Below are 144179 nucleotides of genomic sequence, written 5' to 3'. Positions count from 1 at the left end.
CTTTCACACTGGCATTTGAGCAGCTTTTCAGTGCTTTACATCTTTGAGCACTTAAGAACTAATCCCATCCTCAATACAGAGTTTTGTGTGCTGGATTATCTATGGCAGTGGGAGAGGAAGAACTTCTCTCCTGGCAGACTGGAGCACCCTGTGGGCTGGTCTTTCCTACCAGGGAGTAAGGTGAAGAAAAGGTTTCTTGCAGCTTCGGCCTCTAATAGCTCTGCCATTCCCAATACCCTGGAGCAACTACGCTCTGGGTTTGAACCGAAAGGAAACTTCCCCCAGCACACATCCTAAGACTGGCCAGACTGTCAATCACTGGCTGGGTTTCTAATGCTGCCACCGCTCCAAATGTGGCTTCAGCTGTTTTCTGGATCGTGACATTGGGCTATTTGTCATGAATGCTGACTGGCAAGCATCAAATGCTCAAGGAAACAAGTCCTGTGTTTTAAAACAGTTGTATACTGGCTGGAGGCAACCACTCTAGCAGGCTTTGGGCAGTCAGAGAAATAAAGAGAACACATGGAGATGAGCCTGAAGACATTTTGGGTGTAGTTGGTGACAAATCAGATATTGTTACACTCGTTTTAGACCAAGTACATCTTTGCTGGCTTCTGGCCTTCTGCCCCGGGTCCCGTGGAGACATACCGTCGTGACGCTGACAACTGCCAGCAGCTGGGGCCAGCTGGGGTCAGGAGGTGATGGCAAAAGGGAGCGGGATGCTTTTGACCTGGGGACAAAAACCAGGAACTAGAAATAAGAAATGTCAGAAGACTAGCGAGTTACCCCGGTCAGCCCAACAGACAGAGGAGCAAGGGACATAAAACTTCGGGTAAGAAATGAGAAGACTGTTCTCTCCTTCTCTTGAAACCGATTTGAACAGGAGAACGTGATCCCCAGAGGCCAAGGAAGCAGCATGGTGGTGTGGGGAGGTGCAGGGCTGGTCTAATAGATGTTAAGTCCTAGCTAATCTGGAAACCATTTTTTCCCAGGAACAAGAACAATCAAGGCAGCTCACAGCCATGCTCCCCCACCCTCCCAGCTGGGCCGAGCACTGTCTTAGCACAGCTGACAACCTAGCCCTTAATCTTGTTTCTCTGGGTAAACGGATGATAGCCATGTATCATCCTTCCCTTGTTGACTTTTACTTCTGGCACCATTTGTTTCCATTTCATTTTAAGGTCAGTATGAATTGTCTTGGGCAAAAATGACTTAATAATGACATTAATAAATGAAAGAATGTTAAAGTAATACAATAAACACATCTTTTGGCAACCAGTCCAGCAAGAGAGGCCTTAGATCAGATTATTCTATAATTACTTTTTATAAATATACCTAAGCCATTCCTCAGCGTAAACTTTCGGATAGCACAGGCGCTCAGCAGTCCCTTTTAGGCTGCGGATTTGTATCTTTCAAAAAACTCAGCAAGGTTTGCTGCATGAAACTCTCCAGTCTAAAGACTGTGATATAACTGATTGCTTTAATATAATTCTCTAGCAGAATGTTCCATGGAACATTGTGCCCTGAGATAGCATCTGAAAGTGGTTGTTTGCAAGAGGTGTAGGAGGACCAGAATTCAAGACTCTATGGCAACTGAAAAAAATGGGGTCCCAAAGTCATAATAAAAATGATTCCCTGCGATAGGAAGTTCTGTTTACTCTTTGAAGCTGAGAGCAAGAGAAGAAAAATAATATTTGGTATCTAACCATTTGGAACAGGTGGGGCATGTTACACTCCGGTCGGAGAAAGCAAGTATGTGAATCATCCTGCAAGAGAGCAGCATGAGGCAACTAATAGAAAAGAAAAGAAAAATAGTTCACGGGAAGAAGAAAATAGCATTCCTATAAAAAAATTATTCCTTAGGAGTACATTGGTTTCCTAGCCAGAGACATGGCAAATCATATCACAGACTGTGAAGTAACTTGCCAGCCCACAGCATTATAAGGAGGAAATGAAGGCAAAAAAAGTTGGGGGGGGACATCTCTTGAAGCAAAAGAGCACGCAGCACTTCAGTCAAGGCTAAGTAAGAACTGGGCCTGGAAGGGATTAATGAATGTACAATACAGGAAATGATTTTCCAGAGTTTTGCACATTGAGCTGAATCTTATAGACATAAGATACTAAAATGTGCAAAAAGTGCTGTCATTTTGCACAGATGACTACCTGAGGAGCAAAGGCTGAGACAGTCATGTCTTTCATCTCAATAGTTAGAGACAGGAACAGAAGAGAACTGATGATCTTCTACTAATGTCATGATACAAATTTTTTCTTCCACAGAAGAAGATTAAGTGCATTCTGTCAATTAACTTCTACCCTTCTTGTAATAAGCAGTGAAAAACTATTTTAACTAAGCCCAGCAGTAAATCAAAGACGTGTGTATACAGAGTAAAATTGCTTCTTTCCTTTTTACAGTTACAAAAAGACCATCTGATTCCAATGATAATCAGCCACTCCACATGATCCCCATTAGCTCAGTCCATGGAACACCTGAACAAAAGCCAAGGAACTTGGACATGTTCCTCATTCTGCCTTTTCGTTATTTTTTTCATCTAAACATCTGTTTTCCCATGTTGACATATGAGCTCATAACTTGCAGAACAAAGAGAACCCAGGCCTTCATGTAGCAGCATGTTTATGTAGGTAGCACTGGGCTTTCTGACACTTTCTAGATATCAGTTCTACCCTTTAGCCTGCTGCCCAAATTCACTGCCACTTTGTAAGGAATGAGCAAGAGTCGCTGAACGCTTCTTACGTGGGGTAAGATTTTCAAAACATAACCAGAAATTATGGCATAATTTAATGAGGGATATTGGTTAAATATAGCTTTATAAGGAAAACATGATCGTGATTACTTCATAAATAGCAATGCTATGACCACTATCACAGATCATGTCTATTTAGCTGCACAACACCATAGCATTTTCAAAACAAATGGAGCGCATGTGCCCTATTCTGAAGCTCTTACATTTTGGGGCCATGATCCTGTAAAAGTCTGCACTTTCCACAGATCATGGGGACCTCTTGCCATACCCAATGCTAAGTATGCATGGGTAACATCTCAAAGGACCAGGGCCTCTTAAACACAGAGCAATCCTACTTACTTAAGATCACAGGATCCTGTGGAATGTCTTCCATGTGGAAAGCTATGAAAAGTGTAAGTGCTTGCAGATCAAATAAGTGAATTTAGAAACAAGATGAAAGATAAAAAAGTTAGAGAATACAAAATGGAGTACAAAGTGGAGTTGTGTTGGACTGTAATGTGGTTTGTGCTAGTCCTGCTGGTGTTGGCTTCTCTTTGTTTACATTACAAATGCTGTGTACCAGAACACACATCCCCTCCCCACATATATCCTAAGTTTAAATGAAGGTGGATTCAATGTTAAGCATTGAAGTATTTTAAAAGGTTTGACAGTTTACTGTGTTAAAGTTTTTCTTGCACTAATGCAATTAATTTATTATTATCTTTATCTTTAGATTAGAGTTTACATAAAAACAAGTATCTTAACTTTATTACTTTGTTCTCAATTACATAAGGAGAAGCTGGACTATTGAGATCAGGAACGTGAAAGTAGAGAGGGACAAGAAGATGATAAATGACACAGAAGTTGTAGCGGGAAGATCTTGGAAATGAATGAGCGAATGAGTTATCATCAGTAGGTTGAGAAGGTGAAGCAATAATAGTATGGATATATGGATTTGTGGCCATCCGGGCAACTTAATACAGAAATGCTGAATACCAAATGCAGTTCTGTGTATTCCCTCAGTAATGTAAACAGAGCTGCAGGCGTCAGGAGTGCAGCATCTGGCTCCAAAGGTGCGGGCAGGCTGCTGTCAGAGGCCATGAGAGGGCACCAGCTCCAGCATCAGCTCGAGAGCTGGGACTTTAGAAAGCTGCTCCAGATGTTTGTGGCACAGAAGTGGAGAGGACCCTGGGGCTCCAAGTAGCTCTGTATTGATCAGAAAAAGTCCAAGTTGGGGAGCAGCAAACACGGTTTCGGCAGATTTGGGATTTATTCTGGGTTCTTCATGTTATGGTTGTTCATGCACAGATTGTTTTACCTCTCCTCAGCTCACTTCAGGGAGCCTGTACTTCCCATCATGGATTTCTGGAGATGCCCATTTCTGTAATGTTTGTTGTTTGAAGGTTGAAGATCTAGCCATAATTACTAGCATTTCAGCCACAAAAGATAGCCATTACTTCAAGTATTACCCACCACCACCCCATCAGCTACAGCTGTTCACATGTATTTCCCACCTAGGAGGACAGTTCAAATGCCAGTTTTAGCTGACTCTGGTCCCATGACAAAGACAGACATTAAGAGCAAGCAATTCTTAAATCAGATCTACATACAGCAAATGCAAGGGAATGCAGTTTGTTTCTATTTTTGTCAAGATGTGTTGCATCTGAGATAAAAGCTGTGTGTTGTCTATATGGTACGCACTGAGAGGAAACATTCACACTGTGCAATTTGAGGGGAGGGCTGGGGAGTTAAGATGCCTGTGTACAGGACAAATGGGCTCTCCTGGAGGGTGACAGACCATGCTGTAGCTTCTCCACAGGCTCAGCATCTGTGCAGCACGTCTGGTCAGCTGATGCCAAACAGGGCAAGAACACCATCCTCTCACACCTCCCAAATACGTGGAGCTGTGGTTTTCATACCTTCTCTTACACTGGCACTGGCACTGCACTAAGACTCTCTGCAACACCATAACAAACCAGGTTGGGAAGCTAAAGCAACACCCAGCTATTTGCATTTTCCAGTGCTGGTTTTCTGCTAAGTTGGCTTCCTGGTCCCATTCCCTCTGAGAGGGCAAGGGTTGTCCCACTGCAGTGGTGCTGAGCTTCTGTATCCCTTGGGGTGACCCCAGGCCATCAGGCTATACAGAAACCTGCAGCACTCTGGGATCCTGCTTCTCCAGCCTCCCACTGCATACATAGAGACCAGTGCACCCACTGGCACATCTCAAGGGCAGAAGGACTAGCTCCAATCTACAGAAAACTAGACAAAACTGTACAGTGAGTGAGGGTAGCTCATTCCCACCAGCAACTCCTCCTATACTGGAAGCCCTGGAGTCTCCTCAGTCCATACCAGAAACCCTCATCAGTATGCTAGAGAGTCACAAATTTTTGGGTGCTGTGCAGTTGCCTAACTCTTCTGCAGGTTTTGTTAGTTCTTGCTTCCAATTTTTCTCCCTTCTTTATTTGTGCTTTGCAGGCAGTAAAAGGAAACACCTCAGTTTCCAAGATGCAGAGGGATACAGAAAAAGGAAGAGGCCCTAGTTCTCTCCCAGATAATCTGGCAGGGTCAGGAAGGACTTCCTGGCAGCAGTGTCAGGATTTTCTGCTGTGACAGAAACGTGGAGCTTTGGTGGGTCACGTGAAGATGAAAGCCACATTTAGGAAGGTTCACGACAAAAGATGGACAGTTGCGCTCACTACACAAGCACTTTCACACTATGATAAGCTGAGTTGTACCACAAGCTAAGTAATGCTGCTGTTGTGCTTGTGGCCCAGGATCCTTCTGAAGGATCTCTCTCTTCACTGCACCAGGTGCTGAGATGACTGGTTTTTATAATTTTTTGCACATAGAGAGTGTGATGGCAGCAACAGCTCACCAGGGGTAAATGTTTTGGGCCCAGACACTTAAGAAGTCTTGAGTCATGTAAACACAGCTATATAAATTTGTGAATCTGGTTGTAGCAGGCCCTGCAGAAACACAGCTAGATGCTGCCCCTGCCCTAAAAGACTTACAACCCAATTTGGGAGAAGACCAAATGGAAACAGAGAAAGGAGAAATATTAAATAATAACAGCAAATACTTACATAGTAACTGCAAGCAGCTAAAGTCTTAAAGATTCAAACAAAATTAAACATTAAGAAGAAACACTTTATAAAGATATGGACAATCTGGGAAAGATTGCTTTGAGAGAAATAGTGTTTCATGCAGTTCCATGATTCTGCAGATTTGTATCATTCCCAGCTGTCCAACAGGTTTCACATCTGAGATCCTCCTTTAAAGACAGTGTAAAAGAGAAGAGTAGTTTCTTGCAAATCAATTCAGAAAAGATAAAGGGGCACCTTTAAGGGGCACACAGCAAACAGGCAGCCACAGCAGAGTGGACAGCTGAAGGAAAAGCAGTGTTAAGAGAAATTCAGTTACGAAGCACTTTCACAGAAAATTTACATGCAGTGAAACTCAACAAGTTTTACAAATCTGTTTTCATGCTTTGCATTTATATTTAGGGCTTATTTCAGCATTTATTTAAATTATAGCAGTTGTAGTACAAATTCATTTGCATAGTTTAGTTCCAACAGTACTACTTTGATTTATAAAAAAAACCACCATAATGAATGAGAAGTGTCCATCTCTGTTCTTTAAATAATCTTCTGTACTGTGAACTCTGAGTGTTTCACAGTTATACTCACGGTCCTATTAATTAAGAAAATGCTGTTATCCTCAGTACCATGAGAAATGGAGTTACTGATAGATAGACCTTTAAATTTTTGAGGGTACCTATCTTCCATGGGAGCTCCCAATGAAAGGGAATGTGGGTGTCTGACAATCAAAGTTCTTTGCAGCGTGGCTGAGAAAAATAAGCCTGCGTCTTTGCACCCTCAGGTACTCTTATTAGAGTGGCATTCATCCTGCAAGCACTCAACTGGATTCAAATTGCACTGTTCATACTATGTGTTGAGTAATAAGAGGGTACAGACTGTCCTTTCTCCATCTTTCCTTGCTTCCGTGTACACCCAACCTGGGAAATATTGTACATTAAGTTCCAGCAATGTGGGGATATAGGAACTTTGTGCTTTTCAGATCCCATGCCTAAATAAACTGTCCAGGACATAACCAAATTCCAACTTAATTTTGTATATCAGATAGTATAAACAACTTTATGTAAAGTAATGCTGATTATAATCCCACAGTAAAACTGCCAGCAGTGCTACATCAGATGTAAACCTCAATAGTTCCTCTCACTTACTGCTATTTTCCTGCTATATTGCTTCATGCTTTGGTCTGTATAGATGCATAGAGGTGAAATGATACATGTGCTAGTTACACCACTATTTATGTCACATCTGGCTTATATGTTTTGATTCAAGAAGAAAGAAAAATTACATCTCCTAAGGTCGAGATTCTGAGAAGAGGTTTGTTGTTTCACTTCATGCATAAAAACATTTATGTTTCAGCCTCCCAGCACCTACAGCAAAGAACAGGGCAGAAGGAAAGATAAGTAGAAGCATTTAGTCAGTCAGCCTTTATCTTTTTCCCCATTTTTGTCTTTCTCTCCTTCCAGATACATGAAAGGGAAAGAGCACACGATGGTTAGCTCTTAACAAACCAGGCTAAAACCCAGGCAGATCCTTATCGCAATGACACAGCAGCATAGTAAGTTTAGAAGAATGAATGATAATATTTTGCCAATAAGTATACATGCTCCTGAGACACCTATTTATGACCAAGTGTCATTTGCTTCCTATTTTTGATAGAAATTGTATCATACAAGAAATTGTATCATGCAAGAAGACCTACAGTGCATTCACTGCCACTTAGGTCCCTCATCTGACTGCAGAGATAATTTAGAAATACTAAATTCTAAATACTAAATTTTTCTTACTCATGTTTGAAGTCTGACAGTCTAATGTTACATACTGATGTAGGTGCTACTAAACACTTCATGCTGTATTTCACACTGGCATGAAAGCTAGACCTTGCAAAGTGTTACATTTTCTCCTGGACATACTTATCCCTGTTAGTTATGAAACAGGAGGCAAGACTTGCTAGTGGACAATTTCAATACTTAACCTTTGGCATAAACCTCGTAGGAAATTCCCTTAATTCAGAAACAAATTCTGAAACTCTTATTCAGATTAAACTGCCGTCAACATAAATAGTTGGTGTGTCACTCAAGTTTATGCTGGATAACCAATGGAAAAATGGTCTTATAATTTCTTTGTGATACCTTCTGCTGTATTGAATGGCTTCAACATTAAGTGTGGGTAAAATTCCTACCAACATAGTAATAATATCAATAGTAATAATAGTAACAATATCAATAAACCATCATCTGGCATTATCTAGTTTTGCCAAGACACTTGATATCATAATAAAGAAATTAAAGACCTGTTTATTTCTAGGTGTTCATGGAACATTTAAATTTATATCCACAGAACCATATTAAGCAGCTATGTAACATTTCCCATTAAGAGTGAAGATGCTGCCTGGGAATGATCACTGTCCTGGCACAAGCTGATCATTCTCTAAAGAGTGTTTCACTGAAGAAAAGATCAGAAACAGGACTGAAGAAAATTTAAAATAAAATACTGGAAAGAAATGGCCTCCTAGAGTACCATATAATCAAAATAGCCAGCTAGAACCAGCTAGAAAAAAAGAAACCCAACTCCCAAGCAAAAAAAAGTTACAAAACTCATTAGTTCCCTTTGCATACCATTTTTAGGGTACCAAGGAAGAATAGTTTTGGTCGTCTTAGCTGAGCAGCTAATGAATACAAGCCTAGATGCTATAACGAAAGAAAAATTAGTAGGGAAAGCAAATTTTATATAATTCATATAGAAGATGATCTTTCATACCGCAGCTCAGATCTGGAAAATAATGCAGGGTCTGCAAGAGAGGTCACTGAATTGTGACTCTTTGCAAGTATCAAGCTATTTCCTACTATTTCCTTTGCCTTGTGTTTCCCCAGTTGGAACATTTTTCTTAAGCAGTAGACAAATAATAATAGAATGAAGCACATAGCAGTGAAATTAGAGCTCTCCATCAGCTAGTGTATTTTATGCTTCTTACACCATGAGGTGAACTTTACTGTAACTTTTTTGACTCTGTGAACTTATATAAAGGATAGAGGGAACTAATGAGTACAGTAGGATGAATGGCAGTAAAAAAAGAGCTGATTTCAAGATTTACTGCGAAGTATATCAAGGCTTTAAATCTGCTATACATTGGCCAGACTTATATGAGTTGATCCTGTTACAAAATACCCAATTGACTTCAAGTTTGAAAGAATTCTGACTCATTAATTCACATTATCAGTGGCAATTCATGTGATTCAGTAACAGGAAATATTAGTACTCAAATGCCATAAACACATGCCCAAATGAGAACAGTTTCCCTTATTTTTGAACAGCTAGATCACTTATCATTACTTCACTTAAATATTTTTTTTTCAAAAAATACTTTCGTGAAGAAAGCATAACAAAAGAGAATACATCTAGGAATTCTGTATTACCTAAATACATAGCAAATAAGGCAAACTTTAATCATGCTACCCAAGATCTCTTTGAAACACGTATATCTTGAGGATCTGTTATTCAGGTTTTAGCTCCTGCTTTCATTGACGTTCCAGGTCCCACAGCGGCCCTACGGATCTGAATGACAGGATTACATTGGATAAGCAGTATCTGCCATCTGCTGGAAGGATATTTTCTAGCACTGATGAGACTGGTGGTGTTTGGTTAGGTGACCAAATACAGGAAAACGGAACTAATAGCATTCTAGAAGAAGCTGAGAAATTGAAACTTAATCTGCAACATAATAAAAAGATCTTCACAGGCTGTTTGCCAGTGGAGAAATGAGTCACAGAAGAGAAATGATTTACAGAGCAACCTAATGGAAGAGGACTAGAGACTTGATCTAAGTCCTAATCCACTTTTCTGTACGGTATCCCACGCTGCTCCCATTTTAGCTCATAAACCCCACTAAAAACATTTTTGTATTCATAGCATTTCAACAGAAAAATCTTCTTCTATCCTTTCTGCAATTATTTGCCAGAAACAGAGAATACAGCAATACTACACATTCAAACAGAAAAGGGTCTCAGTCTTCTCTTCTTATTTTACATGAGAAGTAAAGCATTTACGTTAACCTTGATGATAAAACATTTTTAAAAGGGAATCAAACCTAGTGTTCCTGTAATGGTGTTATTGGTATAGATGGCTACTGTTACACACACATATGTTGTGTACAGACAGACTTTCACATTAAATATCTTTGGAATTTTGACAGAACACTGTTATTTGCGTGTGCTTCATAATGCCTTTGAAAGTATTCCATTAGGCTTCAAATTCATATTTCCATTATGTGAATGAATGGAGTGAAATGTTATAACCACCTCTGAGCTAAAAGAAATTGCACGCTGCCTTTGCTACTCTTTGGTGAGCAGTAATACGCTACCTGATTTGGTTAATACATGAGTGTGTTGTAGTCGGACTAGTAGCACTATTATGACAATTATCCATCACTTCCGAACCCACAGCCCTGTTATCAGCTGTGTATAATTTTGCCACACACGAATTGCTCAGTCTGGAATTTTCCATGCTGGATGTTTGCCTCCGGACAATTTTCTAAAAAACTTCAGTCAAAAGCTTTCAGCTGTTTCTGAAAACACAACTAAGAAAAAAAATACATTGTTTTGACCACGTTAAAAAATTCTGGCAGGCTTTTCTTTAAATAGCTTTAGTACATTCATCCTTTGGTACAGGGACTTCCTGTTTGCAAGCTGGGTGGCCTCTTTATCGAAGATGAACTTCTTGCTATCCTCATGAAATTTTACCAAAGTTTGGCCACGTTATAGACCTTGGAGCCTGTGCGTAACAGATGTTTTCAGGAGAGACCCCAGTTTTGAATTAAGTTCTCCCACAGTCCATCCACACAAGCATGTTCCAGCCTCAGGCTGCGCATGACTTTCCCCACATTTCTGGCTCCGAGCTGTGGTCGTTGCTGGATGGGGTCTGGGCATGTGATCCGAGAGCAAGGATGCACTTCCAACAGTCACAACACTGGGTGTTGGTGGTACAGGAGAGAGAGAAGGGGAGCTGGTCAGGACAGGAATGCTGTGGTAATTGTGTGTGGTGTGGTGTGGTGTGGTGTGGTGTGGTGTGGTGTGGTGTGGTGTGGTGTGGTGTGGTGTGGAAGCTGCAGCGTGAGAGAAGAAAGCTGGAATGGGCTGCCAAGGTGCCGAGAGCAGTAGGATGGGAATAATTGAGACAAGAGAAAAGGCGGGGGTGGGTAGCCTAGGACCTAGTTTGAGGTGGGATTGAGATGAAGATCTAGAGGAGTCTGAGAGTGAACAAAAACGTTGGTAGGAAGGATGTATGAAAGGGAGATGGGTTTAATTAGTTATCAGATATGGTGGGAAATGTCTAGGAAAAGCCACTAGAACAAGAAGCAGAGATCAGCTGACAAATCTAAAGGAGATTGGAAATCATTGTGAATGAGCAAGCTGAGGAAGAAAGACTAGATTGAGGAGTTTTAGGAGAGAAGAAACAGTATGGGTAAGGCAAACATGGAAATGTGAGCTTAGGAATGCAAAGTGGCCAGTCAAGGATATAGGGTGGGAGTAGAGCTGGCGTTTAGCTGCATCAGAAATCAGTACCGGCTTGAGAAGTTTGTCAGACTGAGTATTCCTACCCATCATTGATTTCAAGGCTCCTTGAGCCATATGGGACGTATGTCTCAGTGGACTATGTCCAAGGCATGGGCGGTAGGCTGGGCATCCCCAAATGACATCATTACACGCTATCTTTTCCTCTTGTTTCATTCACTGATCTGCTCTGATGATGCATTTACTGCTAGTGTAGTAAAGGAAACCGTATTGTTCACTGGCCAAGATGTGCTGTGAACAGAGGTGGCTGAAGTCTTTCATTTCAGTAAACATACCACCTATCAAAGACAGTATGTTTTTACTTGGTTTTATCACTTCCCTCAGAACAGTTCTGCATGTGTGTGTATGCATGCATTTCTCTTAGGTTACCTTTTCTTCACAGAGTGGGGGGGAGGTATGAAGGGGGATACACAGTGATCATCTATCCCCTCAACCTATTGTGGAGGTGCCTCCCTCATTCTTGCACGCTGCTTTAGAAATGAACCTCAAGTATTTTCATGCTTCTTCTGGTATAAAGAGAGCTGAAAAGCATAAGTTCATGTTCAGAGAATCAGCACATCAAGAACCACAGGCTGGAGAGGCCAAGATGCGTGGGCAGAGCTGTGGGCAGCTGGCAGTGAGCACCAACCATTGACTGGAATTTGCTGCATTTCTTGCACTGGGTCATGTGAAGATCCCACTGATGTCCCTGGCCATACACTAATTTTGAGAAACCTGATCTCAAGAATTCCCCACCAGTGTACTCATAATTTTTGAAGACCACATTGGTCTCAGGGGCACTCTACTGATAGACAGTTAGTAATCCATTATTTTTGGATTTCCATAATCATGGTTAGAACAGAAGTTATTTTGTGACTTCAGCAATAAACAGGATGCCATTTTCTCATGCGACTGAGGAGCAGGGGGAGGAAGTAACACAGAGACAAACAGAAGCTTTGCCCCTATCCACTGAAGACTGTAGTGAAATCACCATTTCCATGAGAGCAAGAGGAAATATAAAATACATATGAGACTAGAATAAACTTAGTCATGTGTATAACATTATGTATGAGTGGATTTAGAATATGTACTGCCTCATTGCTCCCTGAAAAACTGCATATAAAATCTCTAACATCCTGTAAAAATGTGTTTTGCTAACTAGCAAAAAAAAAAAAAAAAAAAAAAGGAAAAAGGATTCAAATATTTAGAATATTTCATGTGTATCTGGAGTATAATTTTAAGAGAGCCTTACTAAAGCTTCCACAACTGATCTTTAGTCTTTTTAGACTGGATTTAGAACAAATATGAAAGAACAACCCATGTTATTCAGTGACAGACAAGGAAGTCTTTTAAACTGAGTGGGTGATGTGTGTACTTAAAGGCTTCCATTGGTCTCTGGTGGCAAAGGTTCCCAGGCACCAAACCTTTCCTGAGTGGTCAAAAACAGAGTTTTTTCAACCTTCTTTAAATTCTAAGCTATTTTCTTTCATCTTTCTCAGTCCACCCTTGCCTGTTCCTGTCTTGGGTTCATGTGAGTGCAAAGAGAATGCTGTGGTATTGCTGCCTAGTGCCCAGAAAAAGCTGTGCTGCGCAATAGCAGCTCTGTCTTACGTGCTGCAGCTAATTAGTGTCAGGAGGTATGAAATCAGAAAGGAAAAAAAAAGACATCTTGAAAATATTCTTTTTTTGGGGATCAAAAAGTCATTTCACTCTCTTGGGCTGGTGTCAGGAAGACAGAATCCAAATCATGTAAATATAGTTCAAATGTGGGGTGATGTATTTTTATTCCCCATGCACAAAATTTCTGCCTCCTCCTCTTAGCTGGCAACATTGAGGCAAAGCTAAAAAAAAATCTTTTGAGACTCACTTGGAACTTGCTGCTGCCTCTCTGTAGCCCAGTTTCTGGATGTCTGAGCTTCAATTCACAGGCGCATGCCAATACAAAGCCCCATATTGAGCCTAGTGGGATCATTTGTGACACTTTTCTTCTTGATATGATTTCATGGTTTTGGCAAGTCTTTACGCCTCTCCATTAAGAAGCATTTCAATTCCTTGGTCTCTGGGTAGTCCACCTTTGTTTTAAATTCCTCCCACTTGTTATCATAAGGCCAAATTCCCAAAGCTGCAGAAAGGTTAAAGTTGGGAGAGAGGCACAAAAAGGACAAGGGCATGGCAAACATTTCTGGAAGAGGGCACCAAGTACCCATGTGGAGGACTCACTGCATGCGCACAGGATTCAAGCTTTCTGCATGCTGTGCCTGTGCCCAAGGATAACATGACCAAGGATTATATGTTCAATAAATACTTTTGAACCAAGTAGAGGGGATAGAAGATATCTCCAAGATTCATCATAAAGAAAGTAAGGTCTCTGGGACAGAAACTATCTTTTTGATCTGTTTGTGCACTACACATCTCAGTGGGTTCCTCAAGGGAACTCACTGCACAATACAAATAATAAACAGGTGAAGAACTTGGACAATCCAAGGATCACCTAAGCAGTTAAATCATAGCCCTCTTTTTGTTCCTTTTTTACTTCTGCACCTGCAAGGAGTGTTCAGCAACAACTAATGTTTCAAGGTGTGCAAGTCTAATGTGAATTTTATCTAAAGACAAGCTGAACAGAAAAGACTACATGTTTTCAACACTGTCAGAATTGTTAATACTGAGTAACAAAAAGCACAAGCGTGATCAGCATGATCCTCAGAAGGCAGAAAGTAGTGTGAAGTCCTGCTATTCTTTTTGGCTGAGAGGATTAATGCAAGGAAGGCATGGAGAACTATGTTTGTCCAACACTTTAGTCTTAGCATTTTCCTCTAGATGCTGCTCACCTGGTTTTTCTACTTGACACCACAGGGCAAAGCTTTCTAGGTGATCTGCATTATTTTTCAGTGCTGGATAAGGCTGTTGACAGTCTTAAAGCAGACAAAATTCATTAAATGGGTGCAAGTTTGGAAATCCTGTTTTCTAATGCTTCACTGCAGCATCTTAACAACCACATCCAGTGTTCCTAGTCAGTGACTCCTTGTTAAAATGTCACATAACTCATTAGGAATCCTGATAATACAAGGAAAGAAGCCATTTTTAGTGTCATTATTACTATTAATGCAGCTTTTACTTTTCCTTTGTACCCTAGTATATTGCAAGCAGTTACTACCATGGCTGATGAAGGGAGCACAGGGGACTAGGTGAAAGGTTTCTTTTTAAGTCATCCCAGACAATTTCCCGACACTGTAAGTCTCTGTCTACCCTTCATTCTCTTGAACTGCCCTTCTCCAGCATGACAGCACCTTCTCCTTTTTGCTGAGAATTGAACTACTCTAGTTCTCCCTTTCTTTAGGAGAAGACAGTTCCAAAAGCTGATTTGATTTCTGCTGTAATTTTTTGAGGCTTGGATAGTTATCAGCCTAGACAGACAATTTAACCGGGCTGGCAATGTGCCAGGTGCTCTCTAACAGCCAAGACAGATAAGAGATCTCTAAGGAAGAGCCAAAAATGGAGTACACGAAGTCAAATTCTCTTTATTACAGGATGTTGTTCTTCTCTAATACTGTTCTTCTCATGTAGCACATGGAGCCTTTTTCATACTTTTCCCAGCCGGACTGATCCATTCAAGTGTTTGGGTCCTTACAGCAGTAACTAAAAGCAACATTGCAGAGATGCCCCAAGGCACATCATGAAGGGGATGCCAGTGTATCCGATCCCACAAAGAAATGATAATGATGCATCAAAAAAGGTATTGTCTTGCCTTGAACAGCTCACACTGTAACACAGACAGGATAAAAGCAAGATGTAATATACACGTGGAGTAACTGGAGTAAAGGCTAGCAAACTTTATGTTATAATTTAGCTTCTGGGTTTTGTTCAGTTATCTTATATATTATAGTGGCATATGTTTAATAAAAGTTAAAAAAAAATTAGAGAATGACTTACACGGACTACGGAATTAGGAAAGGGCAAGACTGCAGGCATAACTCTGGAATGAAAAACATGGCAGGATCCAGGGGAAGAGGAAGGGCTAGAAGGAAGGTAAGTCAGAGGACAAAAAGATGAGGTTGCAGAAATGGCAATAAAAGAAACAGGGCCAACAAGAAGGGAAAAACACCTAACATCCACTCTGGAGCACACAGTATGTCATTTGTGCCCTGTTGAAGAACCATCTATTGGCCTTTTTAAAAGTCTCCTCTCTTCATTACTGTTTGAATGCTACTGCAAGAAATGCAGTATTTCAGAAGGATTTATCCCAGAGAACTTTGGGAAAAATGGTCACCATAAATAGAAATATTTTAAAAGATTATCCAGACATCAGCATTAGGAATTGCATGTAACTGTTGGGGGCACTTTGGCATCTGCATAATTGTATCACCTTAGATTTTAATAGGAGTCCATTGTCTTGTAAAGATTTTTAAGCATCTGTTATTTCTTCCCTAATGCACACAGACTGCTGATATCCTGAGAATATTTTGTTATTATTGTTCAGTATAATTCACCAAAGAATATCTCACACTTCATGAGAGGATTTGAGAGTATGATTTTAATACAGGAAATAGAGTGTCTATTTGAGTATGATTTTAATACAGGAAATAGAATGTCTATTTTAGACACAGTAAAAATGGAGCAGCAATTGTTGAATAGTCTCCATAAATGACATGTAATAAACCTAAGTATCATAAAAGTTAGTCCTAAGGTTAGAGGACAGGTTTTGGATTTTTTTTACTTCAGAGGGACTTTTCAAATAAAATGGAAAAAAGAAGACAAGGGGATGCACAGAATTTTCTTGAAGTCAAAGGCCATAGGCCAGTAAGACATGCTGATAGCATGGAGACAGCATAGCTGCAGGTAGAAAGCTGAAATCTGCTCACAAATTTGGTGTGCAGTCTGCAGTGTTTGCATCATACTGGTTCATGATCATGAACATGCTTTGAAAAATTTGTGGAATTAAACACCTGTGACTTTTTAGGTCTTAATTTTTTTAATGAAACGTTTAGGCCTGTTCACCTTTTGGAAGCTATAAAATTCTTCTTAAAGTTCAACATACAGAAGAATCAATTAATAGGGAATATGCTAAAAGGGAACTAAAGAGAAGTGTTCATGAATTTGAGTCAAGCTGCTGACTCGCAGTTTTAGCTAGAAGACAGGGTGGAAAATCCATATAGATTGAAACAATTCAACTTCTTTGCAATAAAATATTTCTGTTCAGAAATGCCAAAAGCTTTAAAATACAAATTTTTGTTTCAAAAGAACATTTTCTCATTTTAAAAATAGCCTAAGTTAAACCAAAAAAGACTAAGCAAAAGACATAACTCTAAATGAAACAGGAAAAAAGGCATGTTTCACATTTTGATTGGCCAAAATTGTTTCTGCCTTTTCAGAAAGGAATTTTTGCCATTGTCCCCATTGTTCTGGTTTAGCTTTCAGCCCAAAATATCTGTTTACTTCCAAGCTTTCTTTTTATTTGCATACTGATTTTCAGGCTCTATAATGTATTTTCTCTGTGTAAAATTCACTGTTTTCTCAGTATTTTTTCAATACTTAGAAGGCTGGTGCATATGACATAGAAGGAGAGTTGGCTTTGGTTTGCCTGGAGAAGAAAAGGCTAAGAGGAAATTAATTGCTGTCTTAAGTTAACTAAAGTAGAGTTATAGAGAAAACAGTGCCAGACTCTTCTCAGATGTGCACAGCAAAAAGACAAGACGCAGTGGCTGCAAGCCGCATCACAGGAAATTCCAGTTGGATAGAAAGATAATATTTTTCACAAGAGTGTGGCCAAGCACTGAAACTTGAAACTAGAGAACCTGAAAAATCTCCAATCTTGGAGACTTTCAAAACCTGACTGGACAGGGCTGAGCACCCTGATCAAACTTCAAAGTTAGCCCTGCTTTGAAAGTGCAGGACGGGAATAGATAGGTCACTCCAACTTAATTTACTCTGTAATTCTAAATGTGAATGTTTTGCATAGTAGTGCTCTGGTTTAGATCAAAACCATACACAGAATGGTTAGGTAACCACTACAGGATTACCAGAAAGCATTGGCCTGGCAGCTAATGCACAAAACTTAATAGAAATCTAGGTGGTCTTTCATGCTCTACTTCACTCTCAGGTTGAGCTTGGCTAATGTCTAGGAGGAAATGTTCAAAAGCAAACACTTCTTTTCAGTACCATGTTAGACATTTTAGATAGGTCTACTTATATAAATAAAAGAGGACAAAAAGTACATTTGAATCATTTACTCTGAGCATTCAGAGTCCTTAACCATTAGTTTGCATCCTGGGTTTGTTTTGGACCACTCCAGCTAACTTTCCATCCAAAATTCAGGCAGTGTGCTCAGGATAGTTTACTGTAAGCACTGTTGACACGGTTTGGCTTTGTCTGACCTACACAGTCTTCGTGTGTTGAAACATCTTCACAGATCCTTAAGGCGCACAGCAAAGCATACACCCCTTAATTTCATTCTATCAAAACCTTGCTCTGGTAAACTGCAACACAGCCCTCACATTGTTTCAGACAGTTTGACCTAAAAAAACTACTAAAAAATAGCAGTTATCTCTTAGGGTCATAGGAACATCACATGGTACCCAGACGAAACCCAGAGGCACAACCTATTCAGTATGAACACAACCCGTCAGCTACTGGAGAGTCTTAAGTGGTGTGGGTGTGAGCCAGTGTGTGCCACCCCAGGGCCAGGAACTGAAACAATCCCTGGGATTATTTTATTGAGCACTCTAGACATACACACTATAGACAGTGTGATCTTACAGGGAGTCAGGTTTCAGTGAGTTTTAAATGATGCTGAGATTTTTACTCTGTATAGGAATAATTTCAATCTGAAGTAGATTTTCAAATCAGGAAAACTTTCTTCCTATTTGGTTTTCTAAAAAGTCTAATCGGTATCTAAATTGTCACATTAAGAATAACTAAGAATGCCAAATCAAGTACTCAAAAGTTAGGAAATGCCATCTCTAGCATTGACGGTGCAGACTGAATTCACATATGCTTTATGTATTATTCATAGTTTCATGACTGACTGGTGTTGGGGTTTTTTTCCTCCTCCCATGGGACTATACAGCTTTCCACCTACTAAAAAAGGGACTGAAAAACCATGACATCCTAGCTTAGGCAAGGGTTTGGGTTTTCTGGGTTTCCAAGAGTACAACTGCCCAGAACAGGTCTTCTCTGTGGTAGACATCACAGCCAAGGGTGCTCAGGCTTCACAGCACCACGTTACCTGAGCCATCAGGAGAACAGGACTGGATTAGGCTTCCTGTGCGAGCCCCAGCTGTGCTGCATCAAAAGCTCACTGAAACAGAGACGTTTCCCTCCATGACTGTCATTTCCCCAAACTGGAGTTTTCTGATAACATTTGGTATTTTGGAATATTCCCACCTACCTCTGGGTCAGGATGACAGAAACCAGTCCAAGCCTATAACAAAATTATTTAGAGTAGAACATATAGGAATAACTAAAAGAGCTTGAATACGTCTACACTGATGTCCCTGCTGCTTCTGTCACTAGCTAGCTCAGGTGCTGACAGCACAGGAGAGTCAGCAAAGTAGACTGCAGTGCAAAAGGCTGAACGCATAAATGAGCCTGCACACGTGGATTCTGTAATTGTATTGCTAATAAATGAACCACATGGTTTCAAGTTAACTTGGTGCCATCTGTACGAACAGCAACCACCTCTTGATTAAAATGCTGTATTAGGAAAACCGTCTTGCCTGTAAAATAAAGCTGTGAAAACTCTCCAAAGATAAATGTTAGAAGACATATTACAGGAGATATTTAATGTACACTTGAAAAAATACAGAAAACAATTACGTATAACCAGTAATATGAGCTAATAGGCCTATAATTTGGTGTTTGCTTTCTGTTAATTTGAAAAGTTTTTTTCTCAGCTGGGTAGCAAGTCTTTGCATATTTATTTTTCTCAGTGCTTAGGGCTGATTGATAGAAATTTGAACATGAACAGTCTGCCAAAGTGTTCTTCACCTCCCAAGACACTCATGAGCTCTATCTGTCATAATGACAATTTAGCTTTGATGACTAAACGCTATTTATGTCAAAGGTTTAATGAGAACAGACTTACCCTTTGTAGACAGAATTAAGGTTATGATTTTTGTCAGAATGTTTCTATATTTGAATGATATAGTTATGCACAAGAATGTGAACTATAATGAAAAATAATGTAAAATTAAGAAAGATTTTGAAGAACACAGCACTCCTTAACAGTGAACTTTGATTTAGGATTCTGTATCAGCTCAAAAAGCTGATTGTGTCAACAGGAAAAATAAATAGCGTGAACTTCTGAGGTCAAAGCAGGACATGGATTACTCCTCTAACTGAACTGTCCTCTTCCTCTCCGCTTAGCTGGGAAAGAAATCCTTCCTGAAGCACTACATCAGAAAACCTGAAATTGTTCAAAGACTTGCTGAAATCATTCACTACTCTGAGAACAGAAGGTCACTGAGCATTAGCCCATGCCCTCCAGTCATAGCCCAGATATACAAGTTCTCAGGGGACAATATTTTTTTTGCAACCTACACCTTCCTTCAGCAACCCCCTTCGAGCCTCCCTCCAAATGAGTTCTGTGCTTTGTCTTTCTCCAAACCCCAAACCTATGTGTTGGTGGAGACTTAGCCCCAAATACCCCAGACATTGACAAAATATCCTAGCCATGACTCAGGTAAATATGTCCTCATGTCAGCTGAAGCTCAGCACAAGATCTCAGCCATGGCCCAGGTGGAAAAGATCTCAAAAGACAATTCTTTTGACACTCCACTCTTCCCTTTGGCAGCCCCTTTCCAGACCGCTAAACTGGAGCTCCCACTCTTTGTGTCTCTTCTAAACCTTACCTCAAACTAGGTGAAAGGTAAGCTCTAGCCCAACATCCCCAGCCACAGCCCAGGTGAACATGTCCTCAGGGGACAATTACTTTTGTCCCCCCGTGCCTTCCTTTGGCAATCCCTTTCCAATCCCAGTCCAAATGAAGATCTAGGCTTTCTCTCTTCTCCCAATTCTGAACATAACCAGATCCCTAACCATAGGTTTGGGCTGAGACTTAGCCCAAAGCCCCTAACCATCAACCAGATGAGAAACTTCTCAGAGGACAATTCTTTTTACAGCCCCTTTCCTGCCCTGCTCCAAATGGGGATCCAAACTTTGGCTGTTCCCTGTCCCTAAGCCGAACTGTAGCCCCAACTCTAACAACTGATATGAACAGAGACTAGCCCAAAACCCCAAGCCATAGCCATGATGATCAAGTTCTCAGAAGATAATTCCTTCAGCAACCCTTTCTTGGGTTGACTCAAAGTGGACCTCTAGGCTCTGCCCTGTTAAAACTCTAACTTAGCCTGAATGCAAAGGATGGGCTGAGCCTTAGCTCCAGACCCCGAGCTAGCACTCAGATTAAAAAGATCTCAGGGAAGAATTTTTTTTCCAGCCTACCCCTTACTCTGGCCGCTCTTTTTCTGCCCCACTCCAACTGCAGCTCTAGGCTTCATCTCTCTCCCAACCATATATGTAACATTAACACTCACCCTAACCCCAGACATCAGCTGAGCCTCCCGCAACATGCCCAGCCATGGCCTGGATGAAAAATGTCTCATGGAAGAATTCTTTTCATGTCCTACCCCTCTTTGCCCCCCTCCTTGGTAGCTCCAAGTGCATCTCTAGGCATGGTGACTCTCCTGCTCCTAATCCAATCCTTAACTCTAACCCCAGTCCTCACCCCGAGCTGAGTCTTAGCCCAAGGCACCCAGCCACAACCCAGATGAGTAATTTCTGAAGGAAAACTCTGTCTGCAGACTGCTCATCCTTTTCGTGGCTATTTGTTAACATTGCCAAGGATGGTGATTGTTAAGATAGGGGATTTTTTGTTGTTGTTCCCTCCTTCAGGATAAATAATGAGTATCTGCCTTAGTATTTTCAATGAATTATGTACTGAGTTCACCTTAAGGCAATTTGGAGTCATGTTCTATGTGAGATAGTATAAATGCCTGTTGTTCAAGATCTCAACTTCCTGACACAAGAGAAACTTTGAATGTGTTTTGTTGGGATTTTGCTTATTTAACTGCTGAGAGACTTAATTTGCTTCTGCTGTATCCATCTGACTTCTAGTCTAAAGAATATCTACAAGACACATGGCTTCAATATTGTTTGAGATAATCATAAAAAACAGATGGAACAGGTATTTTGAGTTCTATGAAGCAATAGTTCCTTTTTCCTCATGCCATGCCAAACGGCAGGTGCTGAGTTTTAAATATGGTTGTGGAAAGGTATTATATAAGGTATGTCTAATAGCAGTTGCGGTAAAACAAGGAATGTTTGCAGGGACAAGAGAGATTACATTTAGAAAAATTAAAATTAAGCTTTGTCTTCATTCTTTTTTGTTTTGTCATTATTTTCTCTTTTGTAATGTGTCATTCAACCTTCTGCTGTGATCCTTCGGAGAAAGGACAGCTTGAGAAAGATATTTTATGTTCAGCACTGCCAGAAAGAGTCTTTGGGGTATCTATTTAAGGCATCTGAAGATTAATACTAGACTTATACCAGTATCGAAATTAGTATGAAATAGAACGTTTGCTTTATTTGATGAGTCCTGTGAGAGTGATATGTTTCTTCCTGCCATTTTTAATGAGTCACACAAACTTTCCTCAAAATATTTCAATTGGCTACAAATTGTATGCCTATTTATGGCTGTATCTCATTAGTTCAGAATAAAAAGACATTTATTAGTTTCAGATTAACTTGCTTCACCAGCCGAATCAAACCGAAAGTGGCTATTTTCAAGTTAGGATCTGCCACCTTTCCCCCCCGCCCCCAAATGTTTCCTCCGACTGCTCGGCTATTCACGATGCTGCCACTCGGTGGTGCCACGGTGCTGCGTTTAAAAAGTTTCAGCGGGTCTTAAAAAGTCAATCACTTGCATTGTGGAATTCAACCTCACCGGGTTCTTGCAGCGTTTCCTTTAAAATGAACAATAGCTACTGTTCTGTAGCCTCGGTTTAAACAAAACTAAACAAAACATCCACTGTAGCTGAATGATGCTTTCAAATTTGTTAGGTGTATTTTTTCAGCTAAATATATTTAGAACTAAAACTATGTGACCACTGTTCTGTCGCCTCTATCTATATAGGGCAACATCTTAAACAAAAAAACTACTTATGGAATAATTTATTTGGCATGTTAGGGTGGCTGAATTGTGCAACAACCAGCACAATGATAGTTAATATTTTCTGATAAATGTGCACAATCTATGCTAAAGCATAAAAGGCTTATAAAAAAATAAAGTATTATGGCTATGAATAAAAAGAATCAAAATCTTCTAAAAGTATATAAATGTCTACCAGTAAAATGCTCTGCCTGAGATTGTTGCTACCACTAATTCCAGCAATATCCTCTGTTCCAACTCAAGTCAATTAGAAAAGCAGTACTTGACAGGCTAGTGGTATCATAAAAAAAAAAAAAAAGTAGGACTTAGAAGCAATTTGGGAGTACTTTACTAAAAAAATTTGAAAGCAGTAAAAACACATAAATACTTGTATGTGAAAGATATATTCACTTTACAAAATAAAGCAAAGATGATTATATGAAAGCAGTGTAAGCTATCACTGTGTTGTTTAAACAAATGAATTTTATTTTACTACATTTTAAATTTCAATTATCCCATGCAGATTTCAATGCACTAAACCCAGATATTTTCCTAGCAGGCTGTGAGAGAGGAACACTTTTTATAAGTAGAATTGCAAGTGGAAAGAATGGGACACAACATTGCTTTCCAGCAACGCACCACTGCATAAGACTATAGTCACTGTAAAGCCACTCAACAATGCCAGCTCTGAGGTTCTGACAGCTCAAATTCTGCAGGAACTCTGGATGCTGTGAGACCGGATTTCTGAAAATAAATCAAGACATGCATTTGGGGTCAAATTTTTTAGGGCTCATTTTTAAAGTATGTGGAGAAATGCACTTTTGGAGTTCCTAACGACAAAACAACTCCCACTGCGATACACACCGCTGTGTTTTTCGTAAAGCTATTTAATTCGGGTGTATTAAGCCAGCTTGTGGGAGTTTTTAGAAAACATGGCTCTTAAAAAAATCTATGTTGTTATATTACCTTGTCTAGCATATTTAGAAATAACTAAAAGCACACCGGTTTGGGGTTTCGGGGGAGTGGTGGGTTGGTTTGGTTTTTTTAGCAACGTTTTCAAATGCCTTTTCTGCAGAAGAGATGGCCGCTGCGGGGCCCTGATCCCGGCCTCCGAAGCCTGACAGGAAGGAGCATCTACCTGCAAAGCCCAGAGACCCCTGCCATGGCCCCAGGGCTGCTCCTGGAGTTCCACCGGTGGTAACAGCGCCCACAAACCGGCAGTTAACGTACCCGCACCGGAGCTGCGCCGCCTCTCTGGGGCAACCGCAAACTAAAAACAGAGCCGATTAGTGACCGTTACCGTGGAAATGCACCCACGTTGCCGCGCGTGTGGGAAGGCCCTGCTGGGGCCGGGACACGAGCGCCGAGGCCGTCCCTCACCCGCTGCCTCAGCACCGCGCCACCGGGGGCGGCCCGCTCCGCGCAGCGCTGCACGTACCACAGCACGGGCACGTTTCTGGGGCGGGGGTGCCCACAGGGGAAGGAGCACGGCCCGTCGAAACGGCGGGAGAGGCCGACAACCGCCCACCTCAGGCCGCCATCCCCGGGCGCAGCCTCCCGCCCCGGACCCCTGCGAAGCGCCGCGGGGTTTCCCGCCCCGGCCGCAGGGGCGGTGCGGCCCCACCGCTGGGCGGCGCCAAGCGGCCCCGCGGCCGCGGCCTCCGCCGCCGCCCGCCCCTGCCCCGCTCGCTGGCTGCCACGTCGAGGTTGCTCTCCGCGCCGCCCCCTGCCTTGCCCGCGGCCGGCGCCGCCCTGAGCCGGGCAGGGCAGGGCGGAGCGGAGGAGGAGGAGGAAGAAGAGGAGGAGGAGGGCGCCCGGCGGCCGCTGAGGGGGCGGGAGGCGGGGAGCTCCGCGTCCGCCCTTCAGGCGTCACCCTCCGCCCCGCGCGCGGCGGTGATGGCGGCGGCGCGCTGCGGCAGCGGCGGGCCCTCGGTGGGGCGGTGACGTTGCGCGCGAGGCGGAGGGCGGGGAGGAAGAGGAGGAGACCCGGGCGCCTCCGGGGCTGAGGCAGCTGCGTCCCGCCGAGGTTCCGCTCGCGTCCCGTCCTCTCCCCACGCTCCCGGCGGCTCCGGCTCGGGCAGGCGAGCGCGGCTCTCCTGAGGCCGCGATGCGCTCGGCCTGAGCGCTCCCTCGCCGCCCCCCCCCGGTTTGGGCCTCTGCGGGGCAGGGGGCCGCGATGGCTGCGGGGAGCTGGCAGGAGGCGGCGGCCCAGCAGGCCGAGGAGGCGGCGGCCCGGGTGCGGGACGTCCTGTCGGGCGGCCTGGGCCTGCTGCGTGCCGAGCTGGGCCTTGAGCTGGGCCTCGACCCGCAGGGCCTGCCCACCTGGCTCGCCCTGGTGGTCCCGGCCGCCCTGGGGCTGGGGCTGCTGGGGCTGCTCCTGGCCGTGGCCTGCGCAGGCGGCCTCCGAAAGAAGCCAGCGCGGAGCGCGGCGGAGAAGAAGGGTGATGAGGCGGCCGGCGCGGGCCTGACAGCCGGTGGAGGTCAAGGCAAGGCGGCGGGTCCGGGTCCCGGGCAGCTGCACCTGAAAGGCGACGAGCAGAAGAAGCGAAACAAGAAGAAGCTGCCGGAGAAAACGGCGCGGGTGAGGGGGGCTGCGAGGGCCGCGCCGCTCGGGAGGGAAGGGGTGAGGACACGGCGCGGCGGCGGGAGGCGGGGGATGAAAGGCTCATTGACAGCGGCGGGACGGGGACGGCGGCGGGGGGGGGGGTCTGCAGTGGCACCCGGCCGGGCGCTGCGAGTCCCGTGCGGGAAGGCGACGGCGGGGGGGGGGGGGGTCGCGTCTGGCCAGCGGCCCCGAGCGCGGCTGCCTCTCCCCAGGCCTTGTCCCCCGTGCCCCCTGCTCGGTGAAACGCCTGCCGCTCAAGTAGGCACCGGTGAGAAGGTGGGGGGGACCGACCGCAGGGTCTGGAGGCCACAGAGCTTCCCCCGAGCCGCCGTGCGATTCACCTGGGTGATGTTTGCCTGTGGAAGGGATTGGGGGGGGATCCTGACTGTCTGCTCTGGAGCCGTCTCGTGTCGTCTGGGTTACTCGGTTGCTTTGAAAACCTGGAGAAGCAGCGCGCACGCACGGAAATTACACGTTAACAGTCCTGGGTGATGAGGAAAACGCTCGTTTCTTTTTAGAAGGTTTTTGATGGGAACAAGAATTATATGAAAGCATTATTTTTTATTATTCATCGAATGCTTGCGGGGTTAGGAACCAGTAGTGGAGACCTTAGAATTTCAAGCCAGGAGTTGCAGTCCAGGCAGGTATAGACTATTGGAAGCAGTACTGTAAGCTCCATAAATGCTGTGATGATTCAAACTTGAGTAAGGCTTTTTGCTGTGTCTTTTTGACAGAACATGTTAACATCAATCTTGTGGTGAGCTTGCCTCAGTAGGAATATGTCTAATTTAGTTGTTACAGTAGGGATCATCTCCTTTAATAAGGAAATCTGTGTCTTAGCAGCCCCTTAAAAACAGATCATTCCTGTCTTTTTTTTTTTTTTAAATCCTCAGTATGTGGTGTGGGAACCTTCCATCTTTGACAGTGTGCATGCACTTCATGAGAATATTAGTAGAATGCAGAAAATACCAACTGTCCTAAAGCTTCCAGTTATCATAGTTTTAGGGCTTGAAGGGATTGCTTCTATAGCTTTTATATTGTTAGTATGTTTGTAATCTTATTTTTGTCCAAATGGATTATAGGAACGAAAGTGCAGCAGATGTCCCCTGCCTGTTACAACTGTGTCTTTTAATTATATCTTTTTCTATAAAACCTGAATTGGTTACCTAATGACCAGAAAAAGGAGAGAAAATGGGTTTGTACCTTCATTTGAGTCTGTGGCAGTATTTAGACTTGAGAAGTTTGGGGTTTTTTTTAATGAGAAGTTAAGGCTAGAATATCTTAAAAGAAAACAAAAAAAAGTCTGCATATGCCACCAACCTGTCTTTGAGCAGTGGACTACGGAAGTTGATTCTGGAAGTTGCAGAGACTGAACGCTGAGCACGGAGAAGAGGAAGCATTGTGATTCAGAATCTTTCCAGTGTAGCTAGGTCTCCATTTTGGAGAAGGCACATTAAAGATGCAATTCTTCTTTCCATCTTGAAAGCAAATCCTTCAAGATTTAGTAGACCTGTTATGCCTTCTTAAAAACAAAAACTAATCCTGGAAATAATTTAGATTTTGCTTGGTTTATTTTCTTTAAACTCCAGTATAAAAACAACGCATAAACTCTTGCAAGTCATCATTGAAGACATTAAAAAATGCCTCAACGGAAGATAGACTGAAGAGGTAGATACGCTGTTAACTTCACAATGCCTTGTAGTGCAGGGCTTCATAAAAGCAAACTTTGTATTAATTGTGTATAAAACTTAACCAACTGACATATTTGGTGAATATAAATACTTGCAATGTTTCAAGCTTGGTTTACTCAGACACAAAATAATGAAAGTTAAGGCTATGTAAGAGCAAATATTTTCATAATCAAAAGAGTAAAAACAGTTTTTCAGCTGTCAGGCTGTCATTCTGTATTGTTAAGGTTTTAAAAGTTATTTTTCTAGTACTTTGTATTCATTATTTCCATGCAGAGGTGAAAAAAAAAACCCCACCCCACCTTTTCCAAAAAGAAAATGCACAAACTGAATCATTAACTGTAGTGCAAATAAGTTCATACCAGTGGCAAAGTTTAAGAGGCCTGCCTTGTGCTCATTTTCCAAAATAAGTTCATAGAAACCTGTATTAGCATGTCCCAGTATTTTCCAACTGTCACATGAAGAATTCTCAAAATAACATGGGAAATTTAAAGATGCAACAAAAATTCTTACCGATCGCTGCCTGGTCATTTTTGTCTTATGTTTTTGTATGCCGTGATGCTAATACTTATGCCTGTGAATGGAAAAAAGTAAGCCTATTATCAGTAGATTTACTACAGGGCTTGCTATGCCAGGGTCTAGATTTCCATTGTGGGCATTTCAGAAAGCTTAGAGCAACTGGTCTGTGGCATTAAAGAGCACGCTACAGATGTCTAATTAAAAGCTGTAGGGTTACTTTAATACAGGATTACTGAACTCATCGTATGGCAGGTGATGCATAACTCTCATCAGTCAGGATCAGATGTGTTCTTCACTGTACCCTTTCTGAGGAAGAGTATTATTGCTTTGTTTCTTGCACGTGGCTTTATTCAGTTCCTGTATAGGTAGGGTACAACTTACCTGATATTTTTAGTAAAATAAATTTAGTTGAATAGCACTGTGTTTACTGGATATGGTAGCAACTATGAGATTCTCTTTATTTACTTGCTTTGGGCAGGCTGAGAAAAAAGTGAAGTTGAAATGGTATAGCATTCATTAACACTACAGTTTACAGAGCCAGTTCTGGCTTTCTCCAGCTGCTTGGAGCAAGGTAGTATCATGGTATCTTTCCTTTAGATTCTATGCAGTAAACCTGAAGCCCCTTTCTCTTTTTTCTTTTTTTTTTTCTTTAGCTCCTGGCAGGGGCAGAGCTCTTTGTCTCCTGTCACAGAGTTCTTTGGCCCCGGTTAAGAATTTTTTTTCTCTCCAAAAATCTCTTGATCTTTTAATTCCTTTCCCTTCTGAGTAATTGCTGTGCCTCTCTCTTCTACTTTTTAAACCTTCAGCAGAAAAAAGGTGAAACTGTTCTTACGTGGTTTCTGTACAATTGGCAAAACACCGTAGAAACTTGAGTAACAGTCTTCTGTGCTCTGCTACAGCTTTAGAAAGCAATTCATACCATCTATTTGTGGATGCAGAAAATACCAAATTGACTATGTACTTCCTATTATTTGTAGTACACCTGGACAGTAAATGCTACACATTTTAGTAAAAGCATTTGCATTCATCTGACAAAGTTCCTACTTGGTCTGCTTGAAAGAACTTTTCAGGCTATGACTGTTTTATGCTTATTGCACTTAGAAGTAGACTGCATAAAGACTTTTTCATACTTTCAACTAATACTCTGTGATGGTTTAAACCCAGCCAGCAATTAAGCATCACGTAGCCGCTCACTTCCCCCCCACCCAGTGGAATGGGGGAGAGAACTGGGGGGGGGGGAATAAAACTCATGGATTGAGATGAGAACACTTTAATAGGACAGAAAAGAAGATAATAATAATAGCAACAATAATAAAATGACAATAATAATAAAAGAATTGGAATATACAAAACAAGTGATGCACAATGCAGTTGCTTACAACTCGCCAACTGATGCCCAATTAGTTCCTGAGCAGTGATCGCTGCCCAGGCCAACTCCCCCCAGTTTATATACTAGGCATGACATCATATGGTATGGAATACCCCTTTGGCCAGTTTGGGTCAGCTGTCCTGGCTGTGTCCCCTCCCAACTTCTTGTGCCCCTCCAGCCTTCTTGCTGGCAGGCCATGAGAAGCTGAAAAATCCTTGACTTGGTATAAATGCTACTTAGCAACAACTGGAAACATCAGTGTGTTATCAACGTTCTTCTTATACTGAATCCAAGACATAACACTATACTGGCTATTAGAAAGAAAATTAACTCTATCCCGGCCGAAACCAGGACATACTCACATGTTGGTTTTGTGTATATGTTAATTGTCAAATTGCAAGAGAAATAGGGTTGTAGGATTTGCCAGTGCTCAAAGAGAAAATGGCTTAGTTTATTTTCTGTAAGCTTCTCTTAAAAAAGAATATTGGTAAACATTGGCCAAAGATATTCTAAGTGGGCAGATCTTTATAATGTGGAGCTAAGGGCTTTGGCTAATACAGCCTTGTAAGACTCAAATGATAGCAATTTCATTACTGTGATTTGACGTGTGAAACTGAGTTATCCATTATGCTGGACCATATTTAAAGAACAAGTTGGTTTTTTTTTTTGACAGCCTCAGCAAAACCTTTATTCTAATTTTGGATTATCTTAATGCCTTCAAATGAATGTGTGTGGAAAAGGTTTCTTTAAATATTGGGATTTTAAGGTCAGCAGGCAAGAAATGCATTCAGAAATCAGTAGTGTTATTGACAGCACTATTTCTGCCTTGTTGCATCTTCCCTGTAGCTTTTAGGATGAGGAAAAAAAGATGGCAAATAATAAATTGCACAGTTTGAATGAATTAATATTGTCAGTGGATGTTTAATATATTACCATAAAGTTTTAAACTTAGGGGTTTTGGCTGTAGTTGTCTTTTAAAAAAAAATTTCTGAATACTATAGAAAAGCTTTTTCTTTCCCGCTTCTGTTACTATCTTTGGTATACCCCAAAATGGTCACATGAATTTTGGTTAAAATTCTATGATTCATCTGTGGGCAGAAAATAAATGTGGAAAGCTTCCACTGAAAAGGAGACTATTACAATTCAGGGATACATTCAGGGAGAAATGTATCAAAGTACAAGTTTTTAAACATATTTCTAATGGTGGTTGTTTACATGATCAGATGATCAGACAGCTTTTTAAAGTCATGTGGATTAATTTTTCCAGAGGGTTCTTAGTGGATATGAATTAGTTTATTACTTCAGAGAAACAGCTGAATTTTTTTAAAATTAAAGATTAAAACTTTTATGTATTGAATTTTTGAGAGGGATTAAGAAAGTGGTTTTCAGTTTCAGGTATATATGTAATAGCAAAGAAGCAAAGCAAAGTTCAGAATTAAAAAAGTTAGTTGGCTATAAACATTTTTGACACACATCCAATACTAGATGCAGCAAAGCTGTTACCTAACTGCTGCTAAATAACTTAGAAATAGTGATTCTTTCTCCAACTTAAGATCTTAAACATCACGGGTACTAACGTGGATTGAAAGACCTCACACCACTAATAACATGGCTGTGCGGTATCTGGAGAAAATAGAGGGGTTCAAGAACTGATTTTTGGCAACGGGTTATTTTCAAGATTGAGTATCAGGTCTTTGGTATCCCTGTGGAATTGAGTACTGTGAGCTTTGTTGAGAGGAACGTTTAGAGAGAGTTTTGAGACACAGATCTGTAAAATATACTTCTTTTTCAGAATGCTGAGGGAAGTGTACAGCATCTTAGATACGAAAAGTCTAGTTTAAAGCTGGTTGTTGTAGGAGAAGAGGTGACCTGATCTTTCAGTCTCTATTAATAGTTACAAAATAAGAAGTTGGCATGCTGGCTAACTACAGTAAGCAATACTATGTTATGCACTGGTGAAATTATGTCAAGGGTGATTTGTAAGTGTAATATAACATGGCAAGACTTAAATACCTGTACCAGTTAAATTGAGGATCAGACCTGATATTTGAAGGAAGAGGTCACACTAAGTTGTAATATGGCCTTTGTTTTACTTTAAAGCAATCAGGTTCCTGTGATGCAGAGGTAAAACATCTCTTGGTTTTTTTAATAACAAAAATAACTAAAGATAATATAGTTTGAACTTTATTTAAAAAGAAAATGTGGAAATTAAAGCACCTATGAAGTATTTATTTATGCTTAATGTCTTCTTTAATTTTCAGTCTTTAATTTATCTGAATCATTATGAATGTGAATCAGTATGAAATTTGACAATTGTTTTTCACTGAGTGAAATTAATGGCTAACAGTATAATGCTTCGTTTATTTTCATCTTTTCTGCTGTCAAGCACAGTAACTTCAGTCAGAGCTTTTTGTTAACAATAAACATGACTTAAAAATTACTACATTTTTGCATAGGGAATATGTAGGCTAAGGTGTATGCCTTCGCTGTCAAAGGTGATGATAGAGACTAATTTAATGACTGTCCAGAGTTTTAACTTCATATGTTAAATAACACATGCTGATTTTCTTTCCTTTATTATGTGAGGAGAAAATGGTAGACTAACATAACGCCTATAATCAAGTCTGTCTGAAAAGAACAATGGGATGTCATGCTTAGTCATGCTTCGTGTTTGACTTCTAATTTCTGTTCTACTATGAATTTTAACTTGTGAAGGAAATGAGCTGTGAGGGATATGCATAAGTAGAAATTGCAGAAATTTGGTCAAGGTAGAAACAATTTTAAAAATTCAGCCCATTGCAGAACTGCTACAAAGTGGTAAATGGGTTCTTCTAATTAGATAATTTATGGCACATACAACTGTATGTTCTGAATCAGTCTCTGTAGCTGTTCTGAAAGCTGGTAACTTTGAGAAATTTACCTTTTGATAAGCAATTCCTGTGTTGAGTAGGACTGAGGTGAAATGAGGAGACCTGGTTTCTTTCCTTTCTCGTTTCTATGTTTGGTAAATTGAGAATTGCAGTGGGTATTTTAAGCACCAATCCACAATTCTGTCTGCTTTACTTAATAATCTTGCAAGCATTTTTCAGTCAACAGATAGTTGCATTTCAGTTGATACTGTAATTTGAACCTTGCGTCATCTGCTTTCTCCAAATTTTTTATTATTCACATTTATTGTTTACACAGCCTAATGGACGGTCTTTCCTTGATGTATCTGAGGATGAAGTAATACAAACTGTGCGTAAAGAAAATATAAAGCAGCCTGTGGACACAGAAAAGAAGAATGAAAAGGTCAGTTATGGATATGAAATGGCAATGTCAAAGTTTATTGCCCGTTATTTCAATTTCTAATAACTCTGTGATTTGAAATCCTGTTACTTACATGAGTGAAGAGGCATATTTCTTACTATGAAGAGTACTAACCTAATTTGGTGTTGTAAAGAGCTAAAGTAGTATTTTCTTAACTTTTGAGATCATGCCTTATCACAGAATGCTTGCATCAAGCAAAATCCCCTCCCTGCCCCCCCCCCCCCCCCCCCAAACACTGATATCTCTGTTCACCACGTGAAAATGTTAAGCCTACAGAAATTAAGTTTGCGTTTCATCTTTGCTGGCTTCTATGGAGATGCAACATAATGATAGTATTGTTAAGTGGCTTGTAAATGGTCTAACAATTGGGGGAGTACTATTCAAAGGATTAAGACCATGTGCCTGATTATTTCTTTTGTCAGATGTAACCATTAGTGATTACAGTTCTTAATTTCTGATCACAAATATGGGCTTTGAAGTCTGGTGTGAGCTTTTTGTTGTGCAAATTGAACAGCTACATTAAAAACATCTTTTTAAAGCTTGGTCTGTAGCTTTAGCTAAAAACCATACTAATGGCAATGTTATTTTTTGCACTGTGAGGACTAACATCTTCTAACCTTATCATAAATGCTATCTTTTGTAGGCAACATGGATATATTTATGATAGGCCTTTGACGATAATTTTTGGCTCGGTTCTTTTGCTAACATTGTACATGAAATTCTCCTGCTGTCATGGATTTCTGATTTATTTTCTTCAACATAATGCATTTGTTCTAACTATACTAAGGAGTATTGAAAAATAAATGATTATACGTAAACAGTGAGAAACCAGTAGCTGATTATTGAAATTTGTTTAGCTTGTTCAAGCTTTAATTAACTTACTTGACTATCCTGTAATAACTTCTTTTGCAGTTAGTATGTTGGCTAAAAGACTGTGTCCTGTTAGTTGGCTAGAGGGCACTAAACATTTTTAGCATTGGCAAATAGAAAGACTTTTCTGTGAAATGGGTTTGCCTTAAAATTTCATGCTGTGCACTTCTTTCTCTTCTCCATGTGTCACATATCAGATTGACTTTGTGGGTTTGTTTTTTTTCAAGAACATAATAAAATTTGATCCTGAAGGAATAACTATAATTTTCTTCTCAACTTTCACTTTATCTCAAGCAGGTTTCCAAGTAGGTAAGGTGTTTAAATGCTAAACTCGAGCTTTACCTTAAAATTGCAAACATAGTGATCTGAATTTTAAAATGTTAAGTTGAAGCTGCAGCTCCAGGAAATCAGTTCCACGATATGGATATGGATGCTTATTCAACTAATTATGTTTTCATGTCACTTTGGGGAGCCCTGGGCAAAGCATGATTGCCTCAGGAGTTGATTGTTACCCTTCAATTAAAAACATACCCAAGAACTAACTTTAAACTACAGGTAACTTTACAGGCATCTAGTTATTTGGTTAAGCCTCTCAGGGTATCTGTTACATTTGTAACATTATAAACTTGCTAAGAAGATTGTAAGGGGTCCTGCCTATTCTGTCTTTGTATAGCTTGGGATAGGTGGTAAAAGTCAATGGGTGGGGTTTAAGTAGTATGTGCATGTGTGTAGATATATGAATATATAGAATCTATGACCTGAAGGGAGTGATTTTTTTTTTTGTGCGCTTGAATATATGCTTTCAGTGAAAATCACACTTCCTTTGTGGTTCTGTACTTCTTAGCTGCTTCAGGGTTGTGAATTTTATGCATGTTTTTTCAGGATAGTCATTTAAGTTGTATCCTCTTGTTCTGCTTTGGGGGAGGGGAAGCTTTGCGTAATGCCTGGATTGTGGCTGTTCATAGGGTTTATGATTCTCTTGACACTTTGAATAGTTTCTTCCTTTTTTTTCCATTTTAGTGACTTGCACAGTACAGGGGTTTTTTTTTTAGTTTTTAGCATAAGATACTGTATCTAAGAAGTGACTCTGTGGATGAGAGTGCAGGATGTTAAAACTTCATTGCCCATTCTGTTTGCAAACACGCAACTGCCTTGTCTTGAATACTAGAAATAAACATACCATTAGGGATGAGGAAGAAAGGTTTATTTTTCTATTGTTCTTGCATGGCTGACAGTGCATCTTAAAGACTTAAAAAATTTTGGCAGGCCTGCGGAGTTCCTCATGTGCTCTTTGGCTGGTGGCAGAGCCAACATTGGCAGAAGGTGACACTTTGAATGAATAGGCTTCTGCAAAATGACCGATTAGCTTGCTCAGTAACCTTTAAGGTCTCTTGCTGTTTCAGTCAGTTTGTTACTGAGATAGTGACTGCTACAGCACTAAGTTTAGCAGGTGGTGAGTAAATTAGATAACTAATTATGGTTCTGGTTTCTCAGATCAGGTTCTAGTAACTCAGGTTAGGAAAGTATATTTTCAAGATTTGGATTATTGATTTTTTTAAAAACGGTGTTTATTAGTAAGAAATTAATTTTTAGAACTGTTGAACTTTGATGTTTTCATGAGAAATGAAAAATTTGATGTCGATACCTCTGTAGCAGCTAGTTATTTAAGAAACTGGAGTTATAACTTGGAGGTGCAGTCATCTTAAACTGCTGTCTGGGAGACTTCTGAAGTCATTTCAGGTGTTCTCTTAGTGGCAGAAGACAGTTGGGTAGTTACGGCTTTGTGGGTGGGAGGTTCTAAGACCTCAACTTCCATTCTCAGTGTAGCTGAAAATGGGAGACATAGGTACAAACTTACTAATCTTTCCTCTGCTTGAGCTCCAAAAAGCAATTCGTAACCATTTCATTTTTAATTCTTTCCTTAGAAGGTGCTCTGGCAAATTATTTGTCTTGTTCATATTCTTAGAACCAATTCTTCTCGGGTTGCTTTTGAAACAGGCCCTTCTCTTTGTGAGACTTTTCAGAAGTTAGATAGCTGGTACGTGGGTAAAGGTAGTCTACTGAGCAAATGAGTGAGATAATTCAGTTTGGGTGCATCTGTATTGTGGGTCCCCTAGTGCAGTAAACAATGAGTTAACTGTTCAAGTCAGTTCCCTAAGTGTTATAGGTGTGTTGGCACAGCATTGCATATAAGCAGTGAAATTTTTATTATCTCTGGTGCTGCGTTAACAAGCTATACTGCTTTCAGTACCTATAGTGAAGCTATGTGACACTTTTGGGGCATGCTAACTCAAAGGCATGTGGACTGCATGCCATTGTGGGCCCATAGGATATCTGCTGCAGCTGAGGTGATAATTTAGCTGTTACCAATTCTGAATTCTAGAGAGATTGTTATACTCTTCTTGGACATCTAAGACTAGAAAATCATATAGTTTGAACTCGGGTATAAAGCTGACAAATACTAGTCTTACTCTGGCAGAAGCATGTATTCCAGAAAGATATCCAGCATTCTTAGCATATTCTTATTCAAATATTCCAGAGACAGTAAATCAGTGATTAGTTCCCCTTATAACATTTGAGTAGATAACCATCTTTCTTTAAAAAGTCTGGTTTTTTTCATTCAGGTTGCCTGGTAGTTTTCACACCTTTCTTCACTAGATTGAAAAGCTTTTCAGTACTGTATTTTCCTTCTAAGAAGGTAGTTAAGTCAATTTGCCATCACTGTAGCTTATCAAAAGATTAAACTCCAAAGCTTTCTGCAATATACTCTCTCCCAATATCTTGGGTCATTTTGCATCTTTTTTTCTCAATATTAAGTTTTTAACACTTCATGTCGCTACCTGTTGCACCAAAACTGCTTGTAGAAGTAGTCATCTCTGTTCTTCTTTGTTATCTCTGCTTGTATAGCCAAGAAGCCATAACTAGTGAAACATTGGGAAAAAACCCTGTACATCTGTTAAATAGGGTCTAATCACAATTCCTGTTTTGAAGTCATTTTCCAAGCTGGAATTCTCTTACCCACTTTTTTTTAAAGGAGTCACTGGCATTATTTATTTCTCCCTGTATAACTTCATACTTGCTTCTGCACAAAACAAATTTTGCCAGAGTGGGATCTGCTTGCCAAACAGTTCATTACTCCTCTGTGACTGTGATGCCATCAGCATAGCTTCTTCCACCAGGCTTTGTGCTCTGTAGCCTAAGTAGTCATTCCCCCCACCTGCCATTTGTGTACTGCGTAAGACTTTCATGTTACTTCAGTAGTCTTAACCTATATTTAGCAATTAGTAGTGTTTAGTACTCCTTTCAAGAGACTGTCCCTAGTGAAGGTTGTTCAGGAAAATCTGTTTCAGATTTACTCCTGTATTTCAGGGGGAGGGGTGGAATTCTAAATCACTATGACAAGTGATCACTAAGTAATTATTAAGATAATGTTTTATTTTTATTCTAGTCAAAGAAAAAAAAGAAATCAAAAGGAGATGCTAAAACGGTTCAGGATATGTCACGTCTAGATGGAAAGGAAGTTGATGAAGGTACTGAACACAAACACACACAAAAAACGCAATTAGACATATTTTTGCTTAAATGCTGTTTAAGATTTACTTGTTTGTGCTTCATAAAGGAGTACAAGAAACTCATTTTGTCATAACTCCATAGTTGCATATTGTGTCTGGAAATCTGAAAAAACAGTATTTAATAACTTCAACTGCTTTTTTTTTTTTTTTTTTAAGTTAAACTTACAAAAAATGAGAAAAGTCCTGAATAGTAGGGCCCCCATGTTTTTCATGTTTTGCTCTGTGAAGCAAAATATTATTGCATTGCATCCAGAAAAACTTACCTGTGGCCAGTTGTCCATGTTTTCAAACTAATGTTGAAGTTGACTGCCATGTCTGTCATTTTTAAGCTGAACCTGTACTCAGACTTCAGCTTGATATGAAACAAGCTAAAACTCTTTCCTTTTTGCTCTCTGACTTATTTAGTGATGTTTTCATTTGGGGAATGTTTTAGGAACCTGGGAAACAAAAATCAGTAACAGAGAGAAGCGACAGCAGCGTAAGCGAGACAAGGTGCTGACCGACAGTGGCTCAGGAGAATCAAATCTCCAAGGAGTGGAAAATACAGTTACTGTATCCATTGAACAACTGATGCCTACATCATCACTTCCGGTTGTTCTCAGAAAAAATAAAGGTATGATGGTCAATAGGTCTGTGAATGTGTTCTAGAAAGATAACTTTACTTGAATGCTTAAATAGTGACTCTGTTTTGGAAGTATGGTAGTTTTATTTGGAAGTGTAACTCTTGAGGAAATTATTTCAAGCTGTGTAAAAGTACTTTTCATTGTGCAAAACTCCCCCTTTTTTGAGCCACGCTTTCAGGGAAGCTCAGGAGAGAACATTCTGGAGTAAGTGGCTGAGACACTGGCATCCACACTGGTCTTCTGTCAGTAGCTGCACAGCTGCATAGGCATATGTCCCCATTCCTTCACTTGTGCTCTGCTGACTCTGCCATTTATGTTTCTGGAAAATTCAAAGGCACCCTCAGCACTGCTGCAGGCAGCACCAACTCCTTAACTTTTTGAACGCTTCCTTGTAGGGAGGTTACGCCCATGAGTTCTCTTTACAGATCATTCTGCTTAACATGTAGACATTTTAACATAGATTTAGTAGTACCTGTACAAAAGCTGTTCATAATGGTGGGGCACATCTGGCTGAAATTAGTAATCAATTATTATGGGTAAGGATTCAATAAGCAAATGTAGACTTTAGCTTCTGTGGCTGCTACTGTTTCAGAAAAAAGTTGCATGGGCTGGTTTAAACTCTGTGTAGGCACAGGAATTCGTATTTGGCTACAACTGAGAAATGGTTTAAGAAGCTAAAAGAATCTGAAGACACAAACAGTTTAGTTTTCTGACATACTTTTAACCTACTGATACATTTGGTGCTTTAATTACATTAAATTTGATGTTCTAGCAAAGTGACAAAAAGACTGAGCTTAGCAACTGTCTGGTACATATTAATGATTTACTGAAATTTGCAAGCTTTACCTGGTGTGTTTATTGACACTTGTTTTCATCTTGATGGAGTGCATGATTCTTGTCCTTGAGGACTAAATCAATTGTTTCCTATTTTCTTTTTTTCTGTCCATTTACACACAAACAGCGTAAAGAAATGGTAATTCCAACTGTCTGTATACTCTGGGGCTAGCCATAACTACTGTAACCGCTCTAGCCAGAGTCCTTTATTGTATGTTCTTTGCATTGTATGTTCTTATATATCACCTTGCACCAAACTAATCTGAAAAGAATTCAGCTGTATCTAGTGTTTTCATGGTAAGGTAGAAATTAGAAATAGCTATATATTTCTGAAATACTTAGAGCTGCCCTTTGCTTGAAAATGACAGCCTTTGTTTTAGATTTCTGCTCTCTGTTCTTGGGGAAGCTAGCTAGAGTTCTTTGAAATCTGCAGTTACTTGGTTTATAGGCTATAACTCAGTTTTGAGTTCATTCTGTCTGCAAAATAAACACAAATAATAAAAAATAGAGCATTTTAATTTTATTCTTAAGTTTTCTGGAAATGTCTTGGTTTACTTTGAGGTATTGATGTTGGGGTTTTTTCCTTAAAGTATCAGTGATGGATATTCTTTTAGATTTTTACAGGTGTTGCTATTTGAAGAAACTTACTCTAGCTCTGTTTCCTCTTACTTCTTAATCAGGTGATACGCTTCTGAATGCGCAAGTTAGCAGCTCTAAACCTGCAAAGGGGGAGTCATCTATTCCACAAGGTAAAAGGCTTTCATTATTAGGCATTCTAAGTAACTAGAAAAGTGTTCTACAGAAGTGAAAACACAAATTGTCAGTGCAGGATTTTGTGAAGTTACTGATCTGGAGCTTTATTATGCAGCTGGCTTTTTTGGCTATGCAAATGTTATACTTCTAAGTTGCAGTTACTTCTTAACAGGTTGAAAACGGTCTCTGTTACATGTAGAAAAAGGATTCAGTATCTAGAATTTTCAGACATTACCTATCATACAAATTATTACTTACAGAACAATAAAGCTTATTCTCAGGCTCCACTTAAAAATCTTTATGCTAGCTTTTCAAACTTTTTTATGTTAATGAATCGATTATTTGCTCAAAGAAAAAATTAATACAGATAATAGCAGAGCTCAAAGATACCAGTCCTGATTATTGCAAAGTTTGCACTTTTTTCAGATTGTATACATGAGTTAATCAGTTCTTTACATTCATTTTGGAAGTACTTAAATAGAAATGTATGTTTATAAATAAATATGCATGACATTATGTGTCATACATGCAATTGTTAAAATATTTGGTGATTTTTAGACTGTGATTGACTAGTGAATCTTAGCAGTTTTCTAGTAAGAGATATTGCTATAGTAATACTTTAGTGTATATATACTAAGAATACTTAGTGACTTGGTTTGGCACAATGAAATCAAGATGGTTGTTTCTTACTCATAGCCAACATTAGTGGTGTTGCTTTAACGAAAAGTAGTTAGTGTAATTAAGCAAGTCAACAAATGAGTTATTAAAAGCACCCAGATCCAGAAAGTGAATCACTTTCTGCTAGATTTTGAGAGCTTTACTTCACATACAAACTTCCTGGACCATAGCACAGAAAGAAGGAGCTGTATTCTTCAGAGGTGCATAATGGGAGGACAGGAGGCAATAATCAAGCTTCAGTAAGGGAAATTCTGACTGGCCATGAGGAAGAAAGCTCTTCATAAGATTGCCTAGAGATGCTTTGAACTGTCAGCCTTTATGATTTCCAGAACGTGAATAATGTGGTATAATTTTGAAGTTAGCTGTGCTTTGAGCAGAAGGTGGAACTAGGTGACTTCTGGAGATCCCTTCCAATTTTAATTTTTCTGTGATTCTGTGAAAACTTGCTGGTCATATAGAAGGTAAATGTTTGTGACGGGAGAATAGGATGATAAACACAGAATAATCAAGCTCCTGCTTCAGGACTTAAGCTGCCTTGCAGGTTTCCAAGTAGGTGAGGTTGCAAAAGAGTTTTTCTACCAGCTAGTTTGGTTTCTGTCTCTCTGCTGTTTTTGTTGTTGCCTTCCCCTAAGACATCATATTACCCTTAGAGGATGTTGACTGACATGAACAATGTTAGTGCTGTGGAGAAAGGGCAGTGGTTTTAGGTACAGCGATGGTGACCTTACAGACATCTGTGTTTGGAAGTGATTTGTCTGAGAAAATCTAGGCATATCTCACCTAATCAATTCCTTGACAGTGAGGCTGCCTTGAATGTGGCATGTTCATGCTGCCTGAGGTATGAGTTCATTTGACGAATAAAATACTTGGTCTGTAGTTTTTTGTTGGCGTATGTCGTGGTTTAACTCTAGACAGCGACTAAGCACCACGCAGCTGCTCTATCACTCCCTCTCCTCAACTGGACAGGGGAGAGAAAATATAACAAGAGGTTCATAAGTCGAGATAAACGACAGGGAGAGATGACTCAACCAATTACTATCACAGGCAAAACAGACTTGACTTCGGGAAAATTAACTTAATTTATTGCCAATCAAACCAGAGTAGGGTAATGAGAAATAAAACCAAATCTTAAACACCTTCCCCCCACCCATCCCTTCTTCCCGGGCACAGCTTCACTCCCGAATTCTCTACCTATCCCCCCAGCGGCATAGGGGGATGGGAAATGGGGGTTACGGTCAGTTCATCACACATTGTCTCTTCCGTTCCTTCCTCCTCAGGGGCAGGACTCCTCACACTCTTCCCCTGCTCCAGTGTGGGGTCCCTCCCATGGGAGACAGTCCTCCATGAACTTCTCCAGTGTCGGTCCTTCCCACGGGCTGCAGTTCTTCACAAACTGCTCCAGCGTGGGTCCCTTCCATGGGCTGCAGTCCTTCAGGCACAGACTGCTCCAGTGTGGGTCCCCCACGGGGTCACAAGTCCTGCCAGCAAACGTGGTCCAGCATAGGCTCCTCTCTCCACAGGTCCACAGGTCTTGCCAGGAGCCTGCTCCAGCGCAGGCTTCCCACCGGGTCACAGCCTCCTTTGGGCATCCACCTGCTCCAGCATGGGGACCTCCCTGGGCTGCAGGGGGACAGCCTGCCTCACCATGGTCTTCACTAGGGGCTGCAGGGGAATCTCTGCTCTGGCGCCTGGAGCACCTCCTCCCCCTCCTTCTTCACTGACCTTGGGGTCTGCAGGGTTGTTTCTCTCACATGTTCTCACTCCTCTCTTCTGCTGCAGTTTCTGTGCCACAGCAACTTTTTTTTTTCCCTTCTTAAATATGTTATCGCAGAGGCGCTACCACTGTTGCTGATGGGCTCGGCCTTGGCCAGCAGCAGGTCCGTCTTGGAGGTGGCTGGCATTGGCTCTGTTGGACATAGGGGAAGCTTCTAGCAGCTTCTCACAGAAGCCACCCCTGTAACCCTGCCCCACTACCAAAACCTTGCCACACAAACCCAATACAGCATATGATATTGACTGACTTGTGCATCAGGCTTGGGCTGACTATTTAAGTGTTACACTTGCAATGTGCAGGTATTGTGTAATTGTTTGTAAATGAGCAGGTTTTCTGTTGTTTACACTGCCTGTATAAAAAGAGAGAGAGAGGATTTGATATACAGAGCCCTTTGAGAAAGGTTTGTGATATATAGGTCAGGCTGGGTGCACCAGTTGACCATTAGCCTTTGTGTTTTATAGGGACATAAATTTAAAAAAAAAGTTTTATGATGATCTTTATGTCTCAGTGTACTACTGACTCAAAGTATATATTAAACTTGCTATGGATAGTAATTTCTCATCGGGGTAGACTGTTGCAGTCTTGTGGTCTTTTACCTTAGTGTAATGCCAAATATATTGCTTATTATTTTGAAAGTGTTACCATGATTTTTTTCCTCTAACCTTGATGGACACTATGGTCAATATGATAGCTGTGCTCTTTGTAAATCCTGTGTAGTGTTTGGGAAGAATTTTCTAATCCTTGGTCATTTCTTCTACTTCCTGTTTAAAGAACTGCTTTATGCAGTTAGAAATTATTCTCCATTTAGTGCATGGGGTTTTCTACAAATCATCACCATACTCTGTAAGAGAAATTACATGGCAGTGTTGGAATCACCCCCACCCCATTTGTTTTTTAATCTAGAGGCACTGGTTCATCAAGATATCAGCCTTATAAAGAAAGGGATACAGGAAAGAGAGTGCAGTTGGTGCTGGTTTTTCCTCACTCTCAAGTTAGTAGACAGATGGTGCATATCATCTGAACTGGAAAATCAGCTGAGACAGAGCAGCAGCTCTTCTGTATCACACCGGTGTAGCAAAGCTGCTGTTCATTTGTACTTTTTTTTTTTATTATTGTTAAGTGTACGTGCACGTAAGTAATATTTTAATTCTTCATCCAGTTCTTATTTTAAATAATGCTTTCATTATGCTCGTATTTAAGTTTCTCCAGGATTGAGTGAAAGCCATACAGTAAATGGAGGAAGCTGGAATGAGAAGTCTGTAAAAATCTCCTCACAGATTGGTGTAGGGGAGGAGAAATGGACATCTGTTCCTTCAACTGCAGCTGGGAAGAGGAAGACTGAGACATCGGCTTGGGGCCAGGACACTGGCGATGCCAATGGAAATGGAAAGGACTGGGGTGTAACCCTGGTGGGCAGGCCCTGGAAAGAGCGTTCTTTGTTCACTCCTATTGGTAAGCTATTCTGAAGAAAACTTGCTTTACTTAAGCATTTTTACATAAGTGTATTTTTTAGTAGTGAATCTCTTAAATAGTTTTATGTTTAATTATTAAAAAAATCTTGGAGTGGTCTAGTGAAATGTGAAGTAAGCAGTTTCTCTTTACTGTACGTTCTGATGGCTTAACATCTATGTCTCTGTTTTTAGTTTAACTGGTTTTTTGGAGTTTATCTGAAATAAAAGTATTTCTTTGAAGGAATAAAATTCTTTATATCACTTTTGTAAAATTCTGAAAGTGATTACTAAGTCATTTTGAAGTATAACTTCTTTTTTTAATAAATGTCTTTAAAACCCAGGCCATAAGTCTATTCTGTTGCTCCAACATGATCAAATCAACTATGTTTGGTTTTGGCAGACATTTGTTTAGGCTCCAGGCATAAATTGTTCAGCTCTTGTGACATCTAGTGTTACACTGTTTTTCTCATTAGAAATTGTTTTTAGCCTTCTCCAGTACAATTTTTTGCCTTTATCACTTGTACTGTCCATAATAATAATAGAGAAGAGAATTCTTCATTTCTCTCTGGGCAATAATCTTCAACTTATTAGCAGATGCTGTAATATGATCCTTCCCACTGTTCAATCTAAGTTATCCTAGTCTCTTCTAGAAAGCAGTGTTCCTTTGTAGTCAGCAACATTGCTTTAGTCTAGACCTGTTTTATATGTCTCACATATTGTGAAACGTGGTTCCTGAGGCTGGACCTGCTGTACAATTGGAAGCTTTATTATTGCCAAGTAGAGGCAAAGGGCTTTTTGCATATTCCAGTTAAATGTATTCTGCTGTATATTCTAATAAGGTAGTTCTTAGTGACTGTGACCAGCTTGTTGTTGGTTTTGTTACCAAGAATATATCATGCCTCACTAGGCTGATTTGCTTCTGGTAAAATTACTAGTTTTGTGAGTGAGGGGAGAGCAGTGGATGTCTTTTATGATGACTTTAGTAATGCTTTCAACACTGTCTCTCACAGTATTATTGTATCCAAGTTAGGATGATTGAAAAACTGGTCAGGCTCAAAGGTAGTGGTTAGTGAGTCATCCTCTACCTGGAAGGTGGTAACAAGGGGGATATCACAGGGCTCTGTACTTAGAACTGTCCTGTTTATCATTTTTATAAATGACGTGGAGGAGGCAACAGAATGTCATTCACATCAGATTCCCAGATTACACCAAACTTGAGGCAGGAGAGGGGAAACAGTAGATACAATGCAGATCAGGGGTGCCATCCAGAGGGACCAGCTGGAGGAATGGGCCAACAGGAAGCTGAGGAAGTTCAACAAGGACAAATATGAAGTGCTGCACCTGGGTAGGAAGCACCCCTGGCTGGGGACTGACTGTCTGGAGAACAGCTCTGTGGATAAGGAGTCCTGGTGGACACCAAGCTGGACATGAGCCAGCCATAGGCTCCAGCAGCAAAGGACACCGACAGTATTCTGGGATGTATTAACAGGAGTCAATAGATTTGAGATAGTGATTATCTGCTTCATGGACCACATCTGGAATACTCTGTCCAGTTTTGAGTGCCCACCCCCCCAGTCAAATAAATGTAATTCTAAATAAAAGCTACAAGTAGTTGGTTGGGGCTCAAAACATAATTTACTTTTCTTTTGTGAGAAGTTTATATATACAAAAGGCTGTTGAGGGAAGAAGACCTTAGAAAGCTTGAAAATTGTTTCAAGCTGAGTGTTCATACAGTCACATCTCTGTCAGCACTGATTGTCTGATCTAATAAGCAAAATAATGCCCTCCATTGTGTGAAATGTTAACATGGCTGGAATGTCCACTGTTTTCCTGACCCTATTCATAATTAAATAGCTAACTTTTTCAACATGGCCAGCAATGTGAAGTTCGGTTGTGTTTTGTTTTGTTTTTTTTTTCCCCCACAGCTGCTTGGAATGTGGATGCAAGGATTAATACCTCTGAACAGAATTCTACGTCTTTCTCTTCATTTGGATTAACTCCTGGAGTTTCTGGTATGTATGCCCTTCCAAAGATTTTTCCACTCTCTGCTGCTCCACCAGGTGGAAATAGAATTTGCCAAGTCTTACTAATATGCATCTTTCTCATTGTTCTTTGAAAATAGTACTGGTAACTGGAAACAGGTGGAAAACATGTTTGATGAAAGCCTAGAAAGCTTTTTTGTTATGCTGAAATTATGCAATAAAGTAACTGTTTTAAATTGATGATCAGAAGCTAGATCAATAAGAAGGTGATACTTCTTATTTAGCCTTCCTGTTTGTGTGTTGAGTAAATAATGGGCATAAGGGATTGCTCAGTGTTGCTATGTCTCAACTTGGAGATCTGAAGATTGCTTTCTAGGAAAGTCTCTTTACCCTGATCTTCTGAGAGATTTGTTATTTGATGGTTACGTTTTTCCCCTTCAAGGAACTGAAGCACTATTTTCAAAATATGTTCCACAGGCAGGATTTGAAGTCTTGAGTCTTTTCTCTGTATGACGGGTGGGAAAGCTGAGCTCTGGGGTTTTCTTGTTTTGAAGCAGGAAACTGCTGTAGAGTGCAAACCTGGCTTCATAACAAATCTTGTGTGTTAAACTACTGACATAAGTGCTACAGTGTTTTATTATACAATAAAGGGATCATATGTCAGGTTTTCTGCTCTTCCTTGCTTATTCCAGTTATCTAATGAGCTTGGCTTGGCTATTTTCTTTTAGGAAGTAGCTGGCCAAGTGCTTACGCACTTGGGCTATGCTTACTTGTATTGCAGTTTACAGTCTTTTAACTGTGGAACTCAAGCTCAGTGTCCTACAGCTCACGAGCGCTTCATTCTCTATGCACATCTGAGCCAGCATAACAAAGAAGTTAAAATGCCACGGTCTAATGTATCAGACTTTCCAAAGAACAGTTCACCTAATAAAAACTTAAAGAAACCTTGTCTTAAAGAAAAAGAAGAACAAAGTCTTAATTGTACGGAGAGTTTTAATAAAATAACATTTCCCAGGGAGCCACTTGAATTCAAGTTCAGTCTCTAGGCTAAAACTTAAGAAAGTTTAGTTAATAAAGTGGGATGACAGACTGATCTAAGATTCGTCTGCAATACCACCATTCCAACTTTAATCAAGAGAGAAGTGTGAAGATAGTGAAGTATATTCATCATCTTTGATGTACCTTAGCCAGCAATGTTGTAATGCAAAGTGACCACGTGAATAAGTATTTACTTCTTACTTGTAACTGGCTAGCAAAAAATGAGAATGTGTCAAGGTTGCCATCATCTGAGGTATCTTTTGCAGAGGTGTTTATAAGAGACCCAGGTAGCTATGGTCCTATTTAAACTTCATTTCAAAAATAAGTCTCATCATAAAGTAATAATTTTTTTCAGTCTCACAATTAAGGTTTTTTGGTTTTGTTTTCTTTACAAAATGGTTCCTGTTTGCTGATGCCTTATTTTTCTTAAAATAATGATGTTACATGTCTAACACTTTCTGTTATCATGACTGGTATTGGCCTCACTGTTCTTTGTCATGCTGCTTTTATGTTCCTGAAACCTTTTACTTGAAATGAGAATTGGATTCTTAGTAATGAATAATATAATTGTGATATCTGCAATGTAATTTATGAGGTTTCTTTCTAGTACTCTTTTCTTTTAAGCTTCTCCCTGTAAGACTTCTTACTGATATAGGGTAATAATTTCACTACCTGTAAATATTCATTGTATTTTTCAGTTTGAGGGAACTGCTGTAAGCCTTATCGACTGCTGTTATTCACCCTTCTTATCTTTTTTTCCACATTCTTCTCCGGACTTAATTTTGTCTTCCTTCTTCTGTTCCCTTGTTTTATGAATATATCTCATTTTCAAGAGCCTTGTAGTTTTCCTGTCCTGTGCAGTCCTTAGAATTAGACTTTTTTCTTTGAGCCTTCTGTCTTCCTTTCCTACTTTGGAATTTCTTTACCCAAGAAGACTCAGGAAGCTTGTTAACTTACGAATACAATTCTATTTATTCCCTTTCAGGATCCAACAGTGAGTCAGTTTCTCAGGCTGGTACTTCTGATTTTCAGTGGGATTTAAGTCATGCTCAACCCCCTGTTGATGACGAATGGTCTGGGTTAAGTATGTTCCTCTAAAATGTTCATTAACAAAATTTTGTTAATTACTGTTACTTTAAAGTGTAGTTACTTATATTAGCTACTTGTATTAGCCAGCATTGAGCATCTGAAGAAAAACCTGGAATTGTTTCACTTCTGTAAAGTTAATCAACAGTTTGAAGACAGCAGGAAAAAGTATTTTGATGAATGATAATAGAAAATGGTTAATTTTTAGGAAAAATACTTGGATATTAAACTCAGAAGTGAAAGAGAGCTCATGCATTTTAAGGTAGTTCTGGTTTTTGCTAGAAAATTTTGGGAATCAAACAGTCAATGCAAATGATGAGAAAAATGTACTGCAAGTCTGCAAAAGATGCATTTAGCAGATTGTATTTGAGTCACAGAGTTTCCTTTTATATGTTTGTTTCTTACTGAAAACTTAATGTGACATAAGACTCTGATATTTAGTATAACTTACTTTCTTATTTAGCAAACATTAGGAAGTTCTTATGTGTATAGAAAGCATATACGGGATAGAAATCACTGAAGTTACTTGGGAATTGTAGTAAAATTGGTGTTTACTCTCCCTTTCCCCTCCCTGCCAATTTCACAATATTCTTGTAGTTCTTAACCACAGTCTCTCCCTAAACAGGGCTGTAGTATAATAAAGTTACAGCTATTCCTAAGTATTTACTAGTGAAACTGTACCTGTGAAGAAAGCTTTCAGCCTTAAATTGACTTTTTGAACTGCCTTGTAATTGATAGCTTTATTCAGTCAGATGTAAGAATGTTTAAGAAAAACAGTTTAGTGCCTCTCATTAGGTCATTGACCTGAAAAATTGGTCAAGAATTTGACCAGAAAAGCTGCCTTGCATGTTACCTTCTCTTTAAGAACAATTTCTCATTTAATGACTGCAGAAGTGGAATGGTTTGATGCACTCCTTGATTCCACCAGTTTTAGCATGACTGTTCTGATACCAGATCATTTTGAAACTTATCTTTTGTCTTTTATCTGGTTTAAGGATAAGGGAAGCACATTTCAGTTTATCATTTGAAAGTAATCAGTTTTACATATTATCAAAAGCATAATTCATTCACGTTTCTGAGCATAAAATGTTTATGGCTATAGCTTGTGTTAATAAGGTAATTCGGTCATAGATATCAACTAATTGAAGTGTACACTAATAGAAGTGGGGAAATAATGGATGTTTAGACCAGTGTGATACACAGATACACATTACTGCTTTATCAGGTTCAGGACAAGGAAATTAACTCTATGTACAAATGCTACTAATTTTTACTATTAATAAAAAAGAATGAATTTTTTTTCTTAAAGCAACTAGTGAGAGGGCAGTAGATAAACTGTGAAGTGTTATGTCGGGCAGTAATTGTTTTTTCAAATCAGTAAATTTTAGTGTCCAAAGTAAGTGTAATTGAGGTAATATTTTTATATGAAAGCAAGAGCTGAAAAAGTATTGTAAGTAGTTGTAAGATCTCTTACTGTATTTTTGGTTTCATAATGTTTGCCAGTAAATTTAATTGGGTTTATTACTGCTTTTCATTTTTACTTAATTTTCAAATGTTTAAACTGAATCCCACTGTAGTTTGCAGACCATGTTTGCCTCTTCTTCAATTTGGCATAGACTGAGGGTGAGAAATATTTGTGATGTTAATATAAATGTGAAATGAAAGATGATCTTTTACAAGGTCTTCTGTTTTAAAATCGGCGTGCTGTAACTTTCTACTAAACAGACAGTTTAAGGCTTAGGTCTTCCCTTCAGATATTTTTAATTTTTATATAACTGACCCTTTAAATCTGTCATTTCTGTGTGACAGCATAAATATGTGCCATCATAAATGAACGGTAGCAAAATGGAGTAGGGACTTACAGTCTTGGAAAAAATAAGGTTATTAAAAAAAGTCAGTGTTACAAGATGACTTTTGGCTCAGTAAGATTTACACTTTCAGATATATCACTTGTAAAGGATTCTTACTAAGGTAAGATTGATCAGTGTTACAGTTCATATAAATTTTTTCACAAACTAGGAAGAATGTTTAAGATAGAGAACAACTCTTAAATTTGTCCTTTACATAGTCTAGAAAAGTATCTCAAAGCAATTGCATCTAGCTAGCTGCTGCTGTGACTAGTTTGTAATCTGATTGCTCTGTAAAATAACCAAGTCTTACTCCTTACTTAGAAAAGTCTTCCACCAATTTTTAAAATCTTTAGATTTTTTTCAGAAATACAGGAAATGAATATTTATATCTTGATATCAGAAAGTGGTTTTATGCATAGATTTTTTTTTTTTTTTTTTCCATTTTTAAACTGTCAGAGAGCACCTGTAAAGTAAGGAGGCATTCCTGAAAATCTTTTTAATCTTTGTAGATGGACTTTCTTCAGCTGATCCCAGCTCTGATTGGAATGCACCAGCAGAGGAGTGGGGAAACTGGGTAGATGAAGAAAAAGTTGCTTCTGTTCCTCAACCTGAAGAGATATCTGATGTTCAGAAGGTAAAAGGTGATATTTTCTCCTTAGCTCCAAGATTTTGCCCTTACCCGTGCCATTTCTTAAAGTAACTTAAGGGTGGTGATAAAGGTACTCTTTCATCTCTTTTACACTGATAAGAGTAGCACAATTGTGTTTAATGGTTACACAGAGAAGGAAAATGCTGAACGTTGTTATTGAGAAAATAGAAGCCACTTCATTCCATGTCAGATCTTACTGTCTCGCCATAATATAAGGATTACCTTCTCATTGTAGACTAAGAGAGGATTTAGATTTGCTTTTGTAAATACTTCTTAACAATATTTAGTTCCCTGTATGGAAGACAGTATTTCCATGCCACCAGTACATGATGCCCTGTTGCCTTTTTCATTCCCAACTCCTGTACCTATATTACCAGATAGCACGTAAAGAATGTGGCCTTCCTGAAGTGAACTGAACAGAATAGGTTGTGTTCATTTATACTTTTATATGCAATTAAATTCCTTACAGCTATTAATTTGTGTTTAGTCTATAGAAGGCATGTTTCATTGTCATTTGAAATGCTAAATACCTTATATTCCTGCATGAAGGCTTCAGATAATGAAAGAGAAAAAGCAGAGCCAATTCTTCAGAGTTCTACAAGTGGCAAATCCAAGAAAAAGAAGAAGAAAAAGAAGAAGCAGGGTGAAGAAGCTAACTCTCCTGCGCAGGTAAATGGAACAAAATCTGGACAGTCTGAAAGGCAATTGTGAGGAATTCACAAAATCACCCTATTTTTGTATATTAGTGTCTTAAGCAAAAATTATTTTGGAGAAATTAATTTCCTTATGTTATTGGATTGTCTACTATTGTTTCTGAAGAGTTAAAGTAATCCTTGTCTTACTAGTATTTCCTTTAATTTTAATTATTCCATGTTTGACTTGTGAATACAACGTAGTTTTGCTGGATTTATGGAAAGCATGAAATATGTGGAAAGTATTTACCCTGAATTACTTATTTTCTATCAAATCAGTATTCGTACGGTAGGGATGCTTCAGGAGGAACTTTCCTCTGCATGGGAAGCCGCCTTCTCCTGTCCTTTGAAAGACAGCTGCCTTGGCAGATACAGCTAGCTAGGAGAATGAGAGAAATTGAAGTTTTCTCTTAAGCTGTTTTAAAGTACAATTCTACGAGAATATAGTGGTTGTCTGAAGTACTTTCATAGCTTGATGTGAAAAAGCGAAGTATCAATGCCTCAAACGCAGTAGGTGGAGCTACTCTGTGAGTCAGATTTGAATGAGATAGTATTTGCACACTGAGGATGGTTGGAGTTTTCTCTGTTACTTGAATAGCTTTTGAAGAATTACACTGAAACAGATTTGTTGTAAAAATAGCAAAAGCAGATTGCACTTCACTTGGCAATTGAATCATGTTTGAATAGATGAAAACAAGTACTTTTCTAATAGGAAAAAGCTTTTAATAGCTTATGCTTAGAATACATACTGCTTCTGCTTATAGTGACAGCCATTCATAATTTACATTCTTTACAAAATGTTAAATGCTCAGTTGAATCTCACTAGGTGAATTGGAGAGAGGGGGAGAGCATTACTTCAGTCATTCTTGCTTTGGATTTGCTTTTTATGATTATCATGTTTTCAGTCTGAGATTTTATTAAAACAATTTTAAAAGGTTAAAGTCCTATTACATAGAATTCTTTTAAAATTGTCTATGTGGAGGTGGATGCTTCTGTCAGTTTGCAGTGTTTCGTTTGAGGCAAATTCAAACTGACTGTACTAGGACTGCAGCTTTTTTGTAATTGAAATCTGTCATGTTCTGGTATCTGCAATGACTCCAAGTGTAAGTCAAGATTAATAGGTTATGGTTAACAGGCGTTTGCGGATGTCTTGCATGGATCTTAAGGTCAGTGAATGCATTCTGAAATTATTTTTTTTCCGTGGCCTGTGAGCTGCCTTTAAAGTTGTATATGCCAAATGGAATCCTACTGTCCATATTAACATAATCAGATTCATTTATTCTACCCATTGGTCTCCAACCATTCTGATTTTGTTACTTTTTCTTTCAATCTATCAGTCTATGAGATCATCAGTTTAAAGATGAGTATTTCTCTGTATTAAATTTTTATGGAAAATTGAGGGGTGTTGCTTGATAGGAGCAGACAGAACTGCTAATACATTGCAGATAAGTTATCCTTGTTATAGCAGTTTAGTAATTTAACTTGCCAATCCTACTTCAAACTCACTTAAGCTTTGTATATTTATCCTCTGAAAATTGACCATGTTCATTTAAACAGTATCATTTTTGTCATTAATTATACTTAAGTGTTCACACTCGTATTTGTTGACTTCAGTGTTTGTCAAGGCAGTGGAAGCTATCTTCAGAGCTAGATGTAAGGCAATATATATTCTTTCCTGTCAAGAATCAACAGACTTAGACTGTGACTGCGTTTTCACAAGGTTCCAGGGGAAATAAGTGAAGGAACAATGTCTCAAGAGGTACTTTCAGCTTAAAACCAGAGACCTGTATTCTGTTTACTGTTCACCACCACAGGATTCTTCTGGTGCTACAAAAAAATGTAACTACTCTAATTCTTCACGCAAAATGAAAACCTTCCACCATTAGAATTTTTAAGGAGTAAAGGTTGAGACTCCTGGATACTTTGGATATATTTTCAGTTTCTGTACTGAGAGGTTTGTTTTACAGGCATCATGACAGACTAAATTGTGTTGCAAAAATATTATTAGAGCTTAATATATGATAGAAGACTGAACATGATAATATGCAGAGCTTGCATTTTAAAACATTTTACTTGTAACAAACCACAGAAATGAGAGCAGTCAAGTCTTATCATGATACTTTTACAAGGTATTTTTGTATTATGTAGTTCTATAAATTTTGAGTGTTAGCATAGGCTAATATTAGCCCACTACTTTAATTTTTTTTTAGATAGACTTTCTTAGTTATAGAAGCTGTTTATGGCAACAAAATTGATGTGCAGGGAAGAAGAGTCAGAACTTCACTGGAAACACAGGCTCTTTTTTTCTTTTTTCTTTTTTTTCTCTCCCCCCCTCCCCCGCTTTTGTAGGACACTGAAGAACTGGATAGAGAAGCTGGAGAGGAATTTCAGGAGGATACCTCAAAAGTTCGACCACAGCAGGAAATAGCTTTTTCTCTGAAGACCATAAGTACTAGTGAACCAGCTAAGGTAGGGGTACAAAACTGGGTATATGTTATAAACCGATTTGGCAGTGCTCAAAGCCCATTGAAACATTAATTTGTGTAGGTAAGGTTACAGTAGGAATACTGCTTCAGGCTATATGCTTATGAATATAAAGGTGATTGAGAGATTGAGTTTTAGATAATAGGTCAGTTACAAGTTTTAAAAAGGATGTCTACTCTGAAAAGCAGTACCTTCTAAATCAGTAGTCACTTTCATGACTGTCAAGTTATTTTCTTGTTTGAATATTCAAGCAATAAACTTCCAAAACTTTGAAATCGGGAAACCTAAGAACTAACAGGTCTGAGTGCAAGACTAATAGCATGTTTTACTGACTCATTGCAACAGAATGAAATGTTACCAACTTATATTCTGACTTAATGCAGTCTAAATTTCATTTTTCATGGCTGTGCTGAGCTTAATGTTAATGACCGAATATGAAAAGTTTTTATTTGAACCCATTGTTGTGGTTTAATCCCAGCCAGCCACTGAGCACCATGCAGCTGCTCACTCACTCCCCCCACCCAGTGGGATGGGGGAGAGAATCAGAAGGAAAAAGGTAAAACTCGTGGGTTGAGATAAGAACAGTTCAATAGAACAGAAAGGAAGAAACTAATAATGATAATAATAATAATGAAATGACAATAATAATAAAAGAATTGGAATATACAAAACAAGTGATGTACAGTGCAATTGCTCACCACTCACTGACCGATGCCCAGTTAGTTCCCAAGCAGTGATCGCCCCCAGCCCCAGTTTATATACTGGGCATGATGTCACATGGTATGGAATATCCCTCTTGCCAGTTTGGGTCAGCTGTCCTGGCTGTGTCCCCTCCCAGCTTCTTGTGCCCCTCCAGCCTTCTTGCTGGCTGGCCATGAGAAGCTGAAAAATCCTTGACTTGGTATAAACACTACTTAGCAACAACTGAAAACATCAGTGTGTTATCAACATTCCTCTCATACTGAGTCCAAAACACAGCACTATACCAGTTACTAAAAAGAACATTAACTCTATCCCAGCTGAAACCAGGACACCAATTCACAAACCAACTGTTTGCTTCAGCTCACAGTTGAAACAAATCATCTAGAGAATACAAGTTCTCTCTAATCTTTCTCCAACTAGCAGCTTTTTTAGATACTGTTATCCTACAAGCATCACAATGTAGGAAGAAGGAAAGTATTTAATATTTCTAGTGGTATTGGTTTTGTGTTCCATAAAGAGTGAACAATACCAGTGAGACAGCAGTTTGGTACCACAGAATATCTGTCAGAATATTGAGTTTTACTTTTAATTGCTAAGCATTTGTTTTATAAAGATAACAAGGTCTTAAGATTCAAATGAAAATATTAGAATGGAATCTTTTATGAGAGGCTGCAAGTCACCAAAGAAAAAGTACAGAAAGTGTTTACTGAGAACATGTGCCTTGAAAAGCATATTCTGACATACTTTTAGCTTATTCTAAATATCCTACATTGCAGTAGAGCTTTTACTATAATTATTTAGTTTAGGTTCAGTTCAGCCTTTATTCAAGGTTAGCAACAGCTGCCTAGTCTATCTGACTAGTGCAAAGTTGGGTTTTGTGGGGTTTTTTGAAGCTGTATCTGAAAAAAGACATCTGCCTATGTGCACAAGTGGCTTTATTCCTGGCAGTGTGTGTTTTTTTTAAAAAAACTTAAAAGCAAATACATTGTTTTGTGTTAGAGGCCATAGTTGAAAATGTGTAGACAGAAAACTCATATTTGGATTGTGACGTCAAGGTGGTTGTTTTGACACCTAGAAAGAGGTGTACTGGTGCATTCCAAAAGGCTAGCTTTTGCTGTTTAGAAATCTAAATTAATATGAAAAATACTTTTCAGCTACAAGTAATGATTCTTTTGATCTGCAGTTAGATATTTTTTCTCACAAGGTGTTGGCACTGCCAAAGTATCAGCCCAGTTTCAGTAGACTTTGCTCAATTGTTTAGTGTTTAAAACCATACCCAACTTCTTAGGTGATTCGATCACATCAGCTCTGATGTAGACCTACGCTGTGAACTATTTTTGGGGGGCTTGAGTGCTCCTGTTACTCAAGTCTTAAGTTCAGTCTGTTCATATATGTGCCTGTGTATAGCTGTGAAACAAGACATAATCTGTATTAAACTTGGTCTGGGGGCAAAGGACAAACAAAACTATTACTAACAACATTCTCTGGAAGTTAGTTGGGCTTGATAAAGGACAATTTGTGAATTGTTGTATCTGACAATGCAGATGGTCTTTCAGTCTTTATCCAGTCTCCTTGCTATCAGATTTGGCTTCATTGTAAGTTCACATATGCAGAGATGCCTTCTGATATTGTTTGACTTAGCTTTTCCAAAAAGTTTTAGAACCAGTCTGTGACTGATGTGTGAAATGGATGACTTAGGTTTCCAAGATAGGTAATCTAGTCTTGAGCAAATGCTCCAAAACACGAGAACCAAGTATGAGGAAAAATAAACTGAGTACTAATAAGTTACTATCCAGAATATTCTCATAAAGACCAGAAACAGCTGAATGTTGAACACTTTTGGTTTTTATCTGGTGATATTTTTCCCACATTATACATTGGGCTGCGTGGAAACCTTTGGCATTTTATCAGCAGGCACAGGTTTTAAATGAAGAGATATCTTTGGAAATCCTTTATTTGTAACAGTTTCACAAGTCACTACTTCATTAATAAATTGTAGAATTACACATATAACTATTTATATTATCAAATAGGCTTTATTAATTGTTTCAGGTTTCCTTTCTGAACTGTTTTGTTAACACAGAATATCCTAGCAAAGAGTAGTACCCAATTCTTAATGTTTGGTATCGCTATCCAATTTCCCTCATCCAAAATTCAGACAGGAGTATGGTATTTGCAAAAACATCCAGATAATGCTGTATTATGTATCTGTATCATTACATTTACAGTAATACTGCATGCTTTAACATTCAAGTTGCAACATGTTTGTTAGTCAACCTGAGACAGCTGTATGCCATTTAAATCTAAATTGAGTTGCTTTACCTGCAAGTGGAGAGTGACTCTATCCTAACAAAACTATGATACCAGTGACCTGAATCAATTACCTCACACAACTAGGAACTTTAAGTCCTCCTCCTGTTTTAGAGGCCACATCGATTTTGTTAGAGTTCATGTATTTATGTAGCTAATGATTGCCAACCATTAGACAACATTAGAATTGGCTAAGCTTGGAAATCCTGTAGGATGGGAGTTCATTTTATCAGCATGGTTGATATTAAAAAAATTTTCAAGATTATCATATTTTCAGTAGATTAAAAGAAATACTGCGATTATAGTTATTAAAAAAAATTGTTTCAGTTGATGTGTAAGGGCAGAGCAAATTCCTCTATTCATAAAAGGTTAGAGAACTGCTACCCTCAATTCATGTGTTGGGTTTTTTTAATTAAAGCTGGTTAACTTCTTACTCAGTACGATATGATTAAAAAGAAAAGTAAAAAAGTGTATCTTTTTGCTCTTTTGTATGTTCTGACTAGATTTTTGAGATGCTTACATTACAGTAATGGAAATAGTACAAACTGGTGACTATAACAGAGGATCTGTGTACATCCACATCAAGGGCTGGATGTAGACTTCACTGTTTTGTTCCGATAGTTCCAGGTCCTGGCTGTTGTGGCACAACTATAGCCATGAATTCTTTATAACATCCTAAAGTTTGGGTTTTATTGCTTGACTGAGGCACTGTTTTCTAATACACTTCTGTTTGAAGCCTTTTGTCAGTAGGTCACCTGCTGTGGGATCATATGATCTTTATGTTCTGACTTCCCTATTGGAATGTCAGAATGGTTTTTGCATTTTGACTTCTGTTTTACTCTACTGTAATTCCAGTAAGTGCTACACAGTAAGCTACAGTAACATCTTGTCTCCATAGTGGGAACATTCAAAGTAGACCAGATAATTGGAAAATACTAGGAGTATCATTTACTTGGCAGTTACTCCTACAGTAGTTTCCACTGAAGTACTTTCTGACAGCTCTCGCAAATATCTGTTATTCTAATATAAGCATACAGAGTGTTTTGAGCAGTTGATAGGAATGACTGCAAATGCTTTCTAAGTATCATACAAGTTTAATTATTTTGGCTTTTGAGTTGCATATTTGAACGTATACAGCTTGCTCGTTTGCCTTGCAACCAAATGCATATGTGTCACTGTCTTGCATCTCTTCTGAATATGTATACTAGAATCTTTTTAGGATCTTAGTGATTTTTAGGTTGTTCTCTCTTCCTTTGCATGTCATGTATTTTAAGAATTCATGTGGTTTATCTTTGCTTGTGTGCAACTAAAAGTTTTGGCACTAGATGGCAGTCATAGTCTTGCAGCCTTGATTTAAAATTTTGAAGGATTTTAATATTGGCTTAATTTTTCAATGCCATCTTTTCAGCAGCTGCTAAGTATAATACCAAAATAACACCATATAAGAGTGTTTTACTGTTGTATGACTTAATGAACTTTTGGAAACTTTTTTTCTGTTTTTCAAATAGCCTGAGGAGGCTCCTTCGCTTGCTGTTTCTACTGAGCCATCTGTAATTGTATCAGAGAGCGATTCTGACAAGATCGCTTCCCAAGTGCCACAGATGCTGCAAGAGACAGATGTTTCTAGTCCCAATATTAAGCAAAACAGTGTGCCTCCTCCACAGAGTAAGTATCTCAGTACAATTCATTCATCTGAATTCAGGGTGTACTTTTTTCCTATAGAGCGTATATAGTCAGAATGCTTTGTTGTGAGGTTTGGGTTTAGAGTGCCATATCAGGTACTTATGTATTTCATTTATATATCTTGACATATTTTAGCTTTCGTTGAAGTACTTTGACAAATGTGCTTTCACTGTGAGGAAAAACTGGCTTCATATGCTTGAATGACTGAAAATGTCTGTTGGCCTCGTCCAGTCCTTAACAGACATTTGGACGTACTCTTCATCAGGACTGGAGCTCCATGCTGTGACTAAGTAGTTCTGCCAACACTGTTTCAAAGGGCTGCTTGCAAGTCTTCAGTGGAACAGATGGGTACTAACATAGCAGTTGACAGGATGTTTAGCTACCAAAAATTTGGTAAAAATACAAGCAATTCAATTTTCAACCTACTGGGGTTTTTTTGACTTCTCAACTTAGCTCATTAACATCTTTTCCATATGCTTCCATGAAATGTAGTAATCATGGAGGAAAACAGTTGCTAATATGGGAGTAGAAAGCTATTGGGAGATGCACTTATTTTTGTTGTAGCCTAACAGTACATACATCAGGCTGAACTACTGCAGGTATATTGCTTTTTAAAAATACGCCGTGCCCAGAGGTGTCAGGCATGTCCTCTGTTTCACTCGGCAAAAGTGCTTGTATTGAAGTACTCACCCAATAAGACAGAAAAATTAGAAGGGAAGTCAAGATGTGAAAGGCATTGCTTTTAAAAAAAAAAAAAAAAAAAAAAAACAAACCAAAAAAACCCCCCAAAAAACCCACAACCCCCCCAAAAAAACTAACAACAACAAAAAAAAAAACCCACACCACCACCAACAAAAAAAAACCCCAAAACCCCAGTTGTGTCAGTTAGAGTTTTTAATGAGATTAATAAATACTGACAATTTGTAAGAAGTTCCTGGCTAAGTGTTAGAGTACTAAACCAGTTTTTAATGACTGCAGAAGAAACTAGATGATTTTGTAATATTAGTCTCATTCAGCTGCACTAATTGGCTTCTTGGGTTTGAATATATTAACAGTCTTTCAAGTCTATGTGTCAACTTACAACTTTTTGTTCTGGTTCTAAAATATGAAGGCTTTTGTGACTGATTCACGCCTCAGCAATTGAAAGAACATCTCTTATGTTCAGCATATAAAATATTTTACCTGTTTCACCAGTTTTGGCAGCCAGCATGTTTTAAGGCAATCTGTTTTAATAAAATAACATAGTGCTTCTTTATCTGATTATGGATTCCACGTAACCACATCTTTACATAGTTATTTATTTTTGAAAATACTCTTCTGACATGTCACTTACATTTAGTGGTTAAAACCAGTGCAATTTGATAAAAGTGAACATTTAATGTCAGTTGTGTAGATGTACATTACTTCCAGTTAGCCAAAAAATAATAATGACTCTACTGTAAATAATAGATTTACAAAATGAATTATTTTCATTGTGTGTCACTATGTATTTGTGGTGTAAAAAAGTAGCTGTGGTGTAAAAAAGTAGTTTGAAATTAGCAAATGTTGGTTTAGATGCGCTTCAAATTAGACTATTTGGGAGAAGCAGGTAAATATAACTCTCCTTCAAAAATCATGCTAGTTGATTGTTCTGAATTACTTCATAACAATATGGGATGTACTGTCCAGGATTTTAAAAGTCAATTCTGTGTAAACTTTCTCAGTCCTAACACTGTAGTTATGTTTTGTTTTTAGCAAAGTCTGAAGAAAGCTGGGAATCCCCCAAACAAGTTAAAAAGAAGAAAAAAGCAAGAAGGGAAACGTGAATTTCCTGAGATGGACATGTGTTGCTGAATATTGTCATGAAGATTATGCTGTTTATGCAATAATTTGTGAACATGTACAGAATTTTATATAAATTTCAAACAATTTTTAAAAACAGAACTGCTGTGAACACAAACATCTTTAAAAAGGAATCAAAGGAAAGTAACTTTATGACATAGCAAACAGAACATGCTACATCTGAAAGACATTCTGAAGAGTCTGTTTTTCCAACTTTTGGAGAGAAATCTTAATTAAAAAAACTGGTTTTACAACACAGTGCCCTGTTTACAACAGATTATACTCTCATCTACAGCTGCGGATAAAAGATTAATTTCAAGGAAGGGTTTTCTGTAAAAATAATTGTCTGTACAATAGTGGGTGTTTCTTGCCTCTCTTATGAGTGATGCATTAGAAGCACAGAATGTCAACCATTTGAATTTGTTTCATGCCTAAATCAAAGTGCTTTGATTAAATACATAATCTGCCATATCTTTACAGTAAGTTGGTTAGCAAGTCTGCTAGCTATTACAGGAATCACAAGTGCAAATCATTAACCATTTGTACAGTCAGACCTTCGTGGTTTATTATATGAAGTTAACACAATAAAACTGCTTTGGGTTAAAAGTTTGAGAATGTGATTTGAAACTTGAGTATGGTTCATGAAGTTATTTTTTATAATGTCTATTACCTTACTTGAATTATTGAAGATAACAGTATATTTTTAAGAATGCAGTAATGTGCATAAAATTGGTTTTCTCCTTCATTCCCTACAGTTCTTGGTTGATTCAGACTCCCATCTAAAACTGTATTCTTTCAACTTTTAAACTCATGGAATGAATTGAAATCAAACGTTCCTTTCCCTTAACACTTTTTAACTTACCATACCCAATTCTATTCTGCCATACCCAATTCTGTTCTGTTCTCTATTACTAAAACTCTGAAGAAAGCAAAGTTAATTTTTTTTTCACTCACAAATTATTTGGGATTTCAAAGATCTGTTGGAGAACTGGAGTGGCTTCAGACAGCTTTAATTGACATTGTCAAGACCAGTTATCAGGAACACATTTTTTTACTGCCTTAACCTGTAGTATGTAGAATGTGTCTAGACTTCTGGACAGGAGTTAGTGTTTTTATATAAAAAAATAAAAATTCATGCAAGAATAGCAATTGTAAAATAAAGACCATTTCCCGCTTGAAACTGTTAATTAAAATGGTGTTTAAGATGTGTTGTCATTTTCAGGCACTGTGTAATTACATGGTATCAAACTGGCAGATGTGTTTGTGTCTGTAAGGTGCATGCTCAGCCATGTACACTGTAAATAGCCTTTACAAAAATTTGTTTGATAAGGATGGTAATTAACATCACCTGGTAAATTCAGTTCAAGAAGAGCCAAGATGTATGTTTTGTTTTTTTTTTTTTAAATGATTGACTTCTGGTTTTGTGGCACAAACAGAATTGTTAACAGCTGTAACACATGGTACTCATCAACAACCTTGTACTCTTACTGTACTTGACTGCAGTTCAACAGTATTGCAGGGCAAGAATAGTTAATGCAGCAAGCTGGTTTTAATTGTACTGAAAATGCACCTTGCTAATGGAGAGCTTTCCTAATAAATGGATACTAACTTGCACAGGTATTAACCCCTGTGTATCTGGAACATGTGACACTCTAAATTGATTTGTTAAAATAAATGGAGCATATTGACAGTATTGATTTATTTACTGGGAGGGAGTAATGCCTGAGACTGATACCTGTCAAGATTAATGCAAAATAAATTTGGAACTGAAGTACAGCTTTTCAAGGAGTATCTTAAGGCAAAGACAAAAATAGGATATTACAAAATCATGCAGAGTCCCTTGCATGTAAATACTACTATAATTTTACTTGTCCTCTTCATAGTAAAGGTTAAGAAGAATACCCTTTTAATTCAGGTTTGTAATGTATGTCCAAAATGTCTGTTTCCAATCTGTATGTTGTGCTACAAGCCTCGTTTGTAGAAAATACATGGATTTTGTGTAATGACAGAGACTGCCCCCAAGGGCTTTTACTGCATAAATTCTTTTTTTTTCCTCTTGAAGATGAAATTGGTGGTATTTCTGGGTTAGTAAGCTCTAGCTCTTGAATAGCTTGTCATTCTGGAAAAAAGAAACAAATTAGCTAACAACATAGGAACCCTGCTAATTAACTGCTACTACTAAGCAGGATCATATAAATACATAGCCTTCCTTTCAAAATGTTGTTACGTATTTAGCAGCACCTCTTACTGTTTTCTTAATGTCCAGTTTCAACGTCTTAGCAAGCGAAACTTGCTTTATTTGACATTCATTAAAGAGGTAGTAACTGTATAGCATATTGTCTATGAATAGAAACTTGGTTATCTATGTACTGTCATGTTTCTATGACTCAAGCAGTGGTTAGTCTTAACGATACACTGTATCCAGACTTTGGTACTTGGATAGAAAGAGAAAACACCATTTAAAGAAACTTGTTCATTTTTTCTTTTTTCCTTTTTTTTTTTTTTTTTTTTTTTTTTTGTTGTTGAATGCATGGAATGGTTTCATAAATCCAGTATGTTGGGTTTTTCTAAATACTCTGGAATTATTTGTATGCGTAATTTAAACTTGTTGTGATGATGTGTAATTGGATAGTCATGGCATATTTTTATTTCTTTTGTGGGGAGGGAAAGGTGTACAGAATTCATATGTGCTTGTTACGAAGGTAACAACTGTGCATTGGTTTGGAGGGGGGTGAAAACTGTATTTCTGATGCCCTTTTAGAAGTCTAAAGAAAAAAGTGCAGGAGAAAAGCACTACTTTAATATTTACTAAGAAAGAATGTACATATTAAAAACATTTCAAACTTTATAGAAATACTTGTAGTACTGTTGTGTTGTAACTGATGTATCTCATTGGAAACTGCCTTATTAATAGTTCCTAGCCATGGGATTGTCCTGTGAATAAGGCTTTTAAAAAGTGCAGACATCAGAATACATGGTTTTGCCTTTCAATGACTCAGGTTGGTTGTCAGTCAAGATTTCAGTTGTTAAAAAAATGCAGGTCTCTTGCAGCTACTTGTACCTGTGGGTCTCCTGGTGACTGACGAGTACCAGTGAATGACAGAGTTTCACTTTTCCAGGCCAGTACTGAAAGATTTCTTCATTGTTCTACTGAAAATGGAAGAAAAACAACTAAAAAAATGGAATTACAGCTTCAAAGATACTTCTAAAATTATCTTACTGTTAAAATTCCAAGTGAGTTGCTTCATTTAAGAACCAAGAGCATCAGCTGAGTCAATTTGGGTTGGATGAAGGACCAGGAAGGGCTGCGTGGCCAGTAGTTCTTAACCTGAAAGTAGTGTGGTATCACCATGAATTTTATTCCCTGCAGGACTAACAGAACTGCTGTTAGTTGGGATGGATGTTGGGAACGAAGTGGGAGAACTCTTACTTTGTCAGATGGGGGGCGGGGGGTGGGGGTGGGGAATTACTGTTTCCTGTACTCTGTAGCATGTTGCTATTAATGGCTCACAGGCTGTTCCTATTGATTGCTAAAATTGTCTAGTCTCCATATTGGGTCCCTTCAGTTTATGAAACTATTGAACTTCTGTTCTTTTAAATCTGGTTAGTTGTACCAAGCTGAAGGTTTCTGGTTCACTGAAAATCAGTTTCTTTACTGAAACTATGATGTCTTTAATTTTGGTGTATTCTGGAAGGGTAAACTGCATTTAAAACTCTTAACATGAAACTACTGGTTTCAGGGTTTCATACAATGCTCTTAAAAACATGCTTAGGAACATCTGCAGCTCAAGGCAGGTACATTTTCTATCCTAATCGTAGCATCAAGTGACCTCTTAACTCGACTCAGTATTTTTAATTCGGTCCATGGCAGAGGGTAAGTCATGGACTACTCAGAACCAGATCACCACAATAAACTCATAAAACTGACTAGTTCAAGGTGGTTCCCTGTTTTCTTATGGATAGCCAGTCTTTTACACACACAGTGTTTCCACTTAGCTGTTCAATAGGCTCTGACTTGGAGTTAGTGATTCCTTGTTTCAAATATCTGATGAAGTATAAACCAAATACTTCGTTACTGAGAGCTTTGTTTTCAGAGGCCATTCTGACTAAGGCTTGTTTTTTCATGACTATACTATTTCCTTGACCATCCTTATCTATGTAGCTAACAAACAAAGTCGTGCCTTGAGCTACGTCTGCAAGTGAAGCTCTGGATGGGAGATAACTCCTCTCTGATGTGAGACCATAACTTGGACTCACTTACTCTTGGACAGCCAGGCTTTAATGTGTCTTTTGAAGAGGCCTGCTGGACTGGAGATGGCTGTCTTTCTGAGCCTTAGCCAGTTAGCTCAAAGAACAGGAGCTGTATCAACTGATGTCTCTCTGCTGTTCAGGAGCTGAGTTGGCTGGGTGCATATCCAAGGAGATATACAAGCTTTGCTTCTGCTCTTAGAAGTCTCTGAAGGCAGTGTGAAAGATGGCTAACCTTGCATTTTCACCCTTACGTAGCCATTGTACATGAAAAATATCTGTAGTTATTTCTGAAATTACTACAGAATTAGTTTTCTCAAGAAGTTGCCATTGTTGGAAGTTTCAATCTGACCTTACGTGAGCAGAGTGCAGTTGTATGTGAAATCAGTTTGATGGCCCCTTCTGGTTCATAATGTCTGGTTACTAGAAATGAGGCAATATCTTTCTGAAGGGGGGAGAGATGATGCTGAAGCTGTCGTTACATTTTATGAAAAGCTACAGCCTGGATTCTAGATTGTCTGCCAGAGTTAAATCATCTTGATTTAAAGTTATTTATAGCTCAAACTAAATAACTAAAAGTGGAAAACTAATTAGTTTGCTAATGAACAGCTATGTTGAATTCCCTATTTGTATACACTGTGATTAGGTATTTCCTTAAACTTTTAATTGCCTTGAAAACTGAAAGAATTGCCTGACAAAAGGCTGAGAGGAACTCGGGCTGTATAATTTGCTCTCCCTTCTTCTCACCCCCCCTCACATTTTTATTGTCATTTGATCTGCACACATACAAATCCTGAAAGGCTTCCAAATATGCTTGTACCAGTGTCAACCGCTATTGCCTTGTGCTTGCCTGGGAAAAGAAGAGCTGCATGAAATAGGTGTATCCATAATAATCCATGCCTTGAGAGCTGAGCTATTTGGGGAATCTAGCACATGCTGGAATCCTGTTTTCTTCATTCTTTGTTCATCTTTTAGTTCCTCATCTTGCTTATTCAAACCTGACAAGCAAGCTATGACTGGCAAGGTAATCTCTTCCTAACTGTAAGCTTGAAGTATCCCAACATCAAAAAGTAATTGGCAAAACTTTTTGGAGCCAGAATGTTTTCCTTAAAGCTTCCCTTCCAGATCTTTATCCAGTCTCGGGGGGGGGGGAAGAAAAAAGAAAAAAAATCAACAAAAAAAACCAAAACCACAAAACTTTTAAGATAACTTTGTGGAGCTCTCATCTGGAACAGTTGGAAGACTTCAAGTGTTCCTCATGCAGGCACCTGTTTTGCCAGGTAACCCAGCGATAAGTCCTCCTCTGTGCCCGGTGACTTTGGAGATGTATGTTGTGCCTTAACTGAGGGACTGTGAAATCAGAATATATCTCAGACTAAACAAAAAAAATTTACGTTTGAATTAAAAATTATTTCCTTTAAAAGAAAAAAAAAAAAAGAACCCATAGTTAAGCTGGCTGGTTATGCTTCTTTATTATTTGAATGTAGTAAAATTACAAACAGAAAACAGACTGCTATAAAATTCCGTGACTGCTACCTGGCTTTTCATATGTGTGTGTGGGATTTCTGTGGTATGCATAAAACACATCTCAATAGTTGTATTTTCTGTCAGTCAAATCCTGCATGGACTTTTCAAGGTGGTTTTCTGCAGAGGTTTGGTTGAGAGTTTGGGAGGTCCATGTGTTCTCCTTCAAAGATTGTACTGCTTTAGACTAATGCAGTGTGAAACAGCGTCCTTTTCATAACCACCAAGAGTTTAGATACTTCTGAGTTACAAAAGAATGTGATCCATCAGTTTTTACTTTTCGGGGAGGGGAGGGGGAACCCTAGAAATTCAGTGAAACAAAGGCTGTGGTCCTGGCCTGAGTTCTGCCAGGGACAGTTTAAGATGGAGCAGCTACCTCAGGTGCTTATTTCAAGTGACCTGTTAAAAGTAACCCTGCCATGCCAGCATCATCTTTCATTTGACTTGAACTATTTTGTTCCAGTTTTGTGTCTTAGTTACACTGGCCTTTAGTTTGGCTGGAAAGCTAGAGTTTTTCAAGGTCTTTGAAACTTTTTCAGCTAAATCTCTTCCTCTGTGCTTGCCAGTAGGGTCTGAGTAGCCACTTCAAGGACCAAATCTGAGATTCTTACTCCAGCTGGCTCTCCAGTATTTCTGCTGTAAGTTGTGTCTGTGGGCTGTGTACAGTAGGGTTAATATTGGCATTACTTCAAGTATGAGACTTTCACAGTTTATTTTAACGGGGGTTTTTCCCCCCCTCATAGATAACTTCCTTTTTTTTTTTCTGTCACAGTCATGTTTGACTGACTATTTTTAAAACTTTTAAAAGTCTTAATCATAGTAAAGATTTTAAATATTTTCTTTCTTTTTGGTGGAATTCTTTTCTGCAGGTTCCAGGGACAGAGGTTCAAAAAGCTGTCTGCTCTGAACTAATGTGATGATTTAATTTAAAAAAAAAAAAGGAAAACTTGCCTTTTAATAAGCAAAAATAATGTTACTTAGATTTGACCTAGGGATTGAACACTTTTGAACAGTAGTAGTAGTAAAATGTATTTAAGTGCTTTTCTGGAGTGGGCTCAGGATGCTCAGCACGTGGTAGAACTGAGCTGGAAAATCAATATTGTGCTATTTTATATTCATATACTCCAGAGATGCAGTTCAAAGTCATCCAAGTCATGCATCCTGCTGTTAACTGTGGAACTTTATGGTGTTTCTGGAGTGTGTCTCTTACTGCAAGTCCTTTGTAGGCATGCAGAACAGCAGATTCAGAGATCAGTTTTGTAATGATTAAAGCACTTCATTTTTTACTGCCTTGAATATAAAAAGTACTTTGTAGACTGTGACAGAGACACATAATTGACGGGTTCCAGGGTCTGACATGTTGGTGACTGAGAGGGACAGGTTTTACATATTCAAGGATTTCCGTGTGTTTTGAATTTCTGTAGTCACATCATCCAAGTCCTAGGCTATGGGAAACTTGAGGTCAGAAGTTGGGTGTGTCACATGAGAAAATAGCTTTTTTGCCTGCTTGCTTCCAGGCAGAATGTCTGTCGTGCAGCACAAGGTGAGCATGTGGAAGCAGGTTTGCAAGTGCTTCATTTTGCATTAATAATTCCATCATTAAAAATCTTTACTTTGTGCTAGTGTGCCACTGGGATTCATCACTCTGTGCTGCCAGAGAACATCGTGCTAGAACACATTTTCTTATGTAAAGGCTTAATGTAATGCTGACATCTCTTGAGATTACCATACGTTGTCTTTCAAAAAGTGTTTTACTTCTGCTTCGTGTTGCTACTATTATGGAAGACATGATACAGTTTGAGACTTTAAACTCTTTAGACTTAATTGTTCCAAATATTTCTAGAGAGGTCCACCTCAAAGAAGGTATTTTGACAGGTTAACTGGGGAAAGAATTCCTAATTGCAAATTGTGTTCTGTAGGTATGGCAAACCAGTGGCTCAGCCCTGCTCCAAATGAGCTATCAACAGGGTGTTCTGCTAAGGCTTTAAGGACATCTCCCTCGGCATGGTAAAAACTCTCAGCAAGGGGTGCTGACTAGCTTGCAAATATTAAGGTGCCCTGTGCGGCAGTTAAGTGGTTTAAGGGCTCATATACACTAAACATCAAAGGGGAAGGGGAAAAGGCACAGATGCGCATTTTTCAAAGTAAGTTTGGTTTTGGAGAATGTCATGTTGGTGATCAGGTTTTTTTGTTAGAGTTGAAAAGAAAGTTGGATGCTGAGAAGCTGAGCAAACAGTGTTACGTACCTCAGTACAAGAGTGTGTGAGGAGGCTGCAGAATGTGTAGTAAGGGCACTGTACTGTTACATATCTACTGACTCGCCCCAACAAGTTTGACTTAATTTCAGAGCACTTTCAGATTCAGAATCAGTTAAAACTGTCCAAATGTTCATCAGTTCACAAACTGAGAGTGCACTGATGTACACTCATTATAAATCTCAGGCTGAATTCAGCACTTGAAAACCCAAGTCATTGCATGTTATCTGAGCTCTAGCAGGAGGACAGCATAAATCACAACTGAATGAGATGCTGAGTTAGTACAAAATAGGAGGTGCTGCTCTCCAAAGTGACAAATGTGTATCATTCTGCTGTGCAGAGACGGGGTTTCCATATGCCATGCCTAAGCCACTTGTGTTGCAAAGGTTTGTACATAGATGTTTGACGTTAAATGAGTTGCAACAGAGATGATGAGTTAGAATTGTGTGTTACTGCAATTAAGCTTTCTCTGTGCTTTTACCAGTCCATTACTGAATACCAAAGTGAGTTGGGAGATCTCTGCAGTATTGGGTCAATCAGGATTTTCCAAAGTTCCTTCAGACTGTAATCAAACACATTCAGATGTGCATGCCTGTAAAATGTTTTATAGTCACAGTACAGGAATATACTTTATACTGATAACCTATATAGAGACAGACAGCAGAAAGGAGTATGAGTGCACGACATGCTTTTCTGAGTGATGTTTACATTGCGATCAGTTGCCAAATAATGCTATCTCAGGAGAATTATATTGTTATTTGTGATGCTATTTGCTATAAAGTGGAGGATTAAAGGTTAGGCTTATTATTTAAAATATCAATCTTACTTCTGGCATGAGGGATCCTAAGGGGACATTTTGCACACTTGGAGGAGCCTGTGGTGAAGAGAAGCCAAGAGTATCTTTGGTTTCTATAATTAGAAGAACATTAGCAGCCTTGATCTGTCTTAGATAGAAGAGACAGTATAAAATATACAGTACTAGAGAGCTTCAGTCCCACACACACATACACCCAGTACTGGTGGCTCCATCTGATGTAGCTTTTAATCTAATTTTCCTAGTTGCATTTCCCAATACATACAAAATATTTATAAATTGGGACAAACTTCATCCATTTAAATTTTCTGCACTACGAGTACCCAAAAGAAGTGTTTTCCTTGCTCATGAAGTAAAATCCATCTGTTCTGTATCTCTGTACTTCATGAAGGACATACCATGGACCTGTAATATATATATAGTGTATATGAAAGGTGTTACATTGCATGTACAGTATTTGTAGTTTGCGTCTGCATGGGCTACAGAAAGAGGCAAATATTGGCTAACTGCGTTTGAATCGCTACCATGCTCAGCAAGTCAACCATCAAGGGGATTCAGGACAGACTGCTGAAGGGGGCAAACCCAGCTGGCATTTTCACAGTATAAAGCTACCAGCTACTGTGGCATGTTCTTCAGGCTTGGCTGGCAAGCAAGTAATCTCCATTGGTGACTCCATATTAAGCAGTAGATGGGTAAATTGGCAGAGGATGTGACACTAAGAGAAAGTTGAGCATAGAAAAAAAGAATGTGTGTGAGACTGGAAGTTTCTGTAAAGCTCTGTGGCAAACCTCTGCCTGCGGTGAACACCAGTGAGAAGAACTAGATGGCATGCCCTGGCATTTGCTCAAGAGTCCAGCAAACTTGGAAGAGAGCAGGAAAAGAGGAATAATTCCACAGATACTCAAAGTATTGATGGTGATGCTATTCAGTGGCTTTAAATTTGGTGATAACTCAAAGCTCAGGTTTTTAATGCTTAATGTGCTAAGGAACAAAATGGACCAGGGGAATAACTAAGAAGGCTCCCAAGTAAAGTGGTGAGTTACTGCTTGAAACCTGACTAGCATCTAAAAAGATGAAGCTGGGAAGTGTTTGCTCTGTAACTTACAGGTAGTAATAAATTACAATTATGGAAGATGTGTTGTTTTAATTCCTCTTGACTGTACTTAAAAAACAGCGTTGGTTCTCAATAGGATAGAAGACAATGATTTATCACTAGATTGAGATTGTTAATAAAAGACAAAATGATCATGACTTCTACTAGATATAAGTAAAAAAAAAAAAAATCCAAACAAATATGTAAACAAAACATGCTTGATGAGCAAAACTGGAGGGGGGGGAGGAATATCTACATTCTTCTACATTTAAAAAAAACAGTGAGCTTTTAAAAAAAAGGGGAAAACCCATAATTGCATAATGAAAAAGGGAATAAAATCTGGCAACATTCCCAGTGTTGAGCCATACTCAAATGAATCCATAAATTAAACATTAACTAATCTAACTAATGGAACTAAAAGGAAGCAAATACTATTTGATGTATATTAGCTTTTCTTAGAAGGTCTGCCTCTCCTATCAATCAGAGACCTGTGACCTCCCTGACCGCAAATTCAATACAGCATTAAAAACTGTCACCAAGATTTCCTTTGCTCAAGCGATCTGGCAAGAAGTAAGACACTGCTGGCAACACAGCAACCTCTTTATCCAACAGCTCCATCCCATCCTCGTATGCTGTATTTCATGTTCTATAATTGGCTACAGACTATCGATAAAATGTACCCATCTGTACCAGTCCGTTTAATACTGCGTCCGGCATAAGCGTTCAGGCCAAAAGAGCAAAAAACCTCCGAGCATGACCTTCCACTGGGTTGCTGTGGTGAAAGGTCAAGTGTAAATTCTGGGAAGTTTGAATCTGAGTAGTGAAGAGGAACAGGGGATACAATCCCAATACTGTGTTCATCGATTAAATAAATACTGTCATGTCTGATGACTGCAGTTTTAAAGGTTTTTACAAAACTGGCTAGATTACCCACGCTAGCGAGAGAAGCAGTAAGCGTACTTAAAGGGCTGGAGGCAGTGTCTGGTAAGTAGAGAATCAATTTATCAAAAAGACTTGGAGAAGACTTCATTGTAGAGTAGAAGTTACTAGGACACAAGGTGCTAAAGGGCTCATTAGCCTTACGGAGGAAGAGAGGATGAGTTTGAGTTGGATACAAGACACCTGTTCTTACAAATTTGGTTGATAAGGGTTGGAACCAAGCTGCCAAGATTAGTGGTGCTGTCTCTACTTCTCAGTATCTTCAGGCACACTGAGCCAGCGGAGGGGAAAAGCCAAAGCTCTTCCACCCCCCTGGATGTAAGTGGGGCATGAGGTTCACTGGCTCTGTTCAGCTGGGAGAACTAAAGTTATTACAGAAATTCACGGACTTCCCAAGGCAAAAGGAGAGAGAATTGATGTTCTTTATTGCTAAGGTACTGGTTAGTGGTATAGAAACGCTGCAGGGTAGAAAGTTGCAAAGAATAAACATGCTTTTAACACAACATACTCTTATTGTTAGATGTACTTTTCAGACTCTGTTTGACTTTATATACTTTACTTTCATTTATTCATCTTGTAAGCATTTTTACTAACATCAGTTATCTTCAAACTTGCATTAGCACTTTTAAAATTTCCACTGAACTTCCAAATTATTACTAACCAAAAATGACTGTCGTGAGTAACCCAAATGCTCAAAATTAGTAAACTTGTGCCTTTTAATCGATACCTAGATCAGTCCAACCTGCTTCTGTAACAGAATAGTTCTTGTGTACCACAAGCGGTAAGGTTCACTTCTGCTGCATTAATTTCTTTGGTCTATACCTTCTGTGTTTGGGTGTTTAAGAAGGAGAACATGTATGTGTTTCCCCATGATGAACACCAGGGCCAAACAGAGCTACAGGACACTTGAAATTTTCAGACCCGCTGTGACATCTACTTTAGCAATGTCACTAGGCAGCAGCTGAGACTTGTGATTGTTCCTGTCTAACCCCAAGGGAGAAAACCTTCATTGTGAGCCACAGCCAGGGTTTCTGGAGGTTAGTGACTGCAGGACCTGCTATCTAGAGACACTCTTGTGTCGTGGCTGGCTGGCTAATTAGTACCCCTTATTTTTGTTTTAAGTAGTTGTTCCGGGGGAAACCCTTGGGCATTGCTTTCCCTGGTACCCCTGTGTGCTTTTATTAGAAACTACCCAGTGAGTTGACCAGGTGACCCACGCGAGGCTGAGGAACATGCATAAGAAGGAAGGAGCGGCCAAAGGAGGCAGTTACGCACCAACCCCAAACCTCTGGTGCTGCTGTGAAACCCCAGGAGATCAGTGTGTTCTGCTGCCATGGGGGGCCCGGGGCTTGCCGTATGCTCCTGGTGTGGCTCTGGAGGGACCAAGACCCCTTTGTAGCATGGGGGAGTTGGGCTGATGGTCGGCTAATGGGCAGTGGCTCAAAAGAGCAGAGCTCGGGGGAGTCTGGGGCCTATGCCCCTTCTAAATACTGCCCTGCGCAAGGGAGGAGGGCTTCGGGGTCTGCTGATGGAGGGATATGTGGAGGAATGGTCCAACTCTACCAATCCCACAAATGAGATGCCCCAGTGAAGGGGCTGGGAAGGAGTTGCAGTTGCTTTGACTGCCAGAGGACCCCTTACAGGTAAGGGACCCTGAAACAGGGGTGAACACTAATGCCATGGCCCAAAAGCCCTGACAGCTAGACACGGTTACAAACCCCCCTGGGCTATCACCTGATGAGCTGCTGGGGCAGCCTGTTGGTCAAAGTGGGATCTATATGTATCAGACTGGGGGAGCTCACAGGAGGAACAACTCCATTAGCAGCATGGCCAAGAATAATACAGAAAATCCCGTAGCGTGGTTGACCTTGAAAAAAGTGTCAAGAAAGGCTGAAAACTCTCCATTCTCTCACTCTACAGGCTTTGACTTACAGATCTTCCAGAAAGCCAAGGGAGAGGCCATGGCAGAGTGGGGCGGAAGGTCCTTTGGAGATCTGGCACCATGAGGCAAAGACTTGTACAGGGAAAAGGTCAGAACTCAGCTGCTGGAGGAATTGGAGCAAGAGATCAAATCTGTGTGATGTATAATTTTACTCCCCAAAGAAGGAAATTCCCATACTGCATTAAGTGAACACTGTTTACTGCTCTCTTCAGGTCTGGATGAAGCCCTACTGCTATAGGATTCATGAGCCTGTTGGTACCTTCAGTAGTAGTTTTAATTGTTGCTCATACCATATGAATGACTTGCTTGTTTTCTAAAATATAGTAAATGACTTAGACATTATATCCTTGGGTTTGTATTTTGCAGGGGCAAGAGGTGAAGTTTGTAACAGATACCTCTTCAGTCTGTTAGGGTGTTAACCCCTGTAGCCTGGTCAGCAGGGAGGAGGGATGGACTCTGTGGTAAGCATATGTTCAATTTGTAATAGCGCAGACCCCATCATCTAGTTCTAGGGGTGGAACGTATTTGGCATAAATTGCAGGTTTATCGTAGCTGGGGGCTGCAGAGGTGCCCTGTGTGGGAGGATGCTGAGCCCTGTGCTGGTCACAGCCAGTGGCAGATGGCACTAACTCCAGTGTAAGTATCTTCTGCACAACAAAACTTCAGTGAGGGGAGCCTGTGGCAACCATGTGCAAGTGGGCTTAGGAAAGAACAGCAGGGGCAAGGAGAGGAGAAAGGGAGGGGACACAAAAGAGCCACCTGAGGAGAAAGGGAAGAGACATATGGAAGGAGACATTGCTGGGGACATGATGGGGCACATACTTGTGGAAGGAGGTGCTCTATGGCTGGAGCAGATATGCCTCTGAGGAGACTGCACCCATGGATAGCATATTGTATCTGACACTAAAGATAGACTTCCAGTACATGTCACCAAATTGCAAATCTTCTGCCAGGCAAATAATTAGATAATCGCCTAACCTATTTTTGAGGTTTCTAGTGAATGTAGCACAGATGGTTTCTTCTCATCCAAAATGTTAAAATTAATCTGCGAGGCTAGCATGAATGGAAAGGCCAGAAGGAAAAAGAAAGAGCTGGATCTCACTGTACTCCAGAGCTCACCAGCCTTTTTGTGAGTCCTATATCTTCACAGCAAAACTGAGAGGCTTTCAAGTCAGAAAAGGGCAAAAGGAAGGAGGCAGTAAGGCAAGTTTTTCTTGGAGAACATTTGAGCTCTTGGCTTTTCTGATTTACACGGGCAACGTATCAAAATATTTTAATGATATGGTTTTTTAAATCAGCAACTTTAAAACAGAATTATGAAGCCATGGCCCAAGGGAGATAGAGTTGCAAATGCAGTTTACCATCATGAAAGAGAATGTGTAAGTATATCAGTTGTCTAAGAGATTAGAGGCAAATTATGACAAAATATCCCAGAAGCGAGCTAAAAAGGTCCAGGCATTTCTCTCAACAATTTTTTAAAGGTCAAAAGAGAACTTAAAAAGAAAGGAAAAAAAAAAAGAAAATCATTTGTTGTCCATTGTTTGGTACTGAAACATGAGAATTTAGCTTGCTTTATGCAAGTGGTTGCACACCAAGCTGTGTCACTGCGATGGCTCTCATAGGCTTCTAAGATGTTTTCTGAGTTGTAACATGCTGGAGAAAAATACTGTTCTCACTCTGATCTTTTTTACATGAACCAAGAGAATGAACGAGCTCTTGAACCCATTTTGAATGGTGGCAGCAGTCCTATTTTATTGCACGTTGGCCAGTCTATGTGGCAGAGAGATGGTGTCAGACATTTATTGGAGGGTTACTTTTTTTAGAAAGCACGGGTGTTTTTTAAACTTTGTTTCATTAAATATTTCTGTAGGCCTGAATACTTGAATCATTTGCAGCCATCCTGAAACACAGGCTCTGAAGCAAGCCGAACAACAACTTGGACTCTTAAAATGGCTCTTTACTACAATCACAGTCAATTTCCCAATGTTGTTACTGCCCTGTGCCCAAGGACAATACCCAGACCTTGGTTTCTGGACAATGTTTAACCCTTTTCTCATCTTGTCTTAACCTGGCCAAATACAAAACAATTAACTTCTTCACTCACTCTGGAGCACGTGGCTAATCCTACAAGCAGAAGATGTGGTTCCCTTGAGCTGCTCTTTGGTGTATGTGCTGTAGGCAATGCTGGGCAACAGTGTAATCGAATTATTCAAGGCAAACTGACCTATGCTCCACCATGTCTGTGGACTGCAAGTACAGACAGAAGGTGAGAATGATAGGCAGCTTCCAAGCCACCTGTCCTTTTCAAGCAATCTTACTCAGATAGGTACTAAAAAGGCTGGGAAGAGGAGTACTAGTAACCAATTTTAGAGAGCACTAGAAAGCACAAGAAAATGCCAAATGGATCCGAGCATCCTCTGGCAGGAGGGAGAAGTTGTCCCCTGGAGTAAGATCACGAGGGACACATGGGGGAGTACAGAGCAGAAGCAGGACACGAAATATACTGGTGTTTTTTAACAGCTTGCAGCACAGAGAAGAATTGGCAATGAACCGAAGCTGGGCTGGGTCCTTCCCAGCTGGCTAGCGTGGCTCTCGGGGTGCGCTGCGTGGAATGAGTGGCTGTAGAAAATTAGTTTAGCGACTTGCAGCTCTGCTGTGGTAAGGAGGGGCAGGTGGGAGCCATGAGTCTGCATTTCTCTTCTGGATACATCCTACAGCCTACATGCCAACCTGTGTCTGAGCAAGGGTGTGTCAGGTTTTGACCCTTGCGCAGTGTTTAATTTCAGAATCAAGTGTTCCCTTGGAAAAAATCTCTAACCATGGGTCATGGATCCCACTGAAAAGTTTATCTCTTTTTTCAGCACAACTAAAACAAGTGCTTGTGAGTAGGCTGTTGATTCACTTGAGTTTATATCATTTTCTGAGCAAGGCAGCGATACTAGTCCTGTTCAAGGTTTGATGCATAAAGATGATAATCCGGAGTGTCTCTTGTACCTCTAGGAACCTTGACAAAACTCAGGTGTCATCCAGTTCAGAAGTTGTACCCGGTGTATCTTAAATGATCTTCCACCATTCTGGGTGTAAGATCAGATATGGTGGATTCACAGCCATCTCTGTAAGAAGTGTTTGTCGTTTCTTGTTTTATAAGGCAAAGTGAATGGCACAGAGACTTGAACTACTGAGTTGTTGTTATGGGTCTGTAACTGTGGCAATACTCAGGCTCTGAAACAAATTAGTAAATGCTGAGTTTTGTATACTTGCGAGCGCTTAATTTCTGTTGAATTTCTCTCTTGATACACACTCGACAGCATACTTCTAAGGCCATTAAATGTTTGCATAACAGTAGCAGTAAGTGGGTTTCCTTCTGCTAAGTGGTGGCTGCTGAAGGCCGTTCGGCATCACTGTTAGCAGAGGGACTCACAGCAGTGGGGGGCTGTGTGTGTTGGTGGTCAGGCCTGGAAGGAGACCAACATGGTGCCAGCAACCGCCTCCGACAGTAACTGCCTCCGGGTGCCAATGTCCCACCAGCCAGCCATCCTTCCAAAGAGCTCACTCAGAGCAGAAGCAGGAAAGCAAATTCTCCTCTGCATGAGGTTTTGCAGAGAAAGCTGCACGCTTGACTTCTCAAAATCCATTTGCCTGCAAGAAAAAAGGATTGGTGTGCATTGGAGCCCAGAGACCTCATGCTGTAATCTGTGTTGTGACCACCCCTGCTTTTACTGAGCCTTGCATCTTTTTGTTTTAATTCAGTTTGCGGCTATGTCTTTGCCTCCACAGCTGGTAGCGAGGGGAGTGAGATGGCATCAGTCGGTGGGTCTCCCCAGAGCCGGTGAGGCTCCACACAAGTCCACAGCAGTGCTTGTGCCTGTGCAGTCTGTTGCTGATGAAAGCTGAAGGCTGTAATTGCTGCAAGGCAGGGACTAGGTCTTCTATCTGCAAAGTACGTAGTATGCCACAGAAATAAAAATAGAAAGGAGCAGATAGGACCTCATTATTTCTCTAAACTCTGCCTGTGATATATACTTCTCTGGACTTCTAGAGTCAGTGTGGTGGGTTGACCCTGGTGGGTGCCAGGTGCCCACCAAAGCCGCTCTATCACTCCCCCTCCTCAGCTGGACAGGAGAGAGAAAATATAACAAAAGGCTCATGGGTCAATATAAGGACAGGGAGAGACCATTCACCAATTACCATCACAGGCAAAACAGACCCAACTCAGGAAAATTAATCTAATTTATTACCAGTCAATGAGAAATAAAACCAAATCTTAAAATACTTTTCCCCCACCCCTCCCTTCTCCCCAGACTCAACTTCATTCCCAATTTTCTCTACCTTGTTCCCTGCCAGCGGCACAGGGGGGCGGGGAATGGGAGTTGGGGTCAGTTCATCACACATTGTTTCTGCCACTCCTTCCTCCTCAGGGGAGGACTCTTCACACTCTTCCTGCTCCAGCGTGGGGGTCCCTCTCACGGGAGACAGTCCTCCACAAACTTCTCCAATGTGGGTCCCTTCCATGGGCTGCAGTCCTTCAGGCACAGACTGCTCCAGTGTGGGTCCCCCGCAGGGTCACAAGTCCTGCCAGAAAACCTGCTCCGTGGGCTCCTCTCTCCATAGATCCACAGGTCCTGCCAGGATCCTGCTCCAGCACGGGCTTCCCGCGGGGTCACAGCCTCCTTTGGGCACCCACCTACTCCGGCGTGGGGTCCTCCATGAGCTGCAGGTGGATATCTGCTCCACCGTGGACCTCCATGGACTGCAGGGGGACAGCCTGCCTCACCATGGTCTTCACCACGGGCTGCAAGGGAAACTCTGCTCTGGCAACTGGAGCACCTCCTTCCCCTCTGTATTGGCTTTGTGTGGCAAGGTTTTGGTAGCGGGGGGGTTACAGGGGTGGCTTCTGTAAGAAGCTGCTGGAAGCTTCCCCTGTGTTCAAGAGAGAGCCAATACCAGCCGGCTCTAAGATGGACCCACTGCCGGCCAAGGCCGAGCCAGTCAGCAATAGTGGTAACGCCTCTGTGATAACATTTTTAAGAAAGGAAGAAAAAAGTTGTGGGGCACACAGATTCGGCAGCCGGAGAGAGGAGTGAGAACATGTAAGAGAAACAACCCTGCAGACACCAAGGTCAGTGAAGGAGGGGGAGGAGGTGCTCCAGGCGTCGGAGCAGAGATTCCCCTGCAGCCCGTGGTGAAGACCATGGTGAGGCAGGCTGTCCCCCTGCAGTCCATGGAGGTCCACAGTGGAGCAGATATCCACCTGCAGCCCGTGGAGGACCCCACGCCGGAGCAGGTGGGTTTCCCGAAGGAGGCTGTGACCCCGTGGGAACCCCGCGCTGGAGCAGGCTCCTGGCAGGACCTGCGCATCTGTGGAGAGAGGAGCCCACGGAGCAGGTTTTCTGGCAGGACTTGTGGCCCCGCGGGGGACCCACGCTGGAGCAATGTGCTCCTGAAGGACTGCACACCGTGGAAAGGACCCATGCTGGAGCAGTTTGTGAAGAACTGCAGCCCGTGGGAAGGACCCACGTTGGAGAAGTTTGTGGAGGACTGTCTCCTGTGGGAGGGACCCCACGCTGGAGCAGGGGAAGAGTGTGATGAGTCCTCCCCCTGAGGAGGATGAAGGGTCAGAAAATAATGTATGATGAACTGACCGTAAACCCCATTCCCCGTCCCCCTGTGCCTCTGGCGGGGTTGGTAGAGAATCCGGGAATGAAGCTGTGCCCAGGAAGAAGGGAGGGGTGGAGGGAAGGTGTTCTGAGATTTTGTTTTATTTCTCATTACCCTACTCTGGTTGATTTGTAATAAATTGAGTTAATTTTCCCCAAGTTGAGTCTGTTTTGCCCATAACGGTAATTGGTGAGTGATCTCTCCTGTCCTTATCTTGACCCACAAGCTCTTTGTTGTATTTTCTCTCCCCTGTCCAGCTGAGGAGGGGGAGTGATAGGATGGCTTTGGTGGGCACCTGGCATTCAGCCAGGGTCAACCCCCCACACCCTCCTTCTTCACTGACCTTGGGGTCTGCAGGGTTGTTTCTCTCACATGTTCTCACTCCTCTCTTCTGCTGCAATTTCTGTGCCACAGCAACTTTTTTTCCCCCTTCTTCAATCTGTTATCCCAGAGGCACTACCACTGTTGCTGATGGGCTCAGCCTTGGCCAGCAGTGGGTCTGTCTTGGAGCCGTCTGGCATTGGCTCTATTGGACATAGGGGAAGCTTCCAGCAGCTTCTCACAGAAGCCACCCCTGTAGCCCCCCCGCTACCAAAACCTTGCCACGCAGACCCAACACAGTTGGCTATAAATCAGGAGTATGATATGAAGCCTGATATTTCCTGATCTTTCCCATCAGGCTTTTTGAAGGGAAATTAATAATTATACAGGAAACTGCTCTGAAGTAATTAATGTTCACCTTCTCATTCTTCCTTCCTTTTTCTTCTGCAGATATCCAGATTAAAGCCATTGATGGGAAAGCAAAAGAAGACATGCTGTTAATTTCTCCTTACAGAGATGAGAGCTGTGCTGGGGCATGTTAGAAGCAGCTACTGCCTCCAGCAGCTCCAGGGCCTGGGGTTCCTCTTGCCCGGCTCCTGGAGCCCAGCTTGTTATGCCCATCCCAGGCTGATGGATGTGGCTGCTGCTTTCCCATTTGTAGGCACAGGACACTGACGGGGACGGTTACGCAAATGGCCACAGACAAGGTGCTGCCTTCAGCTGTGACTCCTACTTGTAGGACTTGCAGAAGACCTAAATACAGACCAGCTGGTCCAGCGTGACATTTGCAAGCCAATAACACACACACACACACACACACACACACACACAGACGGTTTGGGACAGGTACAGACTCTCACCCCCCCAGCAGCCAGCCCCAGGCACACAGGCTGTGACCCATGATCCTGCTCCAGCCTCCGGCACCGAGCCCCTCGCTCCCCTCACTCACACCGATCCCCCCAGTAGCTGGCACTTACTCCTTGCAGCCTCCGCACGTGCTGTGTGGAGAGTGAGAGTACACAGAGAGACAGTTAAGAAAGGTTTTATAAGAAGAGAGGGTGATCGGGCACAAGGCTCAGTCAGACAAGCGTACATTACACACGACCAACCCCTTTTACACCCCTTTGTGCCTGATCCCCACTTTGCTCCTTCCCGATCCCCTTCCCCTAATCATTCCTTCCTAAGTTTTGCAAAGTCCCCCTCAAATAACCCAAATCCTCATGTTCCTCTTGTTTGCCGCTTTATCAGTTACAAAGTCCAGGTGGCCCTCTCCAAAGCTGCGCCTGGAGCTCTTCAATGGCCCATCAATCAGTAACCGGAGAGTTTTGGTCTTTAGCATTGTCTCTATTGTCCCTTGTCTACCAGGTTTACATCTGTGTGTCCTTGTTTATCACATCCCCCCTTTACTTGTTATCCCCTTTGCTTTGAAAAGGGCAGGTCCTTGGTCAGATAACCTTCATGAAGCAGATGCTTTTACCTTCCACGTACACTTACAAGGTGTACGTACAAGGGTTTGCTCTATCGCTTGCTTACTTTCTGGTATTAAAGGACAAGGTCTCTCAAGGTTACCAGTGAGATAGTCCAGATCACATTGTTTGGGATTTTCCTTTGGTCACTCAAATATTTGTTTAATCAATATGTATGTTCCATTTTACTAGAATTTTAGTGTTATTTTTTAATATGAATCTTGAAAATACAATATTTGGCTTATGCGTATAATCTAGTCAAAATTATAAATGCAGTGCCAAGTGGTTTTTCTCTTTATGCACAAAAAAATCCCCAACCCCCCTGAAAGTTTTATAAGGACAAGCTAAGAACAGAGGTTATATAAAGGTCATACTTAAAGTATTTTTAATTGAATTTACTATAGTGGCTTTACAAGTAGGGATATGGCATAGTTAGAAATGTTCCTCCATGCCAAGTTAGCTTTTATCTTGGAGTTCCCATTCTGTGCAGATGTATGTATGAAATAAAGAAGAGCCCCAAAGCAACCATACAGGGAAACGTTTGAGTACTTTTTAGTGCTACGTTTTGATGATAAAATGTGGGATTTGGTAGGAAGCCAAGGTAGATGGCAGTAAATAAATTATTCTTAGGGTCAGGCTAGGCATACAGAATTCCGGGTAGAATTTTCTTCGTTATTTCCTCTGGAGAATGATACAAGTCTCAAATAATAAAATATGAAAAAGTCAGCTGCTTGGTAGGAAGTTTAGCTTCTATGTGCATCAGTGCTTGAATACGCAGATTTGAGTCCTTCCTCCTAATGCTGCTTCCCCCACCACCATTAGGGCATTAACTACAGGTAGTAACAATGAGGTTAATGTTAACTTGTGTATCAGTTACACAAGGCAATTCCAGCCTCCTTAGTAGCAGCAGCTTTGGGAGTGGATTAGGAGGACACTGTGAAAGAAAATAAACGCTCATGGCTTCGGAATTTGGGGCAAATCCAAAGCATTCCATGATCTCCTCCAATATTATCTTTATAGTGAAACGGAGTTTTATTTCTACTGGTTTGCCAGTCGAGAATTGCTCGACAAGTGTGTGAGCCAGCACAGGCAGGATGCAGGAGCAACCACAAAACCACGGATGAAATGCCAAGAGTAAATTTATTTTCGTTACCTTGCCAACCGGGGGATCCCCAAAGCAGCACCCAGGCAGAGGCACACAAGCGGGGACGCAGACACCGTGGAGCTCGGTCCGTGCTAGAGGATTACTGAACCTGCTGGGTTTGCCTGTATTTCAGGGATTCGCACAGGCATAATTTACCACTGTGCTTTGATCTTTCCTGCAGCAGGGCAGGAATCTCAAGCATGTTCGATAGGGTGCCTCTAAGTCTATCACAGGCCTATGTTATCTAAACACAGATGTTCTACTCGTCCAACACACAAGACCAAACAACAATTAGTAGGCTATATGTGGTTTTTGACAGCTCAGCTGCAAGTCACTTGAGCGTGCTTACAATCCTCCTCGCCAGTCTTCCGTTATTTTCCCACAACGAGCTACAAGCTTTGCTAAGGAAGCACCGTCACGGCTTCGCTCTTATCCCACTAATTCCAGGGGCAGCCCTGCCTGAGAAGGGGGGGGTAGGACCACCAGCAGAATGGCACTTTTCCACCATCCGCGACACGCTGGGGACACGCAGGCCAGGCTGTCAGCCCACAGAATTCCCTCAACTTAGTATTTTAAAATCCTTCCGTGCTTTGGCGTGACTGCGCCAGTGCCCTGGGGTTTTTAAGTTGGTTGCTTGGTGCCGGTGCCCGCACGGGCGCGGAGGGGCTTGAAGGCAGCACCGCGGTCTGCAGAGGGGCGGCCCCCACCCGCGGAGCCGGCGGGGACTTCATCCCCGCCCGCCGCCGCCTGGGCTGGGTCCCTCCGATCTCGGTCCCGCCCGCCGGGAGGGGCGGCCCCGGCCCCGGCCCCGGCCCCGGTCCCGCCTCCGCGGAGCGGCGCGGCGCGGCCAGAGGCGCGGAGCGGCGCGGAGCCCGGAGGAGCTGCGGAGATGCTGAGCTCGCCCTGGGCGCGCTTCTACTCCAACAGCTGCTGCCTCTGCTGCCATGTCCGCACCGGCACCATCATCCTCGGCATCTGGTACCTGGTAAGCGCTCCCCGGCTGTCCCCGTGTGTGTGTGTCCCCTACGTCCCCCCCGCGGGTGTCCCCCCGGCCCGGTCGCTCGGCGCCGGCTGCAGGGGCAGCCTCAGCTGCTGCTCCGCGGAGGGGGATGCCCGTAGCAGCAGCTAAGGCTGCCTCTCGCAGCTCAGGCGTTTTTTTGGAGATAACCCTCCGAGGAGTCATGTTATTATTAGCAGCGTAATGCTCGGCGAGCTCCGGCGCTTCCCCGCTGCTAACGCACGGGTTACCCCCCCGGTGAGGCGTTTAGACTCTGCCTAAATCGGGAAATGAAGCATGTGTGTGTTTAGGGGCCGGGGGAGCGGGGGCAGGGGATGCAGAGCACGGGCAGGCTCAGCGGGGTCTCAAGCAAAAAGCCGTTCGGCAAATGAAAAGGTGATGAGCGAAGATCCCTGGAGTGAGGGGTTTTCCCCCAAACTTCGCAGCGGTGTTTCTCAGGCCGCGGTTGACTGCAGCACCGAGGCCCCGCTGGTGCATTAGCTCCAGAGAGGCTGCCCGGACCCTGATCACATTGCGCAGAAAAATCTTGGTTTATCACCTCTGGTCGCTGCCTCGTGAAGAAGTCGGGTGTTCTCATCACTGCTGTTCCTTGTTTGTCAGATAATTGTTTGTCAGTAGTATCTTGGGCTGCCTGGCAGAGAGCTGAAAGCTTCCAGGCAGCTGCTTTCAGGTACTAGAAAGACTTTTTTCCTCCATCAGGGTTATAGGAGCGAGTGAGGAATTGACCCTCGAGGCACAGCTTTAATGGGTTATCATCAGACCCAGACATTGTTCAACACCCGGTTATTCAGCCAGGGGAAAGACGGTGAGGAGGAGGCGCATTAAGCCCTCAGTTCCTCTTCTGTCTTTGCCAATCTTTCCTCAATCCCTTGGGTAGCAATGCAGGAAAAGCAGCTTTCCCAGAGCCGGCCCTGCCATAGTCACAGGGTTTGCAAACATGTCACAAGAATAAAAAGAGCTGGTTCGTCACTTTGGGTTATGTAGATGCACTTCTCAGCCTGCTCAGTCTTCCCCGTCCCTTGGTGTGAGAAATCAGTCTCCATCTGATGCCAAGGCCACGCAGAACTGTTTGCCAAGCATCATTTTTCAAATGACTGCAGACGGAAGCAGATTAGACCCAGGCTTATTTGCTAACTGCTGAAATTCCCTTCAGAAGCAAGTGAAAAATGCAGGGCTGGCCTCCATTGTAGGACAGCTCATTAAATAAATTCAATCAGCGTAATAAAAAGGCTAGGTTGACATTTATGTCCTAGAAATCATATAAAATTCTCTGGATCCTATAAAATACATATTTCACCTCTGAGAAAATGGTGCATTAGTTGAACTGTTTCTTGCTTCTGGTTTAATAAAATATAGTTAAATGCAATATCCACAGTCTGCGGTATCTAGAATACTGACAGTATTGAAAAAGATGCCCCTCTTTGCCTGGCTGCAATGAAGTTTCAGTAAGTTTTCATATGACCTGAAAGCTTTAGAACATTTCTTCCAGGATGCTTATTTCTTTTTGCCTTCAGCTGAATGAAGCCTTTTCACATTGGCTCCACAAAGACAGAGATACAGGTATTTTAGCTGTTCAGTGGACCTAAAGATATTTGAGGAAGAGGGAAGTAAGTGCATCAGCTGGCCTTAGCTACAAAGAAAAGCCTGACAGCTTTTTAGACTTCATTACCTATTGTGTTACTAACATTTAAATACCAGTGCCCCAATTCCACATAGTATTTTTCTGAAAAATCTGTTTTCAAATTTTCTTTTCTAACTCGTGGGTATTTCCTGATTTACACCTCTTTGTACTTCTTTTGCTTTCATAAATTTTTCAGGGCAGATTTCTGAATAACTTCAAACTGACAATACGTCATAACATGTCAAGGTGCACATTTCTTTCTGTGCTTTCTCCTCTATTGCAAATATTTAGATTTTTAAGGTTAACTATTAAGAATAGAAATTTAGATGCATGTTGATAATAAACGCTAAACCTTTTGCTAGCTTATAAAGTTAGGGAGCAATAACTAAGGGAGGGGTAGCTTATTGAGTAAACAGCTACCCTGGTTGAAAGGTCTGGTTTACGAAGTCATATACAGAAATACTGTTTTATCTCAGAAGAACAATTATGATTTGTTGCCATGTGCTATTGATGGTTTACGTAAAAACAGATATTGTCCTGGTGGCAAATTTTTTCTCTGCATGCAGTTTGGGTGGTTGCATAGCTCACCACATGTAAGCTATGAGCATTACCACAAATAAAGTTCAAACAAAAACCCCTTTGATTTTTCTCCACACCAACATGTATTCTGTAAACTGTTTGCCATTATGCTTTACAGGAAATTATTTGAAGGAAAAACATGCCCCTAGAGAATGAATAGTTTTCCTGTTGCTTCTTCATATCTTGCTACCTGTGAAGTGTAAGTTTTATTAGTTCTATGACTATGAATACAATGATTCAGTAGTAGAGGCTTCTGAAAGAGGGAAGAATAGTAGCTTAAAAGTTTTGGCAGGCTTTTAAAATAACATTTTCACATGTTGAACTGGTTTTGAGTTAGTATAATTTCAGGAGGCAGAGTTTCATATCTGAGTAAATGTGGAAAAAATAGTGCATTTCTCTGGAATGATGTTGTAGCTCTTTAGTTTTAATGTTTTAATTGGATGTTTGGGATCCTACAAAGAGTGGAGAGAGTGGGGAGCTGAGGGCACAGGGAGTCATGAGGGCTGCATGATGAGAGCACTTTCCGTGTAGGTAAGGGGGAGGAACGCTGTGTGCATTTCCAACACACGCCCAGTAGCTGAGGACACTTACAATGGTCTCATAAAGTATCAATAGCTGGGAAATAAATATTTAACTTTGCTCTATTTTAGAACATAATGGATCTCAGAATGCTAATGTTTCTACAGCTATTGTGTTTCAGTAGTTTCTTCCTGGTAGAGCCATAGGTACTGCATCTAGAATAATATAACCTAATACAGCATTGCATGATGCTACAATATAGTATACATAATAAAATATACATACTATCACAGAGCACTGAGGTACTTCAACGTAAAAAGTAACTTGTAATGGGTGGAGCAGCCAGAGGAAATTTCCTGAAAAGAATATCTAATCGGGTTGCGGAACAGCCTGCTCTTCAGGAACTAATGTGCTGCCTTGGGGAGAAAAGCTTAAGAGGGGGTGCTGCAGTGCTGAATACAAACATTATGCTTAAGATTACAATGGCAGCAATATGACTGTCTGGGTGCTAATATTTATTTCAAAACCTGAGGACCAGTTTGGTTCAGCTGGTTATTGATCTTTTATCCCACTGGCATGGACTTCACACTTTTCTGTATTATAACATGAAATCAGAGGTTGCAAGTAATAACGCAGAGACATTTGGGGGCAGAAAAGTCTTACAAGTGTCACATTTTGAAAAAAAAAAAAAAATTAAGGAAAATAAGGAAGTCACTTCCAGCAGCTTAGTTTTGTTCCAGACAGTTGTATCAGCATGCTGTTCAAGGCAATGACACTGCTGAAATGAGCCAGTTTTAGTTCTGATCTCCCCCACGTGCCAGAGTCCAGGGGAAAGCCAGCATTTTTGTCAGTTCCAAGTGACCCAGTCGGTACCGGTGAGTCAGAATAACATCCCCATCTGTAACAGCATTTATAAACACAGCACGTCTTCTTCCTGAGTAAATGGACTCCACTTTCTTTATCTAAAATACAGAGAAGCAACAACGTCAGATGTGCTGACAGTGTCACGGAAGGATTTTCCACTCTCCCGGCACATGGCAGTGGGGTTTATGCACACCCCGAGGCTCCACCGGCACCATCTGGGACAACGAGAATTATTTCCCATTGACTTGGGAGGGGAGAAGATGAAACTTTAAGGCATCAATTCAGGCAAAAAAACCCAAACACACCCCCCCCCCCCCGCCAAAAAAAAACCCCAAAATACCCCCACATTAAAAGCAGGAGCTCTCATTTTTGAGCTCGGTGTGGCCAGCACCGCCTGATACCGGCCTCGCTGCAGCAGTGCCCTGGCCACGGGCTGCTGCTCCCCGCCGTCCCCCGGGAGCGCCGGGAGCCCCCGTAGCCCCGGTAGCCCCGGTAGCCCCGGTAGCCCCGGTAGCCGCTGGCGGCCCCGGAGGCGCGTCGGGAGCTGTCCAGCCCCGGCGGAGCTGTCCGCGGCCCAGCCCCCCCTCCCTCGCCACCCCCCGGGGCCCCGGCAGAGAGGGGCGGAAATTAAGAACTAATGGCAGGCTGAGAAGCTTTTATAACGGCGGGTTATGAAGTTGTGCGGCTCCCTCGGAAGGTCGTGCGGTAAGAAGGTAAATAGAGCGAGCCGAAGTTTTTAGCCCCTGTGGCTTCAGCGTTCGAGCTGCTATTTGTGGAAAGCTCAGAGTGAATTGCTAGTTCGTGACATTTCAGTTCTGGATTTTTCTGGATATATAGTTGAAAGCGTGCATAATTTCTGCCTGCATCCCAGTCGTTTTTTAATAAAAGGATTGAGTCCTAATGGGTGAAAAAGTGGCCTCTTTATATTGTAAAGCAAAAGAAAAGCGCTGCTTGCTATGGCCTCATTGATTGACAGGTTGAACACCCTGCTGAGATCAGTAGAGTGCACTTGACCTGATGTCAAAAAGAGAATCAAGGTATATATTTTGCAACTGGGCCACACTTATTTCCCTGTCTTTTTCAAGTCCCGTGCAAAACAGTATGTATGGCAATGTGCTTAAATACCAGTTAGAAGATTACTGAAATCTTGGCTTACTTGGCAGGGAGTTGAGATCAGCACTGGCTACTCGTATAAACAAAATATACCTATACTGGTGTCCTTCCAAGCTGCTCAGTCCTCACTACTGCAACCTTTACACTGTCTGAGAGTGCTCACATCAGCAAGGAGTTGTAAGCAGGGATCTCTTGAACAGGGTGGAAACGTCCTTTCGGGGAAAATGAACCTGTGAGAATCAGGAGATTTTGTAAACTGAAAAAGATCTGACATTGTGAAAAGGGGCAAAGTGCACCATTAGAAAGCCTGATGTTACAGGGAGTTGGAAACTTTGTTATCCAGCGCCAGGTTGTGGGAATTTGCATGAATGCAAGTATGAGGCCCTGTGTTTTGCTTAAAAAAATTAGCTTTCTTTGCCTTTATATGGAATGAAATGGGCTAAGTATAAAGGATCTCCAGCATTATCTCCATATGAATGGTCATAGTATACCAGCCAGCTCACTGAAGGCTCTGCTCCTTCATATCAGCTAGGGATGTCACTTCCCGTGTCATGCCAGTGTCATATAGCTGGGACGTTGGGTCAGGTAATCCTGCAGGCAATGCTGTTTTTACCACCTCCACTAACAATCCAATACTGGTGGCACTGGGAAAGAAGTCTTGCAGAATGGGGGTCACTGTGGGTTCACCAGGTGATTGCCCCTCCATGGCCCAGACCTGGGCAGTGTATTCAGGGGGAAGAGCTGTGTGGTGCCAATGACATGGCTAACTCACATCCCCTGGTAGGAGACGTAGTGGCAGCAGCAGGTGACATTTCTCCACTGGCAGGTGAAGGGGTCATGATATAATCTGAAATTACTTGAGATTCCCAATTCTTGTAGTGGGAATGGCTGCACTGACTAAATATTTATGTCCCAAGTGCCATGTCTATAAAATTATCATTATTTTTTTTATTGTCTGTACTTCCTTTCATAAAATGAAAGCTGAGATCTTGAAAAAAACTAGTAACATTCCCAAGTAACTCATTGGAGACTCCCTGGGCACATGCTTGCTCTTGAGGAAAGTGGAGAGAAAACTTGGAATTCATCATGAATTAAGAAAAATATGAATCCTACTTTCAAAGGCTTCCCTGTATGATTGATGTACATGTTGAATATCCAACAGAGACTGCAATCAGAGGAGGTTTAGGGTATTTGCTCTTGGAGTGGATCACATCCATTTCATTATCTTCTTCAAGACCAGCGGGAAATAAATGACTGATCCTGCACACAAATATCTGCTTAGGGCCTGCATAGTATTTTCTTAAGAAACTGAAAACATATGTATGCATTTTAGACATGATAGAGCAAAGAATGAAGACCAGCACTGATCATTAGCATGAACAAAATATATCTTACCTGAAGGATCTTCTCAATAACCACATTCTGATTGTAACTTATCTAGAGAGACAGTGTTAAACAACATAATTGTTCCATTGCTTCAAGAATGGCTTCTGGAGTACTCCTTAAAGAGCTCCTCCCCACCATGCACAAACCCAGGTTGGTTTCTTCAGTGCAGGACTTTATCCCACCTCCTTTTTCCAATTCATGCTTCAGACCCTCTTCAGTTCAATTACAAAATAAAGTACCATATGGGAGAAATTTAGATTGCATAATCAATAAAACAGCTTACAAAGACCCTAATCACTCACCTCTGGGTGACAGAATCAATCCATGAAGAGGCCAGAATGATTATCTGGAAAAAAGATGGATACATAGGTACACCGTATCCCAGGTTACCTGTGCTTTCTGTTCCAAGTGAAAATAGCCAGGTTTGTGTGTTTGCTGTGTTGCAGAGAGTAGCAGAAACAGCATTTTGTCAGTCCTCCCCAGTCTCTGTCATACATCAGTGTGTTTGTTAATGGTTTTTTTTAAAAACTTTTCAAGTCATCAGAGGGATAAGATTTCTTGTAAGCATCTTTTGGACAGTCCATGCGTTTACTGAACTGTTTATTAGTCAGTAACACAACAGAAGGATTTCTGAAAACGTCTTTAAGCTCTAATCCCCTTACACATGCAATTTTTCTTATATCCCAAAATACCACACTGGAATTTTCACAGAGTATATGAATTATTGCAATGATAGCTGATAATCTGCATCAGTTGCCCAGGATAATGACACAATTGTCTCTTCTAATCAACAGAGTTATCAATTCAGAAAAAGCAAACCTTTGTAAAATGTCCTTTTTTTCTTAGTAAGGCCTTCAATTGGATAATAAATTCTCTGGCATCACAAGGAACAGTTGTCTCCCTCCAGTGAAAAAACAGATGGTTGGTTGTAAGAGGAGCAAAGTTTACATAAATGCTTGTTAAAGGAAAGAAACCCATTAAGAGTTCAGTATGCTATAATTACATTTGGTTTTTATACAAAAATCATGAATGTATTTATGGAAAGGAGAGGAGGTATTACATTAATCAAGTAAAATGTGTTTAGAAGTGCTGTTGAAGGTTAATATGTATCTCCTAGTGAGCCAGAAGAGAACACATTAAGCTTAGTAAACTGATCGTTGATTAGGCTGACGTCAGTGAAAATGCAATTAGTCTTATATATTCCTGGACATATGGAACGGATGTTGCAAAATAGCCAGGAATTAATTTCCTTGATTGCTTTCTTTTTCTCTGGTTTTACTGTGAGGTTCATACTTTGACTGTAAAACTCTGGAAGTTTAAAGTGTCCATGGCTTGCAAATGGGCACAGGAGTTTCCGGGCTGCTCTGCAGCTGGGCTGGAGGTTTAAAGCCCCAAATCTCCAAACAGCAGGATAGGAAAAGAAAAACCACACTCTTTGCTGAAGGTGCAGAGAGTGTTCCTGGTCAATCTGTGGCAGTGAATCTGCCAGGAAGGCATCGCTGAAGAAATAATGCGGACTTGAGCCTAGTGCACTGTTCCTGGACCTCCTGTGGGTCTGCTCTCTTTCGGATGTCTGCAGTCAGCTCTGACTACTGTCATCCTAGTCCTCTGCCTTAGAAGAGCTTTTTAAAGTGCTGTTGCTGTTTTTCATTTCATTGCTTTCTTGTGCTGAGCAAGGTCTTCTTCTGTCAGGAGATATATTAAGCTACTTAAAACAGACAGGACAAATGCTTTTGGCAGAAACACAGGTTTGTGGGAGATTTTCACCTTGCAGAGGTGCATTTCCCAACTGTGAAACAGCTGTGCCTGGACAGATCGGATACGTGTGATCATGTTGTTTACTATTTCAGTAATTATCTGTACTGTACCATCCTTTGTGGTGTGCCCGCTTCCTCCTTACATAACTAATTCCCTGCCTTGGGTTGCAGGGTGATGCAAGGATGCAGTTTGCTGCTGACAGCCCTGGTCCCTTGCATGGCTTCTGTGGATATTGTCTGTGGTGACTACATAAGAATAATTGATCAAAGTTTTAGTGTGTTTTGGTGTTTTTTTTTTTAATTAAGTGGGCATATGTGGCTTGCTGTCAAAAGTTGGGGCACACTCCTCTCACCAGTGCAGAAACATGTGTCCAAAGAGGCTAGAGGTGAGTCTGAGCACAGACAGCGTTGTGGGCTGGTGTGGGTAAGACACACCAGCTGCCTTGGGCAATCCAACCCAGGTGCTCAGTTACAGCTGCGTTGACTGGCCCATCCTCTGTGACGAGTCCACACTAAGGTTCAGACCCATGGGAGCTGCCACAACTCACATCAACATTGACACTTCAGCAAGTCTGCGCTCAACCTTTCACAGTCACCTGCAAGACTCAAAAATCCATTTTTGGAAGCCAAGGATAAATGCAGAAACCAAACAAATCCCAACTGGCCAGTTGAACAACTCATTTTCTATAAGGTTTTAATGCATACCAATTCTTTGCTAGCCCTCCATAGCATCCTGAACCAAGATGTGCTTTAGTAGAAATTGTGAGTTGGTCTGGCAACATTATAACTTGAACATGGGTGTATGATTATATTCCTCCAGGGCTGGGCAGAAGACCTCAGCAATCATTTTCGGGACTTTCCTCAGATACAGGTGCAACTTTTTTTAAATACAGTGTAAAAGTAGCAAAGAATCCACTGATAAACTTGCATACAAATATCCTATTTCCTTAAACCATGAAAGGACTAAGATTAAGTATGTAACAAATGAAACTCTATCTCTAGGGAGGAAGAAACCTCCAGTGTGCATTCTGCACAGCCTGTCTATCTGATTTTTTTTTTTTAAATAAGTTTAGCCATTACCATATTTCATTAATAACAGACCTCTTGTGGTTTGGGTTTTAGGAATGTTAAAAGGCTGACAGTAGGCAGTAGTTGAGTCATTTGTACAGAATAGTGCTGATAAATTATGCTGGACTTCCTATATCAATTTAATCAGCACAGCCTTTAAAGTTCAATGCTTAGTGTCATTATAATAATCAAAGTTGAAATTACTTATAAAGTCTGATTAAAATATTTTACACAGCTTTCTATTATATACTCTCTATAATACGCACTTTGTAATATGCTAGTCTGAGCCTGCCTGGCTCATTCTTTGACTTCTCATGAGTAATATGGAAAAATAAGCAACAAGATTTGCAGACTCTAGTCTGTCTTCTCCAGATTAAAGAACATAAAAAGTTAATTGCTACTTCTGATCTCACTAATGCTCTCCCTATTCCAGTGCAGTATTTCAGGTAGCAGCCAGAAACATACGCTTTGAGAAAACACACAGGGAAGTAAGAAAGAACAGCTTGTGCAGGAATAACATTTTCTTTTATTCTCCTATTATTTTAAGGTTAGGCAATAACCTGAAGCAGGAAGACTTATATTCTGGTTTTAAGATGCTTCGTAATACGACTAAGTACTTGCATTTCCTGAATAAACAGCTCATCCTTTTCTGTATTCCTCCAACCTTTTGGCTTCAGTAATAATGTCTGATAATGAGTTTCACTGGTGAAAGGGTTGAAGGATTCCCTTTTAAGCCAAATTTATGTGGCCATGACAGTCTATTTCCCTTCAGACTGTTATGTTTCATTGGGTGAAAAGATAACTAAGTGTGGCTGGGTTTCCTTCCTTGGACCATTCATTAATTTGTGTACCACTAACACATCTGCAGCTTGTCCCACACCACTGGAGAGTTGAAACATTTTCATTAGCATGAGGCAGAAGGCTTACACAGCAGAAAAAAGAGAGAGGTATCTACTTTGACAGCGAGGATTCTCCCGCTCCTCCTTTCCTAAGGAGTTCAAGCCACTGACTGAGGTGTGCTCAGATGTAGGTCCTGGGTCCTACGTGCCCTGAGGGGGAAGGTGACTGACTCTTTGCCATGAGATCTGTAAAGAAACTTGGGCACAGAGGGGGACATCTCGTTCCTGCTCACATTGTTTGCCTGCTCTCTGCAGCAGTCAGACAGCTGTATAACCTTTATTGCTAAAATTGCCTCCTTGATTCCTCTTTAATCAGAATTCAGAAAAAAAATACACTTTGCCTAACAGGGAGAGAGAGAGAACAGATAGAAAAATCTGCCTATACAGGGCAATAGATCATAAACCTGAACTCATCATCAATGCTAACAGAGAAGTTTGGGACAGGCACCCCAGATAGTGCAAATCAACCCTGAACTATTGAGTTAAATCCAAACTTGATATGTTTTTTCCCTTTTGTAGGGTTCTTGTGTCCTCTTAATAAACAAGTGATCTTGCTTTTATTAATATCTTCTACACTAAAAGAAAAAAGCAAGAAAAATGCAAAGAACATGCCAAGTGGGAAGGCAAAGGTAGATGTGGAGAATTAAGGATGTTGACTTAGCTTACCTGTACATTTTCCATACATTCTTACTTTTTCTAATAGTAATACTGCCTTCCAATATCCAAGTACTATAAAATATTCTTCTGTTGTTAGTTTAGTTTCAAGGAGCAAAAGCTGGGGGTTAGTTTCTATAGAGAAGAAGCACCTAGAGTCATAAACTTACCTTGAGTTTTTTGAAGAGAGATAGACAGTATGAGGGTTTTGCTTGAGGCTTTCTTCAGTTTTATTAAAAACATTTAGGATTTCTTACTAGTAAAATTAATGTCCTTGGTGACTTTGCTTCAATAGTATCTCTGTAGAGTGCAACAAACTAAACCCTGCCAGTGTTATGGGGTATTAAAAATAAGCTAGTATTTTGTGTGCCAGTTCAAAACCTGGCCAAGGTGTAGGAGCCTTGGTCAGCAACACCCTGAGATGGCTCACCATTCAAAGTCCTCAGAGAAATCTGCTGTTATTTGCTGCTCAGTCACAGCGATTTTTGTTCAGAAACATCATCTCCTCTTTCATCTGGTAGCTCATACTCTGCCAGGTATGGGACTACAGAGTAAACTACAACGATGTTTTTGGTAACTAGCTGTCCATATCAATCACGGTATTATAATTCACTAATACAGATTACAGAAAGTTGGGGCGTTAACCCAGAATGACTGTGTTTTCATTAAATCTATTTCTTCATTATTTTCTATGTCATAAAAACAGAGTTTATCTTTGCAGTTTTCTGGTTTTCTCCTCTTATCTAAAAGTATTGAGGTTTTATACCTACATCTTCCTGGGGTGTTCACTGTCATTAAACCAACTCTCTGGAACCATAAAGGGCCCTGGACAGGGAGCACAGGCAGTGAGTTAGTTCTCCACCAATGCAGAGATTTAAGGAGCGTGCTTAAGTGGATCTCTCTTGAGTTCAGTGAGGCTAAGAACAGACACAGAATTAAACGTGTACATACATCTTTCACTGCACAGACAGCATCCAGACCATTACATGCATGGAGTCAGTTATAAATTGAATCCTCAATATAAATAAAGCTAGGGGGTTTTCCTCGCCTTTTCCTGTAAATAAAAGGATCTCTCTTCACCACATTAGGGAGAACTGTAGTAGAATATTTGTAGAGGGGACCCTGTGGACTTCAATAGAAACATTGGTGTATTTTTAATGCAGTGTGTCAAGTTGAAGTAAGCTTAAAATTTCCTCTTCTAAACTCCTTTATCAAAGCAATTGTATTTCAACTCTTCACTGTAAGCAGGAGGAAGGCAAGGAAAAATTAAGCCATTGTAACTTCTGACAATTGTTTTAGTATTTATGGACATCTGTGTAAGTTGCTGGCTTGCGCATTTCTCTGTCTGCTCGAGTTAGGAATCGGCAAAAGATCTGTGTTAATGGCATGCTCTTAGGAGCTACTGGTACTAATTTTATTTTAGATAAGCTGGGATAGATACCATGCAGCTGCACTTCTGTGAAGGGTCTGAAATTACTATGGTACTCATTTTCTCATCACCTGTTGATGCAGTGGCTCCTGACACCTTCCCTCCCCTGCATTTTATCTCCACGGGTCACCACAGTTCACTGCTGACCTCTGGAACAAATGATGTGCAAAAGAAGGCGAGTCACTCATTGGTGGCAGAGGTCTGAAATTTTGGGGCATTATATAGTTTCTAAAGGCTGGATGCTGTCTGTGGAAGACATGAGGTTGTTTCCTTGCATCATAGACACTGCATGTTCCATAGACTGCTGGTTCTTTATCACAGTACAGATGGAAGCAGCAGCAGTGGCTGGCGGTGCCAGTCCTAGTCTCAGCACGTGCTGCCTTTCTCCCTCATGCCTGTATGCACCTTCTCTCACACAGTTGTTGCTGCTCAAAATATTTTCTACTCAAATCCGAAATTGTGTTTTGTAAGCCCAGAGCAGGAAATCCAAGTAATGCTCTAGTATTTGGACTAGCTATCTCCTCCATAATATTTCCTGTTTTGCCCTTTTCATTATACATTCTGGGGTCTCTACAAAGCAGGGTTATTTTCCTCCTCTACACGGATGAGAAGTTGGATGTACTCCATCTGGTTGCCTGAGAAGCAAGATTTGGGGAGTTTTTTACTTATTATTTTATTTCTGTATCAGGATAAAGGGACAGTTGGGCATTTCTAGGACTTTCTGTGGGATCTTTGTCCAGTCTCTCATTAGGGCAGTCTGGGCACCATCCTGCAGGGGCTGAGCCCAGGTGCAGAACTGGGCACTGATAATGGGGTCCATCAACAGCCCCCAACATGGCAGGTGATGAACCCTGGCCAGGGGCCATCCCATCCAGGAGCAAAAGGGGATGAGACCGGCGAGACAGCTGGAGACAAGCTACAACATACATTTAAGGGGTCCATCCAGGAAGCCTGGCTGGAGACCAGCACTCCTGTGGTGCCACTGGGGCAGGGACTGATGAGCCCAGGCTGAACTGGAAATGGGGTCCTGGGCCATGGGCAGGGGTGTGGGGAGGCCCAAGGTGGGGCTGGGCAGGGCCAGTAAGGCCTGTTAGTGGCCCCAGGGCTCCTCTCCTCTAACTCTGGGTGGCACTATGGCCGTAACCAGCAGCAGGACCCAGTGGTCACAGTTCTGACTTGATAGTGCAAAATCTTGCATTTTATTCTTACTGCTGAACACCACCCTGTTGCATGTTCATGAACATGTTTCTGTTTCTCTATCCATAAAAGGAGGAAGACATATCTCATTGGGAAGGTATAGGGCTTAGTTGCTTACTGAAACTTTGCATAATGACAACGCTTTCTACGTATTGTTAGTTAGTAGTTACATTATGTGTTGCTGAAGGAATGAAAAACATCTTGAAGGAAATCTTAGCCCTATTGAGAGAGCAGAAAAATATCCTTTGTTTTTCCTAGAACAGAGATTTCAACTCTCATACCAGCTGCATATATCAACAGGGAATCACTTTATGGTCTTGTCCTTGATTATGTGTCCTTGGAAGATGCTACGTCAGTAAGTTTTTAGGCACATTAAATTTATGCATTAAAGCATTTTTCAAAATTCAATGGTCGCATCACTTTCAAAACAAAAGAAAAACCCTAACAAATACAATACACCCAACTGTGCACACATTTTTTTCTCAGAGAAAGAAGGTGAGCAAATAAATACGTGGTGTATTTCACTTGCACTGCTGACAGCACAGTTGGAAGGTGCTCAGAGATCATTGAGGATCTTAAAGGAACAACTTGATAAAACAGAAAAGTGATGCACTAAAGAGCATTAGAGAGATTCCTACTGACCACAGCAGACTTCAGATCAGGCAAACACAATGTGTCTTATACGGAGACTTAGAGGCAATGCTGACAAACATGTAATCTGAATCTGGATGTATCTATACAGAGAAAGTAAAGTGCCTAGGTCAGTATTTTATGAATCTTCCTGACTATATCTGTACAAAAGATTAAACTTGTGTGCCTCTAAAATAGCAACACTATATACATTTATAGTTTCTGATTGCTTGGTTATTTTGAGTACTCTCCTTAAGTAACATATTTAATACCGGCATATGTCCTCTAGCTTTCCACAAAGGAGTATAAAGCAAGAACTGGATTGCAATATAAAATTATACATAATGTTAAAATTTAATAGGGTTTATAGAATGTAACTTTGAATCTTGACAGTCATCTGATCTGTCTTCAAAGTCAAGACAAGACCATCTATGGCTACAGCATTCCCAACACAAAGCTACTTAACTGTTCTATGAAAAAATGCTGTAAAGAAGATCTCTAACTTCCTCCAGACAATCTCTTCTGCTGTCTGATTGTTCTTACTGTTCAGCAAGCTGCCTAACCAAAATTTCCTTTTGCTGTAATTTAAATCTGTTACTTTACTTATCTCCCAGAGGATCCGGAGAAAAGTCTATTGCCTCCTTCTTTTCCTTGCCTTTGTGCACACAAAAGACTAAGAGCGTCTCCCTCCACCTTCTCCTTGCTAAGCAACCCCAGTTTTTTCCCTGTCAGTCACTCTTTCCAGATGTCTGATCACGCTCTGTTCTGTTGCAGGATCCTCCCCGGGGTTTTTCTTGGTACGTTTTAGAAGGACTTTGAACTGGACCCTTTCTGCAGAGGCCCTGTGGTGGACGAGTGGGAGGATGACTTGTGCATCTAATACCTGAGTTTCTGCAGTACTGCCCACCACCATGTAGCTGCAAAGATGAGCTCATGGGATGGCACTGAGTCACGTTCAGTTTATTCACTGTCATACCCAGACTCCTTTCTGAGGAACTGTTACCTACTCTGTTATTTCTCCTCTTGTTCTTCTGCAGTTTGTCACAAATGTGATGCTCTATGCTTGCTGGTACGGAATTGTTCTCTATTGTCTGCATTCTGCCATAGTTGATCAAAACCTTTTTAATCTTATCTCCTGAAGTCCTTACAGCTTGGCATTGTCTGCAAATTAAAGAAAGGTACAAGTCACAAGTGACTTGAAACACTAAGTCTTTCAACGATACTGGAAAACCCTAATCAATATATCTTCCACACTGGCTCTGAATCCTTGACAACTGTTCTTTCATTACAACTATCCAGCTGGCTGTACATTCACCTTCCTGCACTTTCAACCAAACCAGGTTTTCCTAGCTCATTTATGAGAAACTCATAATGCTTGCTAAGATGCAAAGAGATGATATCTACTGCTTTTTCCCTGTCCACAAGGCCTCTTAGCCTGTCAGAGAAGGAAAAAAAGATGAATTAATTACAGTTTGTCCTTGACAAGCCCATGGTGATTGTTGGTTATGACCATGCAAATCTGAAGTGCTAATGGGGAGACTGCTTGATTGTCTGTTCTTAGGTTTATTTTATTCTTAAATCTCACAATCTAGCTAGAAATTCTTTACATGGCCTTCCTGCTTTGAAAAGGCATAAACTGTGCTTGCTCTTTCCCCGTCTTGTGAACTCAATCTATTGTCAGCAGTTTTTCAAAGATCATTGCTAGCAGAGCTGGTATCAGCTACACATGACGGAATTTGCCTTTCACAAAGCATTTATCTTACCCAAGAAATTCTCTAGCCTGTTATGTCTTATAATAGCCTGTGTTCCTACACCTTTTTGTTGCTGTTAGTAACCTGTGATCAGATTAGGATAACTTCAAAGTGAGAACCAAAGCAATAAAAACCCATCTTTCCCAGCATACTCTATTATCAGCTTTCTTCTCTCCATTTCCCTGTTCATCAGTTATCTTCCTAGTTCTGTAGAATAATCTTTTAGCCAGGCTGCGTTATTTTGTGCCGAGCAATCTTCTTTTCTGCAGTTAGCCCTCTTCACTTCAAAGTGATGTGAGCATTTTGTTCAGATTTGTTTTAAAATATCTCTTGGCTACCTCTGCATTCCTCTCATAGCTGATGCTTGACAATCCGCTTCTACTGAATCACTTGACACTATATTCTTGCATTTAATTCACTTATTGCATTTCATAGCCAAGGCCTCAGTGTATGTGAATGTGTCTCTGTGCCATATGACACAGGAATGTGCGCATCAGACATTGGACTCACATTGCCACCTACTCCCATCCCCCCAAGGCCTCCTGATTTAGCAGCTCATGTAATCAGCTCATCACTCATGGCCTCTTAAAATTCAGCCTCTTCCAGCAAATCAGCTCCTCTGATCATCTAGCAATTTCACAGGGCCTGTCCCAAATTCCAGCTCTGCCATGCTAATAATCCTTGACTACAGCATTCATTTGTAATAATCTCAAAATGATTGGTTTTAATTGATTTTAGTTTTTGCAACAGAACAAACTGAAGTGGATGTGCTAACATGTTTTATAATCTGAAAGAGCAGCAACAGCTTTTCTGATGGTGTGGGAGAGAGTCGGAACAAAAAGAGGTAATCCACATTTTGTTTCATTTTCCTGCCGCCACTTGGGGAAAAAATAGGTCCTGCTTACACAAACCCAAAGAAATTAAGTGCAGTGTTAGTTAAATACTACAGTTGTACAGTTGGAAAACAGCCTCTGGCATAGACTGTGGTGGGTATATGGTGCCCAGAGGTTTTTCATGGATTACTTTCACAGACCCTTTTCCCTTTTTCCTCTCCGTAGATTATCAACTCGGTGGTATTGTTGATTCTGCTGAGCGCCCTGACTGATCCTGACCAGTACCACCTAACCAGTGCTGAGTTAGGGGGCGAATTTGAATTTATGGATGATGCCAGTAAGTACAAACTGCCTAAATACTAGCACTCATTGCCCCAGCATTCATGTAACTGTCCTATCATTTCAATAATTACTGTCCTTTAATTATTGCTTCACCTTGGTATCTTACAGATGCGTTTTTGTTGTGAAAGGTGTATTCATGGCACAGTTCAAACTGGTTACAGAGTAGTAACCTTATCTGCTACCTATTAGTAATCCATCTGCTCTGCTGTGTCTTGGCTTGGCAGGGGCAGAGGCAACTCTTGACATGGAGATGTTATCCCTGAGCATGATGCTGAAAGCCCCAGGGAGATTTTGCAAGACATAGGGAGTGTGTCCCTATGAGTCTCTGCACCTCCCAGCACCACATCCCGTAGTGCCTGCACACGCATAAGAACCCATATTGCTATTTATGTAACTGGCTGAATGTGTTCATTCATGTTGTACATATTTACACATCCCCCAGGTGGACATGGCATGACTTGCACAAACCTGTTGTAATAGATGCAAGTATAAATACTAACTGGATAGCCATAGGCGTATTAGTGATAATACGGGTCTGCTTCCTTCTCTCACCAAAAGGCACCGTAGAAAATCTTCCAACAGAGTTTCAGGGAGGGGTGAGCCAGGCCATTTATGTCTCCTGCAAAAACCTCCTGTCTTTCACAAATATTTCTTTCTTCCATGGCTGTTTCAAATTATTTGGTGGTGTTTGGTTTGTTGATTTGCTTTAACCGTTTAATACATAGCTAGAAAAGTTTTCCCTCAATGTGATTTTCATAAAAATGTCTGTTTATTGTCATTTCTGCTCAAAAGATTGTTACATTCAACATTTCTCACAGTAATCTGAAACAAGGTCTCCTGCTAGTTACACTGGTGTCTTGCTGCTCAGAATCACACCCATCCACAGCAAAAGGCTCTAAGTCCTTTCCTCATTCCTACTGAAGTCAACAAAAATATCAGTAGGAAAAGGAATAGCCTCACATGTGAGAAAAATAATTGCATCCATGGTGTTTCAGATCTGCTGGGTATCAGTTAAGAGATGCTTATTTCCACAAGGTCTTTAGTGCAAGTATGCCTTGAGGGTCTACATTTAATTAATAATAAGGGGCAACTGCTACTTTATTGTGTCTTCATTAGAAAACCACCTACAACTTCCAACTAAAAATCTTTTTATATAACTGGATTTAAGAAAGTAAGGACCATAGTACATACAGATGGGCTCCTAGCTGATTCTGACATATTAAAACTGACTGCCTTGTCCTAATTCTCAGAGATTAACCTTGGTAATGACTGTCTGTCAGTGTGGTTTTATATAGCCGACATCAGAGGCCTGCCAGTGCCCAAGGCTTTAAAATAGTAATTCTGTTTTGTAATGCAATAGCTGTCAGATCAAGTACATTGGGGATTTCCATCTACACTTTGAAAATTGTATTTTCTATATTTTTTTTTATCGAGGCTTCTGAAGTGAACCATGCAAGACTGTAAAAGAATGGCTTGTGGGCCAAGCGACCTCATTTCCATTCGGTAAAGGGAACATTTCACAGACAGTTAAATTACGAATGAACATTTGAATTAATGTCTCCTTTTATTCTTTGATTCCCTCCGGTTTAATGCCTTACTGAGTAAAGGCAGCTGAATCAAGCTACTGGCTTTTATAGTTACTGGAAATAGCTGGCAGGAGATAATTTTTTTTTTCTTTTTTTTCTTTAAGTATGACTATATTTGTTCAAATCTGAGGAAATGTTTTCTTATGAGATAAAACATCAGACAAACTTCCACATGCTCTTCTCTTGTCCTACTTGTATTTGTCTTTTTTGAAGAAATGTTTCCCAGGTTAGCTGCACATGCTGAAATTCTTAGATGTGAAACCATGTGTGTGAAATACAGGAAGATACATCAATTTTTATGCTAATGAAGGTCCCAAAGTTGCTATCTATATGTACTTGTGTTGACAAATAATAATGCTGGAAATACTAGTAGCTGTTATTCTCATTACTACTTCTGATGTTCCTATCAATAGCCAACCAAAAAAATGCAGACACAGAGTTTGCATATAAAATTGCCCTTTCCCTCCCTCCTCAGATAGGCTCCTTCATAAAAGATCTGAAAATATCAGCTGGAGATAAACTTGTCAGCTGACTCACAGGAGTGGCATTATGGCTAACCTGAAGTTCATGACAGATTTCCCTTTACTTCCAAGAAAAGAGTATTCCCCCAGTATTTGTATTCATATTTATTTCTGGCTGGGCTCAGGCCTGGTTTATGGAGAATTTTCACTTTTCTGTTCCAGCAGTAGGAAAAATTCCTGCCATGTGCAGAACCAGAGCCAGTCTAGTGCAAACTGCAGGAAAATGCTGGTGTAGCATCGGTTCTTCTGTGAATGGCTGCTCAGCCTTAATTTCAGGATTTAGCGTGGTTCCCAGGGCGTTACCAGAGGCTCCAAAATGCCTGTTTGATTAAGCAGAGAAAGGATTTACCTGAGCACTTAAAAGCAGCTGTAGGTTATAGCTTTTCCCTTCTATTCTAGAAAAGGAAACAAGGGGGAAAAAAGTCTGCCAAGACTTGCCATGTGGCAGATGGAAGTACTGGAAGACACCAGTGTGTGTGGTTTGGCTGGCTCTCCAAGATGTACATCTGGGAGCCGGGGAAAATGCTGGGCTTCCTCCTGTGCTGGATATTCAGCTAAGCCCATTTAGTCTCATCTTTCTTTTTATTATTTCCTTAGGGCCTGAGGGAGTTTATTGAACAAGAAGCTGGACTAGGAAAAATTAGAAACGTGTAAGCTGCCCAATGTAATACTGCTACTGTTAAAAGATTAATAATCTCTGGGCAGGAGATGGAAAAGCCCTATAAATCATTTTGACTTCCCAGAGGGTTTCACCTGAGCCTCCTGCTCAGCTTCTCCAGATACACAGACCATGATCCTGACATGTCAACAGCCCAAACAAGCAGTGAGTGTTGCTTGGTTTTATTTACTGCCTTCACAGTGTCACAGATGTGTGTGATACTTCATAAGCCATATGACAACAAGGGCTGAAATTTTATGTGTGCCCTATAGAAGCTGAGGAGAACTTTGACACCAATGTCGGCAACTCAGGCCAAAAGCTGCCTGTGTCCCTGCCCTGGGATGGGCAGAAGAGACAAGCAGAAGTCTCAGGGCAAGGCAGGATAATGCGATGCTCTCTCTGCCGAACATGACATGCATCCAGGGTTTAAAAAGATTAATTCAAATAGAAAAAAATTTAAAGAAACCTACAGATAGCAGGCTTGGAATTCTGTTGTGGGGTAAATGGAAGTGGTAGAGTAGGTACCCTTCCTGCCCCAATCCATCACCACCACTCCATGAGCCCCATGTCACAGGGAGGGTGAAAAAACTTGATCCCTGCCCCAGCGTAGCATATTCAGGGCTGCATCTTCCCCTCTAGTCTTATCCTTTGGAGTAAATGAGCTGGGCTTAAAGTGCAGAAAACTCTTTCCTTCTCATTGGCCTCCTTCCTTTGCCAGAGAGAAAATGCCACCGCCGCATGGGTTGTGACCCAGGAGGCTGCATGGTGGCTGGCAGCAACAGCACTGAGGTTGCACAAGCAGCCCAGAGGAGAGATCGAGGCAGTAACCCTTAGCTGGCAGTAAGGAGGCCAGGTTGCTGGAAAAATACGGCTAGAAGGGTGGGCAAAACTGCCTGAGGATTGCAGGCTGCTGATCAGCAGCTTTCTGGTCCCTGCTGTCGGAACTGTGAGCCAGCGATTAACTCCAGGGCTGGGGCAGGTGATGAGCTGGAGGATTTGAAGTCTCCATCACTCTACACAGGTCCTGGCTCAGGGACTGGCCTCACTGGCTGCTCCTCCCTGTCCCCGCAGCACCTGCCACCAGCCTCCTCTGCAAGAGGAGAGGGGAAGGCAAAGAAATACTTGTGAGATGGGTTCAAGGGAGCTCCAGCTGCAGAGCTTGCCATGCGTGCAAGTGCCCCATGGCAGGAGCTCTGCTCAGCCTCAGCAGAATCTTCTCCCCAATGCGGCAGGAAGGCAGAATCTCACTGCAAGGTATAAGAGGAAAAAACCCAACTGGTTTCTTTAAACCCAAGCAGAAAACTCAAAAAGTCATCTAGGACAATAGGCTGTATAGCCACTGCAGTGGTTCAAGTACAGCCCTTCTAGCCATGAATGCCATGGAAAGTACAGCATGGCTGGAAAAAAAATCACACACCCCTGTTAGCTTCTCATTTAATGTGCTACATATCTAGTTTCATTCTGATTAATTGAAGCCGACACAGCTCAAAAAAACCAATGAAGCCTTAAATGAGAAAGAACCAGCTTGAGCCAACTAGGACTTGGCACAACGGAGCACAGCCAGAGAGACACGGGAGAAGAGGAGCATGAGTGTGTCAGACCAGAGCTTCAATGTCAAGTTTATCGCCGTTTGCTGGGCTCTGGCTGTAAACCAGTACTGCCGCTGTCACAAGCAAAGCAAGGCCTGTGACTGCTGCATCTGCTGCAAATGACAATGACAGCAGCTTCCCCTTGGATACAGTGAGTAGGTGACTGGGATTAAGAACGGACAGAATAAATACACGAGCAGTGCCTTCAAACTGATGGTTAAAATAAAAATATTGATCCAAGAGCCTCTTTTACAAGAGGTTCAATTGAGGTTAGTGGCTATAGGCAGCCATTTCCACTTCTCTCCTTTTCTTTCATTACCTTGATTGTACCTGGTCTATTCAAAATAATTTTGATTTCACAGGATGTATGTGGGCAGCCAGAGTAAATGACCACACAGGCAAAAGTGTCTGAAGAGGCTGCAGTACCTTTTATTAGTACAGGTTTGTTTTGTGGGTGGTTCTTCCTCTTGAGGGCAGAATTCAGATCACCTCTAACAAGCACAGCACACCCTTACAGCTCCTAAAAAGTTGGAGACTTGTCATGGCAATGCAGTTCAGATCCCTGCGCTGGATGTTCGGATTCTCTACACAGTCAAAGAGGAGAAGGCGGTGCCTCTGAAGAGCAATTTGGGATGAAGAGCAATTTGGGATGCACTGAGATGTCATCCCCTCCTGAATTATAAGCAGGGAGCCCAGCTGCCTCCCAATGGCATTTCCAAGCACCCACAAGCCGAGCTGCATAAAGCCACCAGCTAGGAAGCAGTGAGCGCAGGGGTGCAGCTAACGTCAGAGCTGGGTGCTGGTGCCTCTCCTGGGTGAGATCTGCTTATTTTGACAATAAGACAAAGATTCAAGCATTTGCACTGTGAGGAAGGACATGTGGATTCCAGACCCTCATCAGACTACAGCAGTTTAAATGTGCTTCTCCAAGTGCCCAGGAAAGGGGCCCATCCGTTAAATTAGGAAGTAGCCTGCAATAGGGCTTCTTCTGCTGCATTTGAGTCCCTATGCAATCAAAAGGAGAAAATCTGGGGACAAGAGAGAGAAAGCAAGAAACCTGAAACCCAGGACACAGGCAGTGTCCTGGAAAAGGGGAGGCCTGGGTTCCCAAGTCCTTAATCCTGCCATTGGTAGGCACAGTACCCAAAGAGCCTGTAGCCCAACGTACATAAGCACCCTCTGGAGATGCCCTCACCAGCCAGCAACAGCCTCCTCTTGTTCATTTTTCCATCAGCTTCACAAGTCTTAGGTTCCTCTCTTCATCAAGGGCCAGCAGAAATCTGCATTAGTGCAGGCAGGAGCTCTGCACTAGTGCAAGGTTTGTGTTCCCTCTGGAGGAGGAGGATCAAGGACTGGGTCCTTTGTCTTCTACATGGATGATTGCACTGGTAGGCTGGAAAAAATGACAGACAAGACTTAGTGTCTGTCATTCCTCTTTAGCCATGACCTGGGTGAACCTGCACTGCTGCCTGGTGGTGATAGGTGAAACCTGTCCACAGCTACCAGATCAGGACCTTTCATGGACTTTGATGAAAGCTCCAGGGCACCTACCCAGAACCTCATTTTGATGCAGCCAGGGAGGTGGAGGGACTGTCCCATGCTGTTTAGTGCTTCTCATCATGTGTTGGAGTTAGATGTTGTGGCAACTCTGTGATCAAATGGAGGCATCTTCACGCTTTGAATGCCTCCAGAGTCAGGCAGTGATGGGTAGTGAACAGCCTGAACAGTGTCATGTATTTGTGTGTCTCAGGTCCACCAAAATGCCTCATCAAGGCAGGTAGTTTAAATGCACCTGGTGACAGCAATGTGAACAGCAGGTACCTGAAAAATACCGACAGAGGTGGGATCTCTAAAGTCACGTCCTATATACCTTACATCCTCTCTCTTCTTTGTGCACTGGCTTAGCCTCAGAAAAGCGGTTGCAATGTTCAGTTGCACTCCCAAATTCACTATAAGGTCGAGTTCAGAAACACACTTCTGGTATCCTGACTATGACCTGTAATATCAAGGGAAGTGTATACAAAAAGACCAAAAATATGTAATTTTTGCCCCAGGATTTCCTTTCAGCTGTTCCTGGCTTAGGAACTTCTTACATCTATTGAAAAGTTAATTGAAAGCATAAAAAGATAGGAGTCCTGTAATTACTCCAATCAAAACCTTAAAGAATATTTTCATGCCCTTACTACTTCACCTTTCCTGACAGGTATACATTTTCATTAATAACTCTATATCTCTGTAGTATTCTTGGTTGAAATGAAAATTTTCAAGATGATATTTCTGCTCTAAGATGCCTCTACCTGCCAGTTTTGCTTTTAAAAATTCATTTCTCCTTTTCCAGAGTTTTTAGAGATATATGAGCAATGGTATACAGCAGCTATTAGTGCAAAAACAACCTGCAGTGCAGAAAAGCAGACACTTTCTGACTACAGATGTCATCATCACCAGCAAAGTAGTCTTCTTGTCAAGACTGCTCCTGATTTTTGAAAATCCTCAGAAAAATTAAACCATTCATGGCATCTCCACAGCCTCATAGAGGCTGCAGAGGCTTGCATGGTGTAATCACTGTCTGTGCTTCTCATATTTAGGAGGTTTCCCACAAAAGCCAGAGATTTCCTCCAGCAATGGGTGAATGATGCACTTGACCCCATCTCCACCCACTTCCCACCCTGCCCTTTGAGATGCTCTGCACGACGTAGATAGCAAAATAACTGAACCAAGCTCTGAATTTATTGCAATTATTTTTATGTGTTTCTCTTCCAGATATGTGCATTGCCACAGCAATTTCTCTTCTTATGATTCTGATCTGTGCAATGGCTACATATGGCGCATATAAGGTAATTCATTATATTCGGTGAAGACATGAATCAAGTGAACTACACAATTCTGTAGAAACAAAAATAAGAAAATTGCTTTCCAACAATTTCTTGTTTAGTTGTTTAGCTGAAAACTGAGAGGAAAAAAAAGTCAAAGAGGCAGCAGAACTGATTGCTTAGATCAGTGGTACCCCAGGACGCCACGCTGCAGGCAGGAAGACTGCCCAGTTGTGTTGATTGTCTGCAGTTTTAAATATGAGCAAGCTCTGGGCAAACTGTGAATTCAGAGAACTGAATCTTGTACCTACCAAAGTTAAGGGTTTTTTTTCCCATTCAACTCCCAAGCCTGTGGTTTGTCCCACAACTAACCCTATTAATTAGGGGGAAAAAGTATCATGTGGTTTCTAAATGTCCTAGTATAGTGAGTTGTGGGACTTACACCACGTATATTACAGCAGCCAAACTGGCTTGGCCAACCCTTTTGGCTGAATGTCATATTTCTTTCAGCTGATTTAACACTGCATTGTGTCAAATATTCCTTAGATTTTCATGCAGAAAGACATATATCCTTTTATTTTAACTTGTGGCTGATGAGTTTTTATTTTATTTCCTTTTTAGCAACATGCAGCTTGGATTATCCCTTTCTTCTGTTACCAGATCTTTGACTTTGCTCTCAACACGTTGGTTGCCATCAGTGTACTCGTCTATCCCAGCACAATTCAGGACTACCTCCGCCAGCTGGTAAATCACTTGATGTTCACAAACCTTTGGGGGCTTTGGGGGGAAAAAGACTATGCAAGGTGCACTGTTTGTCCTGTATTTCTAGCCAGCAGTTTCCTGTTGACTGCCTATGCAGTCCTTGAAAAGTCCTCTCAGTCCTAGCTAGTCCATATTCAACATCCTTGCAAGGTTACATTACTAACTCATTACAAGATTTGTGCAGAGCTCTGGAGTTTTACAGTGTTGTGAAAGCTCTCAGAACCACTTCATTTAGAATGAAACTCATATTGCAAGACACAGGTAATAAGTAATTGCTTTTGGATTCAGAGTTATTGTGTTCTGTTGTGGTTTAACCCGGCAGGCAGCTAAAAATCATGCAGCTGCTCGCTCACTCCCCCCCACACATTGGGATGGGGGACAGAATCAGAAAAAAAGTAAAATTCATGGGTTGAGATAAAGGCAGTTTAATAGGACAGAAAAAGAAGGGATAATGATAATAATGATAATAATGATAATAATGATAATGATAATGATGATGATGATGATGATGATAATAATAATAATAATAATAATAATAATAATAATAATAATTGGAATATACAAACCAAATGATGCACAATGCAGTTGCTCACCACCCGATGACTGATGTCCAGCCAGTTCCCAAGTAGCATTCCCCAGCCAGCTTTCCCGCTAGTTTATATACTGTGCATGACGTCACATGGCATGGAATATTCCTTTGGCCAGTTTGGGTCAGCTGCCCTGGCTGTGTCCCCTCCCAACTTCTTGTGCAGCTCCCCCACCCCCCACCCCACCTTTTTGCTGGCAGGGCAGTATGAGAAGCTGAAGGGTCCTTGACTTCGTGTAACCAATTCTTAGCAACAACTAAAACATCAGTGTGTTATCAACATTCTTATCCTAAATCCAAAACAGCCCTATACCAGCTACTAGGAAGAAAATTATCCCAGCCAAAACCAGGATATGTTCATATCCAGTGGCTTATTTTTGGTGCTATTTCAAGGATGTTTTGTTGCTTTTTTTAATTTATTTGGTGGGTTTAACACAGATTTCATTAGGCAGGAGTTTGATTCAATGTAGGTTTGGTTTTGCTAGAAAATGTTTTTGGATTCTGACTTAGGGTCAGTTAGGGGCTCCCTTCTTGCCATGGTCTACTTTGGCCAAACATCCATAACCAGTATTGCGTAAGGTTACAAGATATGATTGCAACCACCTAAAGTAAAGACAAGAGCCCACCCACCTTTGTCTCACCACAGGACCACGTGCCATGTCCGGCAGGGTTCAGGGGGAGTTGCAGAGCTCTGGAGAAGCCAACGGTGTGGCCGTCTCTGAAAATCTGCCTTGAGAACCTAAATACAGATTAGCTTGGCTGTGAACTTTGTTATGTGGATGGAAAACTAGCTAGGGCAGTATAAATAACAGGTAATGAGAAACAGCAGGCAGATAAGTAGCCACACAAATCTGCGGGAAGAGGCAATGTGTCAAGCCAGCGGGAGCTGGGATGCATCAGGGGCCTGTTATCCTTTGCCTTATTTAATACCTGCCTGCATTCACAGCTGATGGTACACTGGAAGAGAAGCAGAGGAATAATTCAAAAGGTTCTTAGAGATACAAGTGGAAAAGAGCAAATTACGGCCATCACTTGGCGAGTGCTTGAAGCTGGCACTGCCACTGGCTGGAGCCCTCCTGCCCATCCTTCGCCTGCAGTCCCTCACTTCTGCATCGGTGCCAGCCCTGCTCTTGTGGCAGCACAAGTGCCTGTGTGGCTGCAGGTACACACCCCCCTTCCCAGAGCATGAATCGTAACCAGGTTTTACTCAGTCTCGGTCACTATGCGAGAACGTGAGGGGGACAGGAGCAGACTGGGAGATGTGCACCAAAAAGCCCCGGCTCTTCTGCTGAAAACCTGGTGTCACATCTGGAGCCGGCTCACTAGAACGGCAAAGAGCAGCTGATTCTCTCAAAATGTCTGCTAAAACATCACTGCTGTTCCTGCAGATAAAAAAATAATAGGCCCTTCTGTAGCAGAAATACAAGGAGCAGTCCTTGGAAGGTATTGGGAAGGGTGCAGCAGAGCACTTTGTGAGATGTGTTCCTGCTCTGGAGCGTTAAAATCTCTGGTTGCACACATCTTTGCGCGCTGTTGTAAATCATTTTCCAGACTGGTAATGAAATGCTGTAAAACTTCAGGAGTGCTAAACTGTCAGTGCTCAAAAGGGCAAGGGGGATTTCCAGGATAATTATAGGCTGATTAGCCTGACATTGCTACCAAGCAGAATAATAGCAGAAGGCCTGAGAGGAGAGTCAATTGATAAAGGATTAGACCAGAACAATATGATTAATGACTGCCAACACAGTTTCACGGAAAATCAGTCCTGCAGGCAAACTCATTTTCTTTCACTGACAAGATTACTGGCTTCGTCAATAAAGATGGGCAGAGGCATAATAGACTTTCGTGAGACGTTTGACTTCGCAGCATGATGCTCAGAGCAACAATAAAGCACTGGATCAATAAAGGATGTATCAAATAGATTAGGAGAGGTTAGCTGGCAGACTACGAAGGGTCGTGGTCAAGCCGACCATCTGCCAATAAGTTTCTATTTTGGGCAGATGAAGGTCTCCAGGAATTGGCAGTAGATATCACGCTCTTCCTGACTTCCATTAATAACCTTGGTACCCAAGAGGCCATTCACGAAGGCTAACATCAGCCTTGGGAAAGCTTCCCCAGGCTCCCTGTCTAAAGGGATCGAGTCCTCTAGCGGGAAGCTGCAAGCAGGAGCCTAACCTACCTGTTCTGTCACCCTCTGAAAGACCCTATCCCTGCACTGCCCAAAGTGAGCACATCTCTGCATTCCCCAGAAGCAGTACGTGTGACTTTTCCCAGCAAAATCACTTCTAATAAAACTGGTGGCTGACACAGAGATCAATGAAGAAGTAAGTAACACTAAGGATGGAGCCATTAATCAGAGGGAGCTAGACTGACTGAGAACCTGAGTTCGGTCATTAATGTGTGCTACATCGCTAAATGCAAAGAAATGGGAAAATATGAGGAATACAGATGAGCATACAGTATGGCAACTGTACCTGGGATGCAGTGACCTTGTAAGCAGTCTAAGGAACTAAATGCCAAAACAAGAGTTCCCAGGGTTTTTTTGCTATTTGCAAAAACTGTTCATGGGATTTGTGGACACTAAAAACCAGCAATGAATAGTAATGGAGAGGAGACTTCCATTCTCAGTTGATGACATAGGTTTCGTCTGTCTATTTATGGTGTCTTTATGTTGTAAAGAATAATACTTAAAAGTCAGAAAACATGCAGAAAATTTCCTCCAAAAACTATATAAAAGCTGGGTATATCGTAGTATGACAAGAGACAATCAGCTTTTCCTCCTTAGTTTGCTGAGAAAAGAGACCAAGAGGTGATACCATCAGAGTTTTCATATGCAGAATAGTGAGGTATTAAAAGGCTGTTTAAATTAGATGAGAGGCATAATAATAATGAGTAGCTAAAAGCTAGTCCAAGTTAAGTTGATTTAGAAACAAGGAGTTCTTTCTATTTTATCATTCACAGTGGAGGATAGCGATTGGCAAAAACTACCAAGAGGTGCGATGAATTTTGTACAGTTAATGTTACCTGTTCAACAAAGCTTTGAAGCTGGTCTGAAGCTGTTCTGCAACTGCTTTGGAGCTGTGTCTTAGCTGTGGCCCCAAGCACAAGTGGCTCAGCAGGAACGCCTCGTACCCTTACCTGGAAGGGCCACATCATTTTGCAAAAGGTTGTTGCATTTGGCTCAGAGCAAATACACTCTGTGTGAGGGACCAAAAGTGAAAGGGAGAGGTGAAGATCACATCCACCGGTATCAGATACTGAGACACACAATGAAATGAAACTAAAAACAAGCTTTTCAAATTTTTAGCCATAATGCCATCAATGCAGTGCTGGCGCTCAAATATTGATAAACAGGCTTGTACCTATGGACTTGTTTCCCTACCTTTTAATAATATTCATGGTAGATAGGTTTGTAATCTCAAACACCACGTTTACAGCAAGACTGTGGTTAATACCCTTGTCCCTGTAAGTGAGACCTGAGTTATGCCAGTTGGGTGTGATCCCTCCTGATGATTTATAAATAAGGCCTAGAGTCATCTTGCCCTCACCCCCTTTGCCGAGGTCTGCCAAGGTAGGCAGAAAGCAAGGGCTGTGTTTCTTCCTGGCATTCTTACAGTTTTTGTTCCTCTAAAACTGCTTTGAATTTGGGGAATGATATTTTAGGGAGCACAGCTCCGTAAGGGAAATGAAAAATCCCAATCATTCTTCAAATCCATTATTGAATATCTAGAAGAAGGTATGCATTAGGTAATAGAATATATTTGGCAGTCTCAGAAGAACATTTTTTGCTTGCTCTAAGGTGAAAACCCCATGTTTTTAACCATTTCTTCTTCCCCACACTAGTATCTGGCATTATGTTATCTATTCAGTTTGGTGCACATCTGCCAGATTTCAGTCTACCAGTGATGAGTTGCAAGCTACTGTGAAACCCTCCATGTACTTTTAGCAAGATGATAAATGAGTACCTATCAATAGGCTAGGCAGAGCCCTAGCTGAAAATGTTGCAATTGTAAAATACAGAACATTGCATTCACAGGGTATTTGGTAATGTCATCCTATACTGGATGTTTCTTTCAGAAGCGCAAGTGTCTTTGGAAACTTTTTGTTGCCTTTTAATACCTAGTTGCACACAGGTGTGCCACTTAATTCTCATAAATTGCAAGAGCATCCCAGCACGAAGGGTCATGTAAAATAAGTAGATCTAGCATTTGAAATGTTGTATGGCAATCACATGTCATAAAACTTTCTAAGGTTTATGTTGGACATCCTGGTCATTATCACTGTCACTAGAAAAAACAAAAAAATTCACATACAGTAAATCCAGCATCTGTAAAATAAAAATAATTTTGGTTCTCAGAGCAGTAGCAGTGGTCTAAAGCAGTTTGATCTAAAGCACATTTCTTTAGCGCCGCTAAATCTTTGATATATGGGCTTTCTAAAGCCTTCAAATTAAACACTTTATCTTCTGTCATCTGATAACAGTACATGAAATGAATTGAAGCAGAGGTGCAGAGCAGGCTAGTCTGCAACTGAGTTACGCAAACTTGTTTTTTATTTAAGTATAGGACTAGTACAGTTGATCTAAAGAAATTTCGAAGTATATTAAATAGCTTTACTATAGGACTACCTGCAATGCTGCTGTCTAACAATTCAGGTCATATCAGTCATGCTTTTAAATCCTAGGGGGAAACATCTAGAGAATGTAAAAGAGATTAAACCTAAAGAAATTTTTCCTATAAACTAAAGCTTAGAAAGGGAATATCCTTTCTGACATTTTTAATGCCACTTTATAATTCCAAGGAAGAAGTACTACTAACTTCATAGCAGAGATTTAAAAATTCTACAGACACATTACTGTTTTCTTTCAGTTTTGTAAGATTCTGATACTTGGAGGATTGTAATTGTTGAATGAGAATCCACGCCATCTTTTAAAGTCAATTTTTCTGTGGTCCAAGGGGAAGGAAAACATGAAAGGTTATGCAAGCAGGCTGAGGGAATGAGAAAGGGCTTCAGCCTTGGACTTTTTATTCTTTTTGTGCATTTGTACAATACTGATGCAGTAGAAATATACTTTCCATGCAAGTTTTAGATTCTTTTTAAGTGTCTAATAGAGTTTTGCTATGTATAAGCAGTAATTTTTTTTAAACTGAAAGTTTACCAGGTATATTATGCATGCAGCCTTCTCTATGTCCGTGACAAAGTTATAAATGACACTTTAATTATGACTTTAGCATGCCGGTGCCACACCACTACAACTACCTCTTGTTTGTATAGAAAACTTCATCATGTCCTGCTGCAAAATCACTCCTGTATTTCCAGTGACAGGCTTGATTTTTCCCACCCAGCCATATTTCAGTCTCAGCTTCAGCAAACATTGCACAACATTTGACACTGAGCTTTTCTCAGAAGTTGCAGCACCGAGCCTGGTGCCTGGGGCCTTCCCAGCAGCAGGATTTCAACTGCTGGTCTCCCCACAGGAGAGCAAACACCCAGCACAGGAGCAGGATTTCTCTTCCCTCCTCATACACCTGCATGGGTGGTTAAGCTTATCACTGCAGTCGGTGGAGGGCAATGGGCCTTTCATTCATCTGAACCACTGTTGGTACCCATTTTCTGTGGGAGTGAAGGAGATTTTGGGAGCGGCTGCTGCCGTAGGAGGATCCCAAGGGCTTCCTGATGGCACCAGCTCCATGATGGTGCCTGCACCAGGTAAGCCCAGAGCCAGCTGAGATGCTTCCCACCATCTTTTCCGCTTCTTTGCCAAAAGCTGCACGTTTTATAAATTGTTTTTCCTACTGCACTGAAGGGGTTTGTAGTTGTGAGTCAAGACCAGACTGATCACAGGCCAGCCTCAGCAAAAGAGCATTAACATCTTTTGGTCGGCAGGTGCCACCAGCCTGGTCAGCAAACAAAGGGAGTTTCTTCCATGCTGACCAGATGGCCCTGGGCTATTGATCACAGCCCTGAAAGCTTTCTCTCCCACACAGCAAGCTGGGAAGCTCCAGGAGGAGCTGGCTTCGGTTTCACACCCTACACCAAGATCTCCCAGGCACTTGTGGATGGGGGTGACCACCACATGGGTGCAGCACCTACCGCCCTGCTGGGGCTTGCTTATGCCTCACATCTCTTCAGGATGGAGACACAGAAAGCTGAGCCTGAAGGGGAAAAAACCGCAGGATTTGCTCCTCACGTGCTCTCCTGGCTTGCTGCTTTCAGTGCTGAATTATTGTCTTTTCACCTGAAATGCTGCTGAGGTAAGGGAGGGCCAGGTGCTGCTCAGCAGCATGTGCTGCTCCCAGACTTGACCAGGGCTCATGGCTCCAGCAGATATTCCTGCTCTTTAAGGTAGCAGGAACTTTCTTGGTCATTCTCCCACCCTCCTCTTGCCCCCACACAAACCCAAGCTGAGCTGACATCTGGAAACAGGCCGTAAGGTTATGGCCAAGACGCCAGCATGCAGTCATCCAGTCTTTGACTGGTAACTGATTCCCAAAACTCAGAGTGTAGGAAGACCAAAGCCTCACTAGGAGTTTTTTTATTACATTCACAAACTAGTTTGACTAGTTTTTTAAGGGTAAGTCAGTACTAAAAATATTGTTTAGGGGCAGTTTTACTGTAACTGTCTTTAACTGACTGGACCTTCTAACCACGTGCATGGCCTCCCTCCTGCAAGCAGGAGAGCAAGCTGTGTCATTAATACTTAAATTTTCTGCATATAAGGTTTGTGTTTATTCTTCGGTGCATCTTTTCTTGGCATATACTCTTGCTTTCTTGGTCTCTGGGTGATCGCATCCACTATATTTAGCAATAACCTTCTGTGGAAAAAAAAAAAAAAGAGCAACTTATTGAATTACAGCAAGCTAGTTTCCTACAAAAGCTGTACATTGACAAAGAAGATACCGTGATAAAAACTTCAGCCACAAAATTCAGTACAGAAACAGAAACATTGCTGTCAAGAAGCGGAAAATGTGCTTATGTAACATTTATCTGCAAACGGTTACAGCTGCTGTTGATGTTAACCACTCTGAACAGTTCATGGAAGCGCTAAATAAAGAGCAGCTGTCCAATAAAAAAAGATAATTTCCTGATGCACTGGGCCGAGTGCTGGTATAAGGGGTATTAAGGGGTTACTCTGGATTTACACCATCATCGCCAAGAATACAGTTATAGCTCGGTCTAGTTAATTGTCCTGACAAGGATGCAGAACTGGCCTGGTTAAGTAATTAGACCTGTAAGGGAAAAGGGGGTTGTGTGTGGAAGGAGCTAATGCATTCAGTTATAATGAGCTACTGTTGCAGCAGAGCTATCTTTTGTGGAGAATAGCTCTGTCTGTGAACAATGGTTTATTCTAACTGAAACAGGAACTTGTGCCTCGCAATATTTCAAAACGATTTGGAACATTCATTTTAAAGGGTGTGTTTTCTTTAAGCAATAACAAATACAGTAAAACATTCTTAGAGGTTGTTTTTCAGCCAATGATCCTAATGTGTTTCACAACTGTATATTACTAGAGTCTGCGCTAAGTAGGAAGATTAATTCTGTCACCTCCATTTCATGTATGAGGTAACAGAAGGACCTGGAGCACATTTTCATTTGAAATCATGACATTGCTCCCCTGTAGGACCCTTGCCTCCACAGGGCATGCACTCAGCAGCACTAACAAGTGCTCCTGGAGAAGTAGTCCAAATTTAGCCAGAATAAGACAGAGCAGAATAGACCCAATGTCTTTTGATCAAATATTTAGGTGAAAGGATAATGCTGTCCAGCTTTTCCTGCTTTGACTTTCTGGAAGGAGCTGCCACTGGTCTTTGGCAACCAGTGCCAGTATAATGATTAGTTAATAAATACAGAACATGCCTGCTTTTGCCCAAGATGGCAGGTTTCCTGCTGCAAAGCTCCCAGAGAGATGTCCTTTGCTAGTTTGTGTCAGATACAAACCCAGTGTGCATGGAAGAAAGGGACAGCCCACAACACATACAAAGCAAAATGCAAATTCCTCAGCCCTCCAGGGAACGTTTGGCAACTGAGTCTTCACAATGCCTGTTCCAGCTAAACTGACTGAAACTGGTTGTTGGTGCAGAGAGCTCCCGATTTAGTAGTTCACAGGAAGTTTTGTAAGCTGTTAATTATGGAGTGCACTAACTGAATGGCTCTTAAATGACTTGTGAGATGAACTTAGAGTGTTTTGCTTATTTTTGCTTATGCAGCCCACCAATTTTCCCTACAAGGAAGAGATTATGTCTGTGAACCCTACATGTCTGGTTGTGATTATCCTCCTCTTCATAAGTATCATTTTGGCTTTTAAGGTAAGTGCATTACTGTGTATAGAGTCTACTTCTGGTCATGCGTGGAATGTCCTTGCTGGGAGGCCTGGCTTTAGATGAGATCTGGGGAACTACAGACCAGGCAGCCTGACAGCTATACAAAGCAAAGTGATAGACATTATGGAAAAAAAGCAGAAAAATCTCATAGACAAACACATGAACATGTAGGCCACAACCAGAAAGCATAATGCTTGTAGGGGGAGCTCATGACACATAAATCCTTTGAAGGAGCGCGTCATCCAGTGGACAAGGGAGATCCTGTTAATACAAATTTCTTGGTTTTTCAAAGGGTGTTTGGCAGAGTCTCTCATCAAAAGCTTTAAAAAACACCCTAAGATGTGTAGCGACAAGAGAAAGGTCATCTCACAGACTGAAGCTAGGAAATAGAGAATAAGGATAAATTATCAGTCTTTAAAAAGTGAGACCCATGCTGTTCATTACATTGATAAAAGTTCTGGGAAGGGGAAGAAAATCTAACAGCAGCATTTTTTGCAGTGTCATTCAAAATACAGAAAACAATCAGCCAAGAAAGCTTTGCAGAAGGATCTCATGACACTGAGTGACTGAGCAATGAAATGGCAGAGAAACTTAGTGGTGATAAATTCTAAGTAGTGTACACAGAGGTAGCACAATCTTGTTTCACAGACACTGCAGTGGACTCTGAACTAAGTGTGACCACCTGAAAAAGGGATCTTGTAGCTGTAATACATAGACCTGTGAAAATATTAGCTTACTGCTCAGTTCTGGTCGAACTAGTAAATCAAATGCTAAGAATATTAAGAAAGGAATAGAAAAAAAAGAAATCTAAAGATTTCTTTCTCAGTTTTGATGCCTACCAACTCTGGAACCATGCATTCACTTTTGGTGCACTATCTCAAAAAGGATATTGTAGAGCAGGTAAATAGATCCACACAATCCCTCCTGGGAGGGATAACATAAAGGACTGTCACAGCAGGCAGCAAAAAGGCACAGGGCGTGATGATTTGTTTGCTCTTATGCAAACCTCGTGGGTGAGAGGGCTGGAGGTGGCAGGTACCAGAGGAAGGGAAGATGTAGCATCACCCAGCGCAGCCAGAAATGGCTCACGTGAAACCACTGCACCCAGGTTCATGGTCTAGCGAGGTCGGCCCCCACCTGCTCTGCGGGGCAGAAGTCCAGAAGGAGCTCAGAGTAAGATCAGACAAATCAAGGTATGAAAAACAACCACCTGTGGCTCAACTAGTCCCTTGAGCCTTGGGCCTCTTGGATAGTATGGTGGTATATTTGCCCTCTTCTTGCACCCTTCTGAAAGTTTCTCACAGCGCAGTGCTGCTGTTCTTGTATTACTCATGTTGGGTTTTATTTCAGAATAGTTCTTGCTCTTTATCTGCAGAGCAATTATGCATTGGGTTAGAGAACTCCCACAGAGCCACAGGGACGCCAGGGATGTTGCTTGCAGATAGCACATTTAACAACATGAACAGGGAAAGTTATTGTGAAAAAAGAGGTTGATTAGGTTATTGAAGCTACTTCAAAATTAAAAAAAAAAACAAAAACAAAAAAACAAACAAACAACAGATAGGGTATTTTAGGGTGCTGTTGGAAGTGATATTCACTTTTCTTCTGTGATTTAGAAACACAATTTAGCCTTCTGGCTTTATATGTTCATAGCCATCCCGTTGATTTTGTTTGCACCTTTAAGAAGTATGTATGAATGTAATAAATACATAGACCTGCCAGGTGCAACAAGGGATGTGCTCTTTAAATTTCTCAGATGCTAGCATTAGCTCATTTTTACCCCAGGTGGGTCTGGTATTTCATTGACTAAGTATGGCAAGGAAATCTCCAGCTTATAAAAGAAATGCAATTAAAATTGGAATGGCAAAAATACTTTCTACAGAAAAAAGAAACCTAAGAAATTAACAGTGCAAAAGACTCATTTTGTTTTAAAGTGGCTAACAGATGTTTTTTCCAAGAATATATGTGGCTCATATAATGCTCATTCTAGCAACATATTGTCGTGCAAATGAGTCACAAAAAATATGACTCACACAGAAACACATGCTAAATTCCAGTTAGCATTTTCATTTGAATTTCCTGTGTTTCCAAAAGAGCTGCCATGCAGATTTATGGAATCTGCTCCATGAAAAGAAAGCTGGACACTATCAGATGCATCACACTTTATCACTGATAGACTTAACAGATGGTACCACGTTTATATACTGAAACTGGAAAGGTACTGTAGATAAAAAAATATGCCTGAGCTCCCTCTCCCTCTGGAGTTTGACTAGAAATAGGGAGAGAAACCAAAACATTGTAACCTAGGAAAAGCTACAGTAGGAAAAGCTGCATTCAGCTGGTGGGAAATATGAAACAGAATCACATAATTCCTCAGAAACTTTTGGCATCATGACGCTTATTTGGGGTGAAGCTACATGCAAAGGAAAACTCTATTGAGCAGAAATCAAGATATAGCAGTATTAGATGGTGGGTTTGTGCTTTGCAGTCGTGGGATTGTGAAAAGGGAAGGGGGACAAGAGAGGGTAGTAAGAAAGCGAGCCAGCTAACCACACACAAGCACTTGTCTTTTTAGTCCTTAGGATTTACTTGGATCCAAAGCAGCTAATGAATATTTCAGGCAGTTTTACACAGAATCTTTTTCAGAGTAGACCAAGATGTGTTATTCCATTTACTGTGTTTGTCTAGAAAGTGAACCAGAGTTACATACCATGAAACATAGGTGTTTCCTATCTGGCTGAGGAAGGACATCCAGCAGCACAAATGTATTTATATACATGTACACAGGACTTCAAATGGCATATAGCCAGCACAGTGGCTTTTGAATCACGCCCTCCTCTGCATCTGGTTTGGGGAACAGGGCTTCGGTTTCCTCTGGCCAGGCCCAGCTGCTGAGACAGAACGGTTGAGGCTTCAACCTCCACCTCCCCACCATGGGAGAAGTCCCCCAGGCCCAAATGAGCTGGGCTCAGGGGAGCACAAACACAACAGAATAAGCTTTTCCCCCGGGCTGCCCTGAGCACTCTGCAGCTGCAGAGTACGGTCTCTTCTTCTCTTCTTTTTGGCCCTTTCTTTTTCTGGAAAGGAAGGAAGGTAGGAAGAGGTAGTTACCAGTGGGGCAGCCAAAAGGTATTCCAGTTCAGTGAGACAGACTGGTCTTCAGCAAACTGAATATTAACCCTGGTCTCCATAATATGCCTATAACCTGCGTGTACTAGGTGTCAAGCCTGGAGATGAGACCACTCTGCATGTCCTGGTGTCCTCAGCAGATGGGAAAGGGTGATGCAGAATGAAGTTCTATGCTCACCCTGAGACATTTCATGTCTTAGCCCAGGGGGATGCCTCCTAGCAGGGGGAACCCTGACCCACAGCACATCGTCCCGATGTCTGCTACCTTCCCGCAGGGGCGATGGAGCAACAGTCGGGACCATGAACACAGCCCCAACAGCCAAGCTCTGATCCCTGCTCCCAGGAATGGCCAACGCAGAGCCACGACGTTGCCTGTTCTCCTAAAACCTGGGACAGGTCCCAGCACTGGGCTTGCTGGTAGCAGGGTACTTATAGGAGAAGCATCTCTAAGGCAGGGGTCATTTGCTTTAAATTGCATACCCCAGTATGTGCGACTGTGCCAACAGATGGTGTCCTGGCCTGTATAAGGCACCATTTAAAGTGTTGCAGGCCAGTGCTTTGGTTTACCATCATTAATTCTTTTCAATCACAGCATTTCTTTGCAGTTATAAGGAGTGGTTCTTGTACAGCCTTTTTATACTCACAAGATACATATTCTAGCACGCTGAGAAGATGGATTTAATTGCAGATTTCATCAGCACAGCATCCCATTGTTTCTTCTTCTGCAGCACCAACATGTGAAATGCATGTGGCCAACTGGTCTGCCATTAGCATCACTCTGAAGTCTTCATATAAATTTCAGTTTGTGTAGAAATCTTTGTTTCATTTTCACCAGTTACTGAAGACCAGCCCAGCTCTGCAAATAGAAAATCCAAAGCAGCTGGAGAATAAAATGGGACTCGGTGCAGACGGCTCCTAACCCGAGGGGGCTCTGTCGGGTCTGCGGCGTTCACCCTGCACTTGCTGCCAGGGAGGGAGCTGCCCAGAGGGCTGCTGTGACCCAAATTGGCACAGACTTTTCCTTGCTGCATTACAAGAAACAGCAGGATACAGCAGCCTCTGATTTCCACAAAGATGCTGGTCAGTCAGCTGGTCGGGCATGTGTCTGATGAGCAGAAGTTGTGCAGTACATTACTGCTGTTATGCCGCTTAACAAGTGCATGTGCAATAACAACAGTGAGAGGCAGGGTTATAAAATTTTGTGGGTTTCAGTTCCTTAGGGGCTCAAGTAATTTCCCACCATTTAAAGGGGAAGACTGAAAGCTAGCAGAAGTAGGCACGGTGCCTGTTTCCACATTCAGCCCTTCTTGCGCACCCATCCTTTCACACGGTGGCTGCTTGGGGCTGCCCCCAAAAGGTGTCTGTCAGCAGCTTGTGCTGTGGTATGTGGGAATACCACTAAGGGTGGATTAGGCTGAAGTGACTTAATGCCTTTTACGTAGGGCCTATTCCAAGTGTGAACATTTGTCTCCTGAGAGAAAAATCGATATATTTATATACTTTGTGTCCAGCCACACATTTTAAAGCATATTTTAAACCTCAGCCAAGTTTTTCAGGGAAAAAATTAGTAACTGAATCAGCAATCCAATTTAACCGTGTAGCAGCATCAGTAGAAAACAACGATTAGGAACAAGTTTAAAGAAGTTACAGGTTGAGGAAAACAAGTTTCCATGACTCATGATTCTCAGGCCAGCAGCAGATGTCCAAAGCACTTCAACAAGGACATGCTCCGAGCTGCCGCTGCTTTCAGCCATATGTGGGTCAGTGTCTCGGGGCCAATTACTTGGTGCGTGCTGGCTGATGACCTCTTTAATTCAAGGGCTGGAACGGACCTCACCCACTGAGAAACAGCCCGTGCATGCAGGAGCAGGGCTGATTAGAGCTAGGGGTCAGAGCTGGAAGAGCTGCAGGAGTTCATTGTGGGCTTAAATGTGTTTTGTTCACCGCATGTAATGGAATGGGAGCATTGAAAAATAAATCTCCCACTACCTTCTCCCAGATAATACTGTATTATCTGAAATGGGGCTTCCCTCAGTTTGGATATTGACAGAAAAAGTATAGAAATTGGTTTGCAAATAGGTAGGCTTAATGTAAAGTGTTTCTTATAAAGATGGGCTGTGTCCCCACAGAGGTTTGCTTTATTCAGTCTCTGTTCTGTACTAGCTCTTACGCCTTGCTCAGCGCATAGTATCTGAGCATTGAAAGCTACTGAACTACTTATTACTATTAATAATTAACAATGGCATTTTATTTAATTCTGGAAAAGATGCAATTCTCCATGTATATTCCTTTACTCCACTTGTTTCAGTAGCCTGGGGCAAGTTTGCATAGCCCATAGCTTGGGCTGTAGAGGCAGTTTAAGCTTCCCTTGGGACTCAGCTCACTCCAGAAGCCTTTTGCTCTCCCCATTTGATGGTCAAAAGTATTGTCAAAGTCAGCAACACCTCCAAGTCATCCAGGGTCTGTAAGATGCTGTAAAGAAGAGGAAGCAAGCTTACTGGATTTCAGCCAGTTCGTCCCTGGTGGAAAAAACTCTTCCTGATCTGCAAGCAAGCCATCAGTGAGTCATGTGGCATCCTGAAAAACACAGCTCATGTGTGACAGCTCTGGAGAGGGAGGAAACACAGGGCAGCTCAAAAGGATAAGAGGCTCTTGGAAGGTCATCAGTGCAAGTGAGTCACAAAAATATGACTCATGCAGAGTGAGACACACATGCAAATCCAATCAGCCCTGGCAGTTTAATTTGCACGCGCTAAGTTTGTGAAAGAATTGCTATGCAGAACCTACTAAGTAAAAATATAAGTTGGGCACTATCAAAACACATTGTTCTCCTCATGACTGTCGTGTGTGACTACGTGGGAAGCAGAAAGCTCCAGAGGAACTGCTGAGGATCTGACTCCTGCTCCTCCACATGTGTTACTGCCTCCTGTCTTCCTTCCAGTCACTTTGCTCACCTCTGCTGGCCAAATGGAATCTCTCCTGCTGGTGAAGGAGATGATGGACGTGAGCACTTTGCCCAACCAGTTCAAAAAAAATTGGAGACAGCTAGTTGTCTGCCAGGCAGCAGCCCTACCCAGAGCCAAGTGAGCTCCAAGAACAAAACCAATGAAGTTTATGATCCTGCGGTAGGGTTATTGCTGCAATAACAGGTTTTTTGCTTTATACTGAGAAAAAAATGAAGTATTTGTAATAACAGTTAAAAGGTCAGAAGTAATTTCAGATTTCAATAAAAACTTTTACACTGGCAATTTTCTCTAGTCAAGCAAGAATAGGAGGACCCCAGACCATTCCAGTCATATGGAATATATCGATTTAATGTCAGATTAAGTGAAACAGAGTATTGAAACAATGCAGGTGATATACAGAATCATCACATAGTTATTGGCCAAACTTCCACTCACAAGACAAGAAGGGTTTCCTGTAATTTGCTTGATGATTCTCCAGTCCCCAGCGTGCTTGTGCTCTTTTTACTGGGGTTTTCTTCCACTTTCTAATACTACTAACCCCCAGCTGACAATATTTAGACATCCTTACCATGGAAGAATCCAAAACTGGTTTCTGTTTATTTTTGCTGCTGTCCCTGAGACATTCTGCATCTGCAGCACCTTCTCTCTTTTGTCACAGCGTAACTTGTACCTTCATTTTGTTCTGTAAAACTCACCTCTGCTGGTACGCAGAATCCCATGCACAGTAACGAGGTGTCTGACTGAACTCATACCTCTCTGTATTTCTAGAGAGGTGTAAAAAAGCAAGCCAGCATACGTGACCTGCTCATTTAAGTGTAATGGAGGTTATACACACAAAATGACATTACTTTATCTATATTCAGGCCCAAAGAAACTGTTTCTTTTCAAAACAATTAGTATACATTAAGTATGCTGTAATATTAAATATCTGGAATAGTAAACTTTATTCAGATAGGTCTAGATTGCAGTATCTCTGCCTAGATGGAGCAGCTCATAGTGCAACACAAGTATCCATAATCACAGAACCATATAATCACAGAATGGCCTGGGCTGAAAGGGACCTTGAATGGTCATCTAGTCCAACCCCCTGCTGTGGGCAGGGACGTCTTTCACTAGACCAGGATGCTCAAAGCCCTGTCCAACCCGACTTTGAACACTTCCAGGGATGGGGCATCCGCAATTTCTCTGGGCAAACTGTTCCAGTGCCTCAGCACCCTCATTGTAAGAAGTTTCTTCTTTATGTCCAATCTAAATCTATCCTCTTTCAGTTTAAAACCATTGCTCCTTGTCCTGTCACTACAGGCTTTGGTAAAAAGTCTCTCTCCATCTTTCTTATAAGCCCCCTGTGTATAAAGGCCACAGTAAGGTCTTCCCGGAGTCTTCTCTTCTCAAGACTGAACAACCCCAACTCTATCAGTATGAGGAACCGTGTTGGATTACTCACAGAGCCCCTACACGTACTTACAGTCACTGCAACCAGAAAGTGACTGTCCCATGCTTCTATCAATCAGGCTCATATTCTCATTTATATAAGAATGGAAATGCCCTAACAGAAAAATGTGTATGGTTTATTTTCTGCACAGAATAATAAATCTCTTTTCTTTGCAGGGTTATTTGATAAGCTGTGTGTGGAACTGTTACCGATACATTAACAGCAGAAACAACTCGGATGTGTTGGTGTACATTACCACCAATGACACTGCGGTAAGGATGTTAGATTGCAAATATTTGTCTAGTATTATGCATTTAAGAGCTTTATTTTATATTAATTTCTGACTTCTTAGTTAACCATCTTAATTCCTTTGAGAGTCCTCATCTGTTGGTTATGTTTAGACTTGAGATTCAACAGACTGGCGTGCTGTGATTACAAATCACATCTATTACTAAAATACTGGGTTTATTTTATGCATATAATCTGTTAAAGAATCTGTGTTAAGCATAACCTATAGTTTACCCCGTGGCCCCAGGAATTAACCCCAGTTCTGAGCTTTCCAGCTGTGTCATGATCTGGACAGAGGAGGTGACTGATTAGGACCCAGGGATGCCATGGTCTACACCTGCAGTGAAATGTGGATTTAGCTGTAGAAACTGTGATTTAGGACACTCAACATCTGGTGTATTGCTTTACACACTCACAGAGAGGAGCTAAAAGGCAACAAAAGTTCAGTGATTCATCTCCCAGTGCATGATGGGTTTTGAATAGTAAGGAGACAGAATGAAACAAAGATTGACATGAAAGAAATGAATAAACAGATTTTAACCTCAAAGAATGGAAGGTGTCAGTTCACTTTATAGTAGTTTAGTGCTGACATGCATATGTGCGGGGCACAACTGTTAAACAATGTCTTGCTTGTTGCAGAAGGCAGTGAAGGAATACAAGAAGAAAGAGTCCCTTGAAAGAGCTAACACTGTTTGCAGCGGTTATCTCCGTGGAGCTGCTCGGTTCCACCCAAACTACACACTGAGGGCACTGTGTCAAATCAGTCCCTGGGGTGACTCCACTGGCTTATGTAATGAGGGTCTTTACATCATTTAATGGAATGAGAGCAGCATGAACTTGGTCCTTTGGATCATCAGGGTAAAATTTCAGGATTGCCTTCCTCAAGTTTTTCTAATTGTGAGTGGTCTCCACACGCTGAGGTACTAGACCATCAATTTTAAACCATTAGAATGAGTGATTCCTGTGCAGCTGCAAGGACTTAGAAAACTATTACTACTTTTATACGAAAGTTGTAACTCTTGCATAGTTATTTGTCTTCAATACCTGGAGCTTTAAGAAAAGCGTAAGAAGTTTTATGGACTATGATCAGGGCTGGCATTTAAGTATAAAAATATGGGTTTATTGAAAGCTAAGAAGTATTACTACTTTCCTTACTGGAATCTACGTTGAATAAAACCAGGAGTTTTATGTGAAATAATTTTGATAGCTCTTTTGTTCAGCCTGTGTGTGGTTGTAACTCAGCTTCAAACATTGCTAACTCTACAGCCCACAGAACTGGCAGGCTCTGTGGTGTGAGAGTGTCGGCTGAATTATCTGGGAAACTAAACTTACCAAAGCTTTTTAAAAGCTACGTTAAAACCACTTGCTCCACTGCTGTCTTTACAAAGCAAAGACTTTGGTCTTCAGAGATGCCTGGTTACCAAAACTCCTCGCAGTACTTTTGTATTTAGTAATTACCTAAGTGCTCTGAGCTGCCTCCTCATCTTTAAAGCACTTGTATTTTGTGAGGAAAGGAAGCCCTTTTATCCCATTTGCAGATGACATATTCTTGCACTGAGAGTTTAATTTAACTTTGCTTATCTTGATCTTACAAGACAGCTATGGCAGAGGCAGGTTTTGAGAAAGGCTGTGCCTTCCTAACTAGTGCCCTGACCATAGGACGACTCTTCTTCCCTCAATATTTACACCTCCTTAATTTGAATATGGTCAGAATCTCTTGCTTTCAGGTATGATGCATCTGTTGTTCATTCTTTCTAAGTTCAATGAGATGATGTTAGATCGGGTCCTATAGAAAGAGCTGTTTGGGAATCTATCAGCTGACCAAAAAATTCACCCAAAAATTCTTGTTCAGGAGTACAGAAAGGCTCTGGAGCAATGCTGCTGGGGAAGAGTTTCTCAGGGCCAGCCAGAGAGGCAGGAGGAGAGAGAGTCACTAACAGCCTGGGTTTTGAATTATTTATTTGGGATGGAGGCAATCCTCATTCAAACCCATGTCTGACTGCTCCTCTCCAGTCAGGATGAGCTCCTTCATCCCTAGGTGACACAGTCAGTCTCCATCTTTTGCACACCCTTCCCTGACAAGCTCCATGGATGCCCACCAGCACAGAGCACTCAGCAATGTGATGGAGGAGCTGATGAGCTCCTGAGCAGCCTCTTTCTTTCTTCTGCTCATTGCTGAGCTTCAGCAAGGAACAACAGTCTGTAGGGTTAAATCCTCATCATCCTCCACTGTGAATCAGAAGATTGTTCTTCCCTCCCTTCACCCTCCCAAATCAGACTCAAAAAGATTTTTTTTCTATGTCTACATTGAGAGACATCAGCAAAAACACCTCTTCACATGACTGTAAAAAAGTAGGCTCATCGCAGTTGGATAAAAATGGTTTCAAAATGAAGTGCAGAAGAATGGGACTTTGAAAGTTGAGTGCTGAGGACCTTTGAGAGTTTAGGACTCTTGAAGAAACCTCATGAAATTTTGAACTGCTGTGATAGGTCACTGCTGTCTGTTGAATTGTATAATATTCCCCCAACACTCAAGTGCACTGTTGTATTAAAACAGTTTTTTCATTTTTATTGATGCTGGGAAACTTCTTTCAGCAAGGCTCCTTCACGCCAGCATGCCTTTAAATTATAAACTACAACTTTCTTAAAAAATGTGAGTCAATTTCTGCCCTCTGCTTTGAAAGAAATGTGTCATCTTTAGAATAAAACCTGCTACCTGAATTCCAGCAGAGCTGCAGGTCATATCTGCAGGGCATATTCTTGTCTTCAGGGATGTTTTCTTTATATATGCTTATCATCAGCATTAGCTGAAAGAATACCTATTTGTACAAATGGAAGTGAAAATCTAAGCTTAAATATGGAACTGGGCATAATAGCTACAATTTAGAGTAACAAGTTTTAAATATACCCCAACAATTCCAAAATCTAGAGATCAGATCCCAGCTGCTAACCTGCTAATATCCCTTGTACTGCATAGTAATTAATGCATCTCATCTACACTCCACACACAAGATTATTTTTTTTTAAGTTATTAGGTTTGCAAGTGCTAGACACTGTATTACAAAAGACATTTAGAATGGAGTTCAGATATGGGCTAGAGTATGGGTTAGTTTAGTGCCTAACTTAAAAGATCTGGTTTATGTATCGGGGTGATTAGAAATTCAAAATCTTTCTGCAGTTACATAAATATTTTCAATGAAGCTAAGAAATTTATTACTACAAACATTTTATTACTGTGTCTTACAGTTTTTGGGGAGAGCTGTCTTTGAAAAATATCTTAAAAATGAAATGTATACCTTATTTCTATTATAATTGGCACTCAGGGGAAAAAAAGAAACCTCTGCCTTCAATAACAAATCATCGATAAATTCATCCTTGAATTAAAAATTCAGTATACCTGCAGGATTTATACTGAAAATGGAAAAAGATTGGGTAAACCCCTGTCCTCTAATAACTCTAATTACAGACAATTAGATAGCCGTAAACAATTGCATTCATGTTATGATTAGATGGTGATTGTTGTATGGAATAGTTGATGATTGTTGTATGCAATTTTTTGAAGGGACACCTCTGTCTGTTGTAAGAGAAGGCATGTCAGCTACAATAGTTATTCTTATCTCTGGTCTATTAATATCTTGGCAAAATCAAATTCTTGGATCTTCCATTGCCAGATAAATACAAATTTACTTATACCTTCATAAAGATCATTATTTTCCCTCTTCTAACTTTTGAACTAGGAGTTGCCTGGTTTACCTGCTCAGAACCCTTGAAAAATATATCTAAGAGTTTCAATTTAAATGGAAATATGACATTAATGACTGAGCTTTTCTCGAGAAGAACAATCAAATCCTTGCTAGCTGGGATGCTGTCGCACAAGAGATGGGAAGGGTCCATGGTTACTTGCTGGCCGCAGCAGCTGTGAACCCTTCTAAGATGTTTGGATTACAGGTCTCTCTCCTAAGAAGGAAGGAAACTTCTTTAATATAGAGCACTAGGATATGGTTCAAAAGAATAAGAAGCTGTGATTGTATATAATTGGTTATCCAGTCCAGAAAGTTGTTCTGAAAATAATAACCAGATTATCTTTTGTTTTACTGCATTTCTTAATTTAGCACTGGTAAGGTGTGTAAGCACATTTACACATCACATCCAGATTTGATTAGGAGAATGGATAACTCCTTAACCACAGCTGTGTGAGCCTGCTTCTTGTTCTTTGTTTCTTGACTCTGTGTTCAGGAAGTCCTTGGTGGGTCTCACAATTAGTTTCCCCCATTTCTATCTAAAGCAAGTCCATCATGACTCTGTAAACTCATGTACATGAGTGTGTACAGGTCTCAACAGCAGTCTTAATCCATCTTCTTCTTGGCTGGTCACGTGGTGGAAACCTACTGATACTTCCTTCCAGGAGATGAGCTTTTGTGTTTTCTGTCCCCATACAGGACTGCTCTACCAAGGCTGGTCGCTGGCACTCCCTTACCTTCTCTCACGCTCCTCGTGAGTTCCTCTCTATAGACCCCTCTCTGTTATCAGCCCCCAATTCAGTAATACTTTACTTAAAAAAAAAAAATTCAGCTGTCCCTCTGCCTTCCTACTAACCATCTAATTTTCATACCACTAAAAGCCATGAGAACAACTGAAGTATGGACTGATCTGTGGGGGAAATTCCCAGCACAGAAGTTTCCAGTTAGTTCCCTCCGATCAAACTGGTTCTTATAAATAATGCTCATAGATCTGAACTGTAACTAACCTGATAGGTACAGCTATTGGCTACCAGATAATCTGATTTTTGTCACTCTGTGTAAGTGGTTTAAGCTATCCTTTTTGCCAGTGTGCCATCTGGAACAAATGAACATCCTCCCCACTGCAGGCTGTGAATGGGATATTCCTGCTGCCCCTGTTAGGCGAGAGGTCCTCCTTCTGTGGCCCTTGATCGAAGTTGGACACCACATGAATGTACCTGGCTTGGGTCCATGAACAAACTGCATTATGGGGTTGGCGCGCCAGCTGGGGCTGGGCAGGGGAATGGTCTTCCGCAGTTGGTGGGAAGATGTGACCCTCTTATGCTCCAAGGGCAGATAACACCAGGACCTGGGGATCCAGCTGTGTACCTCAGTCTCAGCAGAGTCACTTGGGGATATGGTATCATCTCCCTCCTGTAAGTGTTTTTCCAATACTTCTCTCCCCTCAGTTTCTGGACTTATCTGTAGGAGATTTTGGCATAGCAGTAAAGCGCCTCCCCCGCAGTGAACCATATTAACCTGAAGATTATTTTTTCCACTTTCCCAATCTGGGATTGCTTTTTCCTGCCAACTGCTGAAGCACACTATGGGTGAAGATTAATTTTCTACACTAATTTAAACTCTGACAGCAGTACCATGGAAATGTTCATCCAGTTTGGAAAAATTGCCACCGTACAAGTGCAGAAGATAACCCAAAGTTAGATATTTTCTTCTCTGGAGCAGGAATAGCTCCTTTGTGCTCTTGGACAGCCAGAGGATTTCATTTTGTTTATTTTTAACTCTCACTGAAGCCAATCAATGGAAGTTTCATCTCCGGTCATGCTGCCAGTGGGGATAAAATGTAAAGCCATAAATCTCTCTTCAAAGTGGGATTTAGATCCGTACATACTTTATCAAATCTCTCCAGTGGATCCTATCTGACATACATTTATCCACAACAGTTAATAAGTTACTTGTTTTTTCAATGCAGATACATTCCTTCTGTGGACATGACATCAACTAAGTAGCCTGTAATTAATCTGTCAACACTTCTGTTTGCTCTCCCTTTCTCAAAGCAATAGGAGACCTATTTGAGAAGTGCAGGTTAGGTCTTTCATTCCTGCTGGATGATTCCTCTGAGCAGAGGAACCATATTCTTTGGTAAGGTTGGAAGAGCCATTCTTTGTGTTATTGTGTTGTTCTATTGTCATGGTTTAACTCCAGCCAGCAACTAAGCACCACGCAGCTGCTCACTCACTCCCCCCACTCCCAGTGGCATGGGGGAGAGAATCAGAAAAAAAAGGTAAAACTTGTGGATTGAGATAAGAACAGTTCAATAGAACAGAAAGGAAGAAACTAATAATGATAATAATAACAATAATAAAAATTACAATAATAATAAAAGGATTGGAATATACAAAACAAGTGATGCACAGTGCAATTGCTCACCACTCGCTGACCGATGCCCAGTTAGCTCCTGAGCAGTGATTCCCCCCCCAGCCAAGTCCCCCCAGTTTATATACTGGACATGACATCACATGGTATGGAATATGCCTTTGTCCAGTTTGGGTCAGCTGTCCTGGGTGTGTCCCCTCCAAACTTCTTGTGCCCCTCCAGCCTTCTTGCTGGCTGGGCATGAGAAGGTGAAAAATCCTTGACTTGGTATAAACACTACTTAGCAACAACTGAAAACATCAGTGTGTTATCAACATTCTTCTCATACTGAATCCAAGACATAACACTATACCAGCTAGCAGAAAGTAAATTAACTCTATCCCAGCCAAAACAAGGACATCTACATGTGTGGAAGGTGATTAGTTTGGCTATGGACAGAGGGAAGGACCCTTAGACTCATGCCAGTTAAACAGACTGAAGCATAAGGTGGAGCCCAGAGGCAGACAAACCATGCACAAGAGCTCTTGTTTCTGGTAGGTGCTTTGGGACCCATGATTTCCAGCTACTGAGACAGTTTTAGGATGGTATATGTCAGAGTAGAAGACAACTTGGAGAAAAATCCTGCTTTTTTATTTTCCATAATGTGACATAAAAATCCTACCAACTTGGCAATGTTCATCAGGTAGCTGATCTTGTGTGTCATTTTGTATGCATAATGTTATTACTGAGCCACTAGATCAGAGGCATCTTTTTCCAGTGAGTAGTAACCATGAACATACTTTAAAGTGAGCGAACACCACAAATTAATACCGCTGGCATGACTCACTCTCTGAGCCCTTCTCAGGGCCTCCAACTGAGTCCAGGCAAAGGAGGTCTGACCTTCCTTAGTGGAAACTGCCTGATAAAACCTGCAAGAGGGAAAGCAGGTAAAACAGGAGGCAGAGAAGAAGAAGCAGCAGCAGCAGGGGCAAGGAAAAAAGTGATATAAGCAGAACTACCCAGTGCTTGAAGGGGGTGATTAGTTAGTAACCATATGCAATAGTCTACATGAGACTTGGGAGTGTGTTTTAAATGCTGGATCTGGGTTTTTTGCAGAATTGTGCTTATAAACATTCCCAGAGCAATGTCTTTAATCAGAGAATCTTCAAAGGGCTCAGGCTCCACATGGATGCCAGCATTCACATCTTGCTAGTGTGCATGTGCAACGTGCATTTTCTCCTCTTCTGTTTGATTTTGAGTTGCAGAAAAGTATCATGACAGCCTGCATCTGCCAACAAACAGCTATTCAGCTGCTCCAGCATTTCATATTCTACCTGCAGTGAAGTCCCATCCCTCATCAGTTGTCCTTTAATCTTAGCAAAGAGATTGTTTTTTCTTCTTTCTTTTTAACTTTCCCATCTTATGATCTATACTCAGCTCTTTCTTCTACTGCTTCCTTGTTTATGGAAGGATTTTGTCTTAAAATCCAGCATTCCCTGTGGTCTGAATTGCTTCATGCTGCCTGTTTGTTGCTTAGTGCTATTTGCTAATCACGCTTCTTGTTACAAGTCTCACCTATTACTGGGTAGCTGCTCTCAGAAGCCAGCTGTGCTGTTTGGAACAGGCTATTAACAGTGTCAGTCTGGGGCAAATACCCTCTTAAGTTTAAAAATAAGATTTCCAAAACATTTTAACTTGTCATTACAGTCATTAAATTTACTTACAAGTTAAATTACAAGATCAAAATATACATCTTTATCTATTTTCCCCAGTAGATTTTTATCTTAAACACAAAAACTGTATTTATGTTTGCAGCTCACATACTAGTTATTCTAATACATGACAATTCATAAGAGATTTGCAATAGAAATAGACAAATCTGTTCTCAGTGTTCATAATTAGATTAAAAAGAAGACATGAAATGGGGATTTAAATCTTCCAAATATTTTTGGTTCCACTAATTGGGACTGTTGCAATGTAGGAAAAAACAGAGTGTTTATAAATTTGCAGTGTTTCTTTACAGACCCTTTTTTTCTAATGGGCTTGATTCATTACCATCTGACAGCTGCTGGATTGTGGGCTTCAAAAAACAAGTCAAAGTCTTCAGTATAATTCCAAGGATATGTATCAGTGCGGCAAAAGCCGATGACAACTTAAATCCCTGTTGCCAAGGATATATGGGTGTAGAAGCTGAGCCGTGTGTGAATTTTCCAGGTCAGGCTCAAGTCGTAGTTACACTGTGCAACGAAGGACAGGGAGGCCTGAATTCACTCAGGCAGGTGTTGCTCAAACAGGGAAATGCAGCAGGGTGCAAGAGGCAAAGTCACAGCAGCAGTTAGCCACGTTATGGCTTTAGAGCCATACAGTTGGACCATGCTAGGAGCCCTGCCCTTCTGCAGAGCTGCTCTTCCCAGAGGCGGTCCTGCCTTCAGCTCCAGCACTAGCTCATCCAGTATCTTTGCATCGCATCCCCTTGCAGAGTGCAAGCCTGGCCTTTGCCAAGCGGAGGAGGAACTCCTCACACATCCCAGTCCCCCCGGCTCCGAGCCTCTCTGCTGAAACTTACCCAACACCACAAACTGTGCAGATGCAGAAAGAATATCAGCCATCAGTTAGGTGGGAGGGAGCCTGGTGGTTCAGTAGATGGCATTGTTCTCTCGGAGACTGCGTGAAAGCGATGCTCAGCTCCCTGCCAGGGAGGAGCACCCAGCTGCGGTTGTTTTGCTGAGGGTGTGAGAGGTCTGGCTTCCTGCGGTTCTTAATGGCTTCTGGTGATTTCTGGACCATTCCTTCAGTCTGATTCCAATTCACTTTAACTCCCATAGAGCAACCGCGCTCTTCCCAAGCGTCCCTCGGGACTCTTTATGGACACAGGACTGTCTGCTGTGGTCTGTCCTGAACTGCACAGCACTTGTGGTTTTGGTTCTCTTCTTACGAGCAGTGAAGAAAGCGAGGTCTGTTTTAAACAAACTCTGTGACAAACACTCAACTTCAGAAAAAACAAGGCTGAGTGGGCATTCATGTACCAAATTTAGAAGATCTGCAAAAGTTTGTGGGAGTTTCTGGTTGACAGGTGCTTTACAGATGTGATTTACTAACATTAATGGATTTTTATATAAACATAAGACTTTTCCCTCAAGCTGTCAGTTCATCACCTTTCATGACACTAGTCCTTTGTAGTTTTAACACAGTATTTTAATAATTTGGTTATAAGCAAAGGCTTCCCTTCAGCATTCACTAGGAAATGCCTAAATACGCTGGGCAAGAAAAGCTGGATTTTATATGGCAATATTATGACTTACTTTTTAATAGCGATACCAAAAGAATGTGTTTGTATAAAAACAAAAATTAGTGAAAAATATGTACAGAAGACAGAACTAGAGGTTGGTCATCTCAAAATCCCAGACCTTACTGCTCCCAAAAGTTATAATGAGACTTCAAAACCTACCTCCAAACTTTACAACTGGCCCATCTCTCTGTTGTGGTGCCCAAAGACTGACATCGGGTCATCCCACGTCCCTAGGCATACAGACAGGGAGAAACGGTCCATCTGGTGAGATGAAGATAAGACAGAAGCCTTTCCAGCAATATCTGTAATGCAAGCATGGCTGTGATGATAACCACGCTGTTGGGAGATGACCAGTCCTCTCATACAATTTGGCTGCCCCATGTGAGCTATTCCTAGGTTCCTGTCTTATTAACTCTTGAGTGGGATACACGATGTAATTGTAAGAGGAGATAGATAAGGTTAGAAAGAGGTGCAGGTTAGTAATTAAAAAGTCCATTGAAATATTAGTGCTCTGTTACAGTCTCTGCACTCAGGACAACACATCAACCATTTGTTACACAGAGTCAAAGTATACTCAAGTCTTCAGTACTGATGACATGCAGGCAAGTACCCCCGGAGAAAGCATGTGCCTATCCAGCAAATGTTCATTAAGGAAAAATTGAAAAAAATAAATATGTTCTGTCCATACAAAATCACGATGCGCAACTAGAGATGCAGCAGTAGAAGGCTGGCCAAGATGTAGGAAAGACTTCTGTGGCCTGAGGTGGACTATCTCTCCATGCCTTTGAACGGAGGGGGTAATTACACCATTATTCTGGATGACTTTTATGAGGTTGCACATGATGGAAAAAAACCAATAGTCTCCTGAATCCAAATTTCTTCCCACGCAAGGGTAATCACAATCTGTCCCTAAATATTGTTGTGTCTTAGTAATATATACATTTATTCCTCTATCTGGAGTGCTGAAAACATTGTGCTGCTTCATTACAGAAATCCATAAACTCGTGTAAAGTTTCTTAAATAGTGTCTTGGAGAGCTGGTGGCTTGGAATAAACAAGCAGTTTTGTCACAGGAAAGCAAAATACACCAACTCTAACTTTGCACAGATGATTTTGCAGCATTGAGGCCTACTTCTTCACTGAATGGGGTTATAAATTACCTCTGAGCTATTCTGCTTCCAGTTACACCATCTGTAATCATTCTAGTGTGGTTTCTAAAGGAAATGCATACATATAAACATGAAAATACTTCCTGTCCATGTTGAGAAGAAGGTTTCTTGGGATTTATTTGACAAACAACATATCATGAAACCCTTAAATAGTAATTAACTAGCACGTTTTGGACAAACTTTTCATGCAAAAGCATCTGTGCATTAAGTAAAACATTTCTTCTTTTATATTAAATATGATTTGGCTCGGATATGAAGCTTTGGCCCTATACCCAGGGCTTTTTTATCTGATGACAGGGGATGGAGAAAAAGAAAGATGAGAAAGGTTTTTCGTAAACATTACTCTCTGACTTCCTCAGCAACAGTTGCTTTGACTGGACTCATTTGACCAGAGCAGCCATTTACATTGTAAACAGCCACCTCTGAAGCAGATTATTTATAAGCATTTATTGATAAGAATTGCTTCTAAAGGGCAGTTGATCTCATCTGGAAGAACACGTAACACAGGTCAGGCGGGTGAAAGTCCCTGCCACTCTCCTGAGCACAAAGGAAGCTTCGTCCAGACGGAGGTCAGCTCCCTCCTCAGCACCCTCCTGACTGTAATGCTTCTTCACATGCCTGGTCTTGGAGCTCTTTCTTCACCCTGGACCCAAAACTGTCAAATGAGTTTCTTAGTATGAAGAAATTAACTGTGGACTGCACTGTAGGGGAGCAAGGATCCTTAGTGGGATGAAAGAGTGACAGAACAAGAGAGAACATGATAGAGGTCTTTAAAATCATGGGTGGCAGAGGAGGTAAAGGAGGAACAACTGCTCACTGCCTTAGCAAAAGAACTAGGGGACATTCAGTGAAATAGCTAGTGGCAGGTTTCATAGTAAACCAAAGAAGCTATTTCTTCACCTAACACCTAGATTAGCTGTGGAACTGCTTACCATGGCACACTGCAGGTGCTAAAAGTCAACATGGGTTCAAACACAGGCTAGAAAAATCAGTGGAAGAAAAATTCCTGTAAGACATGACCAGTAATTCAGCAAGTCCTTGACATTCAAATTTCTGACAGTTTGGAGAACATTCTGGGCAAGTCGTGACTATATATGCTTGCACTGCTCTTTCTTAATTTCTTTTATTGTTCTGTCTTGCACTTTTCTTTCTTCATCTTCCATCACTGATTGCTGTGATCTGGATGGACATTTCACCTGATCCAGTAGAGCTGTCCCTACATGCATGTGCTTAGCTGCAGCGTGATGAAAGCTAATCCCTACTTCTTTCTCCAGTGCTTATCTTGTATGCAACATTTGACTGCTTCTCACTACAGAATTATTATTATTATTATTATTCCTGTTTCTTCACTGCTAGGAAAAAGCTCCCTCTTCTCCTGAAGTCTTTTCATACAGTCAGTGTAAAGTGTGCCTTCATGTTAAGGGGTTAAAGAGAAAACTCTGAATTCTCAATGGATTTAATTTTAATACTTCCTAACTGTTTCAGTCAATCTCTCTCCCTTGAGAATCTGAGTGTGCATGATCTACTGTTCTTCAGGGCCAAATATCACCTACTTTTCTGAAGTTACCTCGGAGATGACCAGATCAGATGGCCCAAAGGTGCAGTTTATGAACTGGATTTTTAAAAGTAACAGAAGACCTTGGGTGACTCACTTCTGAGACATCTGAAAAGCCTAGGGCTTAAAAACTCTTCAGCACCCGTTATAGAAAAAACACTTTTCTTCAGAAACTCTTGATAAACACTACTTCTTCCCACCCTGCGTACAGAAACATTAGAAACTTTTGAAGAGTCTGCCTCAATAAAATCAGTATATATAGTAACTTCCAGTAAATTTTGTACAGGAAATAAAAAATGTGCTACATTGGTGGTCTTATTTCCTTTAAAATAAAATACAAAATTAATTATATAATCAGTGATATTTACATATAGCCCAGTGCTCATTGTCATACATAGCACAAAATGAAATAGCTGCCACTTGGTGCATTGAGCCTCCAAAACAGAGCTCTACCGAGAAGATCTGGATTTCTGAAAATTTTAAGCAAAAAATACATCTTAATTTTACATTTTCCTCTGTAGTCTCAGACTTCTCAGAAGAAAACAACATTGTCAAACTTGACAGGAAAACATTGCAAAGAGAGAATTATTCTCAGCCTTTCCTGCGTACGGAGTGAAGCAATCAGCCAGCTATAGCTGTTTATACACACAGAAATCTGTTTTCCCCAGGTGATCTTCATAATATTTGCGTAGTCAAGAACCCAACAGTACACAAGGGCTGTTGGGACTATCTTGAACTGGACAGGTGGTCACGTCGGCAGCCTCCCCTCTAGAGCTCTTTGTAGCTCACTGCTTGCTTCACTGCAGCTGAACATGGTTTAGGTTGCAGTTGATGGCTCCTCAAAGCACCGCAGCTGTGGGAGGAAATTCCACTCCTCTTGGCTGGGTGAATGACAGGAGAGCAGGGAAGTAAACATGAAGTCAGTAAATGAGATTACATACCATTAAACCCTCTCCAAACTGCGCAATGGTATCAAGACTGTAACAAGTTTGTGGTCGGTGTTGGGCTGGAATCACTGAGATGAAATGAACCCGGAGTAGAGGACTGGTGCAACTAGGCATGTGCTGCTTAAAACCTCATCTTTCAATTCAGTTGTCTCTGAACATGATGCATCAGCCCTGTGCTACATTGAAGAGAAAATTTATCCTGAATTAGGAAAGGCATGCGGTGACTGTATTTCAGCCTGCAGCTGTGTCAGTGTTCGTCCCATCACCAGGCCAGGGGCTGCACGTTGGACAGAGGCTCCCTGATGAGGAAATTCCTGTGGTTCAGCACTTTTAGCTGTGAAACGGTCCAGCACTGACTGTGGCATACGCTCACCATCTGCCTACCACTATTCACTTTGTGGTTACACTCCCTCCCTTTTCAAATAAACAGAGAAAAAGGCCTGAACCCACTGACACTTTTTATGCGAGCTGTGTGAAAGAAAAGGCTCCTTTTGCCCTCTCTCCTTTTCCTCCCCGCGTATTCACAGGAGCCTCCCATAAGGATTCCTGGTAGCGGTTTGGGTGCCTGAAATGTAAAGTTCACTTCTGCAGAAGAATGATACATAATGCACACTTAGCTGTGGTGAAGAGGTTGGGGTAAACATTTCCAGGCATAGGCTGAAATTTCTGCAAATATATATTTAGTTTGTAAATATTTCCACAATTTAGTCCCTGTCTCATACAGTCATGTGCAAGTTTCATCCAAGAGACTTTTAAATCTGTCTTAAGGTTTCCAACACCTTTTAAGATGTTTCAGATAATACGCCTGTTTTACAAATGGGAGACCTTTCTAAGGCAAAGTCAAACAATTTGTGAAAACTCAAAAGGTCAGCGACAGGACCAGTATTAAATTGCAGTAGTGATGACCCTAATTCCACTCAATTACTCATTGTCACCTGTCCCTGTCTATACACTGTGTATTGATGCAATGTGAAGTCCTTCAGCATAAAAGACGAGTTTTTATTGAAAAGCTAAAGTTTGAGAAAACATCCCAAATGCTCACTACAACCATCAGCACTTACTATAGACATTTTTAATCTATAACTTTTTTGGCATTATTAAGTGCATTTCTGTTCTAGAAGGTGTTAGAGAAAAGTGCTAGAGCTGTCTCTAACAATGTTTGTTTCTAACAAGACATCAAAAAGGTATTTTGCCATAGGAACTCACAGAAGTTTCATACAGCTGCCAGCCAAAATGCTGTTCTATTTAGTTCAGTGAGTTTTGGGTGAGACTCTGAAGAATGCAGAAATAATCAGTTAATCAAATATTTAAGTTTACTCATACAGGACTAAGCACATTTTCTCCTCTAGAAATGTACTAGACACCAAATAGATCTAAGAGCTTGAGTTCAAACAGGAATAAATGCAGCAATATGAGGAAACTTGTACATATGCTGAAGAAAGAAAATTTTCTACTGGAAGTTCAGGTAACTGTGGAATCAGCTGCAAAAATACGGAGTGATTATTGAAATTATGCAATTCCGCCCCCCAAAACCACCTTTGGTCCAAGATTAATTCCAAACTGTTTGAATATACAAATATTTGCCTGAGTTTCTTCTTAGGCATATTTCTTAGCAATGTCTTTAAAAACCTATTCTCCAAAACCAGATTAACCAGGATGTAAAAAATAAGAAATGACATATGCTTATATTAACTGCATATGTTATAGCCATTGGCAAGCTTTTATGGTAATTATTTCTTCCAGAGAAGGTCATCCTGTATCATGTGCTTTATAATAGAGAGATGCTTATGCAATACAATTATCCAAACCACTTGGATGACACCAGCTAAGTCAGGACCAGGATTTCTTATGGGTCAGTTCTGGATTATTTCTGCATATTATACAACAAGACTGCTTATCACAAAATGCTTAAATGGTATTGGGATCAAAGCCCAGCACCCAAGACTCCCTGTCCCACTTAAGCACCCTAACCATGGGGTTACATAGCCACACTTTCTCCTGTTTTCTTTCTTTCCCCATGGATTCTTGCATACTTGGCTTCACTGTGACAACAGGAGGGTGGAAAATGGTCATTCCAACCTAACTGAAAACCTTGTGTCTGGAAGATTCATATGGCAGATAGGAGCTGTGGGTTTGAACCCTCTTGGTTCGGGACCCCCTAGATCTTTGATCTCAGAGTCTCTGTGCAATGCTTTTATCACCAGATAACTATACAAACAGCGAGTAATGTCACCTCCTCCTCTGGCTGCATATTAAAGGATGATGTTAAAATGCCACATGGTTCTTAAATACAGTTATAGGGGTTGTGAAAGAAGTTAGGAGCTTCTGTCCTTTGGATTTTAGGCATCCTATAGGACTGAACCCTGCAACCATGTAATCTTCCAAACTTGCTTGCTGGTCTACTGATAAAAAGCCAGAACTTCTTTTCACAGCAATCACTGAGTTCAAAAAAATGAAGGTTCTTCATACTTTCTTTTTATAGAAACTTGTGAGTGACAATCTCCAACACTCTGTAAACTTTAGTCCCTGAACATCCAGGGGAGCTAACATATATTTTTCTCAATTCACAACAAAGAAGCAAGGAAATGTTCAGATGTAGTGCCTAGGAAGCAAAATGTATCAGTTGTCCTAGTGGATATTCTGCCTTGGGGATACCATGGACCTAAAATATGCCTATATTTTTGTCGTCATTAATTATTTTAGACTGCATCCATTCTAATCAGGTTCTTAGATAAGACCGAATAGTGAGTTTCTATTTTTCCAGTTTCTGAATTCACCCTTTGGCTCAGTGACTGGCTTCCATTTTATGTCTCTGGAGAGCATAATGTACTGCCTGAGTAACTATTCTGTTTTATGTCCAAGGCACTTATCTGCTTCCATTAAACCATGCTGAAATTTAAAATTAACACAAGAGAAGGGAAAACTGCTCTGATCCAGATTTTCATCTCAGCTACTTTGGTATAAATTAAATGATTAAAATTCTAATGGAATTCGTTTTTCCTTGAGATTTTTTTGTAAATGGTTAACCATTTCAAGTGTAAACAGTTAAAAGCTGAAATAATTCAAGTTTTATCATATTTCTTCCTTTTGCCAAAATAAACTTAATTGAGAAAAGATGGAAAAATTATTAAGAGCAAGTAATGGCCTGAAACTCTTTTCTTGTTCAAAAATAATTAAAAGGTAGTCTTACAGAGGCAGAGTTGCAAGATTTGTAATTATAGAGTGGTTGAAGAGTTATTCAAACTGTCATGGAAGCTGAAGGATGATTATTTAGACTTACAGTTGACAGATGATTAAGTAACAGTGGCAAAACCACATTGACTGAAAGTAAAACAGTTAAATTAGTTTAAAGGACTTTTACTATACTAGTGACATGAGATACTTGGGGTCCCAGCCAGCGCCATGTATTCCACAAATTTCAAGTGCTTTCTTCCACGTGTTGTCCATCACATTCATTCATCTTAACCTTTGTTTAATATCCTGTCCATATTTTCTTTGTCTAACTTACATGCTGCTAGGCAAAGGTAGTAATTTTGAATTCTGCTCATTCTACACTCATTACTTTTTATCACTATTCTGTTCATATCAGGGAATGTAAGATCAGGATATTTAAATATTTAAACACAAAAATGTGTGGGAAGTAAGCCTGTAAAGTCATCACTGATAAAACTGTTCAGACAAATAATCTTTTCCAGCAATAAAGTGACCCTAAACCTCACAGACATTGGGTAAATACTCTTTAGCCCTCCACTGTAGATATTTTCTTGTGAAATTTCTGAACCTTTTTAGTGGTGTCCCCAGTTCATACCCCACATACCTTGAATACTCCTATAGAAATCCATATGCCTTAGGATTTAGCCAGTGGCTTCTCCAAAATGGCTCCTATAGGTATTCCTGTCTCCCCTCACTTCTTGTTAAACTGTTGATAACTGAGAAAGCACCTTCTGAGGTTCCTTGGGGCCGTTGACCCATGTACGAGTTTTGGGTCCATAGAGCAAAGCAGAGTGCTCACCTCCCAAGAGGTAAAAACCTCACCAGGAGGCTGTTCTCCTACCAGACAGATTTAGTTTCATACAGGAGTGAAGGGAATGAAGAAACTCACTCATATCAGTAAATCCTCCGGGAGACCTACTGCAAATGACAGTAACTTCAACGCTGAAGTAATAATATCGATGTAACTACAGTAGTCTTAGGACACATTGATCTAAAAGAGGATCAGAGCACAGGAATAGGTATTGTCCTTTATTAATCAGCTCGTAGACCTGGAATATGGACAGCTTTTTGGACTGCATCTGCTGTCATTTCCTATCATGACTGATGAAATGGACTCTGAACCAGAAAGGAGTGGACCACAGCTTGGAGCTTAGCATTACAAGAGTGCAATAAGACAGCTAGATCTTCACAAAGTGAACTTGATTCATTTTCAGTCATCTGTAGATCAGATTTAATTACTAATTATATTGCTTCATAATCATCTAATGAACATGTCTCAGTACATCTGAGAAACTAGTACCTTTTTTAGTAACACAAGCACTTTACTAGAAACCCTGTTAAACTAATGATCAGCACTAGGGAGAGGATCTCAGCTGTAGTGTTCTTCATAGTTTACGTGCTTTAGTGGTGTGATTTGCTGAGGTTACATTGCAAAATATATTCATTATTTTTATCACAATATTTATTTGAAGTTCTATATGTTGTCCTAATCTCACTAGATAAGTAGTCTGCCATAAGCTGTTTGCACCCTTTAAAGTTGACATAATTTATTAAATGTTTTTCAATACAAGGGTTTTTTAGATTATGTAGTGGGTGTGTGCATAGTATATTGCATTTACAAGCTCAGACATATGGTATTAATAAAGAGTGATGGCTCTGACAATTTCCTTTTCTAAATAATGAAACTTTTTTGATTAAGGGCTGAAGATGCCAAGGTAGCCATTCTGTAATCTAACAAACATGTACACAGATGTACTTGAACACATGGTCATCAATGCATGTCTGTAAACTCACATAAGTATAATGTGAATCATGCTTGGAACCATCCTACAAAAGCCTGATCCAGAGCTGATTTAAATCTATAGAAAGATTCCCACTGATTTTGTTATGTTGTGAATGGGGTCCAAAAGGGATGATTACAGATGTTTCTTTGCAGAAGGCAGGTTATCAACTTCTTTAAGAACTGGTGAAATCCTCTCATGGAAAAATTTCCATTGACTTTATTGAGATCAGGATTTTCCCAATGTATGTTTAGACAATCAACTTTATGTGCTCTTTAATGACCAAGAAGTGATGCTGATAAATCTGGAAGTTCCATCATGAATAATTGATCTTTGGCTGCGTAAAGTATCTCTCCCAGTGCACTACAACTGATATTCTTACACGATATTGAGATATTTTAGGGAATGTGCACTCATTCTTCATTCAGACATCTATTTTATCCTCAGTCCCTGCTGAGATTCACAGAGCAAGTGCTCCTTTGCCTTTTCACATACAAGTTAATTAATGTCAGTGCTGGTGCCATTAAAAATTGCATGATAACTAGCATGCTTGCCTAAAGAAGTAGAAATCTTGGTTCAAATCCCTCCTCTGCCCTGTGTGGCCTGAACTTGCATCTCCCGTGTCCTAGGAAGCTGCCTGGACTCCTATGAATGGGGATGATATATGATTAAAGCTGTCTTAATTTCGATCAGATGTTTGAGTATTCACTGAAGGGCTTATGGGAACATAGCTCTTCCTTCTCACTGCTGAGTGCCCCAGAAGGACAAAACTGGAGATTTATTTAGACATTGGGTAATTTGTACTCCATTTGCTTGCTTTCTTCCCACCACAAAATAATTATTAGCTCTTCTAGGGACACCTCAGAAAGAGAGATTTTTGGGACTTTTCTCACTCTGGCTTAGCAGTTTGAGCACTCCTCCAGGAGACACGGTTTAAGTGCTATTGACAGAGGAGAGCTGCAGAATAAGCAGCTACTGTCACTGCCAAATTGAACCAATTCAGGTACCAGCAATGAATGCTTTTTGGCTGAAATCAAGCTGTCACTGGAGTCAATAAGAAATGAGAAGAAATCATGTTTTCCTTCATAATAAAAACAGGCACACAAATTGAAAATGAGGAACCTCAAGCTAATACTGTTTCATTTTCTAACTATTCTGCTCCTGCTACTAATTTACTCTTTTTTCTTATTTTTTTAGGATAAGTCCTTAAGGGTTTTCTTTTCCATAAATTTTATCAGCTGGCTTCTTTTTAAAAAATATAACCTTTTTTTCCTTTCCTGCAGGTCCTGTTGCCACCGTATGATGATCCTGTGAACGGAGCTGCTAAAGATCCACCACCACCTTATGTGTCAGCATGAGTGAGAGAGTGCTGTGTACCTAGGGAGGATAGCTTTACTTTTCTGACATTGGAGCAATAGTTTGATAATTTCACTTCCAGGATATAACCCCTATGGGTTACACTTTGCTGTTTTGCTGACATATTGAAACTAAATTGTATGATTAAAATTCTGTAGATAGTTTTAATAATTTGCTGCAACTACAGTAGTGTTTCAGAAACTAGTGAACTAGTTTCAGAACAATTCTGGGTAGCGCTAAGGTTACAGTAGTCACTGAATAGCTTTTCCCACCATGTCTGACATGCAGTGATAGAGAACATAGAACTTTGCATTCTCAGTCAGGTTCAGAGTGTGACTTTCTTTTTTTTATTTGTAAAACTTCCAAAGCATTACAAATGTGTTTGTCAGATGCCCACTTTCACCTTCAGAATACAGATCAAGTCCAAAAAAGTGGCATTCCACTTCATTCCTGTTCTGCAAGAATTTATTAAGTTGTTATGCTATGAAGGATTATGATTGCAAGAAGAAGAATGAGTCTTACACACCATTCTCATCAACCTGGCTAATGGGAAACAAACTTAATCAGGAAGAATAAGTGTGGGAAATGAGAGTAGACAAAGCACTCTGTGATGTGTAACAAGCCAGAACCTGCAGTCTACATGGACTCACTTCATCCCAGCCCGCAACCATTCTTACGCTCAAAAAAAAGAGTTCTTACCAACTTCTGGTAATTTTCTTTGCCTGCCTACACACTTTTTTCCTCCCCAGCAACTTCACAGATAGTATTTTGAGGTCACAAAATCCCTGCTTTTAAAGTCCCATGGTTACATGACAAAGCTGCGTCTTTCGCACTCAATGTGCAAATATTTTCCCATTGGAATGTGCCTGTAAATATCGCAATGTTCTGCTGAGTGTGAACTAAATTATGCAGATTCTAAGATATATGTTCCCAACCTATGGGAAACTTATGCATGTAACTTGCTCGAGCATTAGCAGATATGTTTTGCTTGTTTCTCGTATACATCAACGTGGGGATTTTAGATTCCTTTTATGACTGAACTGGTTGTGCTGAGAATCTTTCTCATGGGACTCATCCATCCATGAATGCTTGTCTGAGGTATTTATTTCTTCCCCAGAGAAGTGCCTCCTGCACATGTAACTTTTTGTTGTTGATGAAGGTTCTACTTTTAATTGAAAAGGAACAGGAAAAGGGAATATAATGTGTGTCTCTACCTCTCACCGTTTCCCCCTGTGTTGTCTCCTCTGCATTTGGCGTGATTGAACAGGCTGAAGCTAGACTGATGCCATTGCACACCACCCCAGGTAAAGGGCAGTGCAGAGCTGAGGCACAGTTTTGGAGGGGCACCAGAAGAAACCAAGGTGCCATCTCTCCTGTGACTGGGCTGGCACATGAGTCCACACTCTTCCTAAGGAGGACACCCTTTCTCACCCTCAGTGCATTGACTCCATTCTGCAGACTGAAGAAGAGTGGAGCTTTTCCTGCCTTTTTCTGGAAAAGAGCTTTCCAGGGGAGCACAGGACCAACAACTTGTTTTCACAGAGGTTGCCACTGTGACCTGTCCTTGTAGAGGCCAGGGAAGGAAGGGCCAGACTCGTTCTGCCTGTCTCTAACACACACCTGGGGAAAGGCAGGTCCCCATCTTCTTGTTGGAATTTTACTTTAGGGTTCATCTACTCTGAGATCAAACTAAGCAATGCTTCTGACCGAACCAATCCTGAGGTCCATCCATCAATCTCTGTCACAGTCCTATTGCTTCCTTCAGAATAACTCCATGTATTATTATCTCATTACAGTTATCTTCAGGAATTAACCTGAATTTGGGGTTTGGGCTGGCTGGCTGGGCTTCTGAGCTTCATTTTCTTTCATTCTTGACAGATTTGTGAAGGATTTTAAACAGTCATCTGTTTGAGAAAGCTGGTTGTAAATACATCGCATCTGTGTATACAAACTTCTCTATAATAAAAGGGTGTTTCCTCAAGACTACGGAAATCATTTTTGCTGGTTTTCCAAGCACAAACATAGACAAATTCCTGTCCAATCAATCTGACATGGCAGGATTTTCTCTGTAAATGACCCAAACCACAGTTTTTCAGTACACTCACCAGCTTTCCCACCATACTGTATAAATGAAGAATAGAACAGTAAGTTCTATAATTTATTGTACAATTAAAAAAGAGATAATTCAAGCTTTTAGTT

General features: G+C 41.0%; 2 protein-coding genes and 1 long non-coding RNA gene across 7 annotated transcripts; all 3 read left to right on the top strand.

Annotated features, from left to right (window-relative positions):
* Window positions 1-24531: 24531 nt before the first annotated feature.
* On the top strand, window positions 24532-60557 carry MTDH (metadherin). 3 transcript variants are annotated; one of them, XM_030012835.2, is made up of 13 exons: window positions 24539-25148; window positions 31893-31997; window positions 36334-36415; window positions 36891-37070; window positions 38595-38663; window positions 42320-42571; window positions 44496-44582; window positions 46576-46674; window positions 49036-49160; window positions 49725-49844; window positions 52217-52336; window positions 56872-57028; window positions 58781-60557. In XM_030012835.2, exons 1-13 carry the CDS (start codon window positions 24702-24704, stop codon window positions 58849-58851), a joined length of 1914 nt encoding a protein of 637 aa, XP_029868695.1. In that variant the 5' UTR covers window positions 24539-24701; the 3' UTR covers window positions 58852-60557. The 3 variants fall into 3 exon arrangements, with proteins under 3 accessions (XP_029868698.1, XP_029868695.1, XP_029868696.1); XM_030012836.2 differs by having other exon boundaries at window positions 24545-25106; XM_030012838.2 differs by lacking the exon at window positions 52217-52336 and having other exon boundaries at window positions 24532-25148.
* Window positions 60558-69641: 9084 nt separating this feature from the next.
* On the top strand, window positions 69642-79652 carry LOC115340815. Of its 3 annotated transcripts, XR_003923193.1 has the most exons (4): window positions 69642-69785; window positions 71661-71770; window positions 72049-72143; window positions 78112-79652. It is a non-coding gene; the product is annotated as an uncharacterized LOC115340815 (long non-coding RNA). The 3 variants fall into 3 exon arrangements; XR_003923192.1 differs by lacking the exon at window positions 72049-72143 and having other exon boundaries at window positions 69649-69785; XR_003923191.2 differs by lacking the exons at window positions 72049-72143; window positions 78112-79652 and having other exon boundaries at window positions 71661-71872.
* A 1411-nt stretch (window positions 79653-81063) lies between these two features.
* LAPTM4B (lysosomal protein transmembrane 4 beta) lies at window positions 81064-143961 on the top strand. Its single transcript, XM_030012839.2, has 7 exons — window positions 81064-81256; window positions 97815-97926; window positions 105046-105119; window positions 105717-105839; window positions 114651-114749; window positions 122468-122563; window positions 141908-143961. The coding sequence occupies exons 1-7, from the start codon at window positions 81161-81163 to the stop codon at window positions 141980-141982; spliced, it is 675 nt and encodes a 224-aa protein (XP_029868699.1). The 5' UTR covers window positions 81064-81160; the 3' UTR covers window positions 141983-143961.
* The last annotated feature ends 218 nt before the right edge of the window (window positions 143962-144179 follow it).

This window comes from Aquila chrysaetos, chromosome 4, assembly GCF_900496995.4.
Source record: "Aquila chrysaetos chrysaetos chromosome 4, bAquChr1.4, whole genome shotgun sequence".
In the NCBI taxonomy this organism is placed as follows: Eukaryota; Metazoa; Chordata; class Aves; order Accipitriformes; family Accipitridae; genus Aquila; species Aquila chrysaetos.
The sequence above is the reverse complement of the archived record's forward strand: the minus strand, read 5'-3'. Positions and strand labels throughout refer to the sequence as shown.

Excerpts from the sequence above, each read along its gene's own strand:
- MTDH (XM_030012835.2), top strand. The coding sequence starts at position 24,702 with ATGGCTGCGGGGAGCTGGCAGGAGGCGGCGGCCCAGCAGGCCGAGGAG. Across the intron at positions 31,998-36,333 it reads CAGAAAAGAAGAATGAAAAG|TCAAAGAAAAAAAAGAAATC; the intron begins GTCAGTTATGGA and ends TTTTTATTCTAG. Across the intron at positions 36,416-36,890 it reads TGGAAAGGAAGTTGATGAAG|GAACCTGGGAAACAAAAATC; the intron begins GTACTGAACACA and ends GGAATGTTTTAG.
- LAPTM4B (XM_030012839.2), top strand. The coding sequence starts at position 81,161 with ATGCTGAGCTCGCCCTGGGCGCGCTTCTACTCCAACAGCTGCTGCCTC. Across the intron at positions 105,120-105,716 it reads CTACATATGGCGCATATAAG|CAACATGCAGCTTGGATTAT; the intron begins GTAATTCATTAT and ends TTTCCTTTTTAG. Across the intron at positions 122,564-141,907 it reads TTACCACCAATGACACTGCG|GTCCTGTTGCCACCGTATGA; the intron begins GTAAGGATGTTA and ends CCTTTCCTGCAG.